The sequence below is a fragment of the Apium graveolens genome, chromosome 9 (assembly GCF_009905375.1).
Source record: "Apium graveolens cultivar Ventura chromosome 9, ASM990537v1, whole genome shotgun sequence".
Lineage (NCBI taxonomy): Eukaryota > Viridiplantae > Streptophyta > Magnoliopsida > Apiales > Apiaceae > Apium > Apium graveolens.
In genome coordinates, this window is record NC_133655.1 from 289,057,741 (window position 1) to 289,190,677 (window position 132,937).

At 36.0% G+C, this 132,937-nt stretch overlaps 16 protein-coding genes, 1 long non-coding RNA gene, 3 other non-coding genes and 1 pseudogene across 22 annotated transcripts; 9 read left to right on the plus strand and 12 right to left on the minus strand.

The window, feature by feature from the left end:
• The first annotated feature begins 10,027 nt into the window (after nt 1-10,027).
• On the plus strand, nt 10,028-12,391 carry LOC141682609 (uncharacterized). The gene is made up of 4 exons (XM_074487297.1): nt 10,028-10,255; nt 10,463-10,542; nt 10,719-11,787; nt 11,865-12,391. Exons 1-4 carry the CDS (start codon nt 10,178-10,180, stop codon nt 11,943-11,945), a joined length of 1,308 nt encoding a protein of 435 aa, XP_074343398.1. The 5' UTR covers nt 10,028-10,177; the 3' UTR covers nt 11,946-12,391.
• A 1,641-nt stretch (nt 12,392-14,032) lies between these two features.
• LOC141683142 (uncharacterized) lies at nt 14,033-18,210 on the plus strand (annotated as a pseudogene).
• Nucleotides 18,211-21,391: 3,181 nt separating this feature from the next.
• Nucleotides 21,392-26,634, minus strand: LOC141686568 (uncharacterized). The gene is made up of 9 exons (XM_074491592.1): nt 26,631-26,634; nt 25,823-25,905; nt 24,088-24,795; nt 23,473-24,001; nt 23,319-23,395; nt 23,198-23,237; nt 23,031-23,088; nt 22,299-22,368; nt 21,392-22,132 (listed from the first exon to the last, which is right to left on the minus strand). The coding sequence occupies exons 1-9, from the start codon at nt 26,632-26,634 to the stop codon at nt 21,818-21,820; spliced, it is 1,884 nt and encodes a 627-aa protein (XP_074347693.1). The 3' UTR covers nt 21,392-21,817.
• Nucleotides 26,635-27,597: 963 nt separating this feature from the next.
• Nucleotides 27,598-31,005, plus strand: LOC141682514 (uncharacterized). 2 transcript variants are annotated; one of them, XR_012559805.1, is made up of 2 exons: nt 27,598-29,814; nt 30,221-31,005. XR_012559805.1 is itself a non-coding variant. In XM_074487206.1 (1 exon), the coding sequence occupies exon 1, from the start codon at nt 27,776-27,778 to the stop codon at nt 29,654-29,656; it is 1,881 nt and encodes a 626-aa protein (XP_074343307.1). In that variant the 5' UTR covers nt 27,598-27,775; the 3' UTR covers nt 29,657-29,945. The 2 variants fall into 2 exon arrangements, 1 of the variants encoding a protein (XP_074343307.1); XM_074487206.1 differs by lacking the exon at nt 30,221-31,005 and having other exon boundaries at nt 27,598-29,945.
• Nucleotides 31,006-31,101: 96 nt separating this feature from the next.
• Nucleotides 31,102-34,536, minus strand: LOC141682515 (large ribosomal subunit protein uL14). The gene is made up of 4 exons (XM_074487207.1): nt 34,386-34,536; nt 34,022-34,306; nt 32,862-32,903; nt 31,102-31,322 (listed from the first exon to the last, which is right to left on the minus strand). Exons 1-4 carry the CDS (start codon nt 34,396-34,398, stop codon nt 31,240-31,242), a joined length of 423 nt encoding a protein of 140 aa, XP_074343308.1. The 5' UTR covers nt 34,399-34,536; the 3' UTR covers nt 31,102-31,239.
• On the minus strand, nt 33,156-33,298 carry LOC141688271 (small nucleolar RNA snoR137). Its single transcript, XR_012561727.1, has one exon. It is a non-coding gene; the product is annotated as a small nucleolar RNA snoR137 (small nucleolar RNA).
• Nucleotides 33,388-33,534, minus strand: LOC141688272 (small nucleolar RNA snoR137). Its single transcript, XR_012561728.1, has one exon. It is a non-coding gene; the product is annotated as a small nucleolar RNA snoR137 (small nucleolar RNA).
• A 2,162-nt stretch (nt 34,537-36,698) lies between the features above and the next one.
• On the plus strand, nt 36,699-37,235 carry LOC141686569 (uncharacterized). The gene has a single exon (XM_074491593.1). The coding sequence runs from the start codon at nt 36,699-36,701 to the stop codon at nt 37,233-37,235; it is 537 nt and encodes a 178-aa protein (XP_074347694.1).
• Nucleotides 37,236-44,441: 7,206 nt separating this feature from the next.
• On the plus strand, nt 44,442-47,291 carry LOC141687102 (uncharacterized). Its single transcript, XM_074492261.1, has 3 exons — nt 44,442-45,249; nt 46,204-46,453; nt 46,870-47,291. Exons 1-3 carry the CDS (start codon nt 44,699-44,701, stop codon nt 47,056-47,058), a joined length of 990 nt encoding a protein of 329 aa, XP_074348362.1. The 5' UTR covers nt 44,442-44,698; the 3' UTR covers nt 47,059-47,291.
• A 408-nt stretch (nt 47,292-47,699) lies between these two features.
• On the minus strand, nt 47,700-47,773 carry TRNAI-UAU (transfer RNA isoleucine (anticodon UAU)). The gene has a single exon. It is a non-coding gene; the product is annotated as a tRNA-Ile (tRNA).
• A 1,673-nt stretch (nt 47,774-49,446) lies between these two features.
• LOC141682883 (putative indole-3-pyruvate monooxygenase YUCCA5) lies at nt 49,447-51,348 on the plus strand. The gene is made up of 3 exons (XM_074487572.1): nt 49,447-50,125; nt 50,230-50,604; nt 51,040-51,348. The coding sequence occupies exons 1-3, from the start codon at nt 49,460-49,462 to the stop codon at nt 51,235-51,237; spliced, it is 1,239 nt and encodes a 412-aa protein (XP_074343673.1). The 5' UTR covers nt 49,447-49,459; the 3' UTR covers nt 51,238-51,348.
• Nucleotides 51,349-56,903: 5,555 nt separating this feature from the next.
• LOC141682885 (uncharacterized) lies at nt 56,904-57,882 on the minus strand. The gene is made up of 2 exons (XM_074487573.1): nt 57,504-57,882; nt 56,904-57,372 (listed from the first exon to the last, which is right to left on the minus strand). The coding sequence occupies exons 1-2, from the start codon at nt 57,873-57,875 to the stop codon at nt 56,986-56,988; spliced, it is 759 nt and encodes a 252-aa protein (XP_074343674.1). The 5' UTR covers nt 57,876-57,882; the 3' UTR covers nt 56,904-56,985.
• Nucleotides 57,883-63,708: 5,826 nt separating this feature from the next.
• LOC141685977 (uncharacterized) lies at nt 63,709-65,042 on the plus strand. The gene is made up of 2 exons (XM_074491047.1): nt 63,709-64,747; nt 64,822-65,042. The coding sequence occupies exon 1, from the start codon at nt 63,758-63,760 to the stop codon at nt 64,259-64,261; it is 504 nt and encodes a 167-aa protein (XP_074347148.1). The 5' UTR covers nt 63,709-63,757; the 3' UTR covers nt 64,262-64,747; nt 64,822-65,042.
• A 1,267-nt stretch (nt 65,043-66,309) lies between these two features.
• LOC141683100 (DEMETER-like protein 2) lies at nt 66,310-77,531 on the minus strand. Of its 2 annotated transcripts, XM_074487797.1 has the most exons (26): nt 77,409-77,531; nt 76,869-77,161; nt 76,325-76,456; nt 75,565-75,696; nt 75,124-75,255; nt 74,712-74,810; nt 72,932-73,948; nt 72,525-72,851; nt 71,847-71,937; nt 71,272-71,755; nt 71,054-71,133; nt 70,836-70,920; nt 70,671-70,762; nt 70,477-70,545; nt 70,336-70,372; nt 70,178-70,260; nt 69,623-70,015; nt 69,320-69,356; nt 69,162-69,234; nt 68,915-69,045; nt 68,761-68,826; nt 68,571-68,685; nt 68,456-68,494; nt 68,155-68,339; nt 67,689-67,755; nt 66,310-66,741 (listed from the first exon to the last, which is right to left on the minus strand). In XM_074487797.1, the coding sequence occupies exons 2-24, from the start codon at nt 77,131-77,133 to the stop codon at nt 68,209-68,211; spliced, it is 4,110 nt and encodes a 1,369-aa protein (XP_074343898.1). In that variant the 5' UTR covers nt 77,134-77,161; nt 77,409-77,531; the 3' UTR covers nt 66,310-66,741; nt 67,689-67,755; nt 68,155-68,208. The 2 variants fall into 2 exon arrangements, with proteins under 2 accessions (XP_074343898.1, XP_074343897.1); XM_074487796.1 differs by lacking the exon at nt 66,310-66,741 and having other exon boundaries at nt 67,570-67,755.
• A 4,307-nt stretch (nt 77,532-81,838) lies between these two features.
• LOC141682658 (mitochondrial import receptor subunit TOM9-2) lies at nt 81,839-82,343 on the minus strand. The gene has a single exon (XM_074487364.1). The coding sequence runs from the start codon at nt 82,273-82,275 to the stop codon at nt 82,003-82,005; it is 273 nt and encodes a 90-aa protein (XP_074343465.1). The 5' UTR covers nt 82,276-82,343; the 3' UTR covers nt 81,839-82,002.
• A 1,058-nt stretch (nt 82,344-83,401) lies between these two features.
• Nucleotides 83,402-85,213, plus strand: LOC141683968 (photosystem II reaction center Psb28 protein). Its single transcript, XM_074488779.1, has 2 exons — nt 83,402-83,599; nt 84,585-85,213. The coding sequence occupies exons 1-2, from the start codon at nt 83,527-83,529 to the stop codon at nt 85,049-85,051; spliced, it is 540 nt and encodes a 179-aa protein (XP_074344880.1). The 5' UTR covers nt 83,402-83,526; the 3' UTR covers nt 85,052-85,213.
• A 224-nt stretch (nt 85,214-85,437) lies between these two features.
• Nucleotides 85,438-88,344, minus strand: LOC141683967 (subtilisin-like protease SBT1.2). The gene has a single exon (XM_074488778.1). The coding sequence runs from the start codon at nt 87,980-87,982 to the stop codon at nt 85,673-85,675; it is 2,310 nt and encodes a 769-aa protein (XP_074344879.1). The 5' UTR covers nt 87,983-88,344; the 3' UTR covers nt 85,438-85,672.
• A 1,442-nt stretch (nt 88,345-89,786) lies between these two features.
• Nucleotides 89,787-92,688, minus strand: LOC141684054 (xyloglucan galactosyltransferase MUR3-like). Its single transcript, XM_074488886.1, has 2 exons — nt 92,605-92,688; nt 89,787-92,298 (listed from the first exon to the last, which is right to left on the minus strand). The coding sequence occupies exon 2, from the start codon at nt 92,275-92,277 to the stop codon at nt 90,289-90,291; it is 1,989 nt and encodes a 662-aa protein (XP_074344987.1). The 5' UTR covers nt 92,278-92,298; nt 92,605-92,688; the 3' UTR covers nt 89,787-90,288.
• A 2,129-nt stretch (nt 92,689-94,817) lies between these two features.
• Nucleotides 94,818-102,621, minus strand: LOC141686699 (ABC transporter C family member 5-like). Its single transcript, XM_074491750.1, has 11 exons — nt 100,462-102,621; nt 100,034-100,354; nt 99,861-99,947; nt 98,493-99,188; nt 98,157-98,321; nt 97,262-97,556; nt 96,733-96,947; nt 96,179-96,484; nt 95,899-95,962; nt 95,519-95,758; nt 94,818-95,322 (listed from the first exon to the last, which is right to left on the minus strand). The coding sequence occupies exons 1-11, from the start codon at nt 102,571-102,573 to the stop codon at nt 95,210-95,212; spliced, it is 4,614 nt and encodes a 1,537-aa protein (XP_074347851.1). The 5' UTR covers nt 102,574-102,621; the 3' UTR covers nt 94,818-95,209.
• Nucleotides 102,622-103,993: 1,372 nt separating this feature from the next.
• Nucleotides 103,994-106,616, minus strand: LOC141683125 (uncharacterized). The gene is made up of 3 exons (XR_012560120.1): nt 106,570-106,616; nt 104,952-105,127; nt 103,994-104,542 (listed from the first exon to the last, which is right to left on the minus strand). It is a non-coding gene; the product is annotated as an uncharacterized LOC141683125 (long non-coding RNA).
• A 2,147-nt stretch (nt 106,617-108,763) lies between these two features.
• LOC141686570 (uncharacterized) lies at nt 108,764-112,992 on the plus strand. Its single transcript, XM_074491594.1, has 13 exons — nt 108,764-109,321; nt 109,527-109,798; nt 109,906-110,408; nt 110,517-110,735; nt 110,824-110,883; nt 110,966-111,053; nt 111,122-111,204; nt 111,342-111,425; nt 111,562-111,645; nt 111,782-111,865; nt 112,002-112,160; nt 112,257-112,613; nt 112,717-112,992. The coding sequence occupies exons 1-13, from the start codon at nt 109,203-109,205 to the stop codon at nt 112,990-112,992; spliced, it is 2,388 nt and encodes a 795-aa protein (XP_074347695.1). The 5' UTR covers nt 108,764-109,202.
• The last annotated feature ends 19,945 nt before the right edge of the window (nt 112,993-132,937 follow it).

The following is a 132,937-nucleotide window of genomic DNA, read 5'->3' on the forward strand; positions in this document are numbered from 1 at the left end:
CATTAACCTAACGTAGCGGAAACGTATAAAATTATCTGTTAATAACTTGTTAATGTTAAACAATATTTCACCAAGCCGTGTTGATTTGCAAGAGTTCCAAGGATTTAGCAAAGTCATTGATTATCTCTCATTTTCTTTTTCGGGAAAATTTATTTGACATGTTTACAAATTTTGAAAATCGGAACAAATTGATTGAAGTATTGATATATGATTTATTGATAATTTTTGAAAATTAAATGATTTATTGATGATTGAATTGACGATTTATAGACCAATTTATTGATAATTTATCAGTAATTTTTTATCAAATTTTTGATAATTTATCGATACTTTTTGAAAAATCGACCAATTTCAATAACTATTATGTCCAAAATTTGATACGAGCAACGTTCGGGTCAAAATCGGATTAATTGGACAAAATTGTGGTAAAAATACTTAGATCAAGTCGAGGTTAGGGTTTGCCCCCTTTCCTAATATTAGAAGGTTAGAAGGGCGCGCCCTCCTACATTATAGGACATGAGGCGCCCTAAATGATAAGGTGAAAACTCTAACTTCCCTCAATTGATGAATAAAAAAAAGATATGGTCAATCACACAAGGTGGCACTAATGCATGAAAGTGTTAGGACGCGCCCTAATGGTTAAAATAGCTTAGGATCGAACTTCAACATGTTTTTTGGACGAATTCTTTATATGCTTCAGGAAGGAAGAAAATTATTATTACTGACAATGTCTTCTACAAGTACTATATCGAAGAATTCCTTTCTGTAATGCAATCATATGAAGGCGGTGCCCGTGGTCAGAGACCTCCAGGGGTATGCCTGAACGGAAGGTATGCTCCTGTAGTTAATGAGTGTCTTCATTGGGGATGTGGGGTGAACTTTGGTGTGTGATTTGGGAGTTTTGTCTCTGTAGTCAACAGATGTCTTCGTTGGGAGACATCGGAGTATCCTGCACTTTGCACCCACGAGTTTGGGATCACTTGTCCTGCAAGCTGGTAAGGGCTTCTTATCCGGGGAACAAGGACGCGTCCAACATTTAGGTAAACCATGGCTACACCTACGTCCACGGACTAGAGAAACAACTGGTAGCGGAGGGTTATCCTCGATCGGGGAGATGCCTTATCCACGAAGCCGCGAACGAGCCTTGGGCCTTTATGGTTAGGCTTCATCGGCGGACATTCTAAAACTAGTAGAATACGGTTTCCAGTAGGTTTTCTACTGGGCCTCGGGATGGGAAATCTAAGCCCATTAGGTTTCTTGTTTTCCGAGAACTATGTTCGCTTGATTCCCTATAAATAGGAATACGTAGACAAATCGCAAGGGGTCAGAAGTTGAGAGCGCAAAGAAGGCACCACCGTAAGTAATCTCAACCACCATTAACTAAATCTCAAAAAACTGTTCACGTTTTCCGACGAATAACCACCGTCACATATCTTATTTTCAGATACGAACCTTGAATTTTGTTGTTACCAAATTTCTCCGTCAACAATAACCATCTTGTTTTCAAGTTCCTCCACAATCACAATCACATCTTCGCCTCGTTTGTTTCGTCAAACTTTTATAATTACGCAGGAACTTGAACTTTCCCGTAACTAAGTTACAACTACAAGTTCTAAGGTAATTAGAAAATACGTCTTTCGTTTTATGTAACTAGAGATTACATAATTAGTTTTGGTAATTAATTAATGTTTTTATATTAAATAGTTACATAATTAGTGGTGATCATGATTAAACTTGGTAATTATCTTCCCATGTCATGGTTACTTGAAAAACCATGGAACTTGAAGTTCCTTTTGTCCGGTTAAGATACAGCAAACCAGACAGGGTAACCCATTTTGAATGAAGTAACTTTAAATTATGTAGTCGGGTTACATCGAAACAAACAACGTCCTTTTGCATAAAAAAGTAAAAAGAGAGAAAAACTGAAACTGGATCAGATGGTTTGCATTTGCATACTTTGTGGGTTCTAGAGATGGGCCTAGAAGCTTGGGTTCCATCAAAGAGGGGAAAGCTTAAATTTATTTTCTCCGGGCCTTGTACGTTGTAAGAAGCCCACGACAGTTATCTTTGCATGCAATCTCATACTACCAAGTAGTGCTGGCCAAGTGTGCGGTCCGTGCGTGCCGGGCCGGGCCGCACACGGGTTGAACACTCGGTAATTGAACACTGAACCGGACCGCTGAATTACGAATCGGGCTCGGGCCGGGTTTGAACCGTGATAAAAGGACTCGTAACCGGACCGAATTCGTGAACCGGGCTGTGCGGGTTGAATCACGAACCGGGCCGTGCGGGTTGAGCCGTGTGAACCGGGCTTGTACGGGTTGAATTAGAGCTGGGCTGGGCTGGGCTGGGCTGGGCTGGGCTGGGCTGGGCTGGGCGGGTTGAATTACGAATTCGTAATAGAAATTAGTAATCAATTAATAAAAAATAAATAACAAAATGTAACATTATTTTCTATTATGTCACATAATTTATTCAAAATATTATAGTTGTAATCAATTAATTTTATTATTTTAAATTTTTGGTTAAAAAGAGGACGGTACCTCTTATAAATTTTATTAATTTAAAAAAATATTTTATTACAAATGATGTGAGAGGACTCCTCTCTCTCTAAAAAACGGAACAAACCGTATCAAACATTAAAAAATTACAAATCAAATGATTTTAAAACTTAAAAAAAAATTACATTAAATATTTTGTTCTAAAGTTGTTCGCTAGTTGAGGTTCCCGATTCGGATGAAGTATCCATTGTCATCCATGGCTCGTCGTCATCGTCGGAGTCTTCTTTTCTTCCTTGTTGTCTTTTATCGGCTTGATCCCAATCTTTTTTGCAAACTAAAATTTTTACAACGTCTGGCGCAAGACTGGATCTCTTCTCATCTAACACTCTTCTGCCTGCACTAAAAGCGGACTCGGACGCAATTGTAGAAGCTGGGACAACTAAAATATCCTTTGCAATTTTTGCTAAAACCGGAAATTGTAACTCATGATTCTTCCACCATGTTAGTATATCAAAATCATCATTTAACTCATAACTATATGAAAAAAATTCGTGAACCATACTAGTGGCAGAAGAAGGTACGGTAGATGACTGGGAAATTCTACATTTTTGTTTTTTGGTTAGTATAGATGAAATGGTACTACTAAACCTACTAGAAGTATTACTACTCTTTGGTGGTATAGTACTTTGAGTTTTTGGAGCATACATATCTATAAGACGAAACAACAAATTTAAACAATTAGTTACATATAAAACATGATTATATGAAACTCCTAACACAGCATAATAATGTTCTAACATATTTTCTAAACCTTCCTTCCTAACACCGGGATCAAGAAGACATGCAATACCATAAATATACGGAAATTCGGTAAAGTATTCGATCCATTTAATTTTCATATCCTTAATAATATCACTAAAATTATCATTTTCTTCGTATTCCTTTAAAGTAGTAACAATACTAACACATTCAATGATACAATGGTGTACATTTGGTTCATAAACATAAGAAAAAACTTTAGTAGCATGCGCAAAACAATAAAGTATGTCACGTACAGTAGATGCTAATTCCCAATCTTCCTCGGTAATAATTCCTCCTTCGTATTGGTGAATTGGATCGTCGTTATATAAGATGGTAATAATGGGTTTATATTTAATTGCTTCAACAAGTAATTTATATGTCGAACTCCATCTTGTAGGACAATCGATACCCCATTTTTTCGGCCTTAGTCCATTTTCTTTACACAATTTCTTGTACCTAGACCTATATTTACCCGCCAAACGTAGATACTTAATTACCTTCCTAATAGGTTCTAATAAATTAGTTATTTGTTGAATTCCTACTTGAGCCGTTAAGTTAACTATGTGAGCACAACATCTAATGTGTAAAAATACTCCATCTAAAACTAAAGGAATTTCGGTCCTAATATAATTAATACATTTGTTGTTATTAGCAGCATTATCTAAGGAAATTGTGAATACCTTGTTAAACAAATTAAATTCTTTAATTGTATCTAAAATTCTAGACATAAGATTATAACCGGTGTGTGATTCGTCCATAACATCAAATGCAATAATTCGTTTTTGTAACATGTAATCGACACCAATCCAATGAACGGTAACACATATATAAGGCTCACCTTGACTCGAACTCCAACAATCACTAGTTAACGAAACCATACCATCAAATTCTCGAAAAAATTCAATTAATTGTGCTCTAGCGCAATGATATTGTGTTATTGTGTGCCGTTTTAGTGTGTTTCTAGGAATTTTTCTAAATGCCGGATTTATCGTAGTTTTCATCATATATTCTAAATTATCACTCTCACCGTGAGAAAATGGTAACTCGTCTAGTGTAACATAAGTAGCAAAACTTTCTATCATTCTATCTCTACTATAGGAAAAAGGCATACCTCCACCTCCCGTTGATGTCATAAAACCACCGAGTTGTGATTGTTGTGGACCTCTTCGTGCTTCTCCGCTTTCGTGACTCGCCTTCGTAATAGAGTGAATATTCTCCAAATGTCGGCTTAGTGTTCCCGTGCCGGTCCCTCGAGCATAACTAAATGGTGGCTGTGGTCTACCATTTTGTACACAAATCAAACAATGTACTTTAAATCTATTCGGATTATCCGGCATAGCTTCTTTCGAAAAATATGTCCACACGTGCGATGATTGTCTCGAACTCGTAGCACCTACAGAAATTAAAAAACAAATAAAATTAAAAACGAATAAAAATATTATAATCTATTAATAAAATTACAATAACCAATTAAAAAAATTACAATCATGAATTAAACGAATAAAAACGAATAGAAAACGAAATTACAATTTTACAAAACGAATAAACAATATATTATATATATAACACACAAATCCGTCCTCATCCTCAAACACCAACAACAACAACAACTCCGTCCTCATCCTCAAACCTCAACCTCAAATCAAACATCAAAAACACACAAAAACAAATCGGAAAATCAAACATAAAAAACACACAAAAACACGGAAAATAACATACCTTCTTCGGTATTAAACGTCGATCCGGGTCGAGGCGGGAGCATCGAAGCGGACGGGGTTGAACCTTGAGAAGAAATGCTCCCTCTTCCCTGTTCCATTTTCTGTTATAACTTATAATTTATAAATGCTCGTTGAATTGAAAATTGCGAATGGGTTATTATAAGAAGTCGGAGAAAGAAGTCGGAGAAACAGAAGTTGGAGGCCGGAAAAAGAAGTTGGAGGTCGGAGAAATTGAGATTGAGAGAGAGAACCAGAAAATTGAATATAAGAAATTGCTGTTTATAAGGAGATCAAAGTTGAATATAAGAAAATGGGTTATTATAAATTGCTGTTGAATATATGTATATATTTATAAGGAGATAAAAGTTGCCGTTGGAGGTGGGAGGTGGAACCCGTTAACTTGCAGGTTAACGTTGGATGAAGTGTGCAGAAGCAGCAGGAGTGCAGGTTAACGTTACAGACTTACAGACAGTCAGGCACGGCAGAGGAGGGAGGAGAATTGCTGGCAGAAGCAGCAGGAGTGCAGGCGCGTGAGCACAGTTGTGTGCGGGCCGTGCGGGCTCGTGCGGGCTCGTGCGGTTCCGGGTTCATGATTTTACGATTCGTATTCGGTTCATTTAATTTAGCGAGTTGTGCGGGTTTGAACCGGCCCGGTACGGTTCGAATTTTTTACGGTTTCCGTACGAACCGGTCCCGAATGTGCGGTTCAAACCCGCACATTTGGCCAGCTCTACTACCAAGTAATTCTCATTACATTAACCATTGCATTTACATGCACGCACTTCGTAATTTCGTGTCTCAAAGTTAACGGTCTCATTTTTTTAGATAAAAGATTTAGTGTCTGTTTGGAAAATTTGAAAATAAATAATTTACGAATTAAAATAAATAAGTGAATTATAAGTAATAAGTAAAAGAATACTTATAAGTTAAATAAGTGTTTGGATAATTTTACTTATAAGTTAAATTGTTTTTCTTAAATGAACTAAAATATATAATTATTAAATATAATTATCTAAATTCTTGAATTTTAAGTTAAATTAATATTTAAAAATATAAATTTTAAAATGGAGATTAATAAATCAACGAAAAATCAAAATAAGTTGAGAAAAAATACGTAGTGACTAACATTCAACTTATCAGCTTATAAGTTGTAAATTCAGCTTATAAATTGGGTCGACGAATACTCGTCGATAAACTCTTATATGTTTATAAGTCATAAATGCCTTATAAGTGGATTGCATAGTGGGGTTTTGGCGTTGTGATGGTAAAACGATATCTTAATTTTATTCAAAAACTAGCCGGTATCAAAACAAAAACCTAAAAGTTTCTCTTACAAGTTTGAGATATCTTTTGTATTATAATTTCTTAGAAGTTTTGAATTTAAGTTTCAATATATAGAAATAAGTCAAGTGCGTTAAAAGCCCTGTTTGAAAATTAATTTCTGAACCAAATTAAAAATTTGACTAAAGGAAACCTCTAATATCAGTGTTTGATAGTTAATTTTTTAAATAGAGTTTTGGCTTCGGAAAACTAATTTAAAAAGAAAATAATCGGATAAGTTTTTCAATTAACATATTATTCGTGTGTCTAGTGAAAATTAACTGATTGTTTCCGTTTCTCATGAAAATACAAAAAAACAAATTAAATATTTGTTTATCAAATAATTTTATTTAAAACATCTAGATTTAATCAGGCAGTCCAAATAACTTACTTAATCAGTTAGTTAAAACAGTTAATTAAATCCATTACAGCTAACCGCTATTTATCAAACATGCCAATTTTTTTAAACTTTCTTCGGGTATTAAATTATCATCTCAGTTTTAAATTTATGTTCAAATTCCATCATATATTTAAAATAAAAAATATTAAAATTTATAGAGAAGGAAACTTCAAATTTATGGTATAGATATAAAATAAGATTTTTTAATATTAATAGAAAAAGAAATACTAATAATTTAAAGGTTCCTTAACACATTTGATTTAGAAAAGACATATAAGGAAGGATAGTTTCGGATTAGAAAAAGACATTAATAATTCGAGTTTATTATATAGATGAATGTTTTGTATTTTTAAAAGAAAACATATAATTAATTATTTTTAGCATACTTGAAATATAGAAAAATCCGAGTTCACGTCACAAGATTTACAAGATAAACCCTTGATATGATCATGATGACACGTATGAATTTTAATAATTTTATAATTACTTCCAATGATATTCAAAGAATTAACATTTTTTATTACAAGTTTGAATAATTAGTACTTTCAAAAAAAAAATTAAAATATAGTCAAAGGGCTAGTTATAATTAAAAATAAACTCTATATTATACTATTCTATACTTTTTTAAAGTCTATCCTTTATTAATTTTTATTTATATAAAAATAAAAATATTTAAAATTAATTGATTATATATATATATCCAATAATAGGGGTGAGCAAACAAAAACCGAAAGCGGGCCGAAAAATCGAAAAATCGCACCGAAAAAAACCGAAACCGACAAAAACCGAAAAAAATCGTAATCGAACCGAACCGACCGGACGTTTTGGTAACGGTTACGGTTTTATCCTTAAAACCGAACTGAAAAACCGAACCCCTAATATTATTTTAAAATATTTAATAGTTATTTATTTACTTATCTATTTTATATAAATATGAGTATATGATACTTGTCAAATTTATATAAAATTTTTAAAAACCTTTTGTTGTTGGGCTTGTACATGGATCATGAATTCATGATAGTCATTTACTTGCACTTGCCCTTAATCGATAGTCATTCATATTATAGCTAGGGGTGAGCAAAAAAATTCATAACCGTCTAAACCAACCGTTTCAAACCGCCCAAACCGAAATTTAAAGGTTTATAACGGTTTGGATCAGTTATGGTTTCATTTTTCCAAAACCCGAAAAATAACGGTTTTGTTTGGATTTATCTTTTATACCGTCCGTTATATCCAAACCATATGAGTCTATTAAAATATTTTAAATATATATTTTGAGGATACATATATTAGATAAATTATTAATATTTATAAGTGGTTGAATCCATGATATGTTAAGTGCACTTGAATGTTACATATTGAAGTTAAAAAATCAAAATTATTACATAATGAATTTGTTTAGTTGATAATTTATTAACTTATTAAATTTTTTACCTAGTAAATATATGTACATATTTTTTTTAACGGTTTAAACGAAAACCGCCCAACCCAAACCATTATAGTTTGGGTGGTTTGGTTATATCAGTAACGATTATGGTTACGGTAATGGTTAAGTAAAATGTAAAACCGCTAAATTTGGTTTGGATGATTATGAGCTCTAAACCCGCCTATTTCACCCGATACTCACCCTTAATTATAGCTATTAATTCATCAATACGAATCCCTCATTTAACGATGCTACTTGTTTGTTACATTATACTAAACAATTAATTTTCTTAGATTTATATTAAATAACGTCTATAAATATTCTTAGTATTATATTAAATAATAATTTTTTAAAAAAAATAAAAACCGAAAAAACTGAAATCGATAAACGGTTAACCGAATCGAAAATAACCGTTCCGAACGATTCGGTTACGGTTAATAGCTAGAAACCGAACCGAACCGACATACACGGTTTGGTAACGATTTTCGGTAAAAACCGAGCCGAACCGAACCGTGCACACCCCTATCCAATAATACAATCTTGTTACGTAATATTCAAAAAAACTACTTAAAATATCTTTCGACGGTCATTTATGATAATGACTTCGTCGTTCGATCAACATTGTATTATTTTTCTTGCGCGTCTATAATAATTCATCATCACAATCACCATCTCGTTGTATCCAAAATAATTTCATTTTAAAGCATTTTTTAAATATTTTGATTTGAAACCTTTTCTATCTCTACACTATATTCTCTAAATTATTATTGCGCTTCTAGCCTTATTTCTGCAATGATGTCTTTTCCGGTTAAGGCATAAGCCACTTGTTAGTCATCGGGATTTGGTTACTTTACTGAAATTCTTTAAATAAATTAATTTTAACTAATTTTTAAATTTTAAATTTATATGTTATTTTACTTCAGTGTTCTAAAAATTCTCAATTTTTAAAAAATCCCCGATTAATCGCCGATTAATCCCCTACAAAGTATCCGACCGATTCGATTTTTGAAATCCGATTTATTTTTACTAATTTTTCTTTATTGCAGTATATATAATTATTTATTAAAATTAAAATACTATATTAATTTAAATATGAATAATTATAGAAATTATGATATAATAAATATATATTTGTTAATAAATAACTAATATAATCATAATAATATATTAAATATAATTTAATATTATAATACATCCGATTTTTACCCCGATTAATCCTTCCGATTAATCCCCGATTTTCAATTAATCCTAAATCGGTAGCTCGACCGATCTTCCCCGATTCCCGATTTTTACAACAATGCTTTACTTAAGAATAAACTCTCTATAATTATATTTTTTCCCTGTCACAAGAATATTACTGTATAGAGGTTTTATTATAAAATAGTATAGTTGCAAAAAAAAAAAATTATTACAAAAATATTTTTAGCCTCCATATTTTTCAAAAATGCTCTAAACTTTTTGTGCTTCAAATTAAATCTTATTTTAAGGAGGATTAAGAGCTATTGTTCCAAGTTTGTTACAACTATGTTATTGGATTCTCCCTTTTTCAATTTTTTCGGAAAAATAAATATTTCTTTATATCTCCAATTAAAATTAAACCATTATTAGTTGTACTCCACCTCTATCCATTAGCATTAAACACTTTTTTTCTTTTTTTCTTTCTGTTCATTAATTTTTTTAGATATGGTATCTAAATTTATTTTCAAGAACATATAATACATGTTACCTTAAGTAACGGTTACTTATCTTTTCAATATTCAAAACAAAACCCCCACTATAAAATAAAATATTAATTAATTAATTTAATTTAATTAGAATAAAATTAAAAAGGCCCAATGGAGCCAATTGATGAAACCCTACCACAATTCATACGCTCCCTCCACATTCACCCCCTTTAAATTGATCACAACTTTTATAAAATCTCGAAACCACAATTATAAATATTAATCACAACCCAAATAAAAATCACTCTTTTTTTTCAAGAAAATTATTGCTTTAAGTGTTTTCATTAATGGGTGGCTGTTTTCTTGGGTGTTTCTTGAGTTCTAAGCGCCGGAAAAAGCACAATTCCGGCAGCCCTCGTCGGAAAGTAAGCTCTTTTCTGATACCCTTTTTCTTGTTTTAGTGAATGATGCAATCTTTTGTTGTTAGTGATGTTAAATTTACTGTCTTTAATGTATGTGATTATTTTATGTTCTTGAAATTTAGTTAAAAATTCAAGATTATTATTTACTGTTTTATGTGTAAATTTATAGTGTTTACTGGGTTTTTTTTGTTTTTGATTTTGTGATTGTAGATAGATGGAGGTAATATTAGTAGTGTTGATCAAGTAGGATGTGCTGCAGAAAAGGGCAGTAATTTAGTTTCGGAATCGAGGTTAGATTTTTGATTTCGTGTGTTTATATGTGTGTGTGTGGAAAATTATAAAATTGTAATGTTGGGATTTTTTGAAGTGATTTATTGGTATTGTTTTTGGAAGAATAATTAAGTTGTGGAAGAGGGCGGTTGCGTTTTGTGAATTGTTTATAATGGTGTGTGAGTTTTTGATGCAGTGAGAAGTGTGTGGAGAAGAAATTGAGCTTGAATAAGCAGAAGAGGGTTAAGTTTGACTCGAATGTTGAGACGTTTGATATTTCTTGTTATGGAAGTACTGATTCACTGGTGGATAGCAACAATGTGGTTGATGATGATGATGATGATGATGATGAGAGGAAGAATGAAGATGGAATTGGTGATTCAAGTGAATCTGTAACTTTTTGTGTGGGTGATTTAAGTAGTTCGGATGTTGGTTCTTACCCTCAGACTCAGAACAATCGGTATCAGAATTTGCGAGATAGTGATGATGAGGCTATAGATTGTGATGATGAGGATGGTGCTGTAGGTGACGTAGAAGATGATTTTGATGACAAGACTGGTGATGAGGGTATGCTATGTGGAGAAGTTTGGTCAGAGGCTATTCCAACTGCATCACTGGAGTCGAGAAAAGACTTGTCATTGACGGGAGTGGATTTGCAAGAGGTGAGCAGTCCTGCCGTTTGTTCTGAACTTTCTGAGAATGTGCCGAGTCCAGTTGGGAATCTTAACCAATGGAAAGCTGTAAATGGGAAGGGGTTGCAGCCATCGAAGCCACGAGAAAAGGAGAATTTGGCTGCAGATGGGGAAGCACCTCGTATATCATGTAGTTCAGGACCAAAAATTAAAGAGTCGTCATTTACTTGCAAGCCTTTGTCCCATCATCAAGCTGAGGATCAGAACAATGAGACAAGTGTCGATTCCAGTCTCTCAAATTGGCTGGTTTCATCTGGAACAAAGACAAGACCAGTTGGGGAAACTGAGTACAATATGTCCCAGGGGTCGCCTCCAGTTAGGAACATAGAAGACAGGCCAATACTAGGTGCATGGACGCATGAGGAGGTCAAACTTTTTTCAGCATCGCCCTCGCCTAGAAAGTCACCAAGACGAAACCCTGATGATATGCCTATTATAGGCACTGTTGGAACCTATTGGAAACATGGGAATGAAGTCGAGGATTGCGGCTCCGCTACTTCTTGTAAAAAGAAGAGTTCATGTTCTCCTACTTCCTATAAAGGCATACCAAACACAACCAGCAAATACAGAGAGGTATATACATTTAGCGACTACTTACGGCTATTTATTCATAGGCATTTGTACTAATTAAGTTCGTTCTTAATTTGCAGGATAAGAAGGTACATTGGCATGCCACCCCTTTTGAGAAAAGATTGGAGAGAGCTCTAGAAGGCGGCAGTGCTGAAGCTTGATTGTTTCTAGCAATTTTTGTGGAATGGTTTTTGAGCCTCTCTTCTATGCATATGTAGTCTATTTAGTCCATATACCCGATACTTATGTTCAAGAATTGTAAGAAAGTTTTTGGGTGAATTTTTTGTTCATATATATTCTATTGGATCTTATTTCGAATCAAGCAACATGTTTGCTATCTGTTTGTGCAATTTTATGAATGTGCTAGAAGTGCATTGTACTGAATGGTGCTAGAACTGCATTGTACTGGCGTATGATCTGACAGTTTATAATGTTTCGAGTTTCTGGGCTCTCTCAAAACTCAGAATCTTATTTGTAGTTTCTGGGCTGTATTCTGTGCACAAGGCTTTATGTCAGCAGTGTCCAGATTTTTTTGGATATTGTTCAATGGATCAACTCTGCATCAGCAGGAATGAGATTCAAGGATAGCTGTTTGATGAGTCAATTATTGTTAACACTTCTTATTATATGTTTTCCACAGGAAGTTGTTCTTTGTTTTAGTTCTGCATATGACTTCACAGGCTAGAGAATATGACAATTGTGTTTGCAAATTGAGAGAAAAGTAATTGAACAACTCAGAGTAAGACAACATTCCACTGTTTTTCTAAGAGTTTCTAAACTCAAGTCCAATAAGTCCTCACCTTATAAGAAATAAATACAAATAAATTTAAGAATAAAATAAATAAGGATTCTCCCAGGTCATGTCTAACATCAGCATTCCTGTCAAGTAGCAGCCAGAATAATCACTAAATTAAGAGTAGTATGTTAACATACTATTTAATATACCATGTGCTCACTAAGCTAATTAGTACTGTAATTACTTATATCATGTTAGGCAGAAAGTTTTCTTTCCCCCCTTTCTTGCCAAGTTGTTAGGCTAAAAGTTGTGTTTACATAAATATATAGGGTCCGTTTGGCTATAACTTATAAGTAACTTATTGACTTATAAGCCCGTAAATACTTATCAAGGACTGTTTATGTACCTAACTTATAAGTCGATTTTCAATTTATAAGCTGATAAGTTGAATGTTAGTAATGACGTACTTTTTCTCAACTTATTTTGATTTTTTGCGTTTTTATTAACTTTAATTTTTAAAAATATATTTTTAAATGTTAATCTAATCTAAAATTCATGAAATAATATGATTATATTTAAAAATTATTTATTTTGATTTATTAAATTAAAAAAATTCTGACTTATAAGTGAAATTATCCAAACACTTATATAAATTATAAGTATTTATTTACATATCACTTATAAGTTACTTATTCATTTTAAGTCATAAATTACTTATTTTAAGATTTTCCAAACGGGCACATAATATCATGTAAATGAAATTTAAGGTTGTAAAACCGGAATTCGGCATTTTTCAAATTCGAGTAATCGGTCGATTTTTCGAGAATTCGTTTCCAAAATCTAAATACTTAACTAAGTATCGACTTAAATCCGAGTCGATTAATCTCCAACTTCCGAGTACTCCCGAGTATTGTTAGAACAGTTATGTGAAGAACATGGAAACACTGGTTTTCCTTTTCAAGTTTATTACAATTTGAAGTTGATTTCAACTAAAGTTGCAAGTGCATTGACAAATAATTACATAGAATACAAATTCTTCCTTTTCTTGTGATTTGATTTTAACATCATAAAAGTAAGTTATCAACTTCATGTAGTGGGTGTTTTCTATTATTTATTCTAGGTACTAGATGCTGTTTATGCCAGCACAATCTAAGCAACAACTTACTTTGGTGCTAAAAGAAATTATAATCACAGTTTCTGCACTTGTGTGCATCTAAATAATAGCCTTTCTGTAATGTGTTTTGTAAGGGAACTGCATTTGTTTATATTAGCAACACCAATTCATATAATATCATATACAGTTGTAATGAAGAGGATTGCTGTTTCTGACCAAATATGTTATAGGCCAAAATGTCAACTCTCCATCTTTTACATAACAGATAATTGCTAGGTTGTCATTAGTTTAATTTATATGAAAATATAATCAAAGTGCATAGCATTAGGTATGATTTATGAATGCCTACAAACTTTTTTTAACATAAAATAAGAGAAAAGTTTGTCCCCCCACCTATGATCATATCATGTTTCATAAGGGTAGATTTTCTACCTTTTCTGTGATCTCTTCTTCCAATTAGCCATTTTGCTATTCCTAACAATGTATATATGTTAGTGCAAGAGGTTTAAACACCACAAAACCTGTAATATGACCTACAGATGGGGACATTTCAGAAACCTTTTGTTGTTCTGATTCATATTCTTTTATTGTCTATATTTCCATTGGATGCAACAGCATCAGCAACAGCAGAAGCACAAGCACTTGTGAAATGGAAGAACAGCTTCTTGTCTTCATCACTCAATTCTTGGTCCCTCTCCAACCTCAGAAACTTTTGTAAATGGACTGGCATTAGCTGCAATACTGCAGGAAGAGTCTCTAAGATCAATCTCCATGATGCAAACATCACCGGGACAGTTGCTCTTTTCAGTTTCACCTCCTTTCCAGATCTCACCCGTCTCGATATCAGCAGCAACCATTTTGATGGTCCACTACCATCTATAACTACAAGTTTCTCCATGATCACTTACTTGGACTTGAGTGGCAATACTTTTGGAGGTGGCATACCACCAGAAATTGGAAATCTGAAAGAGCTCCGATATCTTAGCTTTTACGACAACAATATCAATGGTACCATTCCATACCAAGTTAGCAAACTTCAAAAGTTATGGTACTTGGACCTGGGGTCAAACTACTTGGCTACTCCAGATTGGTCCAAGTTTGCTGATATGCCTCGGCTGACACACCTCAGTTTTTTCTACAATGAGATTGACTTGAAATTCCCGGATTTCATACTTAATTGCAGGAACCTAACTTATCTTGATTTGTCATCAAACCTCCTTACAGGTCCTATACCTGAAACAATCTTCAGCAATCTTGATAACCTTGAATATCTCAATCTTACTGACAATTCATTTCGAGGGGCACTATCAGCAAATATATCCAAGATTTCCAAGCTGAAAGATCTTCGCTTGGGAAGGAATAGATTCTCAGGTTTAATTCCTAATGCTATAAGTTTGCTTCCAAATCTTACAATCCTTGAATTGTATAACAATTCATTTGAAGGATTCATTCCTTCTTCCATTGGTCAACTTATTGAGCTTCAGCAACTTGATCTCCGAATAAATCGCTTGAATTCCACCATCCCTGCTGAGCTTGGCAAGTGTAATAAGCTTACCTACTTAGCTCTAGCTGAGAATTCATTTACTGGGCCACTGCCTTTGTCCCTCTCCAATTTAACCAAGTTATCAGAGCTAGGTGTATCCGAGAATTCCCTTTCTGGTGAGCTCTCTCCTGATTTGATCACTAACTGGACATCATTGACATCGTTGCAGCTTCAAAACAATCACTTAAGGGGACATATTCCTCCCGAGATTGGTAAATTGACAAATCTATCTTACCTTTTCTTGTATGGTAATAAGCTCTCAGGACCAATCCCTTCAGAGATTGGAAACTTGATATATCTGGTGTCATTAGACCTTTCAACTAATCAGCTTACAGGTCCAATCCCACCAACAATTGGAAATCTTGCAAGCATCGGGGTTCTGAATCTCTTTTCCAACAATCTCAGAGGGACTATTCCACCCGAGATAGGAAATTTAACGACTCTGGTAACTCTTGATCTAAACACTAACCAGTTAAATGGAAAGTTGCCCGATACCATTGCTGACCTCCCAAATCTTGAGACACTTTCTCTGTTTACCAACAAATTTTCTGGCACAATCCCGAGTGACCTAGGGAAAAACAATCTCTTCTTGGCTAATGTCAGCTTTTCCAACAACAGCTTCTCTGGGGAATTACCAAAAGGATTATGCAATAGTTTGCTATTCGCTGAATTCACAGTGAATAGAAACAAATTCACCGGGCCTTTGCCAGATTGCCTAAAAAATTGCTCAGGACTAACCAGAGTCCGCCTTGAAAGAAACCAATTCTATGGAAATATCTCAGAAGCATTCGGTGTCCATCCAAACCTTGTTTTCATTTCTCTGAGTGGAAATAAATTTACAGGTGAGCTTTCATCTGAGTGGGGAAAATTTGAAATGCTCACAAATTTACAGATGTCAGGAAACAAGATCTCTGGTCGAATTCCCGCTGAACTAGGCAACTTGACTCGATTGCGTGTTCTGCAGCTGGATTCAAATGAATTAACAGGTGATATACCAAGTGAATTGGGACATATTAGCCGATTGTTCAACCTCAAGTTGAGCACAAATCATTTGACAGGTGAGATCCCTGATAGTATAGGCAACTTAACAATGCTCCAATTTCTTGATTTGTCGACAAATAAATTGGGAGGAAGCATACCAAAAAGTCTTGGAAATTGCGTAAATTTATTGAGCTTGAGCTTAAGCAACAACCGCCTATCAAAAGAGATACCATCTGAACTTGGCAGCCTCTCTCACTTGCAATATGTTTTGGACCTCAGTAACAATACATTTTCTGGAATCATCCCACCTAGCTTAGGAAAGCTATTGTCATTGGAGAATCTCAACCTTTCACATAACATTCTCTCAGGTAGCATTCCTGGTGCACTATCAAGCATGATTAGTTTGCAGTTCATTGACCTTTCTTACAATAACTTGAGTGGACCAATACCTTCTGGAAAAGTGTTTGAGCAGGCACTGGAGAATGCTTATACCGGAAACAAAGGTTTGTGCGGAAATGCAACAGGATTGCCCTCTTGTAGTGGACCAACTACAATTGAGAAGGCACAAAAATCCGGTAACAAGGTTCGTCTAATAGTCATTGTTCCAGCTATCAGCATCTTAGTTTTGGCAATAATCATTGCAGTGTATGTACTTTTCTATAAGAAAGTTAAGCAGCATGATGATGATTCTAGAAGTTCTGATATAACTGACAACTCTGAGTCACTGATTTGGGGAAAAGAAGGAAGATGTACATTCCGGGATATTGTAAAAGCCACTGAAGACTTCGATGAGAAGTATTGCATTGGAAGAGGAGGATTTGGAAGTGTGTATAAGGCTGTTCTACTGACTGGAGAGACTGTAGCTGTCAAAAGACTTGGCATGCCACAGTCTAGTGATGTTCCAGATATCAATCGATGGAGCTTTGAAAATGAGATACGAACACTGACAGAAGTTAGGCACCGGAACATAATTAAGCTCTATGGTTCCTGCTCCAAGATGGGGTGCCTGTACTTGGTTTATGAATATATGGAGAAAGGAAGCCTGGGAAAGTTGCTGTACAGCGAAAACAGGGGCTTTTGAGCTAGACTGGGATACAAGGCTGAGGATCATTCAAGGATTAGGTCATGCACTTTCATACTTGCACCATGATTGTACTCCACCTATAGTGCACAGAGATGTTTCCCCAAATAACATCTTGCTCGAGTCAGATTTAGAACCACGGCTCTCTGATTTTGGCACAGCAAGATTGTTGACCACAGATTCAACTAATTGGACCAGTGTTGCAGGTTCTTATGGCTACATGGCTCCAGGTATATTGCATAAACTATTTAGGCTTGTGTTTTTTTATTATTCTTTCAAGCAGTCATTCTCATGTTATCACTTAACCTTGTGCAGAGCTTGCATTTACTATGCGAGTAACAGAGAAATGTGATGTTTATAGCTTTGGGGTTGTGGCACTGGAACTTATGATGGGAAAGCATCCAGGAGAGTTGATATCTTCTCTATCAACTAAAACAATGGCGGAAAATGATCTAGACTTTAAGGATGTACTAGACCAACGGATTTTGCCTCCTACTGACACATTGGCAGATGAAGTGATGTTTGCAGTTAATGCAGCAGTAGCATGTACACATCCCACACCGGATTCAAGACCTACCATGCGTTTTGTAGCTCAAGAACTGTCTGCTAGAATTCAAACTCGTGAGACCGAGAAATTTGGTCTGATCAAACTAAGTAAATCATCAAGCCAACAGAAAGTAAGCCATGGCATTTTCATAGAAAGTGAGTAATGATGACATCACGATACAGGTTCTCTAGCCCTTGTACCTAAGAAAGCTAGGAGCTTTCGACTTGTGTGCTTTTAACATACCAGCTTTGTGCAATGATCTCCAAATCTCTATTTGTGTGTTCCACATTACATCTATACCAGCATGTACTATGTTGTTTTTGTTGAGAGAAAAGTTTATTATAGGGAATTTTAATATTTTGCAACCCAATTTGCTCTGATTTATTATTCTTTAAAATGAAAATAATCTCGAGAAGCCAAGATCAAATGAATTTTTCTCCCAAATCTCTAGCTTTGGAGGAAAAGATATTATGATGTTGCAGTTAACTTACAAGAATGAGAAAGCATTGTGCAGATATGAATCGGATAAAAGCAAACGAGCATGACATAGACCCAAAAACTAGATAAATACTGAGGTCTTAAGACAATTAGATGAAATTTTCAAGTTTAACTATACTTAGTGATACGAGCCCTCCACAAATCACTAAGAATCTGTCAAAATATTCGAAGAGAAACATCATTTCCAACAAAATTATAAATCATATCAAGCATACCAGTATTTCCTACTCCCGAGAAATTAAATCTAAGCATACACTACATAAGAAGGTCTATTTTAGTAAAAACTCACAAACTATCTTGAGATAAAACCTGGAAAGTTTTTAAAATGTCACTAATAATATGTTATATTATACTCAAAGAACTAAATCTCAATTGATTTCTTTAAGTAAACACAAATCTAGTATGCATGAATGTTGTGTGTTTGCATGTGCAGCCTTATAGTATGCAGGAATGCTGGGTTTACATGTTCTTGATAAATCTAAACTCAACATGAAAGCATACGATATAAATATACAACAAAGAGTAAGGCTAACTGCATAAAATAATATACGTAGGTGAATTTTCTTTTCCCAAAATTAATTCCTTGGAATGTAAGGCTAAATGTAATAGACATGGACAAGATCATGATCTGCTTACAAAGTCAAAAAGATTAAAATTGTATAGCATGATACAAATGCAAACTAGAGGCATGATACAAATGCAAAGTAGAGGTAAGTGCTTAAACCTCAATTTGATTAAATATAATTGTAGTCTAATCCCATTGTCTAAATTTTGGGGTTATTATTACATCTAGTCCATATGCTACCATTTCTTATGGCGTCCTGCATATACATAAACTACATTATCTTGACCACTTTCAATGTTTTCTATTGAATTGCCAAGTACTATTGAATAAAGTAAATCTTACCATATAGATATGCCAGAGCACTTGACCATGGTTATTTGGTGTTGGCAAATCTTGCCTTTTTCCATGGTAAAATGTAAAGTATCTGATCATTTCGCTTTGCAGTAGATACATTTTTGCCTGCACTATGAAACAGCACTGATGTTAGTGCCGAGAGAAATTACATTCAGAATTTATAGTCTGTGTTCTTTTGTATGTCCTATTGTACAGTAAGTGACACTACATGTCATAGCTATAAAATCACGTAAAAATAGCATTCATGATATCTATATGTTCCTAGTGCAAGAAAGATTCCTTCAATTCATGTTCATGATCATTCTTGTAAGACAATAAGGGAGTTATAGAACTTACAAATGGTTAAATGTGAGATGGAAGAACACACCAAAATAAATCTCCCTTCACATGGATAGTTGCTAAATTTAGTTTCACTTCCTGCCCAGATGTCACCCGTGTTGGTATCAGCAGAAACACTTTTAGTGAGCAGAAACTGAACATTAAAAGAGCTCCAGTACCTTTAGTTTTTTCTACAACTATCTCGACATCACATTCCATATCAAAGTTAGAATCTTTTTAAGTTATGGTACTTGGACCTGGGATTGAAATACTAGGAAACTCTAGATTGGTCCAAGATCGCTGGTATGCCTTCTGTGGACACGCCTAAGCTTTTACTACAATGAGATTGACTTCAAATTCCCAGACTGCTTGCTTGGTTGCACTTGCAGGAACCTAACTTATCTTGATGTCTCAATAAACATCTTTACAGACCCCCTACCTGAAGCAATTTCCAGAAATCTGGGTAACCTTGAATATCTCAATAGAACTCATAATTCAAGGGGAATTATCTGCAAGTATAACCAAAATTTTCAAAGCTTAAAGCTCTTCACTCGGGAAGGAATAGATTTTCAGGTCTCGTCCCTGATGCTATGAGTTTGCTTTCTAATTCAGATCCTTGGATTGTGTACATTTTTTATGAAGGAAGAATTCCTTCTTCTATAGGTCAACCAAGGAGCTTCGGCAACTTGATCTTCATAAAAATCGCTCAAGTTCTACCATTCCACCAGAGATTGGCCAATGCAATAAACTTGTATACTTGCCTTTAGCAGAGAACTCAATTTCTGGACCCTTACCTTTGTCCCTTTCCAATTTAACCAAATTATCTGAGCTAGGTTTATCTGAAGATTATCTCTTGGTTAAGTCCTCTCCTTAGTTCATTACCAACTGGACTTAAGTGACATTGTTGCAGCTTCAATACAATCACTTAACATATATCTGTGTGCAGGAAAGTTGATATCGTCTTTATCATGTAGCTCGAAAATGATCTAGACTTTAGTGATGTACTAGAACGACAGATTTCGCCTCCTACTGGCACATTGGCAGAAGTGAACTTTGCTTTTAATACAGCTGTAGCACATTTACATTCCTCGCCTGACTTGCAACCCACCATGGATTTTCTAGCTCAAGAACTGCCTGCTGCTGGTAGAACTCAAACTGGCTGCGAAAACACTGGAGCTTGAAAAAAAATTGAAGTAAATCACAATTGACAATACTCAAGAAAAAAGGACAGGATAAATAAATTCACAAAATTAGCAAGTTAATTTCAATGGCATTGCTAGGCCGAGCTTAGCACTAGTACCTCCGAAGCATGGATTTATTGATTTGCAATGTGCCCCGTTTCACGTTATGGACCTCCTTCATATAAGGATGTTGTAATCTTCATGTACCAGATTCATATGTTCCCAGATTATCACCAAACAAATCTATTTGCTAGATAGAAGCAGCTTTCTAGTATTTAACTGTTAAATTATATTGCTTTAAAGAAAAACTCTGCAGAACAGCTATATTGAACCTGCTACATTACATTGCAAGTTCAAGACTTATTAAGTTTTAATGTAACAAAAAACAAATGACAACTGGACAAGTTCAGTCCAATTCTCTGTCAATTTTATTGCTACTTTATTAGATTCTTTTAACAGGATCATAGAGATTAGAGTCTACTCAGCGATAAATCATCATTGATTCTACAGAGAGAAAGTTTCATGTTAATAAATGACAGTTTCATATTAACTCCCTGCATGCAGATGTTCATGTAAATTCATGAGATGAGGAAAATGAAGAACCTAACATACTACACACCAAACAAAGAAAATAAGAAAACATCACCGAGATATTTATATGAATAAATGATTGATACTAAAAAGGAAGCTACGCATATGTCTAATAATAAAGCAAGAGCAAACAATAGGCTGCTATCAGTCTTTATGCTCTTCACCCTTGGAAATTATCGAACATGGTACACAAATATGGAAATCAAAACTGAGAACTTGATTATCACTCAAAAATGAAAAGTCGCATGCTCTTGACCATGACACTTAACTAAAATGAAGAGGACAAAAGTTAGGAGCCCCCAGACAGGTTCTCAAACATTGGTAGGAGTATACGGAAATCAAAACCGAAAACTTGCTTATCACTCAAAAATGAAAATACGAATCCCCTTGATCATGACAACTTGACTAAGATGATGAGGACATGAGTTTGGATCCCAGACCGTCCAGAATTAACTTTTTACTTAGAGCCTCGTACATATCAATTTTCTCTTTTCAATTCTAAAGAGATATGAATAGAATAGAATTTAGTCGATAAGTATAACAGGATTTGCTGGTTGGACAGTACAACTCCCAGCAACATTAGCCCCAAGATCCTCAGAGGTTTCAATTTCAGGTGCCTTCTGTGCATCTTTTAATACCGTATCGACGTCATCTGGAGAATCCCTTGTTACCTGATGGTGCAGCTGTGTTGTTTTTAGCTCAACCTGGGCGGGGTTGTTTTCAATTGCTACAGTTGACTGTGCAGATGGGTTGTCAGTTCCAGATACTTGCTGCTTTTCAAACATCATCTGCAGGCATCGTCCTTGCTCTTCTAGCCGCAGCTGCAAATTTTTCTGAATCTGAAAGGACAAAGTCTAGAGATTTCAACATAAAAGGATGATTTCTATAATAATGGACATTAACTTTTTACAATTTTCAGAGGATAAAAGCCACTAAAACAAGAGGTGAGGTCACGATCCTGGTTGTAACTAAAATAAACTTCTGTGTAAGAATATGAAATAAGACCTCAAGCTGTTCATGCAATTTCTTTTGAAGTTCCATTTGCATCCGCAGTGTTTCCGTGATCACAGTATCCCTGATTAAACAGCAGAGGAATAGGTAATAAATTTAAATGGACCTGTCAACTCACGTAGGCCATCAACAGGTTGAAACAAAACAAATTATATGTTTTTTACATGGATATCAAATATGTATACTCCATTTGACAAAATTGTCAGAAGTATAACTCTAATCCAAAAAGTCCCAGTAAAGGAACAATTTTAACATCTAAAGGGATTGCACATTGCAGGGGTTAGTTCATATAATACTGTTATAGGCCTAGATTTTACATCAAACCTTCAGCACCTTAAGGTGACAATATTAGATAAAGCGGGAAATACAAGGAACAAAAATGGCAAACAGAATACATATTAATGCAGAATTTTCTGTAGTTAGGGATATAAATTTGAATCAAGTACTCTTCAAGAAATAATACAAATTGAACATGCAATATTTGACTTGATTCCAACCAAAGCATAAGTAATTTCAATAACCAGGAATAAGTTAGGAGGCACGCTTTCTTGGCATTTCTTTGGTGGTGAGTGGTGACAGTAGTGTTAGGCTGTTAGCATAAGACAGTGAGACACCACCATGGGTGCCGTCTTCATCATTCAAATATTGAAAATATTCGAGCATGAAACTTCAGCCAAAAATGTTCAGGTTCTGGGATTAAATATGCTTCAATATAATTAAACTTACTTTTTTGAGTCATGAGATGACAAGAATCCTGCAAGATTCTGGTTTTTGTCTGAAGACCCTGTTTTTAAGGAAGAAAAGAGGGGAATCCCAATATGAGCGATGCTTCTAAACAAATATTGATTAACTGCAATTAAGTCTAAAACTCAAAATGATCTGGGTCTAGTTACCTTCTAATGCCTCAGGTCTGTATCTTGCTGTTCGATATTTCTGCAATTTACAAATATTTTCAAAACTGAGAGATGTATAATTTACTTTACATGATATCGGAACAAAGAATCAACAACACACCTGCAAATGGCTTTTCACATGATAAATGGTCAAACCTTCGACCTTCATTTGCTTCAGCACACCCTTGGGAGTAGCTCCTGTGATTTAGATTAGAAAGTCAGTTATAGTAATCATATGTATTGCAGCATAAAACACAGCAAGAGGAAGATAGTACTTTCGCTTCCACCAAGCTTGTTGACCGCTTCTACAAAGGTTTCATGCAATTCTGATGTCCAGCGCATGCGTGACTTGGTTGATGTACTACTTGATGAGGATAATTGCTTACCACTAGTGGATATTTCTGAAGATGCAAGGAGAAGCTGATGATGCACTTTTGATTGCTGGAGTGCTTGGAGCTGTTGATATCCTTGTGAATGCTGATGAACTTGGGGTTGCTGCAAAGTGTGACCCATAGACGGTGCATTTCGTCTTTCTTCAGATACATGGTGAAGCTGTTCATGCATTTGTGGTTGCTGGAGCGCTAGGGACTGCTGATGTACTTGAAGCTGTTGCACTGTGTAAGTCATAGATTGTGTGGTGCAAATTTCTTTAAATGCAGGGGAACACTGCTCATGTACTTGTGGCTGCTGGAATGCAGGGGGTTGCTGATATACATGTGAATGCTGAGATACCGGAGGCTGCTGCTGCACCTGGGGTGGCTGCACAGGGTGATCCATAGATAACGTAGGAACGTGATATGGTAACTGAGGTTAAAAAAAAGTATAATTATTTACTACTTACAAAAATTATCAATAACTTGATAAATATATTTTCTTTCATGAAACCTGACCTGCAGCTCTGAATTTATACAACCATTATTTTCACTGTGATCCCAATTTGAAGTCAGAGCATCCTCGTTCAGCAATTGATCTAACAAACTACTGGACATACTACAATCCTCAGATAGCCCTTCAAAACTGCTAATATCTCCACCCTCTGTACAATTATTTCCTTCAGCCGTCATAGGATAGTCAACAAAATCAGGAAGCATATGTGAGCACCAGGAGTTGTTTTCCATAGTATAGCGACTTGATGATGAAGAATGCAGTACTCCAGGTACAGGGTTACAAGAACTATTTCCTATAACTGATGTCTGAGAAATGAAAGGACCCCTTTCTAAATGCTTTTCATGGGGCGAGGCACTGGAAAAATGAAGATCCTTGGAGATTTCAGCAGATGTATCTTGTACTAGCAGAGATGTTTTAGCATTTGCTGTCTGAGAAATGGAACGGGACTTCTGTGAATGCTTTTCATGGGCTGAGGCATAGGAGAAATGACAATCTTTAGAGAATCCAGAGAATATGTGACCAACAGCTCCATGATTATATGAAAAAGGTGTAACTTCGGAAAGACTTGAAATAAGTTCCCTTTCCGTGGAATCTGCTTGATTGTTCAGCAACTTTGGAGATATCTCTTCTTGGAAGGTGGAACGAGAAGGTTGATACGAATATGGAACTCCAATAGTTTCATGGTTACTAGGTTGCCTAGCACCTGATCTCTGGAAAGATAAAACAGGTTGTGCATCCATTATGACCACTCTTGAGATGATAGAATTGTAGCAATCAGCAGGTATTAATTAGCCAACTGTTGTCAAAGCACCTCTAGGCAATGTTTGCTACCTACAATAAAAGGTTGTAGATGTCATGGTGAACATAGATAATGACAACGATATATCAAATATCGTATCCAAATAAATTAATTTCCAACGATGCAATCTACTGCAACTATAATAGTTCCTAACATCACACAATTCTCTTAAATTTTCTAGTTCTCCGACCTATAGTTGATGCGCCAGGACATACTATTTCTCTTAAACTACTGCATGTTACAGCCTTATTACACTACTACCAGGGATAACAAATGTCACACACAGCTCGGCATATTTGAAATCATATACTCCACCAAACTTTGTGTGCCTATGCACTCAACCACAAGCATCAAAAGGCTAGCGGTGTAAAACAAGAACAGTACTTGACAAACAGTTCTCAATATTTTCAATCCATTACTAACCATATCAAATATTTGATATTGTAAAAGTACATCATTCAGACTTGCAACAGTTTAAATTCCCTCTCTCCCTCCCCTCTCTCTCCCTATCCCTCCCCCCTCCCTCCCTCTCTCTCTCTCCCCTTATCTCTCCCTCCCCCTATCTCTCCCTCATCTCTCTCTCTCTCTCTCTCTCTCTCTCTCCCTCTCTCTCCCTCCCCTATCTCTCCCTCATCTCTCTCTCCCTCCCCTATCTCTCCCTCATCTCTCTCTGTCCCTCCCTCCCCCTATCTCTCCCTCATCTCTCTCTCTCCCTCCCCCCCCCCCCTCTCTCTCCTATATACAAACACAAGACTCTAACCAAAAACCAATCCAAATCAGATAGCAAAAACTAGAATTCTTGTACAGAGCATAAACAGTAGCAAACACATAACAAACACTAACAAATCAAACCAAAAAGAAAAAGAAGTACCTTAAAAGCATCAAAACGCAAAAATAAAACAATGGTCATTGAGAATGAGTAGTTCAATAGTACATACCAAAAAGTGAAAATAAACAAAGTAGCATAAAAACTGAATATGCGAAGGACAGGCATCAGGGTTTGAGTCCCCAAATTCAAATTCTATGTTGCAACGTTATATTATATAGTTGTTGTTGTACTTATGTCATTGCCCGACTCTGTTTTAGACACGCGGAGTCAGGCTGAGGCTGACATATGGAGATTGTAGTTGTCGCAATCCAAACATGGCACACAAAAACATAGGACTCTCAGAGGATATACTACTTGGTAATTATATTTTTGGAAAATCTTGTAATAAAAGTAAGGATTTTTTCATAAATACCAAATTGCATAAAATATTTGCAAAAATACGGATAAATCTCGTATGCAACCACTATATACAACCGTTGTAACTTCATATGCAACTCACGTTCGTATTTTTGTAAATATTTTGCTAAAAATGGTATTTTTGGTAAATTCCCAAAAGTATCTATATTATTTCAAGGATTAATAAGTTATAACAATATGAATCGGAAAAATTAAATCAAATGAGCTGGATAAATTATTCAAAGAAAATATTTTTCAGGAATATATTAAAGCATATTGGTTGGATATATATATATATATACAAAATGTACTAAATTATAAATTTTATGATAAAAATTAGTAAGGAGAATTTTTTTAATAAGGTAACATCAATTATAATATTAGTTTTTAAATAAATATCCCATTATATAAATATAAAAAAAATGTTCCGAAATATACTTAGGACAGTTACATGAATACGCAGAATATTTTATTGATAAAATTAGAAATTTTTTAATCAATTTGTGTACTTACAGATATACCCATCGTGCATTAACATTGAAAAACATGGGTACTCCTCTAACTTAGGTGAGTACGTACTTAGCAACATTAAACTCAATATTTTATTTTACAAATTTTTAAAAAAATTCAATAAATCACAAATCGTTATCTCCATCGACTTTTGAAATATAACAATTTTCAATGGTTGTGTTCCGATTTCTAAAATATGGTAACGTAATTGACCGCAAATATTAATTAAATAACTGATTTTACAGGTTTAAACAACAACCGGTTTTACTACTGTAGTACTAGTATATAAAATGTAATTTTAATTCAAAGTTAACTACTAAATGATATGTCCTCCAAAATCAATGCACTATATTTAGCAGATTAGATTGTTACTTTAACTATGCGTGTGTAAGAATTTACGTATTGTGTATGATTTTTTCAGAGAATAAGCAGCAATATTTAAGTATTTAGGGGCTAAAAATAAGGTATTGAATACTTATTTAGCAAAAAAAAGAAGGTATAGGACAACGTATGACGTCAGCTGAATATCAGATATTTTGCACTTCAGAAGTATGATCCCCTCATTTTCGGAATGTACACATTGTCCTTTATGCTTATCTCGTATGAATATATTTGGTGAACATATACTCTTCATTGTAAAAAAATAATTAGATTTTAAGTATGATCTTGACATGATCAAAGATGTGTTATATAATATTTTTTGGAGAGTAAAGATTCCGGTTAAGAAAGAGGCGTCAATAAATTTTGTTACCACTCCAAAAAAAATTAGATCGACTCTTATACCGACTGAGCTGAAATGTAGGGAGACATACTTGTCTTGTTTTACAGGAATTTTTCGATTTAGTAATTTTGGTAATAGGATGTTTATAATTAATTAGACGACAACTAAAGTTGTTGAAATAAAAGTTTTTATACTATTTTGCTCTGAGCCTCTGATTCTAATATACTCCTATTTGAATTTCTAGCTTTTGATGCATTTTTGTTTTCGAAAAAGTACAAAAATCAAAAATCGTGAAAAAAATGTAATAACAGCGTAAGTTGATTCATAATAATAATAATATAAAAAATCAAACATTAAACCCCGATCAAACTATCGCCGTCACTCAATCTCCACCGTTACAAAGCTCCATCTTCTCCGGCGACTCCTCCGTCACCGATGTCTCAACCACCGCCCGGTCTAACCGACTGCTTAAACCTCCTAAAAGCCGACCGCGACGAACAAAAACTCGCCGGCCTTCTCCTCGTCACCAAATTCATCAACAACGATGACGTCACCTCAATCTCCTCCATCTACGACGCCGTCGGAGACGTATTCCTCACGCGCCTCCTCAATACAGGTCTCGGAAAAGGTAAATTAGTTAAATCTGGACTCGATAATCGTGATGCTTATTTACAACTTGCTGTTACTTTACTTGCTTCGTTTTGTCGTGTTCCGGTAATCGCTGCTTCGAATGAGATGTTGTCGAAATTGAATTTGATTTTCGAGGTTTTATCGAGGAATTTGTGTTTGTGTGTTGAGGAATGTTGTGAATTTATGTTATTGGTAGTTAGTGGAAATTGTGATGGAGTTAGGGTTTTTGTCGAGAGCGGAGGGATTAATTTGTTAGCGTCGAGAATTGAGACGTTTAATGATGATTCGCGTGTAATTGAGATTGTTATTAGGCTTGTTGAGTTGGTTGTGAGTGGATATGATGTTGAGGTTTTGTTTAGTAAGTACGCGGATGAGATGGCGGTGATTGTTGGTAGTGTAGGTAGGCAGTTTGCGGTTTTGCATAGTAATGTGAAATTTGAGGCGCTTCATTTGTTGTCTGCGATTTTGGGAAATAAGTATGGGGGACCTGTTTGTGATGCTTTGAGGGTGAGGAAGAGTGATGTGTGGTCGGATTATGTGCGTGTTGGTGTTGTGGCGATTTTGCAGAATCGTGTGGCGCCTGTGGAAAAGCTTCACGCGCTTATTGTGGCTGAGGCTGTTGTGGGAATAGTTGGTAAGGAATGGTTTTTTGGGCGGATGAATTTGCCTGGTGTGGAAGGGGCTGTTGTGCCGGGTGATAGGTGTGTGTTGCTTGTTTTGGAGTCGTCTAGGATTGAGATTGCTGTTCTTCTCAATGATTTAGCTTATTTGAAATTTGAAGCTTCTACAAGTTCATCGAGTGTTGTTGCTGATGTTGTTTCGAAGGAAAGGAATCTTTGTGTAGCGTTTTCGTTGGTAGAAAGTATTGTGAAAATGATTGCAAGTGTTGCTGAAGATGAAGGTGATGTTATTAGCGAGAGCACTTTTATTAAGATCATAAATGGGCTTAATGAGACGACTGGTGTCATCCTTGAGTATATACAAGATGCTAAGGTTCATGGACAAAGAAAAGGAGATGATCTTCTTGCGTCAGTGCGGGTTATTGGGAGTTATCTTGCAGAAACGCCCAATGCGTGCAAGGAAAAGGTTACAGCGCTTTTGGATTTTATGCTCTCGATTGAAGGTGAAGACGAGCAAGGCCCTTTTCAGGCTATCTGCTTTTTGCTTCCTTTGCTATGTCAAATAACAATGGAAGTCAATGGTTGTCTTGTTGTAGCTTCTTCTGGATCACATAAAGCTGTTGTAAGATGTCTCATTAAGCTGATTAATCTTAGTGGTGATAATGTTAATGACGGTAGTTTGGTATATCTGGCTTGTGATACGCTTATGAATGTTTTACTAAAGAGAGAAGATGTTTCGATTACTTTTGATGGTGCTGATGTAGCGGAACTCTTGGAAGCATTGGTTTACTGGACAGGCAATACTGGTGACAAACCTATTATAATGATGGCTGCTAGTATAGCTGCCTTGCTTTTAGACTTCATATCTGAGGACACTCTTCGAAGACAATCAGGATTTGATAGTGGCAAGCTGGCTGGTCTCTGTCAACTCTTCAAGAGAAGTTTGACTCTTTGTGACGAGGATCAGTCTGGAGAAGCTGAAGCAGATCTCTATGAGATTGTTATTTCAGGATATTCTCGCTGGTCTGAGCGTTTTCCCGACATCAAGGCAGCTGTTGAAAGATAAAAATGCCTCCAGTGTACTTTGTTCAGATTTTGAGGAAGACTGTTGGATGAAATTGACTGATGAGCTACCTTATGATAATAAATGAACTTGGATAGGAAGCATCTAAGTTCGATGTGAACTTGATGATATGAGTTCGTATTTTTGAACATTGTTCACAGGTATGTTGAATTCCTTAGTAATGTTAGCAGCTAATATGTATTCATTGTTAAAGTGTGTTTTTTGTATGCTCGTTTGTCAATTTTAAACTCTGGAGGATGATTTGGAATTAAAGAACTAATTTCACTTTTCAGACCTATAATTAAAGTAACTGTATCAAAAAAGCGCTGTTTTTACTACAGATATGTTGCCTGGTTTTCATGAAATAAATTTTTTATTTCATGAAAACCAGGTAACATAAAGGAGATAATCCAGTAAAGTTAAGGAACAGGCTCCTCCTTAAACTTAAACTGCTACCAGTGTCACAATAATCGCAAAAACACATTAATAAAACCAGGCTGCTACACCTTGAAATTTTAGTACAAATGAGCTAACAATCCAATTCTTTCTAACTGCATTTTTGAACAGACTGCAGCTAAACAATCTCTCTCGCTTCGCATTTGATTTCCTCCAGACATGCAGTGGCTGTCTTAGCTTTTCCTCCATGTGCTCAACTATTTCGTTCCAACCAAATAGCATGTATAGCAATTGCATAAGAACACGTTGTGGAAACATGCTATGCACCTTCAGCATCCGAACTACATAAATCACATAAAGGGTTGTGACAGTCGCACCAAATTTACCATTCGATCTTTTGTCGTGAGCCTGTTTTTAGACGCTAACCAAAGCATGGAGAAGATTTTACCGCCATTGGATGCCAGATAGCTTTCAACCAAGGTGGTGCTGCAGCTGATTCACGGATAGCGTTCCAGATGTAACTTTCAAGTTTGGTTGGCCTGACCAAGTGATCTCATCTGCAGATGAGATGGTTACAGTTCGAAGCTGTCTCAGGTCTATGGACCGTCTGCAGATGAGATTGTTATAGTTTGAAGCTGTCTCAGGTCTATGGACCGTACGTGATCGGTATCTGGACCCGAATCTGGACCGATCCGGTTTTTGTGGATCTCTACCCCAGATTCTGGGGTGCTCTACCTGCTACCTTGAATGAGTTACGCTTTGCCATCGAATGAGATTGATAATTTTCAATACTCCCGCACATTAAGATTTATAACACACCAATATATATAGTTGATAATGATCATTGAATAATTTATATTAAAAATCATGAACTTTTAGACATTTTTACTCTTGGTATTCCTGTCTAATTATTTGGAAGCCATTCTATTATGGCCAGATTTGGGAGGCAAATTAAATCCGAGTGACAATGTTTAATAGCAAAAAGATTGCTGCAACTGCAAGTACCTTTTCTCTACTCAATGATTCTCCTTTGCAAAATAAACTAAAATTGCTTCAGAAAAAACAAAAATGAGATTATAAATCCATAACCAAAAAAAAGGCAGTGATGATTCTTACAGAACACATTAAAGTTAAAGCACAAAAATCCAGACTAATAACCATGGCAACTAATCTAAAACTTCAAAGTGCAATCACACGATAGCATTAGCAGCACTTGCAATCCTCGGCCAAAGATCAGCACACTCTTTCCCAATTGGACCCGTAATAGCAGATCCTACAATCATAGAACAAACCCATAAATTTTATCAACAAAAACCAGTATGTTTGGCCAACCTTTTTCATACTAAACTATCCATGTTTTAGAAAGATCAGATGTAAAAAAAAACATGCATGCATACTATGGCATTTTATGATCCTCCAAAATTTACGTAATCTGAACATATATAGAAAAATGAACACCAAACAGCAATGAGTGAACATGCAAATTATTCATACACCAGTGTCTTGGATCAACAATATTTAAAACAAAAACATAATTTAACTGTATTGGATGAAAAATATACAAAGATAAACTCCTTGCACTATGAGAGGATATGCAGCTACATATAAATATAATTACACAATAATTTTGGAATTAATTTTGGGATATAATTACGCATTAACTTGACCTCATTACAAAAGACAGTTTGCTCTCAAGATGTTTTCTCATCAAAAGATTTAACAAAATACCCTATAAAAATATAACTACAACCAAATTATGTTCTCCTGACAAAAGGACGCCAAATTATGTTCTGAATACTTAGGAGACCCTTGGTAAAACATTTTCTAACAAACTTCTTCACTTCATAATTATAATAGTTATGTGTGATTATTTTATTTCAAATATTTACAACTCTATGGTCCAGCTAATAGTAAGATAATTAAATATTGGTTATAAATACGGTTTAAGATCCTAGACCTAAGGGGTTTGATAAAAATAAAAGCTGCTAATCTTTAATGGAATTCAATACAAAAAACTATGTAAATCCAACATAGAACATATTCTAAAATATTAAAGCTTATGCCTGTGCACCTTTAGATGGACCAAAAATAATGTCTCGTCAAATAGCTTCACTTGTAACACTGCACTTGCAATTTAGTTTAAACTCTAAACTAATAGTCGGAAACAATCTATCTATTACATAGGCTTTTGTCAAGTGGTCTAAAGTTGCATTACAATACTGACATTAGGAATTCAATAAAATTCATTAGCTTTACCCTAGCAGATTCCTTACCTCATGTGAGTCGTAATGCTAAATATTCAAGACACATTAACATTGTAGCCATATATATACTCAACAATACATTAAATTGTTGCATATGCTAGTTTGTTACACCATCTTATTTTAAGAATAATTTACAAGTAAATTAAGGTCTCTATGTGGAGACATCAAAAGAAGTTTACTAGGTCTTACATATTTTATAGTTTATTGGATAACAGGCTAAATAATGTCCTAGATAAATGATTAGTATCTACTTCATAGTTATCACTCTTGAACATCTACATTTGCTTTTTAAAGTGTTTACCTTTAGTCACTTTACAACGGTTCAACCAGTCACATAAAATAATTTACAACTCTTGACCATCTACACCTACTTCTTTAGTTATCATTCAGAAAAATGCATAGAGCATTAAGCATGGAAATAGCTCAACAAATCAAAAACTAAGCATATGAAAGAAGTTTCCATATTAAAATAAGGTGACAAATCATTTATCAATTTAAAAGAGTTTAGAAACGTAAAGCTGACAATTATAAAAAAAACTACAGCATACCTTTCATTTCCCCCTTCGGATTCACAATGACGCCCGCATTATCTGCAAAGACACAGAAAATAATCAACCACCGCCAAATAAGCTAATCGTAAGATCTATAAAAAAGCAACTCCACCAAAGAAATACGGGTCTAAACGTCAATGATGTTGGCACCATAGTTCTTATATATTGGCTTCGTTAATTTATCTTCCTTTGCATGACATGACCAATAACAATGGACTACTGGTTGCAGTTTAAAATTTTTAAAGCACCCCCATATAAAATTGTAAGGTGTTCTTACAAATAAAACAGCGTACATGTACCAGCAGACAGGTAACACAATGACATATAAGAGCATCATGCTGTTATAAACTGGTTTAGCTTAATTTATGCTTCTTGATAAATAAGACCACCAATGGCATAATACATGATGGTCACTTTCGATTTTAAGAAGCAACACAAAAGACCAGCAATATGTTAAAGCTCAAATTCCAAAATAATCGGTTAAGTTATTTTAAATTCAAATTACAAAAACAAAAAACAGGGTACATGTACCAGCAGACAGGTAACACAATGACATAATAGAAACATCATGCTGTTATAAACTGGTTTAGCTTACTTTATGCTTCCTATCATATAAGACCACCAATAACATGATAGTACACGATGGTCACTTCGAACTTAAAGGAGCAACACAAAAAAATAAGTAGCAAACTGTAGAACCTCGAATTGCAGAAAAGATAAGCATTGCAGTTACATTAATTTAAAAAATGACCCCAATGAAAATCAAACCAGATAATAATAATTATAATTAATAAAACATGTAGACAAAATTTAAGTACGCATTACAAATTCATCAAAAGAAAGACAAGACCAAATTCACCACAAACAAAGCCATACGCAACATGAACATTTACATTTCCGAGCTAAAAAGCCCTAATTATACAAAACCTCAAACTACACACAGCATTGAATAACAAAAACATATACACACCTAATCAAACAGAAAACAGGTTTAAAACAACAAAATCCACCTCACCGAAAGCGCGTTAAAATGATTACACTTTCAAAGTACATAATTCAATTTACAAAATTCCATACATCCCAAACTACCAAAACAAGCTCAATTTACACAAACAAAACAAAACACCATCAACACGAGAACCCGAAAAAAATTATACCTTCGAAGTACATGAAAACGCCATCCTTTCGACGCCACGGCTTCCGTTGTCTAACAATAACAGCAGGCATGACTTTCTTTCTCAAATCAGGCTTTCCTTTCTTAACAGTAGCCATCACCATATCACCAACACAAGCTGAAGGCAATCGATTAAGCCTTCCTTTAATTCCTTTCACTGAAATGATGTACAGATTCTTCGCTCCGGTATTGTCGGCGCAATTGACGGTGGCGGCGACGGGGAGACCGAGCGACATTCGGAACTTGTTGCCAGCGGAGCCTCCGCGACCTGGAAAATGAGAGAATTAGGTTAGATTGGGGGAGAGGGATGAGAAAGATTGGGTTTTTAGGTGGGGAGATTAGCGTACCTCGCTTCGACATCGCGATTGATCAAATCTCTCTCGATCTCTCCACTCTTTCTCGATCTCTCTGGGATGCGCTGTTGAAGAGGCGAGAGAGATTTATAAATGGAGTGATTGGGGTTGTGGTTTAGGGTTTTGGGGGATGCTTGTAACGACGTCGTTCCCTTCCGTTTTTAATAGTGTTTTCTTTTTATTTTTTAAAATTATTATTTTCTTTAACTAACGAAAAAAAATATTTTTGTTAAAATATTTGAATAAATATAAAGTGATTGTCAAAGCGTATCGAGGAAGTCTCTCAAATCTTACCGAGGAAGACTTCTAAAGCTTATCGAGGAAGACCTGTAAAGTTTATCAAGAAAGACTTGTAAAATTTATTGAGGAATTTTTGTAATACTTAATGAAGAAGATTTAAATTACTTAGTAAACTTTGTAAACCAACTATTATAAATAGCTCATTTAACTAATGAAATGAAACACAACTTTATCTCCATCTTCTATTATCATATACTTCCTCTACATTAAACATAACTAATATTTTCAATTCAAGGTTTATAACACGTTATCAGCACGAGTCTCTGCCAACTAAAGCTTTATTCTCGAAAGAGTTACGACTTATTCTGACCCACGAGTTCCTATCAACTAAAACTATTTCATAAAAGAGGTACGTTTTCTTTTCCTCATTTTATTCTAAATATCATTACATATTTATGTTACTGATTGAAATCTATAAAGATGTCTATGCCGTCAAATAATACTATAAATATGGTTTTGCCGTCAAGTAATACTACTATAAAGACGGCGCTGCCGTCAAGTAATAATCAAAAGTTTATGGTCGGCTATGCCGTCGTAACTTTTGTATAAAGTTATTATTTCAACTTGTCTGTTTAAATATTATGTGACATATTATATCTTATTTAAAATCTATTCAGAATGACGAATTTTGCAAAATTAGAGTTTGTTGTCTTGGATGTTTCGAGAATAATTATTTGTCATGGGTGCTTGATGCGGAATTACACCTTAGTGCTAATGGCCTAAAATATACTATTCACGAAAAAAATCTCAATTGTTGAACAAAATGCAAAAGCGATTATCTTTCTTAGGCATCACATCCACGAAGATCTAAAATCTGAATACCTCACTATCAAAAATCCACTCACCATTTGGAATAATCTCAAGGATAGATTTGATCACCAGAAACTTGTTCACTTGCCATCTGCCTGATATGACTGGATTAATTTGAGGTTACAAGATTTCAAATCTGTAGCTGAATATAATTCTGCTATTTTCAAGATAAGCTCAAAATTAATTTTATGTGGTGAAAATATTATTGATGCTGAGATGATTGAAAAAACCCTTTCAACCTTTCACCCCAACACTATGATCTTTGCTCAACAATATAGGGAGCGTAATTTTCAGAAATATGGCGAGCTGATATCTCTCCTTCTTGTGGCTGAAAAGAATAATGAGTTGCTACTGAAAAATCATCAGATACGTCCCACAGGCTCTGCCCAGTTACCTGAAGTACATAACACGTCATTCCTGAAGAATGAACGTGGGAAAGGGCATAGAGGAGGTCACATCCACGAAGATCTAAAATCTGAATACCTCACTATCAAAAATCCACTCACCCTTTGGAATAATCTCAAGGATAGATTTGATCACCAAAAACTTGTTCACTTGCCATCTGCCCGATATGACTGGAATAATTTGAAGTTACAAGATTTCAAATCTGTAGCTGAATATAATTCTGCTATTTTCAAGATAAGCTCAAAATTAATTTTATGTGGTGAAAATATTATTGATGCTGAGATGATTGAAAAGACCCTTTCAACCTTTCACCCCAACACTATGATCCTGGCTCAACAATATAGGGAGCGTAATTTTCAGAAATATGGCGAGCTGGTATCTCTCCTTCTTGTGGTTGAAAAGAAGAATGAGTTGCTACTGAAAAATCATCAGATACGTCCCACAGGCTCTGTCCAGTTACCTGAAGTACATAACACGTCATTCCTGAAGAATGAACGTGGGAAAGGGCATAGAGGAGGTCACATCCACGAAGATCTAAAATCTGAATACCTCACTATCAAAAATCCACTCACCCTTTGGAATAATCTCAAGGATAGATTTGATCACCAGAAACTTGTTCACTTGCCATCTGCCCGATATGACTGGATTAATTTGAGGTTACAAGATTTCAAATCTGTAGCTGAACATAATTATGCTATTTTCAAGATAAGCTCATAATTTTTTTTATGTGGTGAAAATATTATTGATGCTGAGATGATTGAAAAGACCCTTTCAACCTTTCACCCCAACACTATGATCCTGGCTCAACAATATAGGGAGCGTAATTTTCAGAAATATGGCGAGCTGATATCTCTCCTTCTTGTGGATGAAAAGAATAATGAGTTGCTACTGAAAAATCATCAGATACGTCCCACAGGCTCTGCCCAGTTACCTGAAGTACATAACACGTCATTCCTGAAGAATGAACGTGGGAAAGGGCATAGAGGAGGACGGGGTTATGGACGAAACCGTGGACGTGAAAATTTATGTGGTCGGTTTCACAATCAATATCATTCTGGACACCTGAAGTGGCAACGTGATGGTTACAACTCTGACCAGCAAAAATGGCAACGTGAAGTGCCAAATAAAAGAAAGGCACCCCAAGAAGGAGAGAACCGAGGCATCTGTCATAGGTGCAGATCTGAGGGGCACTGGCAACGTACTTGTCGCACACCCAAACATCTTGTTGATCTCTACGAGTTATCCAAAAGAAATAATGGAAAGAGAGTAGAAACCAACTTCGCTAATTATAATCTAGTTAATGAACCAGTCAATAAGGCCTCAAATTAAATAGACACTAGTGCTAATCTTTATTATGGTTTAGACGACTAGACTTCATATGTATTATCTTGCTTTACTTATTTCCTTTGTGTTTTACTTATTTCCATTATGTACTCATTTTATGTACTTGTTTCATGTTGTTATTCTATGTACTCGGTGTGTTTTTAATAAAGATGTTTTTCGTTTATATATGTATAGAGATGGAAGATATATGCATTGTTGACTGCGCAACCACACACACTATTTTACAGAGTCAGAAATACTTCCCACAGTTAACTAAAACCAACTCACATGTTTGGACGGTATCGGGTACATCAAATATAATAGAAGGTTTTGGGAAAATTAGTTTTCTTCTACCAAACAAGACACACATACACATACAAGAGGCTCTATACTCTAGCAAGTCAACTAGAAACCTACTGAGTTCTAAAGATATCCGTCTTAACGGGTTTCACGTTGAAACTACTAATGAGAATGAAAAAGAATACATTCTCATCACCTCAAACACCGTTGACAATATAATCTTTAGGATTATATGTTACGAGTATACGAGTTCTTGAATCTCATAGTGTCAACATCCCCAAAGTCATAGACCCAAAACTACTTTCTCTTTGACACAAAAGACTCGGTCATCCAGGAGTATCTATGATGCATCGTATCGTTGAAAATTCTGTGGGACATCCTCTTAAAACTCAAAAGATAATATCCCAAGATGAAATTCATTGTTCAGTATGTTCCTTAGGAAAACTGATTGTCCGACCATCCCCAGTTAAGCTTCAAACCGAGTCCCCGAAATTCTTAGAAAGAATTCAAGGTGACATTTATGGTCCTATTCATCCATCTTCTGGCCCATTTAGGTACTTTATGGTTTTAATTGATGCGTCAACTAGATGGTCTCATGTATGTCTACTTACAACCCGAAATACAGCCTTTGCCAAATTACTTGCCCAAATAATTAAACTCCGAGCTCAATTTCCTGACCATCCCGTTAAATCAATCCGACTAGATAATGCTGCTGAATTTACATCTGCAACTTTTAATGATTATTGTATGTCAGTCATGGTTGTAAAAATCGGCGATTTCTCCGATAAATCAGTAATCGGAGAGTCGCCGATCTATTTTCAGGTTATCGCCGGAAAAAATGTATTGCAAGAAATTAGTCAAAATCGGTGAAAATCAGGTCAAATTCGGTAATAAAATTGATATAGATGGCTAAGAGATGGTCCTCCAGAGGAGATGAAGTTGATGTTTAACCATGTAAATCGAAGATATAGTGAAGAAGAAGATATATATACACTTACGTATATACACATACATCAGCAGGAGCATAGAAACAGGAGCATAAAACTGGAAAGGCAGAAGAGGATGACGTGACACGAACCCCAAAGCCCCACAATGACTTTGTACTATGACTTCTAAGTTAGAGTTATAGAAATTTCCGGCGAGAGCTTAAACAATCAATTGGAACTTTGTTTTTTAATTGTATACATCGCATATGAAAGAAGAAGAATGATGGTTAAAGGACGAGGGAAAAGAAGAAAAGAAAAAAAATGTAGAAAGAGGGTTAACGGAAGAGGGAGAAGGAGAACTCAAAATGAAAAGTAGTAATTAATAGGGATTGATGTAGGTAGGCAAGACTATTTTTTCACACACACACATATATATTTATAATATATATATATATATATGTATATAAAATAATGATGGCCTAATAAAATAAATATCATAAAATTCAATATTAAATTAAATCCGATTTATTTCCGATTTATAACTCCGATAAATTCCCGATTTCCGATAAATCGCAAATCGGTGTCTCTGCCGATCTATTCCGATTTCTGAAATCTGTCACACTGATGTCAGTAGGAATCTCAGTCGAACACCCGGTGGCTCACATACATACACAAAATGGTTTAGCAGAATCCTTAATTAAAAGACTTCAACTTATTGCCCGTCCCTTACTCCTAAGGGCAAAGTTACCTATATTTGTTTGGGGTCATGCAATACTTCATGCTGCAAATATAATTAGAATAAGGCCTTCTGCTTACCACAAAAAATCCCCTCAAGAATTAGTTCTTGGTCAAGTACCTAATATATCTCATTTAAAAATATTTGGTTGTGTTGTGTATGTTCTTATATCACCACCACAAAGAAATAAAATGGGACCTCAAAGAAGAATTGGTATATATGTTGGTTTTGATTCTCCGTCTATTATAAGGTATCTGGAACCATTAACTGGTGGTATTTTTACTGCTCGCTATGTTGATTGTCATTTTGATGAATCCATGTTCCCTAAATTAGAGGAAGATAATAATTTGCATAAATTAAATTCCGAAATATCATGGAATGCATCATGATTAAATTCTATTGATTCACGTACTAATCAATGTGAACCTGAAGTTCAAAGAATTATTCATATGCAAAATATTTCTAATCAAATGTCGGATGCCTTTAGTAACTCTAGACATATTATAAGGTCACATATACCTGCTGTTAATGCTCCAACACGAGTTGAAATCCCTACTAAGAAATCAATTCCTGAAGAATTCATTGGTGATTCAAAGCCACGTCAGAAACGTGGTAGACCTATTGGTGCAAAAGATATTGTACCACGAAAACGGAAATTGATTGTAATTGCCCCAGAAGTGGCAAAAGTTTCAGAAAATACCCCAGAAGTGGTATTGCCTCCTAAAGAGGTTCAAGCCCCTGATGTGGCTGTAACAAAACTCTCAGACGTAGGAATGCCTCCAGAAGATAATGTTGCCCCAGAAGTGGCAAATGCTTCCATAGAAACAAAGGTACCTGAAAATTATGAGATCTCAATAAATTATGTCCATAACGCGAAATTACCGGATCATGGGAGTATTGAGGTTGATGATGTATATGCTTTTTTCCGTGGCATCTGATATTATTATGAAATCCGATCCTGAACCACAAAGTGTGGAAGAGTGTCGACACCGAGATGATTGGCCAAAATAGAAAATTGTGATTCAATAAGAATTGCAATTCTTACGCAAGAGAAATGTATTTGGACATGCAGTCCAAACACCAGCTGGTGTAGTCCTTGTCAGGAATAGATGGGTATTTGTACGAAAACGAAATGAGAGAAATGAAATTATGAGATATAAGGCCCGGCTAGTAGCCCAGGGATTCTCTCATAGACATGGTTTTGATTACCAGGAAACATACTCTCCTTTGATGGATGGAGTTACTTTTCATTTTCTAATGGGTATCACTTGTATGGAAAAACTGGAAACACGTTTGATGGACGTTGTGACAGCATACCGACATTGATCACTTGATAGTGATATTTATATGAAAATTCCTGAAGGGTTAAATATTGAGGACACTAAGTCTCGACATTTATATTATGTTAAATTACAACGATCATTGTATGGTTTGAAATAATTTGGTCGTATATGGTACAACAGGCTTAGTGAATACTTATTGAATGATGGGTATGTTAATAATCAAGTGTGTCCTTGCATTTTTATTAAACGGTCATCAACTGGTTTTGTTATTATTGTTGTATATGTGGATGATTTGAATATTATCAGTACTACTGAAGATATTACTAATGCTGCTAACTATTTGAAAAATGAGTTTGAAATGAAAGATCTTGGAATGACAAAATTTTGTTTAGGTATACAGGTGGAGCACTTATCTTCAGGAATATTTGTTCATCAATCAAACTACACCGAAAAGATTCTTGATCGGTTCTACATGGACAAAGCTCATCCACTAACCACACCAATGGTTGTTCGATCACTCGAGGTTGAAAAAGAATCCTTTCCGTCCTAGAAAACAAGATGAAGAGACTTTTGGACCTGAAGTTCCATATCTCAGTGCAATTGGCGCTCTCATGTATCTTGCAAAAAACACACGGCCTGATATTGCATTTGCAATGAACCCGTTGACAAGATTTAGTTCTGACCCTACTAAAAGGCATTTGGATGGAATAAAACATATATTCAGATATCTTCGAGGGACAATCGATCTTGGACTATTCTTCCCAAACAATTCAAGATCGCGGCTAGTTAGATATGCAGATGCTGGATACATGTCAGATCCTCATTTTGAGCGATCACAAACAGGTTACCTATTTACATATTGTGATACTGATATCTCTTGAAAGTCTACAAAACAGACTATGGCTGCAACTTCATCAAACCACGCAAAATTACTAGCAATTCATGAAGCAAGCAGAGAATGTATTTGGCTAAGGTCGGTCATTCAACATATTCGAGAATCATGTGGGTTATCAAGTATTTCAGACAATCCTACAGTTCTATTCGAGGATAACTCGGCCTGCATCAAACAACTTAAGGAATGATATATTAAAGGGGACCGAACAAAACACATATTGCCAAAATTCTTCTACACTCATGAACTTCAAGAACTTTAGTTATTATACACTTTTTAGGGATGAATATCAACACCTTCTCGCGCATAAAATAAATTCTCAAAAAATAACAAAACAATCAGGTTTTTAGATGATTGCCTCACTTCAATCTCATTTAACAAAAAATTAATAACAGTTTTTTAAATTTAAAATAATTGTTAAGATCATGCAAAATAGACTATGAATACTAAGATACCAATGTTGCACTGTTGAAATTCCCATTAGTACTTTGTATATAATTAAAGTTTTAATTTCAATAACGGCGAAATATAGTCACTTTATGACTAGTATAATCTAGCGGTAAATGTGATACTATTTAAGTGTCATATACTCATATTGCTTCAGATAAAATGTGCGATTATTGTTGTAATGTGATGGTCAACTAAATAAACTATGTTCTAAGAAGCCTGGCTTTTCTCTCAAAACCCTAATAAGAGTCGGCCGTCATTCATAACTATCATCCATCCTTCACCATCCCCCTTCCATCAAATTCACATCCGTCCCATCCATCCTCTCATCCCGTTTCCTCCATTTCTAAATCTTTAATTTCTATTATAATATTTTTCAATAAAATCGAGATCTAAATCATTTTGGGTGTAATCTTGTTATCGTACCCATCTTTTTGGGTTGTTGATTGTCCCCAATTTTTGGGTGTATGTCTTGTTGCATTTTTTATTCGTTGTCATGTTGCATTAATAATGATTTCTACGGTGTATTGGGAGATCCGGGCAACCCATTTCAAATCTGAAATTGTGGTACTTATCGCGAGAGCTCACCTCGCACAACAAATGATTGTTCAATATATGCGGCATTTGTACCCCCAACCTCAGTTGGTGTAACTGATAGATATGAACACTGGTCTATTACCGGGTTTTTATGTGCGCATGTCAATTGTGATTCTACTATTTTCAGTGATAGCGGTGTCGACTGGATTGCTCGAGAAACTTTTATAATCATTTTTATTATCAAGAATATTTATATTCTATCTGTTAAGCAATCTGAAAACAAAAAGGCTATTTGTTTAGCTCGACTTTTGTTTCACAATCAGGTTGTGGTTGTCAGTTTGAGGGTTTGTCCCGACTGTGTTCGTCAAACAAAAACTATGTTTTTTTTTTGACAAATGCAGAAAGTTTTCATTAAATTAAATATAGTACAGCCAGGACAAACCCCCAACTGTTGATACAACCGGGTGATAAAACAAATAACATACTAAAAATAATTAGATGATTTGTTTCCTGATCGTTTAACACATAGAATTTTAAAATTCTTGAAACTAAAAACGAAATCAAAGACATCCCAAAAGATCCAAATTGCACAAGTATCTCTGAAAATAGCAACATCGCAATTGAGCATATCACATAAAAACTATGGTTAGCCCAATGTTCAGAAACACCAATCGCATAAAATGATATTAGAGAAGCGGCACCACCGTTATCTACATGCCGGACACCAGCTATAGTCTATAGATATGCCGAATGCACCCCAGCTATCTACATGTCGGATACCAGCTATAGACATGCCGAAAGTGTAAATCCATGAAAGATGAACAATCTTTGGTTGTGAAAGGTGAACTCTTGCAATAATCACCACCGTCCCAGATTCGATGCAGACTTTGCAGATCAGCAAAAATATCAATAAATTCGTCCTTAACAGATCCAACACCAGATAAACCCAAGTATGACTACATAAAAACATAACAAACACTCCAAAAGGAGAGACAAAACACACACTCCAAGAGGAGAGACACACAAACACCCAAAAAATTGGGTTTTATTAAAATGAAATTAACGAGAGTAAAAGAGAACGAATGGGTAGAAAACACAATGAAAGCCCCTCGATTTACTTGAAAATGGATAAACTCTAACAGACGGGATGGAAGGAGGGAGGCGGCTGGCTGCTATACTAACTATGTTCTTTTTTAATGTAATGTGACAACTGACAAGAAAATATAAAAATAGAGCAACTTTGTATTTGTGGGACTTGGAGTTATGATTCCATAAAACATGGTTCAATTGTTGTAAATTATACTGATGATAAATTGAGAGTAATAACTGTATAGTTTATAATTGACAAGAAGCTTGGATACCAAAATGTACGGTTTATCAAGATGGTTTGCACATTAAAACGTACGATTTATTAAGATGGTTTGCATATCAGAATGTACGGTTGGAGGATGATGCGCTGGATGTTATCAAATCGGAGACGATTGTAGGATGATACGCTAAATGTTACTCCCTCCGTCCTCAATATGTTTCCCATTTTGACTTTTTACAATAAACGATTGACTACTAATTTATATCTAATCTATAAAAGTAAATATAGTCATTAGTGATCTTGTTGGATTCGTATTTATAAATAATTTAATACAGTAAATTTTTTATATTTAATACTACTACAAAACTAAAGATATTAATAATCAAAAATATGCATTGACAAATGTATCCAAAACAAATGAGAAACGTTTTTAGGCATATAGGGAGTATCAAACCGGAGACAATACTGATGATTTGCATTAACCACTTACCAAATAGTGCAACTACTTTGATTTTTATTATTATATGAAAAAATATCTGCATTTTTATTAATCTAGTAACATAGCAGAATATTTTCATCTAATAATCCCGAATTAAAGTGAAAAAAACATAAACCAAAATTACACTAAAATCTCTTTCCCAATTCAATTACTCGAAAAACATAAAAAATAGACTTAAAACTTAAAATTATGAATTTTCTTTTGTGCTAGTTGACCCAAGTCCATATCTTGTACACTTGTCTACTTACTATTGGTAGTTAGTGCTATTACAACTTGCCAAAGTACCAAAAGCAAAACCAAACAAAATGCTCAACTCTTCATTCCTAGGCTCCTCTATCTCCACCACAACTTTCACCCACAAACACAACCCTCCCTAAACTCCACCACCACCCAACAATCTCCTCTTTTAAACCAAACCCTAACCCTAACCCTAACCCTAATTTCATCACCACTATTTCTAAATTCCTATGGGGCCCATCTCTCCCACCTCAACTCCTCATCTCCACCGTCCGTTCCACTTGGTCCACTACTTGGCAAATCATGATGTCTCAGCTCGCCCCGGCCGACCCATCTGGCGGTTATACCCGACCCGCTTCCCAGTTTCGCGCCAAAATCAATAACCGATTTTCCCGCCAAAATTCCAAGAATGTTCATCTCTATGTTGGTTTGCCTTGTCCTTGGGCTCACAGGACCCTAATTGTTAGGGCTTTAAAGGGTCTTCAAGATTCAATTCCGGTATCGATTGCGGCCCCGGGAATCGATGGTTCTTGGATTTTCTTGAATAGTGATGGTGGGAGCAAGGATAAGCTTGTTCCGGGATTGGATAATGTGAATGGTTGTGGAAGTCTTAGAGAGGTTTATAAGTCGAGGGCAGGTGGTTATAGTGGAAGATCAACTGTTCCGATGCTTTGGGATGTCGAAAAGAAGGATGTGGTGTGTAATGAGAGTTATGATATTATCGAATTGCTCAATTCAAGCTTTAATAGTATTGCTTTGAATCCTGATTTGGACCTTTCGCCTCCGGAATTGAAGAAAGATATAGACAAATGGAATGCAATTGTATACCCGAATGTCAATAATGGCGTTTATAGGTAATGCAGTATAGTAAAGATTGAAATTGTTCTGGTCTTTCTTTAGCTTGCATCGATGTACTTTAAGTTATATACATGAATGGTGCTATACGTAATGCGGGTTGATTAAATATTTGATTTTACGGCCTTTATTAAGCGTGCTTAAATATTCTCTAAATTATACACATTGATGGTGTTTATAGGCTACAGAGTATGATTTTAGATTAAATTCCTGTAGCCTGCATCATTTTATTTATAGTATATATAAAACTGTTGTTAATGTTTGGTTGTGTGTTGAACACCGATGGAACTCTTATGGTCCTTTTTTAGCTTGCTTTAAGTTTCTTTAGATTTTAGGCATTAAGGGCTTTATAGTTGATGGAGGTTGATTAGATTGAATTTTATTGTCTCAGTTTAGATTACATCTATTTTCCATATATTATTTGCATTAATGGTGTAATGGGTAACGTGGGTTGATGAAAGGTTAAATTTTTTTCCACTATTTAGGTTGTGTCAATTTTCTTTAAATTATATGCAGTAATGGTGTTGTTAAGCTTGCTTCAATTTTCCATAGTATATGCATTGACGGTGTTTATAGGTTAAACGGGTTGATTAAAGATTAGATTTTGGTTGACTGCATCAATCTTCTTTGTAGTATATATTTATAAAATTGTTGTAATTTAATACTAAGAGTTGAATAAAGATTGAATTTTTATGGTCTTTTTCTAGCTTGCCTGAACTTTCAATGTAAGTAGATTATAGTTTTTTAGCTTGCATATATTTTCATTACATTATATGCATTAATGGTGTTATGGGTAATGTGTGTTGATTAAATATTTTCTTTTTATGTCCCTTTTTAGATTGCATCATTTTTTTTAATGGTGTTGTAGGTAATGCAAGTGCTTTGAAGTTTTAAGTTTTTTCTATATTTGTTATGATTGAACGTGCTTTGATGTTGTGAAATGTATGTTTTAGGTGTGGGTTTGCACAGAGTCAGGAAGCTTATGAAAAAGCAGTTAATGAGTTGTTTGACGCGTTGGATCTGATAGATGATCATTTGGCCACTTCGAGGTATCTATGTGGTGATAGGCTTACACTTTCTGATGTATGCTTGTTTACCACGTTAATTCGGTTTGATATAGTATACAATGTGTTGTTCAAGTGCACAAAGAAGAAGCTTGTTGAATATTCCAACCTTCATGGCTATATGAGAGACATTTACCAGGTATCAAATGTCCTATGATTTTCCTAACATTGTGCGGCAGGTTATGCATTTGTTTATTTGTGTGTGTATGTGAGAAAGCCAGCAAGCTAGGGGGAGGGTGTGAAAGATGAAGCTTTATTGCTTGTAACTTGTAAATTAATTTTTTTCACTTATTCAGTGATCAATAAGTATAAGTGTTGTTATAAGATTAGCTTAAAGGGTTATAGATGCTCAATTTAATGACTTGGTAGTTTTTATCTTTTTCTTGCCAATGATTTTGGCATCTGTTCCATGTTCAATTTATTTTCTGAAAATTCTCCTTTTAGAATTGATCTGTTATTGCTTAGTAGGACTAGGCTATTCTAGTATTCTGTTTGCCTACAAGTTTTATCTTTTAAGTATTTAATACAGGTTCCATTTGTCATGTTCTTAAACAGATTCCAGAAGTTGCCACAACTTGCAATCTTGAAGCAGTTATGGATGGTTACTACAAGTTCCTTTTTCCATTGAATCCAGGTAACATTCGACCTGTAATGCCAGGCAGTTGTGAGAATGAAGCCCTCTTAAAACCTCACAACAGAGAATTACTTTCTATGGCAGAAGGCGTGCAGGTCTACGTTACATAAATAGCCAATTTTCGTTTCAGATTTTGCATGTGTTAGTTTACTGTATATATAATTTGTTTTTGAACCTGAGTCATACTAAATGTAGTGCAATTCTCATAAATTTCGTTTGACAGTTCAAATTTGAAAAAAATATATTCAGTTCACTATGAGCTAACAATGAGGTCTTAATGTAACATTGATGAAGTAAAAAAAAAGTGAACGAGTCTGAATGTGAAGCTTGTTTAGTTATTCGACTTCTCAAATTTTGCTTGTTTATGTTCCAAATTCATGATTGGCAAAAAAAAATTGTTAAGAATTTACTTTCTATGGCAGAAGGCGTGCAGGTCTACGTTACATAAATAGCCAATTTTCGTTTCAGATTTTGCATGTGTTAGTTTACTGTATATATAATTTGTTTTTGAACCTGAGTCATACTAAATGTAGTGCAATTCTCATAAATTTCGTTTGACAGTTCAAATTTGAAAAAAATATATTCAGTTCACTATGAGCTAACAATGAGGTCTTAATGTAACATTGATGAAGTAAAAAAAAAGTGAACGAGTCTGAATGTGAAGCTTGTTTAGTTATTCGACTTCTCAAATTTTGCTTGTTTATGTTCCAAATTCATGATTGGCAAAAAAAAATTGTTAAGAATTTTCTTTTGGTCCCGGCGGGGCTCGAACCCGCGACCTTCGGCTCATAAGACCAATGCTCTAACCAACTGAGCTACGGGACCCCTTCGTTAACCATTTATTTGAAATTAAAATAATTTAAATTTCAATGTATAGTCAGCTGTAAGCTGTAAGAGGCTGTCTTTGTTATAACTTGGTTGTGTTAATGGTTACTTGCCATCTGTTATTGCCTTAATAGGCATTTTGATCTATCTAAATTTATTGTCGTCACAATTTGGCAAGTCATCTTATGCACTACTGGTGAGCGCACAAAGGCAGAAGAACTCTCCGTTTAAGGAGCAAAGTCACAATTAAGCTTTTATTTTATGTGATTAAAGGTGGATTATTCTTCCTGGGTCTGTTGGACACAATGTTTTTGTGAATTTTGGCTTGTTTGTCTGGGAATCTTCCCTTGAATCATTGACGAGTAAGGTAAATGATCAAGAAAATCTCCGACCAGCTGAGCAATACTGCAGTTATTTTCCCAAGTGGCCATTGATGAGCCGAGACATTTTCCTTTTAGTACTAAGCAGCTCATGTCCAAATGATGTGTTAACTGAATAGTTGCAGGTAATATGGTTCTAATATACAATTGTAAGAAGTAACAGATGAGAATCCTTACCTTCTACCCAAAAGGGACCAAGTATTTCATTTCAAAGGCTGAAATCTAACACTTCAAAGTTAAAACTAGCTCTGCATCTTATGATCATATGAAGAAACTAGCTCTGAATCTCAGAATCTCAGACATGCTCATGTAAACTATGCCCAGCACCGCCTAGCAGAAAGGACTCACTCGATCAAGCATCAGGATTCGGTTTTTAACGGGTCGAATCCGGATTACTCGAATTCGTTTTCAGCCCTACCTAGTAGAAATGACTCACTCGATCAAAAATCATTAAGTGCATTGCATGGCATTGTATAATTAACAATCATAAAACTTTTTTTGAAAAAATGATATGCATAATAAAAGGATAAATTAGTTTAAAGTTAAAAATAACAATATGTAACGAAAAAGGATAAATAAGAAAAGAGTTAACATAATCGAAACCCCTTTATCAAAAGTCCACGATATATCTTATCTCTAATTAAATTCCGGAAAAAAAGAAATATATAATAAAAATGAAATCCAGAAAACTCTATGCATATTTATGTAATTGTGACATCATATATATGTTACTTTAACTCCTATCCTCTCTATCTATACGAAAGACCAGCAAAATCTTGAAAAAGGAAAATGAAAATATCCAGATGAATATTTATATTAATGTATTTGAAGATTATGATACAAAACTGAAATAGGAAAAAAATATAGCCTTCAAAACAGGAAAATATAATGAAATCTAGATGAATGATTTACAATCTAAAACTGAAATAGAAAAAAAAAATGAAATCCAATGATTCTGTGCATTAAAAGGACAAGAAAATAACATTCAGAAAAGGAAAAATGAAATCCAGATGAATGATTCAAAATCTAAAACTGAAATAGAAAAAAAAATGAAATTTAATGACTCTGTGCATTGCTCTTGATTAAAGATCCCAAGAAATTCAAATGCAGAGCATCAGTCAATCGGATTTAGAAATAAACTGCAACCGGAAAGAATAAAAATAAGGCTCGAGATTTGACCAGGATTTTGTTCTGACCTTACTAGTAAGGTACATTGCCTGGAAGCTCTATATAAACACTTTCATCTCTTCGTTTACATTCAACAATCTCTACATTTCTTCTTGTTCAAACAATCTGCTTGCACAAAATGTCTAGTGTTTTCGAGAAAAATGATGATATGTTTGCCCGCAGATGTGTCTGGGTTAATGGTCCACTCATCATTGGAGCTGGACCATCTGGACTAGCTGTGGGAGCATGTCTTAAAGAACAAGGAGTTCCTTTTGTGATTCTCGAAAGAGCTGATTGCATAGCTTCTTTGTGGCAAAAAAGGACTTATGATCGTCTTAAGCTTCACCTTCCAAAACAGTTTTGCCAGCTTCCAAAACTACCATTCCCTGAGCATTACCCTGAATACCCTACAAGAAAACAGTTTGTTGAGTATATTGAAAGTTATGCAAAGCATTTTGACATCAAACCGCAATTCAATGAGTCTGTGGAGTCTGCTAAGTACGATGAAGTCATTAGTTCGTGGAGAGTTAGAACTGTTTCAACACAAGGGTCTGTTAAGTCTGAGGTTGAGTATATTTGTCAGTGGATTGTGGTAGCTACTGGAGAAAATGCAGAGCCTATTGTCCCGGAAATTGTAGGACTAGGAGATTTTGGCGGTGAAGTTATACATGCTTGTGAGTACAAGACTGGTAAAACATATAGTGGGAAAAATGTTCTTGTTGTGGGATGTGGAAATACTGGCATGGAAGTTTCACTTGATCTTTGTAATCATGGTGCTAAACCATCGATGGTGGCTAGGGGCTCGGTAAGTCATCTACATTGTTCTCGAATTTCAATACTTGATTACAAAAAGTGTTTAAGATGATAGGTATCAAGTACTTGTTCTGATGATTTTTTTTTTAATTTCAGGTGCATGTATTGCCAAGAGAGATATTCGGAAAATCAACGTTTGAATTGGCGACGCTGATGTTGAAATGGTTCCCCTTGTGGCTAGTAGACAAGATTTTGCTGATACTGACATGGTTTATAATTGGGAACACTGATAGTTATGGTTTAAAAAGGCCATCAGTGGGTCCAATGCAGCATAAGCTCAGTGATGGAGGACAAACACCTGTTCTTGATATTGGAGCATGGGAGAAGATCCGGTCTGGCGGTATCAAAGTGGTTCCTGGAATCAAGAAGTTCTCGAAAACCATGGTAGAGCTCGAAAATGGTCAAGAACTTGACATTGATTCAGTTATTTTGGCTACTGGATACCGTACCAATGTTCCCAATTGGCTCCAGGTGAGAAAATGTTCCTACTTTCCTTGCTAGTTAAACGCACTCACACACCCGCCTTGTCTTCAATTCCTCGACAACCCGTAAAGGGAGCGAGACAAATACAACTACACTAAGAGATGTTGGGTAAAACGTTTGTCAAACAACCAGTTACTCTAAAATCTCAAGGTGTTAGAAAATGACCATTTCCAGGATCTTATATTATTCTAACACTCCCCTCACTCGAAATCCCATTTATGGGTCGAAGAGTGGATCACGGGCGCCAAACCTGAGTCCTCTGCCAGCGTGAGCTCTGATACCATGTCAAATAACCAGTTACTCTAAAACCTCAAGGTGTTAGAGAATGACCCTTTTCAGGATCTTATATTATTCTAACAACGTTACTAACTCTTCTTTTCTATAATTCGTTTAATTTTCATTTAATTAATTGATTTTTAACAGGAAACGGAGTTTTTCTCGAAGAAAACTGGGTATCCGAAAACACCATTTCCAAATGGTTGGAAGGGAAACAATGGACTTTATGCAGTTGGATTCACAAAGAGAGCAATAGCTGGTGCTTCTTTAGATGCTGTGAGAGTTGCACAAGATGTTTCTCAAGTGTGGAAGGAGGATTTGAAGCAGAAAAAACAAAACGCCTGAGCAGAAGAAAATTAAGATTTTATAGTCTGCATTTCAGTCTCCTATGTTATACTAATTTCAGTCATTTTATTAGTTCTTATTGTATGAGAAGAATTTCAGTAATAATATAGGGATGTAGTAGGAATAAGTACTGTTTATGTGGTTTCTAGTATTAGAGATCATATTCATAATAAATTTTTAGTAATAACTTTGATGACGATGACAACTTGGATTTAACAAAATACTGTAATAAAGTTTAGGCAAATTATTCACGACCAACTTCGTTGGGATATTTGATTGCGGCAGGTGAGAGCTGCCGCAATAAAACATTACGGTCCGGGCAACCAGCTGAACGCACATGACTAATTCCCGCCATGACCCCTACTTAAATCCGTGCATTCACCTGGAATCGAACATATGGGTGGTAAGCCTCTAAAGTCCCGGCCTCAGCTACTGTAATATTCCGTAATTTTTTAGAATTCGATTAATAATAGAATAATAGAAAATAGTATTAAAATTTGATTAAGATTAGGATTTAAAATTTAATTAGACTAATGGGCCTAAAATTTGGATCAGATTCTAATATGGATAACTTGTAGTTGAGATATAGGGTTTTGTATCGTTATAAATACACCATATTCGTATTCCTTGTTTTTATCATTAAAATTCGTAGGACTTTCTCAGCAAAAATCAGCTGTCTTGTAAAATTCGTAGAAAATTCATCGTAAGTCAGAATTCAGTGATTCTGGACTTTTCAGAAAGGTCTTTTCGTTATCTTCAGCTTTCGTGTTTCGTGTTTTTCAAGAAAATATCGTTTAGAGGGTCAAAAAGAGTAAATTCAGATCTGGTCAGGCTTTGAGGTAAGTACCTTTTGACTTATTTTTAAATTTCCGAAAAGATATTTCAGTTCTGTTTTTAATTTCATATAAGATATAAAAACTTTGATTTCGAAATTATAAGATATAAGTATTTGTGAATTTTAGAACCCAGTCTCTACGTTTTCGAACCGTTCGTAATTTACGCTATAGTTCCGGAACTAGCCTTAGATACCCTTAGTAGGCGCACAAGTGTGCAACTTTAGATACCTATTAAGGGCGCGTAATTATTGAACTTTAGATGCCGACCACTGGCAAAGTGTGGTATAAAGAATAAGAATAAGAATTAGATGCCGGCTACTGGCAAAGTGTGGCCGTAGATCAAGACTGTGGTATTTATAAGAATTATCGTTTCGTTCTGTTTTATTCTGCTCTGTTCTGTTTTAAATTCTGAATTTTAAAATATAAAACTTTGGGTTGGATTTATTTTAGAAAATGTTTTACAAAATTATTATTGTTTTAAGAAAAATCGTTTTATCAAAACACCAATTGTTTTTCTGTTTAAAAGTTAGTCAATTTGTACTTGCTGAGCTGTGTAGCTCACCCCTTTTAACATTTCAGGTTCGGAATTTGGAGCATATTAAGATTAAGGAATGAGAACTATGTGGAGATCTGTGCTGCTTCGTTTGTGCTATTTGAATTAAAATATTAGGTATGGGACTAGTACATTCCCTAGGATTCGATCTTGTGGACCATAGTTTGACCTTTGGTAGATCAGGGGGTAGATGTGTCTCGAACTTTAGGATTGTTGTGAATTTGGGGACCAAATTCTTTTTAAGGAGGGTAGTATGTAATATTCCGTAATTTTTTAGAATTCGATTAATAATAGAATAATAGAAAATAGTATTAAAATTTGATTAAGATTAGGATTTAAAATTTAATTAGACTAATGGGCCTAAAATTTGGATCAGATTCTAATATGGATAACTTGTAGTTGAGATATAGGGTTTTGTATCGTTATAAATACACCATATTCGTATTCCTTGTTTTTATCATTAAAATTCGTAGGACTTTCTCAGCAAAAATCAGCTGTCTTGTAAAATTCGTAGAAAATTCATCGTAAGTCAGAATTCAGTGATTCTGGACTTTTCAGAAAGGTCTTTTCGTTATCTTCAGCTTTCGTGTTTCGTGTTTTTCAAGAAAATATCGTTTAGAGGGTCAAAAAGAGTAAATTCAGATCTGGTCAGGCTTTGAGGTAAGTACCTTTTGACTTACTTTTAAATTTCCGAAAAGATATTTCAGTTCTGTTTTTAATTTCATATAAGATATAAAAACTTTGATTTCGAAATTATAAGATATAAGTATTTGTGAATTTTAGAACCCAGTCTCTACGTTTTCGAACCGTTCGTAATTTACGCTATAGTTCCGGAACTAGCCTTAGATACCCTTAGTAGGCGCACAAGTGTGCAACTTTAGATACCTATTAAGGGCGCGTAATTATTGAACTTTAGATGCCGACCACTGACAAAGTGTGGTATAAAGAATAAGAATAAGAATTAGATGCCGGCTACTGGCAAAGTGTGGCCGTAGATCAAGACTGTGGTATTTATAAGAATTATCGTTTCGTTCTGTTTTATTCTGCTCTGTTCTGTTTTAAATTCTGAATTTTAAAATATAAAACTTTGGGTTGGATTTATTTTAGAAAATGTTTTACAAAATTATTATTGTTTTAAGAAAAATCGTTTTATCAAAACACCCATTGTTTTTCTGTTTAAAAGTTAGTCAATTTGTACTTGCTGAGCTGTGTAGCTCACCCCTTTTAACATTTCAGGTTCGGAATTTGGAGCATATTAAGATTAAGGAATGAGAACTATGTGGAGATCTGTGCTGCTTCGTTTGTGCTATTTGAATTAGAATAAAGATTTTGTTTTTAGAGAATAAATTTAATTATCTGTTAGACAATTATTATCGGATTTGTGGAGCTGCGTCTCTATTTTTATGATTTTGATTATTGAGTTTGACCGCTGCTTTGAATTTCGTGATCTATTAGAATTATCGAGTAATAATATATTTTATTTTTAGTTTTCGATTTAGAATTAATAGTCAGGAAGTGCGGGCTGTTACAGCTACGCGGGAGTGTTTTTGTTAAAAACACCCTCATGCCGAATATTATATCCGAAACTCATCATTCATCAGGAGGCTACAGCCTACAAGGGCTCAACTACCATGTTGGCGGGCGGCTATGAAAAATGCTCAAAGTCTTTATCTAACAGACCTCGTCTTGGAAGTATTTCAAAGACTAGCTATTTTTTTTCTCACAAGTCCACATATAATATTACATAGTACTTCACCTCACGCGTCAGATGATTTCTGTATAAGATGTAATGTTTGTTACTCAGTTCACCTCAGTAAACTACAAATTCTTGTTCTCGCAAGTCTGAAGCTAACTATGTCGAAAAGAACTTCAGCTGGACCACACAAATCATCCTTTCCGAAGGCTGTCAGTGGCGCTTCCTCGAGTGCTGCTGGTGTTTCAGGAGCTGCTGAACCACACAAATCATCCTTTCCGAAGGCTGTCAGTGGCGCTTCCTCGAGTGCTGCTGCTGTTTCAGGAGCTGCTGAACCACACAAATCATCCTTTCCGAAGGCTGTCAGGGGCGCTTCCTCGAGTGCTGGTGTTTCAGGAGCTGCTGAACATTACAAATCATCCTTCCCGAAGGCTGTCAGGGGCGCTTCCTCGAGTGCTGGTGTTTCAGGAGCTGCTGAACATTACAAATCATCCTTCCCGAAGGCTGTCAGGGGCGCTTCCTCGAGTGCTGCTGGTGTTTCAGGAGCTGCTGAACCACACAAATCATCCTTTCTGAAGGCTGTCAGTAGCGCTTCCTCGAGTGCTGGTGTTTCAGGAGCTGCTGAACATTACAAATCATCCTTTCCGAAGGCTGTCAGGGGCGCTTCCTCGAGTGCTGCTGGTGTTTCAGGAGCTGCTGAACCACACAAATCATCCTTTCCGAAGGCTGTCAGGGGCGCTTCCTCGAGTGCTGCCGCTGTTTCAGGAGCTGCTTACTTTGGTCCTGCCTTTGATGTTTACAATAGAGAGGTTTTTAACAATTACAACAGTTCTTCCTCGAGTGCTTCCCAGGCAAGGCACACACGTTTTGCCAGCAGCAATAATAAGAAAACATCGTTTCATGAGCTTCTTGCGGATCTTCCCAACGGTTCTTCCAGCAGTTGGGATAATGGAGTCACTGATAAATTTAAGACTCCACAACCATCCATAGCAGAAACTGTATACGAAGGTGCTAAAAATATCGGTTATGCTTTAGGCCTCTCGAAAACTCAAGAAGATGAACTGGCCTTAAAAAACCAAGAAGCACTGGACGAAAGGCTGAAAGCAAAAAGAATGCCTTTCGACCCAGACTTTGGTCCGTCCGAGTTCAGGGCGCTCCAGGGTGAAATAAACAATGCTATGAAAAATTTAAGAGGCGAGAATGAACGTCCCAAACCCAAATTGACGAAAGCAACAACACCACCTATCATAGGCCTGTCCGATAAGATGTTCAAGAGTCTTCCCCCGGATGTGAAGGACTATCTAAGAAAGCAATAAAATCAAGAATTCGTCCTGGAAGGGTGCCAGTGTTGTTTCCTCTGGTGCTCGGTTTCATTTCTAATGTGTACAATTTGAATGCTTTTTCGAGGTTTTTGTCAAGTCTGCACAACATCCCTTGCATATCAATTTATGTAGACATTGAAGTTTCTTAAGAAGGTAACCCCTTTGTTAATATGTTTACATTACATGCCTGATGCCTCGTATTCTCAGCGTCTACAGAGTCTCTTGAAACAGAAGAAATTATCTCCGTCTTCAAATTTCTAGTTAAGAGTCAAGATTAAGAGGCTCAGGCTCTCAGATATGCTCTTATGCTGTCAGATTTTTCGAGTTAAAAATGCCCTCATGCTTAATATCTTATCCGAAACTCATCATTCCATCTGTGCAGCTTGAAAACTGTTCTAGTCTCTAACTAACAGACCGCGTCTTGGAAGTATTTCAAAGACTTGAATTTTGTTTTCTTGCAAGTCAATTTATAACATTGGATAGATCGCCTTGTCAGATAAATCCTGTATAAGATGTAATGTTTGTTACTTAGCTCACCTCACACTCACACTTGCACTTTCATAAAAAATACAAATTCTTCTTCTGGTAAATCAAAAGCAAACTATGTCGAAAGAAACTTCAGCTGCACCAGAACAATCATCCTTTTCGCAGGTTGTCAGTGTTGCTTCCTCGAGTGCTGCTGCTGTTACGGGTGCTGCTTCTGTTACTGGTGCTGCTTACTAGGGTGCTGCTGCTGTTGTTGGTCAAATAAGTGCTAATGTTTATTCAGGTTATAAGAATAGAAAGGTCGAGCCGCGGCTCAGAGAAACAAAAGAGGAAACTGCTTACAGAGGCTACCAGAAACAGGCATGACCCCTATTACCAAGGCACTAATGCATATAAAGAGAAACCACCATCCACAGCAGAAACTGTATAAGGAGTTGTTAAAAACCTCTGGTATGCTGCAGGTCTTCCCAAAACTAAAGAAGATGAACTGGCCTTATAAAAATTTACCCTGAGTAATTGATGTGTTAGTGCTCAGTTCATTCCTAACTAGAATCTTAATGCCAAAGTTTAGCGCAAAAATTAACCATCAAACACATTCACTATCGATAAATAAACATAAATCTATTTTCAAGCTCATTAGGTTCAACAACCCCATCTGCTAAAAGCTTGTAAATATGCACAAAACAAAGAATACATACTCAAATCACATTGGACCAGGCTGTTTAAATAGTAACAATCACAGCATCTAGCTCAGATATCTTGCTCTATGTTACTGCTTAAAATTTAGAACCTTAAAATGTATGATAATAGAAAAACAGTAAAATGATGATACCATACAGTCCTCTAACTAACTGTACTCTAATCAATACAGTCTGAATCAAAACAGTCACAAATCATCTCTAAACACAAGAGATTAATAAATGTGTCTAAAACCCTGCAAGGAAGACACAGCACCCATCCCAAGCATTCCAAACAGCATTCCTCTAAGTCCGAATCTTCTGTGGTGGAGTTGTTTGAAGATTTGCTTCTTCCTTTAGTAACAGTCTTGGCTTCTTTGGTACTAGTTTTCACTTCTTTCCCAGGTGCCTTGTTTGCAGTCTTATCAGTATCATTGCCTCTGCTCATAGGCTTCAAACTCTCGGGTTCCACTGTTACATCATTCGAGATCATCTTTGGTTGAGACAATGCTTGATCTACACCGTTTCCAGCTTGACTCGAACAAACCTTCTCAGAAGACATCGATATCTGAAATATCAGAAAATTATACTATTAGTTCTGACAATTTATATAGGTAAGCATCTTGTAAAACTCTGAATTCAAATACATTTAGGATTATAAAAAAATAACTTCAAATTCAAGTCGAAAACTCCACATACCTTTTCCTCAGGATTAAAATTCCTCATGCTCATATCCGCAACTGTCTGACTAGTCAAGTCGAGAAGGTTCTTAATGTTAAGATAATTAGCCGCCATAATCAGATCAAAAAGCACCTGCTGATCAACCTTAACAAACTCCGCATCAAAGGTCTTAAGTTTATCATCATCTTTCGGTGACTCAACATGTATCCTGCAATACTCAATAACCTTAGCCAAGATATTACCGGTCACATTGTGAAGATCAATAACTCTGTATGCAGAGTCAGCTTCAAGCAAGTGTTTGATTGTCAGAGATTCAACAGCCACTGTTTTTTCCACCTGGAAAGTCTCGTTATCGGAACTTCTTAGCAGGATCATCGATTTAGAAGACATGGTTGGGTTGGTCTGTACATGCAGGCAATGCAGAATGCCAAATAATGTTGGTCATGGTCTTTTTATAGGGAAAAAGAGAGCTTAATACTAATCTGTGTAGGAGCAGGAAAAAAATTTCAATACTATTTTTTATTTTCGAATTCAATTTCTGAATTCAAATAGAGTTTGACAAGTAGAATAGAGTTTCTGAAAACCGATCAAGAAAATGCTGCGAATTGCATTACTCCAAGGAGAGTAGCCCGAAGAGGTGGAACGTTACCGCATCTCCTAACGTTTCTTCCTAAATTTAATATAAAATATTGGATCTAAGAGCAAGTCCAACAGTTCTCTTATATATGAGATCTTAAGTTTAATTATAAGGATTTTGACAAAAAATGTACTTCCTTATATCACTAAGACATGAGTTTCATTCTTTATCTTTAAGGAACTTCTAGTACTCCCTTAAAACAATTTTTTGCAATAAAAAATACATTTCTCTCTCTTCTTTTTACATTAATCTCTCTTTTTGTTTCACTTTTTGTCCATATCTTTTCAAATATATTAATATAATAATAATAATGGATCATTGTTGGAGTTGAAATTCAAAATCATATCTTAAATCAGTAAGAGTTAATATTTTATAATATTTATAACGAACTCACTAGAACACTGTTGGACTTGCTCTTAGTAACTTAATATATCAATAGTTATTCTCAACTCCAACAATATTCCCTATATTCATTTCCTTACAAGTAAAGAAAGATTCTTTCAAATATGTATTATAAAATAAAAGTTAGAAGAGCAGAGAGGTTAGGTAAAGATCATGACGTGATTTTAGTGAATCTTAGTGATTTAAGAAATCACTGGATACTTTTGGAGTAGTTTTTTTCTCCATGTTCCTTATATTTGACTTTAAAATTCCAAATAGCTAAACTGTTGGAATTGCTCTCATATAGGAAATAAGTTATTTTTATGTCTAAGTTTAAACTGTAATTCTGTTAACATTGTAAACTCAATTTTGATTTTCTTCTTACCTTTAATGACCTTTATTAGTAAGCAACAACTTTTAATTTCACATTATATATATCTTATAATTCTACTTTTATATGTATTTTAATTTTACTAAATTTTTGATTACACCATTGTTGTACCATTTATTCTTGTGATATTTCTACATGGATTATGGATTATGATTCTATTAAATTTGATTTTATTTTTGTTATCTTATATTTTTACGTGTCATATGATTATATTTAGTTTAGTTTTATTTTTTTTTACTTATATTTCAACCTATTAAGTTTGGTTTTATTTTTATTTCACCCTATTAACTTTAACTTTGTGTTTTATGTATTACTAATATTATACGTATTTGCTTTCATCAATTTTTCATTTCACCCTTTTTGAATTTCATTATAACTCTAAATGTATAATTTTTATTATTCTTTTACTTCTATATGGCTTATAATATTATAAGTATTATTTTATCCATTTTTTAATTGCAATTTTTATATTGATTTCAATTCAGTAATCTTATTTCCCATATGACTCAATAGTATATTTTAATGAAACAATATTTTTTTTGAAATCGTATAATAATTATAATCTTTTTATTATAATCATAATATAAATATCTTACTCAATAGTTTGGGTTGGATTTTCTGAGTAAAAATTAGAAATATTGACATAACACTTATATTATTGGGATTTTCAAAAATTATTTAAAAAAATTAAATTAACACGTGCTTCGTACAATTATCAACTAGTAATGAATAATTAATAAAGATAAAAAGTAAACTTAATAGAATCTAAAAACAAATAGACCCAAGTAACATGCTTGCAAATGATTATCTAAAAGAGCCGATACCCGTTTCTACAAAGAATTTAAACTTACTTAGGGTCGTTTGGCTCGGAAGAAGATATGAGTTTGGAAGAAGGAATCGGGTTAGGTTCTATGGGGCTGAGAAATCATTCCTCATATAATGTGTTTGGTTCAGTACTGGAACGAAAGTTGTTTGATTTAAATATTTTTGATTCAGTGATCGGATCAAATTTTATATGTTGCATATGTCGAATTGAAGTTAGTTATACAACTTACAAACAAAAAAATTTAAATATAAGTGATTAAAAAATTAATTTTTTTTTATTTTTTTAATGTTATTTATAATTTTAAAACAAATAAAATAAAATATTACTAATTTGTACTAAATAAAAATAAGTACAACTTATTTAAGATTAAACAACATGAAATTTAAAATATATGTTTTAAGATTATATTTAACTTTATAAATAAAAATAAAATAATAAAATTTAATTTGATACGTCATACCCCTCTCTCAAACCCACCTTCCCACTAAGGTATCAAATCTGATTTCAGATGAGTATAAAAAATAGGAATCAGATTTCAAAAACAGTAAACCAAACATCAAATATGAAGAAATAGCCGGACCAAACGACCCCTAGAGGTACAGATACATTACATTAAACCCAGTACAACCCAGCAAAGCTCAAAAAAGGATAGCGAAAAATAACTAGAAGTAAAAAATTTAGATGAGTGTTAGTGGCTAAATCCACATAGCTAATTAATTTGATCACTAAGAAACTTGCAACTAATCAAGAGTGGCACACATATCATGCATATGAAAAAAAGGGTCCTTTTCCCTCACAATCGTGTGTTAATTAAACTTTATCTAACATACTAGACGCGTCGGATCTATATTTTAAGGGCCCAGATTTAAGAATATTTTTTTAGCCTTCCGCGGTTTTTTTTCGCGGAAGGGAATTTCTCCTTTTCGCGGATATTATTAACGGAAAGGAGAAATGCCCTTCCGCGGAAAATATTCGCGGAAGACTAATTTTTTTTTTTAAGATCTGGGGCCTTGAAATAATGATCTAAAGATTCTGGAGTAGTGTGTTAAATATGACTTATATAACGGAGAAGTAAATCAACCCATGCAAATAGACCGAAACAAGAACCGACTTACAAAGGATACGATGAAATATGCACTCCCATCACAGAATTGTGTCTATATGACTAAATGCAAAAGAAGAAGAAACTTATCATCGATAGGATACACTACAAAAATTAGGCCATTTATGAAATAAATTAGGCCATGTACGATATTTTTTTTGAACTAAAATTGTCATAATTGAGATATTTCGAAAAAAATTCGTCGTGTTTGTTTGAGCAATAAATTCAATTTTCGTCACAAAATAAAATTTCATCGCAATCGCAAGTTAGTAAACAGGGAAACCACATTCTCAATAAAATAACAAATCAACTTACCACTAAATATCTACATTTGTTCAACTTTATCGTACCTAAATTCCAGACCTCTGGTACCAGTTAAAAAAAGTCTGTTTTTTATTTAGTGTGTATTCTTGAACATACCACAAAGTACTTATATTTGTGGCCGTAAAATTTTCATCAAGTAATTAAGATTATTCGGATAAATTTCACAATCGCATTGAAAATATTATAATTAATATTGCATATCAAGTTAAAACATATCAAGAATACTAAACTAATGTAGATATTAGATTAGGAATAGGATTAAAATGCATAATATCTAGTTAATATCCAACATATTAATAAAATCTCTCAAGATTTTATATCATATTTGATTCAAATGACTATAAAAGGAGTATTTGGTCATCATATCATGGCATTATATATTATCAATCTTTCATTTTCACCATGATCAGCAAAATCACTTCTTCATTAGCTATTATTTGCCTCATTTTTTTCACACATTTACAATGTAAGTATATTTTATTTTTAAATCTTGAAAGTAAAAAAGCCCCCTATATGCATATGCGCTTCACGAATTAAAAGACGAGACTTGACATTCGAGTCATTTTAGGATCGTTAGCATTTTTCTTTATTTATTGTTAGATATAATTGATTGCAATCATTATTACAGAAATCGGTAGATTTTTCAAAAATCGTCGATAAGTCGCTAAAAAATTGGTCAATTTTTTTTTTCCGATTTGACTGATTCTCGATAAATTGCCGATAAATCTTCCTATTTTTTAAAAATCGCCCGATAAATCATAAATCAGTATTTCAACCGAATCGTTCCGATTTTCGAAATCGGTCAAAACTTTTTTTTTTTCGATTTGACTGATTATCGATAAATTGCCGATAAATCTTCCAATTTTTTAAAAATCGCCCAATAAATCGTAAATCGGTAACTCAATTGAACAGTCCTGATTTTCGAAATCTGTAATCACGATTACGATTAATATAATTTTTTTTGTGATGAATAACAGGCATGCAAGTGAAGGGAGATGGCCCATATCCTCCAAGATGCAATCCAGAAACAATTTGTGACAATGGAAGAGGAGTGAAAGTATTGTGTTACTGCTGTTATGGTTATCAATCCAAGATTTGTTGGATGACTTTGGATTTATGTAATGAAAGGTGTAATCAACCACCTATTATTAGCTCAAATCCATAAATTTTGTGGAGTATAATATTTAATTCATTTGTAATCTCATTTTTCATATAATGGAATCATCACAGTTCAATACCATAGTTGTTATAGGTGCTTCATTATCAGTATAACTAGTTTGATATCAACCAAGTATATAAAATTTGTTCAATTTCCCCCCATAAAAGTTAGATTTTAGAGTGAGGTAGATAATGGGAGTTAATTAGAATAATATTTTTTTTGAGAAAATTCAATCCCTTGCTCTTTTTTATATATAGTTAAACCTATTGAATAATATTTTTCTCCGATCGCAACATAATGGACACAATATATTTTTTTTTGTTAAATACACGGACATAATATATTTTTACTCCCGGTAAAGTAATAAACTCGCTAAAATAATATTTTTTCTTAGTCTCGACCCTATTACTTTAAAGGGGTTTAACTGTAGGGTAAACATTTTATATATATATTAGATACATAAAATTGATTTTTTTTTCAACAAATAGTTCAATTTTGAGAAGGTGGATGATAAACCACCTAAAAATTTTCGTCATACTATACCAATATTATTAACTGTCTTAAAAAATTGGTGGACGATGAACTGTGTAATTTTATTTATCATACTATAATATTATTCACTCTTATAAAAAAATTGTAAATTTGGTAAATACTAAAAAAATCGAAACAATCCGAGTCTCACCTACCAAAATTTGGCTGCATATATACTTGCCAATAATTTTTTTTTGAGCATATTGAGTAATTTGGACGAGGAGTACTCACTTTTTAAACCTGGCAATTTTATAATTGGATGATCAGTTCTGAATATAATTATACTACTTCAAAAAATTTTACTATTACGAAAAATTATAGCGGATGATTACGGACAATCTAGTGGAGCTTGGGGACCTTCTTCCTTATTAAATAAAAGCATAATTAATTTTTTTCCGCTAATCTGGTGTCCGGACCAGTTTTTGCGCATCTCAACTAATCCGGAGGACTGCTAGGATACTCGTAGCCACCGAGCTTGTCAATCCACTTACTTCCGTATCTTCCGAAGAGTTCGAATTTGTGACCTTGAGCTAGTAAGCGTCTAAAGTCACATTCTAAACCAACTAGCCAGGACATCCGTGGTAGGTAGAAGCATTATTTATAATTTGATGGAATAAATAATATGTTGAGTTTTGACTCGTTAACCATTGTTTTCAAAGATAAAAAAGAGAGTCGCTAAATTCTAATCTAACAACCAAACACGGAAGATATATTATAAACTAACACATTCATAGACCTTGTTAATCATCATTATGCTGTAAGAGCTCAACTACCATGTGAACCGAGTCTTCCAGGCAAATACTACAAAGACTTGCATTTATCTTTTCCGCTGTATTTATGGGTACACATTAGAAAAACCCGAAAATATGTTATGTACGCGGGATGACATAGTATGAGCTGAAAATCTTATATAAAGAAGTCATGTTTGTTACTCTACCTCACACTGAGCACTTACATAAGAAATCTACAAATTCTTCTTCTTGTAAATCTCAAGCAAGTATGTCAAAAGAAACTCCAGCTGCATCAGATAAATCACTCTTTTCGACGTTGGTCAATGCTGCTTCCTCGAGTGCTACTGCTGCTGCTGCTGCTGTTGGTTCAGTAGCTGCTAATGTTCATTCAAATTACAAGGCCTCTATTAAGAGTAAGCAGCAAAGCCCGGCAGAGGAAAAAATAGGTTTTGGTCGCAATTTCAACGACGGAACTGAGAGGCAGCCGTGTACAGAGAAGGTATCCCTGGCACAGTCTGTATCCTCGGCTGCTGGTGCTGTTGCTGCTGAAGGTCTTAATGTTACTTCAAATCTTTTGGGGCGCATTGGTATCTGGAGACCTGGACCTCCGGACTCGTGCTTCAACGTGGTTAACAGAAGGGGAGACGATATAGTATACAGATACGAGAAGAAGAAAGCACCTAAAAACCAGTGAAGACGCGGAGCAAGCAAGGACTAAACAAAATTTAACAATTGATCATGCTCCGATATTTCATCACAGCTCCTTCATTTTCATATGTATTCAATGTCTCCAGCATGTTTTGCTCCTAAGCGCTCAGAGTCTGAGTTATTTTGTTAAATTTGTTGGAGTGATGAGCCATAATTTAATGGTTGCGGATTAAGTAAATTGCAAAGTTGTGGCTGAACAATCATGTCTTGTAATACATTTAGTTCTTAACTTCTGATGTCTATGTAACTAGGACTAGGAAAACTGTCAACTATGTCTTGTAATACATTTAGTTCCATTTATTGATGAATTTAAACTGCATCATGTCAAATTCACTATAAGAAGAAGTAACAGAGGTATGATGCCAGTATTATCAATTCTTCACTTCCATTGTCTTCACCATGACCAGCAAAACAATATGTTCTCTAGCTGTTCTTTCCCTCTTATTTTTAGCCCATTTTCCGACTAATGAAGGTAAAAATTTAGTCAAATTTTACAGATATTATTCTCATGATACGAAATTAAATGATTAAACGTTTCTTTCACAGGTACGGAGATGCAGATGCAAATGCAGATCAACGAGGACGAGGACGCTTATCCTGCAAGATGCAATCCAGAAACAATTTGTGACAATGGGAGAGGAGTGAAAATTTTGTGTTACTGTTGTTATGGTAACCAATCAAAAGTGTGTTGGATACACTTTGATCAGTGTAATCAAAACTGCAAGCAACCATCCTTTCTGAGTATTAGTCCTAATCAGGAAAACATGTAATATACTCGATTCACAAGTAAACTCATTTTTAACTATGTTTTAATGTCAACTTTCAACTTACTACACAAAACTTATTCAATTTTGCTTTAAAAAGTTTATTATACTCAAAAGAGTTACTATGTTCAAAGAGGAGGTGATCAAATAGACGATTGTTGTAGCATACCGTACCATACTGTTCAAGCTCTTACTAACAGACCGCGTCCTGGAAGAATATCAAAGATGTCATGTTTGTTACTTAGTTCACCTCACACTCGCACTTTGCTTTCATAAAAAAATGACAAATTCTTCTGTCGTAAATCTCAAGCATGTATGTCAAAAGGTTTTGGTCGCAATTTCAAAGATGAAACCGAGAGGCCGTGTGTTGAGAAACCATCTCTGGCAAAATCTGTATCCTCGGCTGCTGGTGCTGTTGCTGCTGAAGGTGTTAATGTGGTTAACAGAAGGGGAGACGAAATAGTATGCAGATACGAGCAAAAGAAAGCACCTAAAAAGAATTGATTATGGTCCGATATTTCATCACAGACGCTCCTTTTCTTCATTCGTATTCGATGTCTCGAGTATGTTATGGTCATAAGCGCTAAGACTCTGAGTTATTTTGTGTAATTTGTTGGAGTGATGAGCTATAATTTGTGTGGTTAGTGCTCACTTGACTTTCATAAGTACGAATCTGAAGTTGTGGAACTCCAATGGTGGGCGACAAGACAGGTGCCAATGCCATGTGGCATGACGTGACTTGACATCCTTGCTAGCACTCCATTGAAGTTGTGGAATGACGTGGCTTGACACCCTTGTTAGCATTCAATTGAAGTCGAGGGATGTCACTATGGTGTCAAATGCGTTGGCATGGAGTGCCAATTTGGGGTGTCAAAAGTTGGCATGCCATAAAGTAGGGTGTCAACTTCATTTGGGGTCCCAATATGGTCCTAATAGTGCATAAATTATCATTTCTCTAATATATTTCTATTAAATAATTTTTTTATTAAATTAATGAAGTTATGAAGCTGACATCTTGGGATGCTAACCATTAGAGTGTTTTTTTAAAAAATGGTGCTAAAATTGATTTGGAAGATAGAGAATTTAAAATATAATATTTTTGATTACGTGGCGAAGTTGACACCCTTGGAAGGTTGCCAGTCATTGGAGTTTCTCTTATGTTGGGAAACACTTCAGCTGAACCATACAAATCATACTTTCCGAAGGCTGTCAATTTTGTATGAGTTGGCTGCTTTTAATTGGCGAAAGTTTTTGTGCATACAGGAACTCTATTCTCATTAATAAGAATAAAACCGATCAAAATTTGACACCTAAGTTATTATTGTGTGCTCACTGCTCATGAGCATACATTAAAAAACCGATCTTAGATAGATTGCATTGTCGTATGAGCTAAAAATCTTATATAAGGAGTCATGTTTGTTACTCTACCTCACTCTGCACTCTCGTAAGAAAACTACACATTCTTCTTGTAAATTCTTGTCTGTCAAAAGAAACTCCAGATGCATCAGAAAAATCACCCTTATCGACGTTGGTCAATGCTGCTTCCTCCAGTGCTACTGCTGCTGCTGCTGCTGGTGGTGGTGGTTCAATAGCTGCTATTCTTACAAGGCCTCTATTAAGAATAAGCAGCAGTGCCCGGCAGAGGAAAAAAAAGGTTGCCAGTATTGCTTCCTCAGTGCTGCTACTGCTTCGGAAGTTGCTGCTGTTGTTGGTCAAATTAGTGCTAATATTTACTCCCCAGGCCATAAGGGACACTGGGAAATTATTATGTAGACATTGAAGTTTTTTGTGTATTTCTCCTCTAGATTGCCCCGTCTCATTATGTCGTATTGATAATTATCGTAGTCGAAATAAGGGACACTTGGAATAATTATGTCGTATTAATAATTATCGTAGTCGAAAAACGATATCATGAAATATTAAGTTAAGTGTATATAGTAATAAATCAAAATACATAATATCTAATATCCGAGATATTAAGAAAAATCTTACAATATAATATATCATATTTTTCAATTTCTATCATTGAAGCCAAATGGCTATAAAAGGAGTATTTGATCATTTTATCATTGCATTCTTATCATTCTTTTATTTCTCCATGATGACCAGCAAAATCACATCTTCAGTGGCTATTATTTGTCTCATTTTTTTCACACATTTACAATGTGAGTAAGTATATATAGTGTAAATGGTACATATTTCACTGAAATAAATTTTACATCTGTTTACGAGGAATGCTAGAGTTTCAAAAGTATTTTAATTGACATGATTTAATCGAATGTTCATTTTTTTCAAATTGAAGAGGTCTTGTATACACATACGAATTAAAAGACGATACTTTACATTCAAGAACAATTATGAAAAATTTTGTGGAGTTTGATATATTAAATTCATTTGTAATCTCATTTTTCATATAATGGAATTATCACAGTTGATTATATATATGCAAGGCCTATATCTGATAACAATTAATCATATGCAACAATGGATATGGTAACTGGTCCTAAACAGAAATAAAATGCAACCAGACTCAGAAGAAAGACGATCACTGTCTTATAAGTTTTCTCGAATAACAGGATAAATAAAAATAACATTCTGATTTTAACCTTTAAGTATTTGTTTACATACAAAAACTTTCACAGCACATACCTTTAACATGAAACTGTGAACCAAAAATCATCCAGTGTTCGACGTAGGCAGAAGATCTTCTTAAGGGCTGCAGTTCAAAAAAGAAAATACAGGTTCAGCGAAATTTCATTGGTATAAAATATATTTTCTATATGCTTAATTTATCCCGGTGGATCTATAGGCCTCGGTAGCCCTTATCTATGAAATAACCATGATAAACTGTATATCTCATACATTCAACCGGAACACGTGATAAAATTGCTGCTAGTAATAGTGAATACTGAAAACAACATTTATAATCATATTAAGATAATTAACTTTTAAGAGCCCGGTGAAGTGGCCATTTTCCTAGATATATAAATATATTATGCTCCATATGAGAGTCGTGCTTGGCGCCATGATTAGTACTAATTAGCCATCCACAAAATTATGAGGCTTAAGCTATGAAAACAACATCTTGATGTAAAGCAAGTATAAGGTTGCATACATTGGGAGATCTGACTAACGTGAGAGCCTTGGATACGATCACCACATGACTGTTTTATCTCCCATTTTCTTCTGGATTTCTACCCTTAGTCTTCTTCCCTTGCATGCTGGTCTTGATGTGGAATTGTTTACTTAAAAAGGTAGTATACCTTGTATTTCTGTTGAATCCCCGATTACAAAAAAATCCTGAAGAACTCAAGCAGTCAATTCTTATTCTTTATCAACTGGTAGTTATATTAGCCTAAAACATTTTCAAATAGGGTTCTGATTGATATATAGTAGGATGAAAGTATGTCTGTTACCTTGACTAAAGGCGTAGTGCATATGTTCCATTGGTATATCTGTGGACTTAAAATGTTGTAAGCAGATGTTCATCTATTCAAAGTAGAATCAAATAATAACATCAAATTTATTTACCTCTAAAAGTTGATGAGACTGATGCTCCGCAGTACAGAATACTTCTTTGAAGGCCATACAACCAATATGTGGGAACAATAATCGGAAATTTGGTAGATTCTTCATCAGCAAATACCTATAATAACAATCTGCTTGATTAATTGAAATGCTTAGGTTTGGAAACTAAAATTTGTGGACTGGCCGGACTTACTTCATTAACTTGAAAGTATGTTCCATTAAGTGGAAACCTTCCTCTGTTTGCAGTGCGGACAGGAATCTACACAAGAGTTCGCTACTGTTAGTAAATTTTTGTACATCATACTACACCAGAAGAATTTGACATTTCTTATGTTACTTTTGCTCACCAACAGTGTTCCACTAATGGTGGTTGCAAAACCATGCTCCTCATTATTACTCAATGTAGAGCAACAGACAATATCACGACAATCTTCAAAAGAACCGCAATTTTGTGGAAATGAACTTTTAGTTGTTGAACCTGTACATTAAATTATATCAGCAATTTGCAGTATTTCATTCTGTAACTACACAATCTTGTCAAATACCTACTTAAAGATTTATATTCATATAGGAGATGTATGATAACACATTTACCTTCTTCCCGGATTGCCCATGGTGCAAAAAGATAATGAGATGGATCATCTGGTTCCCTTTTATCCACTTGCAACTGTAATTATAAAAAAGAACTCCTAAATACATTGTAAATCAATAAAGAAAAACTGAACACTGTCTAGATAGGTCTATTTACTAACTTCTTCCAAAAGTGGATGTGAATCTGGAAGCACATACCTGCAAATTGTACAGCATATGATTAGAGTATGTTCATTATGAATAAAAGAAACTATGAGCGAGTACTGTGTAACTTCAAAATTTTGTGCTTGCATAACTGTCTTGTTGACCCTTCAATATAAAATCAATGAGTGCCTGGTAGTGGAAAACGTGTTCCTGGTGCTAAAAGAGGTCTAGAGTTCATTTTCTCCTCCCCTACTCATATATTTAAAAATTTTAAAGACTACAAAATTAAAAAGAAACAATGTCAAAACCAAGAAGCTTACACTTGATGAACACTTTTTAGACGATCCCTATAATTGGGAATGGGTGTTGACGAAGGTACTGAAAGATTAGACAATGCATGTGACATATTTCCTTCTTGACTTGAATTCATGGCTTCATTTGGATCATCATACTCTTCATCATCAAGTCTAATAGTAAGTATCTCATCATCAGACTCGGGACAATCATTAAGATCAGGAAGAGCAACATTGAGATCCTGGTATAAATCTTCGATGTCTCCAAGTTCAAACTGTTCTATGTGATGCTCTGGACTGGTTGGCATCTCAACAACTGGTTCAACTTCCATATTTGAATTCCCATTTTTTGTTCTTCCAACATTTTTTTTAGCCGTTGATTTATTATTGGTTGCAGGTGCAGGCAACGCAGACCTTTTGCTGCAATTCAATATACATCTCATTTCATATTTCCTTAGTACAAAAAATAAGTTGAACACCAAAAAAGGTATGTTGTACATAAATATAGCTTAGAAGCTAGAAGTATAAAATTTATGTCATATAAGTGGCTCATCCTTTAGAAAGGAGAAAGAAGAATCAAACCTTGCAGATAAACTTTCATAATGCTTGCACTGTCCTTTCAGCGGGCATCCTTCGCATCGTGGATTTGCTTTGGTACAAAAAACCTACATATGGACAAATACATCACTGTAATAACTTTAGACTAATAACTTAAATTTAGAAAAATTATGACTCTATACCTTTCCAAATGTTATCAAATGATAATGTAATTCATACCTGCATATAAATAAAAAGTTAATTATATCATAGCCACTTAATTTAAGGTAATTCATATGTGAAATGGTGCATTAAAGGGTCAAAGTTGGAAGAAGAGACATTACAGTGTCTCATGATCGAGGGTGCACAAACGAGGATACAGATATTTCTGAATCTTATCCATGATAGGGTACCTGTTTGGAATGGAAGTAGGCACGAAATGTTTTATTTGATATTGAATTTTAACATTTGCACAAGATGCATAGTCCTAAAAAATTATTACTAATTAAAATATATCAAATGTAGAATTAAGTCTTACTCTTCCAGAAGATGCATCTGTAGCCCTCCCGGAAGTGGTTGCAGAGGAACCCATCCTAATCGAACTGCAACTCGACCGACATTGACATCAACCTTATAACAACAAATAGACCAATGTTACTAACATGTTTAGAGACGACAAATATGGAAAAATCTGTTAACTTACTGGAAATGCCACTTGATGAAGTGTCAAAAGCCGTATGCATTCTACGCTTTTCAAGCCCATGCCATATATGCTCAACAAGTAGTCTCTGTTTGTACAATGTTAGACGTGCAAGTAAGGTTACTAAATAAGTAATTGTATGCCGAATTTATTAAATTATTATTTGCTCAACAAATATTTGTTTGTTTTAAAAATAATACGTTGTTTACAGAGTAGCATACTTTGCATCTTTTGGTGGAACGTCTCTCAACCACTCAAGGTCCGTACTCCCATGATCTTGAAATGTACGATTAAGACAGTCCTGTAAACATCGATTCATAAAAATCAGTAGCTTAAAATATTTTAAAGGCAACAACTTATCTGATCCTAAAAGCTGGTAGAAAATTGACTAATTAAGATAAATAGTTCGAATAAATAACAGGAAAGTAGCTTTTAGTACCTTAATTTTTCTAGCAAGTACATTTTGCATTCCTCGTTCTTTAATGGAATCCGCAATATCTTCAATTGTTGCTTGCCTAACCGACTGCCAATCTATACCATCCATATTTTCATCATTCCTCTCCCTTTTAGCACTATATGTTTTTCTCAGACTATCCCAGTCCATATTCCGTTCTTTCTTATTCTTATCTTTAGTTTTCTTCTCCATAGGGACACCTTCTAGTGGAACAGAAATTTCAGTTTCATTTGCTTGATTATTTGTTGTGGACATACAAGTGACAGAACTTTCAGGACTTCCATTTTCGCTTGTGGATGCATAATGCTCGATCTCATGGGAAGTACTTCCATGTTCCAATCTTTCTAATCCAGCATCTTTCTGTGGGAATAAATCAAGCAAGGGTTGTGTACATTCACTTTCATGACTTCCATTACTTCTCTTTGAATCTCGGGCAGGATATCGTGCTGCTAAGGTCATATAAGCAGAGCTGGAAAATACCAGCAATGTTAGCATCAAAAGTGTGATGGAGGACAAATTGATATTATCCCTAAATTAATTTTCATGAGCTTTAAATTTACCTTGAAAGGTGGTCCGTGACATTTTGAGTTAGATAAGCTCCTACAACAGAATCCATTACTGAACCCTTCCATTTTGAGAAACGTCTATTACCTATAAAATTCAATATTTGTAGTCAAAAACAAAAAAAAACAGTTTGCATATAAATGTATAACATACATATAAAGAGTTGAAACATATCTCAATTTGTCGAGAAAATTTTGAAAATTAATTTTTTGAATGTAAGTGTTCCTAGGGGCGGAGGCAAGATTGTAGTTCAGGGCAGCAAAATTACATGTTCTGTATAAACAACCAAAAAAAATACATATAAACACTGAACTTGAACAAGATAAGAAAGGACATAAGATGCTAGAAAATCAGATCAGTTTGTGTTCTTAGTTGGTATAAATGAATTGAGCACTAGGCAGCAGTAACCTTTTCTTGAAAATAACATACATTACTATAGGTTTTAGCACATACCACCGCTTAGTTTAGCTTTACTCACTTCCCCTAAGCGTTCAGATGTTATAAGTAGATATAGTTTCAGTTACGACAGACATACTAATAATTAAAGACGATCAAGAAGTTATGTTCTATAATTTTAAGAAATGACAATACATATTTTGTCAGGAATTAATAATTGCTTAATGCATATGTGAAACACTTAAACAATGATTATCAATAACAAGAGATATGAATACCTTGAAATTCTCTTAGAATAGCTATTAAAGATTCTACTCGGTCTATTGTTACTTGTCTCTCCCTATCCCAGTATTCCTTATCTAAATCTGGTTCATCAAAGGTAGTACTTCCACCATTACCCATAAGCATTAACCAAGCCTTTTCCGACTCTTTATCAAGATCAACTGTGGCCTGTACTTTTTTATTTTTCTTTCGAGGATCAAATTTTCCTTCGTATAGAACCAATGGCGCACCCACACTCTGATGCCTTACCACAAGTTGGCCAGATTTCTGATTCTCATGAATGCTAAGAAATTGCAACCTAGAAACGACATAATCTAAAGAACCTGCATCGAATACAATTAGTTTCAGTGTTGATAAATTATATAAACACTTATTAAACGCAAGTAAAAGCTATAATGCTCACTATGCTCGTCAGGATCCTCCTGTGAGAGGAGGCATTCTCGTGGTAGATAATCTTTAATCATCTTCATCATTTGATTCCTAAGAGATGGTTTTATTTTACTCTTTCTCCTTTTCATCTTCTTCGTTTGGGTTGCAAGTCTAACTTTTGAGCGATGTTTCTTATCAGTTAGGTGTTCCAGAAGATTAACTAATGGTGACTGACTGCATTTGAATCTTATGGGTTGAGAAGCATATATGCGCCTTTTAGTGCATCCAGTTGATCGCTTTCTCCTCCGTACTGCAGGAGATGATGGCAAGTTAGTCACACAATCCCTTATCTCCTTGAAGATATCTGTAGAAAGGTTGCTATCAAAACCACACATCACATTTGGTAAATGATCCATCTCACATCCTAACTGACTCGAGTCTGCAGTTTCCCAACTTGACTGTGGGTCTGCATCCGCGACATTGGACTCTGGGGTTATATTTTCTGCAGTTACACAAATGGCAGGTTTCACCATATTCACATCAGTGTTATCCATTATTTTCTTTCTCCGTCGCTGATATTGTTTTGCAAACCTCTTTTCATCTCGTCTACTCAAGTTTAAGCTTAGAAACTGATCATCAACATCTTCGGAAAGATGACAAACATTTTCTGCTTCTGCCTCTTTGTCAAAATCAGAATTCAAAGCTCGTTTGCATGATGGTTGAGGACCAAGTCTTTGTACAACATCTTCCGAAGAATCAGAAACCTTTCTGGAGCTCTTCTTTTTAACATGGCTCTTTTTTGCACATTGCTTAGGAGTAGAACGCTTCAATGGAGTTTTTGGAGTGAATCCTGAGACTTGAGCTTTAGCTGTTTTTCTCTTAATGCTTTCATCCAGTATCTTCGGTCTATGTCTCTTCGGTTTTTGGGGAGTCTTTTCATTGACATCAGTGCTACTGTTAAACCTCTTTTTGGAATCCTGATGCTTTTCTGGAGTTGCAGAAGCCAAGCCAGCCCCATTAATTTGAGCACTTGCTTTAAGTGATGCATCGTCTGCATAAGCACGGTTAAATTAAAAACGCCATTACATTTTCAATTAAAAACATCTACAATACCTCTTGATTTTCGACCAGTGGCAAGAACTATATAAATTCAATATTTTTGCTCCGTCAATTAGCAACAAAATCTATTGAACGGATTTAAACAGCAATCTTAAACGGACTGTTAGACTTGAACAGAACTCTTATGTTTAATAAAATCGCAATATGGACAGTATCAAACAGAATAAGATTAGCTCAATATATTAAACTATTTCATAGAAAGTTCTAAAATTACAAACATATATATGCATTGTAAGGGTGCAATCCTATATAAAGTGAAAAAATGTTTATGTTCAATGTAGGACAAACTCATTGTCCACTATCAACGGAGAAAGGGTATTCTTAAAGTTAGAACACTAGTACTTGTTCAATGTTTAATCATTTCAAAGGTGCAAATATGTATTGAAATCTAATCACAAAGGAACAGGCTTTACTACTAAGACCCGAAACTAACCCATAATGCTTCCCACTCAAACCATTTCTCATGACTACACACTCAGCCTCTAAAACTATGTATTGCAACAGTATATACAGCAGAAAAAGTCGGAGGTCTGAGAATATATACTAAATGGTATGCATAACAAATTGATGAGTAATGCATTCCGTCATGTCACAACTTGGAACTTTAGCATTGCTATTAACTAATAATTATTTGTATCGATGAAAATGATAATCTCAATTACTATGCTGCATGTCTGAAAATGGAAAGTTCATACTGATAGTATCTCTCTTCTTGGAACTCTGATGCTTCTCTGGAGTTAAAGAAGCCAAGCCAGCTCCATTAATTTCAGGACTTGCTTGATGTGATGCATCATCTGCATAAGCACGGTTAATTTAAGAACACCATCAGCTTTTAAGTTAGAAACAAGATCTATTATACCTCATCCTTTATAAACCAATAACAAAAAATCACATGAATTTAATATTTCTACTCCGTCAATTAACAACAACATCCTTTAACAGTAGTAATTCTTGTCAATGGTCAAAAAATCTTCTAACAAATACAGTACAATTTGCATCAAACATCAAATGATATTGGGTTATAACACTCTTCAGTAAGAGCAGATATGTGTGTATCGTCGTGCAAAATAATTTGTACCGACAAAAATGAAAATCCCTCCCACTTACCGTGCAGCATGTCTGAAAATGGAATGTTGATACTGATAGTATCCCTCTTCTTGAAATCCTGATTCTTTTCTAGAGTTAAAGAAACCAAGCCAGCTCCATTAATTTCAGGACTTGCTTGATGTAATGCATCATCTGCATAAGAATGGTTAAATTAAGAACACCATTACCTTTTAAATTAGAAACAAGATCTATTATACCTCATTATATAGCAACCATTAACAAAGAATTACATGATTCTAATATTTTACACCGTTAATTAACAACATCCTTTAACAGTACTAATTCTTGTGAAAGGTCAAAAACTTCTAACAGATACAGTACAATTCGCATCAAACAGCAAATGATATTGAGTTACAACACTCTTCAGTAATAGCAGATATGTGTGTCTTTTCGTGCAAAATAGTCTCAACGAAAATGATAATCCCTCCCACAGCCACCTACCATGCTGCATGTCTGAAAATGGAATGTTTATACTGATAGTATCCCTCTCCTTGGAATCCTGATGCTTCTCTGGAGTTAAAGAAGCCAAGCCAGCCCCATTAATTTCAGGACTTACTTGATGTGATGCATCATCTGCATAAGAACGGTCAAGTTAAGATGATCAACATTAACTTTTAAATTAGAAACAACATCTATTATACCTCAATTAGCAACAAAATCTATTAACATCCTAATGCTCGTCAATCAGCAAACAGTATGGTTATAACACTCTTCAGTAACAGCAGATATTTGTGAACTCAATATATTGAACTAATTCGTAGAAAGTTCTAAAATTGCAAACACATATATAAATTGTAAGGGTAAAATTCTATATAAATGGTAAAAATGTTTGTGCTCATTTGAATGTAGGACAAACTAATCTTCCACTTTCAAGGGACAAGGGGCATACTTAAATTTGGAACACTGGTTCTGATTCAATCCTGAATCACTTCAAGGGTGCAAACATGTGTTGAAATCTATCACAAAGGAAAATGCATTCCTACTAAAACCCGATACTAAACACAAAACGGGTCTTAACATGACTAGGCACCAAGTCTCCGAAAGGACCGAAACTATGTTTTTGAACTGTAGTATATAGCATTAAATGTAGGAGGTTCGATAATGTATTCTAAATGCTAGGCATGTTAAATAAAAATATTGACAATCAATGCTGGCTTAGCTAAACGTCATTCTTATCAACAATAATGATAATCCCAATTACCATGCTGTACTTCTGGAAACGGAATGTTGATACTGATAGTATCTCTCATTTTGGAATCTTGATGCTTTTCTGGAGTTGAAAAAGCAAAGCCAGCCCCATTAACTTGAGCACTTGCTTGATGTGATGCATCATCTGCATAAGCTCGGTTTAATTAAGGACACGATTACTTCATTAAATTAGAAACAATATCTATTATACCTCAGAATATATCAACCAGCAACAAAGAATTATAACAAAAATCTATTAACAGTACTAATTCTTGTCAACCAGCACAAAATCTTATAACCAATATTGTCCAATTCGCATCAAACAGCACATAATATAAGTTGAAAAGCTCTATAGTAGTTATCAGAATTATATTACTGAACAGAATCAAAATAATTACTGCAATTCTTAAATGGACTATTAGAATTCAACAGATCTACTATATCAAACAGAATAACTTTAACTAATTCCTAGAAATGTTGTGGCTCATTCCCAATCATTTTGCGGGTGCAAACATGTGTTGAAATTTATCAACAAAAAAAATGAAAATCCCTCTTACCAAGCTGCATTGCTGGAAATGGAATGTTGATACTGATAGTATCGCTTTCACTAGAATAAGCCTTAGGTGCTTCACAATCGAATTTCATATCATCATTCACACAAACCAGATCACCTAAATCCACAAAAAGCTGCAATCCACTTGTTTCCGCCTCTCCATCAAAAGAAACCTGCTTCCTCCCATTGATCATAACAGAATTCGCCACATTATGTTTCCCTGGAGTTACTGGTGCAAAAACACCATCTTTCACACATTCTTCCTCCATCCTATTTTCTTTCACTAAATCAAATCCCCTATTAACCACATTGCATTATTAACTAAATCAAGATTTACTAAACAAAATTGCATAATCACAATAAACATAAAACACTCCTTAAAAATATGCACATACACTAAAAATCACATGTGTTACATTAGTAAATCAAATCATAACTGTTCCAGTTCGATTCTCGCTCACCCGAAAAATATTAACATGAATCAAAAAGCAGTGCATGTTAGAGTACATTAAACAAAACAAATAATAGGGCACATTAATGATACCTTAAATTATTGAGGTACTTCTGATCAGATGATTATGCATAGCTCTTCTTCATTCATCAGGGTATTTAAAGAAGTGATGATATAATTGTTTATTATGGTTAATTATTATTAGTTAATTAAGTGATTTGTTTAGATAAGAATTCTTGTAGATAATCATGATCATCTCATATGAAGAGTAGAGATCTAATAGGATGACTAACCCGGTTTAGCGACAAATTTGGTTAGTTAGTTCGGAATTTTTGTTGGGGACTATAACAATAATTTGGTTTAAATTATTAATCTAAAATATTTTGATTACTAATATAATATGAATGAATTAATATGATGGATAGAATTATTTTTTAAGAATTGAATTAATTAACCATAAAATCATAAATTTGTTTTGTTAATTTCAATTTTATTCATCTAGTCATATTGATATTTATAATTTATATGTATATTTGTAACAAATAAATTAATTATTTTTAAATAAAAAATATTGATTTTCAGAAATAATGAAATTAAAATTCGTTTTATTGTTTTTCAGATATACAATTTTATTGTTGTTACAAAAGTACAGCAATTTATAAAATTCTTTTAAACATTTAAAAAAAACTGACAAAATATAAAAATAGTAAGAATTATACATACCACGTATATACTAAAAAATAAACAAACAATGTGTGCCTTTTACATGGATAAATTGCACTAATATAAAATAAGATTAATAGACAAGAAAAATAAGCATTTCATAGTGTGCTAAAAAATAAATAGATAATGTCAAATAGATATAGACGGGATTGTTATGAACAAAAATATAAACACTATACCAAAAAAAATACTAATGTCGAACACACTATGTTTGTTGTGTGCACCAAAATAAAAAATAAACACATTGTCAAATAAAAATAAACAGTATATTAAAAAAATAAAACACTGTATGTACTAATGTCATACTCTGTCTGTTATAAACAAATATCTATGTCACAATGTCTGTTATATCTATACTAATATCTATGTCATATCTATGTCACACTGTCTGTTATGTCTGTACTAATATCTAACTGTGTCGTTATGTCTATACTAATATTTAACAGACTGTGCGTTATGTCTGTACTAATATCTAATCGACTGTGTACGATACACTAAAAATAAGATAATTACGTAGAGAAATGAGATAATTGTTACGCAACAAAACAACCTTGTTTTGGGATGATTGTTGTGGTACAGAATACACATAAGATAACTATTAGACCACAAAACAAGCTGTGTAAATGCTAGGCAAACAAAGCTGCGATAGATAATAACTGTACTAAAAAATAAGAATATTTGTTAAAACAGTTGCATTATAAATTTTTTCGAGAGTTTCATTGTTTGCTGAAGATAGTAGCATGGGTGGACCCGGCTATAGGCGAGCAAAACCAAGGTCCTGACACTCAAATGCCCCAATTTTTTTTAACTTCTTCAAAAATTTTCATGATATATGTATATTAGAGCCCTATAAACTGGTTTCGAATAAAAACTCTTGAATTTCAAGGCCGGCCCTGGATAGTACAGGACAAATCAGTGCTTATAAGTTATATTCAACTAAACTCGACTCAAAAGTAAAGATTAAAATTTATCTCTGAAATTTAGCAGTGATGCTGCATTCAGTCTGGCAGTTGAATGCATATTCTGGAGTTATTACGTAATTTTGAAATTAATCTGGATCATTTTTTTTTTTTTGCTAAGTAATCTGGATCATTTTTAAATACGTGGTTATAAGTTCGTCCATATTATTTTAAATGGAAAAGAGTTCGGTCCAATAATCTTGGTTACCAACCTTTTTGAAGGTTGTCAAAACTTGTTAATTTATCAATTAGTTAAATGTAATTTTTGTCCATAAAACATATTCAACTCTGTTCCGCTTTTCATTTTCAAATTCCCAATTTATTTTTATCGACCAGAAACCGGCTTCTCTTCATCGGGATACATAAAATCTACTAATTATACCTGTGCTTCAACAATCCTAACATAAACAAATACACATGTGAAGCAAGCTCCCCGTCCCAATTTATCTGTCTTATTTAATTATTTACGGTCAAATTGACCCAACTTTGACCGAAAATTTCATATAATATAATATCAAAAATATATATAAAATTTATATCATTAGAAAGTATGTTTAATCTACTTTTATATGTATATTTTATTTTTTTAAAATAATGAAGAATGAGTTTTTATTTACGGTCAAAGTTAAGTCAATTTGACTATCAAAAGTCAAACAAAACAGATAAATTGGGACGAAGGGAGTATTTATTTATGTCGTGTACCTCGTATCATGTACCCGAGGAGCAAACATAAAACCGACAAAATATTTGTAGTATACTTTCGTGTACTTTCGTATTGTGTACCTAAAATTCAAAACCAAACACGAAATTTTCGTGTCGTGTGAAAAATTGCCGGATCTACCAATGTAGAACTAATTTGCAAATAGCATTCAACAAAATTATATTTTGCACACGACATCCATCTTACCAAGAAAAAACATACAACAATCCTCCTCAGATATGTGCCGTGCAACCAAATTTTCTAAAAACTATGCTACACTTCTTATTCCTGGAAATAGAAGCCAACTTCTTTTGCTGTCTTCTCTCCCCAACTCCACAATTAACTAGATATACAATATCTATTGTAAAGCAGAGCTATAACATAAAGATAGCACTAAAGATCAACAAAAACAAAGACAGGCTCTTCTTAGCAACAGGCAAACAAAATGATCCAATTCAATCATAGGAATTCCAATTCCTTAGACTTCGATTTTACTAAAATTGTGAAACTTAAATCAAACTCATACTCTCATACCAACACATCATTAAACTTCTGGTTACATATTTCCATCAAAATAATCAATCACGAAAGCTCTACTCTCGAATTCTTAACCACATATAACTAATATCACAAAATCATAACACTAACATTACGCAGAAACAAATTCAAACCAACACATCATTAAACTCCCAATAAACTCAGAAAACACAATCTTTATTAATTAAAACATACGGTTACATCACAATCATCAATCAATTCATCACTAATCTTCAAATTCTCAACCACATAGTAACAGTACTCACAAAATCATAGCGCACATAAACCAAACTCAAATCAACACATCATTAAACTCCTAGTGAACTCAAAAAACACAATCTTAATCAATTTCAACGCAAGTTCCCACCATAATTACCAATCAATCCATCTCTAATTTTCAAAATCTTAACAAAAACAATAAAAATATCTGCAAAATCATAAGGCTAACATCACGTAAAATCAAACTCACACCAACACATCACTAAAATTTCTGACAACTCAAAAGACACAATCTTTTTAAACACAAGTCTCCAACAAAATTATCAACCAACCAATGTCTAAGATATTCAAAAATCTCAACCACACAATAACAACACTCGCAAAATCATAATGCTACCATTAAGTAATATACCAACACGCCATTAAACTCCCTGTAAACACAAAGAGACCACAACCTTATGTAATTAATAATCAAAATCTCAAACACATAACACCAATACTCACAAAATCATAATGCTAACATTATGTAATTAATAAACTCAGAATATTAATGGTAACATTACGTTATTATTAAATTCCAATAAACACAAAAAGACACAATCTTTATCAATTCAAACATACTCCACCACAATTACCAATCAATCCATCTCTAATCATCACAATCTCAAACACATAACACCAATACACGCAGAATCATAATGCTAATAATAACATTGCGTAATTATTAAACTTCTGATAAACACAAAAAGGCACAACCTTTATCAATCTACATAATCCTCCACCACAATTATCAAACAACCCATCTCAAATCATCAAAATAACAAACACTCGCAAAACCATAATCCTAAGTTACATAATTAATAAACTCAGAATCATAACATTAACATTACGTAATTATTAAATTCCGATAAAAACAAAAAGCCACAATCTTTATCAATTCAAACCCACTTCTCCACCACAATTATTAACCAAAATCTCAAACACATAAACCAATACTCGTAGAACTATAATGCTAACATTACGTAATTAATAAACTTAAAATCATAATGCTAACATAACGGAATTATTAAATTCCGATAAACACAAAAAGCCACAATCTTTATCAATTCAAACCCACTCCTCCACCACAATTATCAACCAAAATCTCAAACACATAAACCAATACCCGTAGAACCATAATGCTAACATTACGTAATTAAATAAACTCAAAATCATAATGCTAACATTCCGTAATTATTAAATTCCGAAAAACACAAAAAGACACAATCTTTATCAGTAAAAACAAACATCTCCACCACAATTACCAACCAAAATCTCAAACACATAACACCAATACCCGTAGAACCATAATGCTAACATTCCGTAATTAAATAAACTCAAAATCATAATGCTAACATTACGTAATTATTAAATTCCAAAAAACACAAAAAGACGCAATCTTTATCAGTACAAACAAACACCTCCACCACAATTACCAACAAATCCATCTCTAAATCAACAAAAAAGCAACAAAATCATATAACCAACATTACAATCAATACCATCCCAATCACTTAGGCGACGAAACGGTGGGAGTGCCAAGAAGACTAGCTTGCTGAAGCTCGAGTTCATTGAGTTGCTGCTCGCGATCCATCTCGATGATTAACGGCACGGCGAGGACGAGAAAGACAGTGCCGGCGATCCAAGCGGCCTTTCCGGTGCTTTTGAGGAGGCGTTTGACGACGTAAGAAGTGTCGGCGGCAGCTTTCTTGCCGTGGTAGATGATCGGAGAGCCGGCGACGGAGGATGAAACCCTAGAAATTACGCCTTTGTTCGCCGCCATTGAGAGATATAATTAGGGGAAAATTGGGGGGTTTTTAGGGGTTTTGTAGGGTGATTGTGTTTTTTTATATTTTACTCTTTTTTTTTTGTTTAAATTCAAGACTTTATTAAGCCCAATAATTTTTTTTTAATCATACGTAATCCGCAGCTGCAATAGCCTGCAAACTCTGTGAACCAAGTTAAACCGCAATTAAGCGACATGCTCTGACTCCGGAGGAGTAATCATAAATTCTTCCTCCCGTGGAAATTCGAACCGGTGATCAAGAGGATAATTATCCTCTTTTTAACCAACTGAGCCGACTGCTAAGCCCAAAATTTTAGTTTTGCTATTTAAAAGAAGGTGCTAATCCGTGGATTTCTTTTTACCCCGAAAGGGTTTTTCTTCTTTCCGTGCATTTTCGCGGAAAATATCCGCAGAAAATAACAGCACGGTGTTACCAACCCAAGAAAGCATTCAAATTTCAATTATTAATTATTTATCCGAAAAAAATTCTTGAATAAATTTGATACGAAAAATTTATGTGAATACAAGGTTATGCGAACCTACTTGACAAATTTATTTTGTGAATTTTGATTTTGAAATTTATATTATTTTTCGAAAGTTTGACTATAATTGATTTCTAAAAATTTGGTAAAAGTTGATATTGAAAATCGTAAATATTTCCCGAAAAACTTTATATTTATAATTTTTTCATTGAATCAATATTAATTTTTAAAATTAATCAATTATTATCAATTTGTTAAGATGTTACTATATAATTTGAATTAAATTATATCGTAACGTAAGATGTAGCAATTTTTTAGGGAGACATCAAGCAAATATTGTGAAACGGTCTTATATTTTTTTTTTATTTTTACGAGAGCACTTTCATATTTTTTTAAAAAAAATAATAATTAAAAAATGTAAAATTTGATTTTAAGGGTGCCCTTATTAGATCATGAGCTGAATTAATTTTGTTATCAACTTTGATAGATTTTGACTTTTTGAGTTAAAAAAACCAACTTTGATAGATTTAAAATCTATTGTTTTGATCCTATATTTCTTTGCATAAATTTTGAAACTTGAACAATTTTTAACATTTGTGCATACTATATTATCCATTCATCTCTCCCCCATGCAATCCATTAGCAAAGACAAGTGAATGGCTGCAATAATTCCACACCACTCTCCACAACAGCCACTTGTGAAAAATCCCATATATTTGTGATATCTCCTCTTCCTAACATTCTTGTTCTTGCAGCTGCAATTACAATGGCAACTCTACAATCTCTTGCATTTTCTTCTCCTGTCTCACAGTATTCTCATCAAGTTCCCTCCTTTGCAGGTACCCTTTTTTTCTTTTTACGCTTAACGACCTTTTGACCCTTAAAGTATATAGCGTTATACCCTATCGCCCCGAATGTTTGAAATTAGTGTTAGTTATGCTATAAGATACTTAAAGTTTTAATCTTTACATTCTTTGAAGTACTAGTTTAATCTTTTAATCTGCCTTTAAATTGTTTAGGGTGTGCTCCATGTTAGTTAAAGACAATGTAGCTCTTTTTTTTAGCAAGTTAAGATTTTTTTTTACTTTCATTAGTTCAGTTATGTGTTGCCTGATTTGTATCTTGTAAGAAACTGATCAATATCAATAGGGAAAAGACTTAGTTGGGGAGGGGTGAAGCTCACATTTATCTTTTCATATACTCCCATCGTCCCTCCCAATTGTTATCGTTTCTGAGAGAGTTTCCGGTACGCATTTTAAGATGAATAAAAATTATAGTTCAATAATTTTTTTAATTTTTTTTTCTGAATAAAAGTTTAAACATCCTATTTTTATTCAGAAAAAAGAAATTTTTAAAAAGATAAAACTATACTTTTTATTCACATGCGTGCCAAACAATCTTTTACAAACGATAACAATTAGGAGGGACCGAGGGAGTGTGTATTATGTAGAGAACTTGGTTTACTCAGTCTGTAGTGACTAAAATTTCGAGAAGCAATAACGAAGATTAGGAATTCCTTTAGGTTGGTTAGGTATCAAGCTGCATTTTGGTGTTCGATATTAGTAGAAAGTTTACATTTTAAGATCACATCCATTATACTAATGCAGATGGGGTGAAAGAGTACAAGGTAGCAATAATTTGAATTAGTTTATGTTCGAAGATGTGTGATGGCTTAGTCTCTGGCCTCCACCATGAAAATTTTCCTGGTTGGTTCATGAAACCGTTTATTGCTGAGAAAACTATTGGTTAACAGCAAAATGTGCACCGTAGTTATGTGAGGTAACAAAATGTTTTCAGAATTGATGCAGATATGTTGTTGTGCAGGTGTGACATTGGGGGCTATCCGTAGTGCAGGCTCCTCATTCAGTGGTAAAACATTGCACCTGTCCTATTCACAATATGCCCCTCAACGAAGAAAAATTCAGATGTCTAGATTATGTGTAATGATGGTTAAACCGACAATCCAATTCATCCAGGGGACTGATGAGCAGACTGTGCCAGATGTCAAGCTAACTAAATCCAGGGATGGAACTAATGGCATGGCTATATTCAGGTTTGATGAGCCATCTGTTTTTGACTCGTCTGGTGAGGTTGGAGAGATCACCGGCTTCTACATGATTGATGAGGAAGGGACTCTTCAATCAGTTGATGTGAACGCCAAGTTTGTTAATGGAAAGCCTGCAGGGATTGAAGCCAAGTATGTCATGCGTAATCCACAGGATTGGGACAGGTTCATGAGATTTATGGAGCGATATGCTAATGCAAACAGCTTGCAGTTTGTAAAGAGCTGAGAAACACGTATTCCTTCCCTTCCACCCTCCAATTTATGTCACATTTACATTGATCTTTGAAATTAGATGGAGTAAGTTTACACTTGTAAAATCTTTTTGTTGCGTAATTAAACCGGGTATGATTACTAATTCTTCCTTTTCAATTTCAATACCTTTTTCCTTCGCTTTTGTGATATCTGAATCACTTAATATGGAGAGTAATTAATCATTGTAGCTGCTTGTGTCTGTAGAGGAAATTGTGTATGGACATGGTTAATGTGACAGTGCTCACTTCTGTGCAAGGTTAAGAGTATCTGCTATTGTAACATCCCCTCTCCCCACTCAATATAGTTGCATTCATACCAGAAATTACTTCTGATGTTGCCATTCTATCAAGCCTCAGCTTAAATTCTCTTCTAGTTCCTTACCTACATTGTGTCCTCCAAGATATGCAGAGGTTATCATATAATGATAAATTAGCTTCGTTATATCTTCATTTCATAAGAAGCAAATGATAAAATTTCTATATCATATAATCTGTGTGTTGAAATCTACCATCTTAATCATATGATACTAAGCTCACTAAAAAAAAAAATTAAAAGCTAAGACCATTGGTTGCTATTACTACAGCAACATCAGCTGTTATCTTGCCTTGGATGACCATGAGATTGATATAGGACTTCTGATTCTTTGGTGAATATCTTGGGAGTTCACCCATGAAAGATGCCCTTGACTGTAGCTCAACCTCTCCGATGCTGTTCTGTTTCTTGATATAAACCAAATTCTGTAACTCAAACTCTGGTTTTTATGTTTGAATGTCAGCCTTTGTGGTCTGATCCTTACTTTGATTCCATTAGGGGGCTTAACTTCTAAGGAGTAAGTGGAATTAGGACTCCCCACATTTGTCAATCGCTTTTTAATCATCTTGCTCTTCATCCCAGGCTTGAAAACGACAGAAATAGAGGGATAATTGAGGCTAAAATCCCTGTTCTTATTTGTAATATCCTGGCAGCTCACATTCCTCTGTGTGATTATGAAAATGTCAGATTTTGTGTATTTAAGGGTGCATAAATGAGTGATGTAGTCATCTGGGCTGATATCGTATATCAGTCCAGGACTGATGGCTTTTGCTGGATTTACGTGTCCAGCTCCAATAGCGAAAAGCTCTGCAGGTTTATCACCATCCATAATCTGTTTTCCTGAATGGTCAGTTATATATGCAGTTGTCATCAGTGCAGATTTGATTGCAGCCGGTGTCCATTTTGGATGAGCTGAGCGGATCAGAGCAGCAATTCCACCTACGTGAGGACAAGCCATGGAAGTCCCAGACATGACAGTAAAATTCACTCTTCTAGAATCATCTGGAATCCCAGCAGGACCTAAATTTTGAGGCCAAGCCGCGATGATGTTGACCCCAGGAGCAATCATATCAGGTTTGAGAATGGAAGGGTCCATAAAACTTGGACCCCTTGATGAAAACTGAGCAACAGCTGGTGCTCTTGATTTGCCTATCGTAGTTCCTCCAAAAATGAGCTGAGCTCTAGGCTTATTAGTAGAATTTATATATTTCTTCAACTGAACTGATTCTGTGTATCCTATTAAAGTTGCTGGCAGCACATGAGCATCAACAGAATCTTCCTCTTGATTTATCTCTTTATTTGCTAAAATCATAGCAGCACCTCCTGCTTCCTTTACAATCTGACCTTTTTCTGCCCTCCCATTAATACCTCGATCACAAACCACCATTTTTCCTCGAACTTTTGCTCGTGGAAGAGAATCTTTCATGCAGTATTCACCTCCATGTAGATTGTCAGCGTGATAAACGAGCTCAAGCTCTTTCTCAGCACTTGCACTATTCTTCCCTGGGTACATGGATTCCCCATAAAGGATTTTTCCATTTCCGAGACGAACTACAGCAGGGAATCTTCGGTCAAGTGTGCTAGCACCAACGGTGGCAATCCAAGGAGCCTCATTGGCAACTGAATTGGGGACTGGTCCATTGTTTCCAGCTGCACATATGACAGAGATACCATGCTCCATTGCTCGAAAACTACCAATAGCTATACTGTCCTCGTAAAGCGGTATTGGAAAGCCACCTAGGGAAAGCGAAAGTACATCAACTCCATCTCTAATTGCTACATCCATTGCAGCTAGTATATCTGAGCTGTAACAACCACTGAACCAGCAAACTTTGTACACAGCAATGTGCGCACCTGGGGCCATTCCTCGAGCCTCGCCTGCTCCATTCCCAAGCACATTTGCCATAGGAACTGCGGCACCAGCAGCAGTTGATGCAGTGTGTGTCCCATGGCCATGCGAATCACGCACCGATATATATTCCACAACAATATCAGGTGATGAAGTTAGTGATGCCACACGATGGCCCTTACTAAAGTACCTGGCACCAATTAATTTTCTATTACAGTTCGAAGAATTAAACATCTCTCCTAATTGACATATCCCTTTCCATTTCTTGGGAACCGGAGGCATCCCGTGATCACTAAAGCTCGGACTTTCAGGCCAGACTCCAGTGTCAAGAACACCAATTATCGCGCCTCTGCCATAATTTGAGTCCATCCAAGCACCTTCTTTAGCAGGACTTAGCCCCAAGAACTTGTAGGAGTAAGTCGTGTGAACTTCATGTCGCCTATCGGGTCTTATTGCTATGACATCATGCAGTTTACGTATAGTATCAGCCTCAGACTCTAAAAGCTGAGCTGCAAAACCTTCCATGGCAGAATGGTAAGAGTAGAGAAGGCGTGAAGACGGGGTTTCTTCTGAAGAAATGGTCTTCTCAAGAAATGACAAGTGCCAATGCAGCTTAGAGGCGAAAAGAGAACTGGTTATCCCTTGTGGATGGAGTTGAATTATGTAGGTTTGGAGACCATTACTATGAACAGAAACAATGCAGACAAAAAGAATGGCCAAAAGGGTAGCTTTTTCGGATTCCATCGAAGGATAACTACAGTTATTAGACAAGTGAGTTCTGCTGCATGGTTATGAGCAAGACTTGTGAGGCTATTTGAAGGCAAAAGAAAGTGGAGTTTGGAGGGAATTTAGGAGCTGCTTCAGAGTGAAACTCGTGAAACTTAAGGGCTCTTCATCACGAGTATCTTTTGTTGAACAGAGTGAGAAAGACACACAGGGCATGTCTTACTGAGGAGCTCAAGTGCTGTGCTGCTGCAGCGTTTTCATTCTCACGAGATGTTTTTTGGTTGGATTTAATACCATATGGTCCATCATCAAACACAGCATTGAGGATCTTTATACTAACAACATTGTTTCACAGAGTTGTATTCTACACATAATACTTAAATCTTAGACCTTGGACTACGGTCAATACATACCGCAATATTATTATACTTTATTGATACCCATATTATAAGCCAGAAATATATTTGTACCGCAATGCAATATTATTATACCTTATCGTCGTTATCGATACCTATATTACAGGCCATAAATATAATTGTACTGCATTGCATACTGCAATATATTTATACCTTATCGATACCTATATTACAGGCCATAAATATATCTGTACTGCAGTGCATACTGCAACGGTCTAAAAGAGTCTAAGATTAAGGTAGTATACGTAAAACATTTGCCTTGTTTCGCATATATTTAAATAAATGTTTTTCAAATTACACCGAAATAAAAGGCAAGCGAGCATTATCCATCAAACGTTTTCCGAACAATAATCAGTTTCTTGTCGGAAAAACCTCCGGAAATGTGAGTTTACTCGATCTAAGAGTTTAACTTTAATTTTTAAAACAATTTCTTGCACCAAGATCAGGAGGCCCATAGTGATGATGGGTGAAATATAAGAAAAATGGAGGAAATAGTAGACTAATTCAGTGTATTGTCACGCCTGAGGCAGCAGTGCATTTAAACACACGTACGCTCTTGTCTGGTCAGTGCTCAGTATATCCCACCATATATCTTATGGTAAAATTCAATGCTGCATTCCCCTGTGAGTCTGTGATACTACCACTATTTGTTACTCCGGCCGTAGTCCGTACCTCCTGATTGTTATCGTTTCTGGAAAAGTGTCCGGCACGTATTTTAAGATGAAGAGAAAATATAGTTCTTTAACTTTTTTTAAAAAAATTATTTTTCTGAATAAAAGTTTAAACATTCTATTTTTATTCAGAAAAAGAAATTTTTTTAAAAAAATTATAGAACTATACTTTTTATTCATGTTAAAATACGTGCCGGACACTCTCTCAGAAACGATAACAATTGGGAGGGACGGAGGGAGTACATACTACATGTGTGTGTGTGTTTTTGCTTCATTTAATATGCTTGGCCACCATTAGTACATTACATGAGGTGAGAGCTGAGAAATTTAACACTCCCCTCGATTCTACGATTAAACAAACAAACGTAAACCAATAAACCGAACTCTGATATCATGTTAAGTAATCTTGGCACTACTTGTCAGTACAAACAAAGAAAATTTGGATCTTGGTAAATTGCTACAGGAGTTAGGATTGTTAAGGGTCAAATGTAACCTAATTTGAACGTCAGCACTCAGTAGCCCTACATTTCAACTTCCTCATAAATTTGTGGATAAACTTATAGATAGTACTGGGTAATAAATAGAATATAACTGCAACAACCTTTCATTAGGCCATGAAAACTGCATTGTGAACCAGGGTTCCCTATTTGCAGCACTACGTACATTAGTACACTGAATACTAAAGATCGAAAAGTGTTAACATTAGTACTAATATAAGAAAAATGATATCTACGATTGACTATAACATCATTAGATATTTATATAAATAAGAACCAAAATAAAATTGCATGTGAAGAACTAATGTACATCAGAATTCAGAAACACTTACATACTATTTTCGTAATTATAAAATTTCTGGGCAGTTCAAGAAAATACCAGTTATATCAATAAGGGCTCAGAAGTGCTTCTACTGTCAGCTTCTGTAGTGATTTACAAGACAGTGTCGGCTTCACTACAGTCAGCCAGCCTGTTGTCTTAACTTCTATAAATAAGAACCAAAAAATAAGATCGTATATGAAGAAACTATGTCTGTCAGAAACCACAGCTAACGTTTTGTTGCCAATTTTAAGTTCTGTGCGGATAATGAAGAGTACAAGTTTCATTATCAAGTACTAGGAACTGAAAAGTGCTTCTACTGTCAGCTGCTACAATGATTCACCACGAACGTGTCAAGTTAGCCAGCTTATGCATGGATATGAAGCCATCTTCTCCATAAAAGCATTACTTTAGATTCCGACTATGAGTGCTGTCTTTGTTCATTCTTCCAAGAATTTTTAGCTGCCTCAGCTGATGAACCATCAGAAGCAGCATTACCATCTTTATTTGGCTTTGAGAAAAATGGATCCCGTTCATGATAACCCACCTCTTCCCCTTCTTCCAACAAATCATACTTCCAGCTAATCTCCTCAATGAAATTATCATTGGTACGACCCATAATAATGTCTTTCCTCAACTTGGAAACTTTGTTGATAACTGTCTGCACTGCTACATCAAAAGCATCTTCAAGAGTTTCTAATTTAGAGCGAGGATCCGCATATATTAGTCTTGGGATAAGATTTATAACTTCCTCCCTCATCATCATTACCTGTTCAGGTGGGATTTCACTGAGTCTTTGTTCTATGCTGACGTTCTTTGCGCGAATTTCATCCTCAGGTATAAATACTGAGTATCTAGAATAGTTTTTCGGGAGATGCCACGTGTACTGTGTGTATGCAGAACCGGGATGAAAAAACACAGGAATGCAGCCTGCCAACATTGAATCAAAAGCTGATCTCCTTGTGTACGAATCACCTTGAGGTTGTAGGCAGAAAACAGAGTTTTGAAACATTTGCATTATACTGCTTGGAGAATGACATTTGCTCTCCCCAAAATCACATTCCAACAATTTTCCCACCCTGGATCTCTTGCATTCATCAATGAGCTTTCCCCTAATTGATTTTGGGTTGTCCGGTCGAGGCGCTCCAGCGAAACAGAATAACCAATTCCGTTCCAAGTTCCTCATCCTGTCCTGCCATGAGAACACGTCAGCATCCTTTGCTGGATGAAAATAGGTGGGGTATGGGATGCCAAAATCATTAGCATTCCATGGGCTTGATTCTACAACAAGCATAGACATATTTTTCGCAGCAGGTAAGAACAGAAGCTTGTTGCCCCAGTCAGCTTCTTCTTCACTAAGTCTTCTGAAATCCCATGTTATTCTACCAGCAACCAGAAAATGATCCTTTCCACCCATTATCCCCCACTCCGGCCTCTTCATAAGCCAATCAACTAAATCAAGAGATGCAGCATCTCGCACTGATATATTGTACCCCCACAAATACCTGGCAATATCAAAACCTGCATAAAATGGAACAAAAACGGCTGCAGCAATTGAAGAATCATGAGTCAAGCAATCATACTGCTTCATCCGGTTATTAAAGATCACATCAACAGCAAACTGATTTGTAGCATACCATCCTGTATTTGAGAACACCCCTTCAACATTCTCAAGTGGAGGACCAAGACCAGCGTTAGTAGTGAACTTACACATATTCGTCCACAAGCTAAGACTCCTGCACTGCTTAAGCATATCCTCATTAAACCTCGGAGGAAGGTCATGTACATAAATATACCTCCCACCACACCGATCACTCTTGTTCTCAGCAGTCCTCATCGCCCGCATAAATGGAAAATTTTCTCCGCCTCCATTAACATCAAATTTTGCACGATTAACCTGCTCCTTTTGAGCATCAACTAACTGAGGAAATCTTGAACGAGCACCATCAGAAATTTCTTGTTCATGCAGAGTATCATGAGTCCTCTCTTGTTGGGAAGTATCATCAATTGGCCTTTCTTGAGCATCAACTAACTGAGTAACACTTGAACGGGAATCATCCGAAATTTCTTTGTGATAAGGGGTATCATAAGAAATCTCTTGTTTTTCAATTTCATCATTTGTCTTACTAATATCCTTACGTTGAGTACTTAAAGTATTCATATTACTAAAATCGCTAAATTCACGAGGTACATTGATAGGAGGACTTCTATCTAAAACCGAATGCCTAATACCCCTTGTTTCTCTATTACTCGAAACTGCAGAAAATTGATCTAGTTCTACAAAATCATTAACCGAACCACCTCCCAACACAACAAAATGAAAGTACAGCAGAAAAATCCATAAGAAAGCAGCTAATGTAGCTAATAAACAAAGTCGAGACTGTTGATTCTTCGCGGCCCGCTTCTCCATTGGACTCAATTTAAGCAAATCCTGATACCTCCTTCTCATCAGATTCCAACCACCCAACAAATTTTCAAGTAAACTCCCATAAAAGCCATAAAAATTCAATCTTTTTTTACTAATTATAAAAATTCAATCTTGATCACAAAATCAACATCAATTATAACAAAACCCTAAACCCAGATATGAAATCAAACAATATTTCAAGATTCCAACATTAAATTATAAGCAAAGCAATAGAGATGCAGAAATGAACAGATGCAGATTTATACTACTAGTGGTATTAATAAAAAAATCAAGAAAATTAAAGTGGAATATAATACTGTAGTTACTTACATGTTTGTGTATATGAATCTTGTTTGGTTTATTACAGAGTTTCTCCGGAGAAGATGATGTAATGAGTTTGAGTGTTTGAGTACAAGGTTGTCTAGCTAAATATACTAGATTTGTTCTTAAATTGTGGGTTTTAATCTTGATTAATTGTAAAAGTAATTAAATATTATTTTATTAATTTGTGGGTTTTGTTTATCAAAATTATTGAAAATTAAGTATCAAAAATGCCTTTAACAAGTGAAGAATGACAAGTGGGGAATTAATATATTAAATTAAAATTGTTTTAATAAAAATAAAACTTGTTTTAATTTTAATTTATTTTAGATATTTTATTAAGTCCATGATAATGATAATAATCGACTTGATCCACCCGTAGCGTGAGTTACAATCATGGTTATAAATATCGGTCGATTTTTCAAACATTACCAATAAATCGCTCAAAAATCGGTCAAAAAGATTTGTTTGATTTGACTGATTCCCGAAATCGGCGATAAATTATCCATTTTTTAAAAATCGTTAGATAAATCATAAATCGTACCTCAATCGAATAGTTCTACTTTTTAAAATATGTAACCATGATTATGATGATTAAATGTATAATAATTAATTAATTAGTGCGATTCCATTGGCGGTGGGTTCCTTAATCAATGAACTCAATAGATTCGGATTAACTTCACTTAACATTAATTAATGCAAATTTAACCTTCAATTTGTTCTAATTCAAAATTATGAAAAGTTTATGAGAGCATATAGAGATGATCAACAAATGCATTTAGGCCTCTGCTTCACTTGCACTGCCATCAATGCATCGTTGATAATAAATGCGATAAGATAAAAAATTTAATATTTCGGCCCAACCAATTCGGAAAAAATACTTCATTATCATCTAAGAACACATACTTAATAGGCTAATCTATCAATATAAACCAGAGGAGCGCGAAAAACACAAATATCAAACAACATATTAATCCGAGAGTCGAAATGCCAGTTCCGTTTATCGATCCTCGAAAGATTTTACCAGATTTCATAGGTTTCAAGGACAACCAAACACCAGAATCTCCCATATGAACCTCACTACCAACCAATATTGAGTTGCAGACACCCTGAACATTGTTGTTTATATACACATTTATGCCACAACTATCACTGGACTTACCAGAGGCGCTGCGCCTTGCGTTCATCACAGCTCCATTGCTCCTCCCTTCCCAGTTTATGTCTCCGAGCATGCCATGACTTCTTTCTGGGGACATGAGATTAAGTAGTGCTGTCAGATCAATCGCAGTAGGTTTTTCTCGAGTGCCACAGCAATGGCTCTTCATGTCAAGTTCCTGAACATGAAATACTGACTGTGTACTTATTTAGTGAACCAGACATACCTTTCCACAACAACAAGCAACATATTTTTCTCCCAGAATCACTTGCATTGCACTCTTTAGACATTTTTTAGCCTAAAGTGTAAAGACTACAGGCCTAGAGCATGTCTTAGTTCCCATAATACACTTCAGCTAAAAGGAAAAAAGCGAAATCACCTGGGTAGAAGCTTCTACAGAGATGCAAAGGAAGCAAATACACAAACCAAACTAGTTTATACAAGATAGTATTTCAGTCCCTCCAATAATAAGATCCTTTTACAGAATGAAAAAATTTAGGCTAATTTTTGTATAATATCGAATTTGCAAGTTTTGGTAGGCAATATGCATCAACCATGATCTAAAAAGGAATCTTTTTACACTTAAGCCGAGGCATTCAGCAAAATGAGATTGTAAAGGTTTTAGTTCCTGCACATCAATCTGAACTGAAGTGCACAAAACATGCCAGCTAAAATATGGTCTCAGCTCTGAAGGTAATACTACAGGCTATAGATGTTTGCAAGGAGGACTACTAAGTCTATTATCCCTTCATTACTACAATCTCGTAAAAATGTACTAAAAGATAACTGAAGACAAGTTCACAGGATAATAGTCTTCAAATTTAGAGTGAAAAGATAATAATCCTCTCAAAAAAACTTGGCTACAGAGCTTCACATGTAAGAGAGGCTTCAACAAGCCACAACCTATATATAATTAATTGTTTCTGATGCCAATAATCTTCTCATCTTTCAGTATTAAGATTACCTTCAGATTATTTCATAAAAAACATAGAAAGAAGAATACCTTCAGATTACAAATATGACAACGAAAGAAATGCCTAACAAGAAATTTCAGCAGTAAAAAACATTAGACATGCACCACATAGTCGCACAAAATTATCTGCTTTTCCTATATCTCAACTACCAAAATTCCAAATACAGAATTACTACAAAGACCTAATTTATTTCAGTAACATACAAACAAATCGACCCATACTTTCTCCCTCTTTTTCCTATGATCTTCATCCAGCTGGTCAATTATCTACAATGTATGCAGCATAGCACAAAGTCCTTTGTAATAAATAAAAAACCTACACTAACAAACTACAATCCTCTTTTACAATTTAAAATGACGCAGGTAACCATGTGTCGCACACATATTTACTCCTCGTTTGAAATTGGATAAAGTAAATAACGGACTATCTGAAATAGTGCAAGCTAACCAATTTTCCAGATAGTCCTCAGCATTGGGCTCTTATGTTAAAAATCTGGAATTCCACTTGATCTCGTTGAGTACTCAGTGACTAACTTGAAAAACATGGAAGACTTGTCCTCTAGTAGTCGTGCTGGAGTATCAAACTCTGCAACCCGTCCTACAATAACAAAAAAGCCAGTCAGTGAGTAACCCTCTTACCGGTGTATAAGATCACATTTGCAATGTGAAATTTTTATTCATCGCGATGGTCACAGTAAAGTTCTTAAACATAATTTTGCCCGTCCTATATAATGTTTATTAATTTAAGGAAATGCATGTCAGACGAAATGCATGTAAGATATAATATTACACACCATCACTGAGCACTAGAACCAAATCACTGTCAATAACAGTAGGGATACGATGAGCGATAGTACAAACTGTGCTATCACTGAACTCCGTTCTGATAATCTTCTGGATGAGATTATCTGTAGCTGAATCAACTGAGGCTGTTGCTTCATCAAGCACCAGGATTCTAGCCTGCTTGAGCAAGGCTCGACCCAAGGAAACAAGCTGACGCTGCCCTACACTCCAGTTATCTCCGTTTTCAAGAACTGCCAAACATTTGGATACAATGGAACATTTGTGTTAATCACATAATACTAACAAGGAGGTCCGGATCCTACTGGATGAGGTATCAATGCTCTTATAAATCAGTTTCTTGATGAAGGAAACTGATATACAGCAGATGTACCTGGTGATTCAAGCTTTTGCTCTTTAAGCCGAACAATCTCCCCAAGCTGAGATTTATCAAGTGCCTATCACATATTCGAGTAGAACATAGTTACCAGGCAGCATTAGTACACATGGCAATAAAGGTATTAGATGGTGACACACTTTACAAATCAGTTATTTTGACAGATAAATATAATATGTACACCAATTCTAAGGTTATTAAGCATCACAACTTATAGAATTTTTTTTAAGTCTATGAAACCCAGACTAAAATGAAAATTTTGGAAACTGAGGGCAACCTGCCAAATTTCTGAATCTGTATGTTTTTCTAGTGGATCGAGGTTGCCTCTAATGGTCCCTTCAAATAATGTTGGGTCCTGAGGTATAATGCACAGACGGCTGCGAAGATCATGGAGACCAATTCTTGATATATCTATGTTGTCTATAATAATTCTGCCACCTTCTGGTTCAATCATTCGAAAGAGTGCCTGAATCAAAGTTGATTTACCACTTCCAGTACGTCCAACAATTCCAATCTTCATTCTTCCAGGAAATGTGCAACTCACACCATGGAGCACCAGTGGAAGATTCTCCTTGTATCGAACCTATGAAGTATATAATTTTCATCAGTATGGTTTTTCCTCTTTTAGTTAATTATGATTAGCTGTAGTTGATTTCTTTGATAGACACAGTTGTCATCCATCTCTGTTTTATATAAGTTACACATCGTTGCCTGAAGAATATTCTAGAAAAATTCTAACATATATATTAAATAAGCGCAGTGGAGATAAAGTGGAGAAATTAACTGGAAACATTTTGACTCGGCATGAGAAAGCCAACTGATCATAAATACCTTTAAGTCGATCAATTCAATTGTTCCGTCCTCTGGCCACACATGTGGAGGTCGAGAATCCTCAATAACTTGTGGAGCTTCACTGGGGATGTGACAGTACTGATGAATTCTTTCTATGGAAATTATTTTATTTTCGAGCTTGCAAAAGCTGAGAATCCACCGTGATAGACGTGCATTTAGATTGAGGCCATATGTAACAGCAAGGCCTGCCATGCCTAAGAAAGAAGATTGCTCAGAATGTCAAGATAATAGTTATTCTATTAATCTACATATTTGCAGCTAGCAGCTAGTATCGTTATTTAAAATTACTAGGACATCAAGAGATTCCTGAACTAATCATATAGCATTCCACATTGTTTAAAAAAACAATCAAAAGATGAAAATGGAAATTAAAAAAATATGTTACAGTATGGCAGTAACAATGTCAAATGCTGTTAATGAATAAAAATAAATCTTTAATTGGGTTACTTGTAAATAGATCAATAAGATTTTAAAGAAGATGGAGGTTAAAATGAGAGAATCACCATACTTGGATCAATAGTCCCTTGTCGGAAGCTCACAAGTAATACCATACAGAAAGCAAATACAAATGTTGATAATAACTCCATCCGCAGACAGAGCCACTCGATCGCTGCAAGGCTGCAAAAGAACGGGCGAGCAAAACAATCAAGAAGATAAAGGTTCCTTTTCATGAATCGCTTTTCTTGCCCAAATCCTCTTATTGTTGCTGCTCCAGAAATCGATTCAGAAAAAAGATGGATGATTGGTGATTTTTGGATGCTAACAATGCGGACCAGTTCTCTTGAAGATGCCATGTAGTATTTCTGCATGATGCAGCATCAACTTTACCTGGTCTTCTCGAATAAAGTAAAAAAGCAGTATGTACAAAGGTGTTTCGTCCAAATCGCTATAGGTAAAAAAAATACTAGCCATATAGTGCTTCTCACCTACACATACCTCTTTATTGTGTCAATATTAGGTACTTAACAAAACACAAACAAGGGTTTCTCTGATATCGAATTAAGTGTAAGCCATGGAGATAAAGGAAGGTTTTACAGCTTTAACCTTTTCAAACAGATTATTTGATGAAATTATTGCATATAAGAGATGTATATCATTTTTCTATATAGAATCATTCCAGCATGTCATAATTAATGTTTCCAAGTTTATATTAATGCATTATACCTGTTTCATCCTGAATCACAACTGCGAGAGTAGTTAAAGTTTGACAATGTTTCTCAAATGAGAACACAGAGTATGATACTGCTGCCTCAAAGGGAAAAGAAGTTGACAGTTTTGCCTCAAAGGGGAAATATATGCACCTTACAATTAAAATAAAGATTTGTAGGGATTTGGGATAATTATAAGTCGTAATCGAGAATAGTAACTCATTGAATAGAATAAATTCCAAGGTCATTGTTTACCTGCATCCACAAACAAGCAATTGCCATTGGAATAACAAGAAGTACAACCTGCCACGTGACTTGTGTCATTACACCGACAATACCAAGAAGCTGGATCGTTGTTGATGCAAAACCACCAAGTCTAAAGGGCATATCAAGGTCAACAACACTTTGATCAACTGATACCTGCCAAATTAAAACCAATCAAATAGAGTAAATTATGCGAGACTGCGTTGTTGATAAGGATTAGGAAAAGAAGAAAATAGACATGAAAAAAGTATAATTTTAGTTTATAACAACCGAACTGCAAGATCACATATAATGAGATTGTTTTCGTGGTTATAATGTGACACTTACGCGATTCAAGATCCGTCCAGCTGGGGTGGAGTCAAAGAAAGACATTGGCGCACGAAACACATTTGTAAGCATTTTTAAGAACAATTTTTGCCCAGCTGCCAGACCAAAGGTAGCTACTAGTACAGCCCTAACAAATATAAAACAAGAACTTCCAAAAGCAAGGGCCATATAGACACCAATAAGGACAATATTAGTTGTCTTAGGTTGGCCACCGGCCGTTTGGGGGTTTGCCCAAGCCATCCACCAATTGCTAGCTATTTGAAGAAGCTGAAATAATGTTTGAGCTAAAATGATTAGAGGAATCAATAAGCCTTTATATGCTGCTGTCATATATGACAAATACACTCCCATGCTAATTTTTCCTCTCTCCCTTTCCTCTTCTTGAACAAGTTGCTTTTTCCTTGAACGTTTGGCTTTTTTTCTCTCTTTAATTAGCTTCTGATCTGAGGATGATCCAATCTCCTGCACTTCCTTCGCTGAAATCTGCGCATCACCTACAATTGTGTCACCTTGGTCACTCAGTTGGATGTCTTCTTCCGGACAATGAAATCCATTTGAATCTGCGGATGATTGAATAGGGATATCTAATGCTTCAATTGCTTCATGATGAGCTGAAACCAGATCATCAAAATCAGTCCCTGCTTGCAGAAGTTCATCATACTTCCCAGCTTGAGTGATGCGGCCTTCCTTTATAACCTGCAAATCGAAGATGAACATTGACCAAGTAATACCAGTCAAAATTGCCTTCTCGTTCTCTGTTCATTGCACATACAACATTTGTTTCCCTTTTTCCTAATACCTTACTTTTTGTGGTGCAGAACCTTTTTATAAAAATCAATATAACACTCATTGTGTCTAAATCCAGGTAATAAGGATAAACACTCTTCCCTACTACTTACGTATGGTTTGAGTTCATAGACCAATAATGATTTCCTCGGCATTTCATGAATTTCCTTTTTCTTCTTATCATTTATGTTTTATGACTCTTTGAGTTACTCTGATCTTATTTCTTCCCCGGAGTCGTGGATGCTATCATTTCCATTAGCACTGACAAACTAATATAGCTATTTTAGTCCTTTGAAACGGGAAGCATAAAACATGCGATAAAGAAGCAAAACACCCGCACATGCTAATTTTTCGTCACTTTTATGCCTCAATACTTCATAACTGTAGATTTCATTTTGTCTGTGTGGTTTTACCAACAAAGTGCTTGTTACATCTAAACTATTGTGGGAAAACAGATCAATATATTGTACAGGGATAAAGTATCCATAATTTCAATTTTCTAACTTAAATGAGAATGTGGGCTAACTAATATAGACACCATAATGCCCAAAACAAGATTATGACATATATTACATATCATACCAGTATTAAGTCAGTGGCCTGTAGAAATTCAACTTGATGGGTGACAAAAACAACCGTCTTAGTAGCCAACGCTGTCATTATGTATTCCTGCATTTCCATCTTAAATGTTTAGCTGAGTGCTATACAATATACAGCATGACATAGATACTGATAACTCAAGGACAAAGTCTGACCTTAAACAATTCTGAACCTGTATGTGCATCAACTGCACTGAAAGGATCATCGAGTAAATAAATGTCTGCATCTTGATAAAGTGCCCTTGCAAGTTGCATACGTTGTTTCTGGCCTCCACTTAGATTTATGCCTCTGTCACCAATAATTGTCTGGTCTCCATGTGAGAAAAGCTCCAGATCCTTTTTTAGTGAACAAGCATTTATTACGCTCTTATATTTTGCCTTATCCATCGGGCTACCAAATAGAATATTTTCCTCTATATTTCCAGATTGTATCCAAGCTGACTGAGAGACGTAGGCAGAAGACCCGCATATTCTAACCTAAACAAAAAATATATAAATATTGAATTGTCGATTCAAAAGCAAGAAGAAGAATTCGCTATTAGAAATGGCAGAGACAGAGCATATAGTTCAGAGTTTTGACTTACCTCACCAGAGGTTTTAGGAATCTCACCAAGAATACAAGAAAGAAAGCTGGATTTCCCAGAACCAACCATACCACAAACAGCCACACGCATCCCCCTTTCTACCACCAAATGTATATCTGACAGTGTTGGCCTTGACGAAGAAGAAGCTGGGTCCCAGCAGAACTCGCCATCTTTTATTTCAATTGCCACATTAGTGAATCCTCGTGGTAGAGCTATAGTAGCATCTTCTTGCAGTTGTTCTTCCAGGAGAAAGCCACTAAGACGATCAAGAGACACTTTTGTCTGAGCCATCATGGACACCAAGTCAGGAAAATTTCTTAAAGGTTCCTGCAGAATCCTGAAGGTAGCCAGAGCAGAGAGCACCCTCCCTGCTGTAAGCTCACCCCCCAATAATATCGATGTTCCAAAAGTGACAGCTGAAACAAAGATAGGTGAACTCCAGAAAATGAATGTAATAAATGCTTGTGAGTATAGAGCTTTACGCAACCATTTAAACTCAACACTTCGCATTTCCTCTAGCTTAAGACGGTACCTTTCCTCCCAAGCTTGCAGCTTCAGGATCCTCATGTTTCTAAGACATTCAGATGTCTTTCTCATTCTCTCATCTTTGGAAGCCATTAGTTTGTCCTGGTAATCTTCCTGGATCCTAGCCAAAGGAATAGTGGCAACTATGGAAATGATGGTGGCTACCAATGTTGCAATAGAAGCAAGGCCAACATTCTTAAACAGAATACAAAGAGCAAGTATGATTTGCAATGGAAGCATCCATATGTCATGCAGATACCAACAGTAGTCTCCCACTCTTTGAACGTCAACTGCCATATAGTTAACAATCTCACCACTAGAGTGATTTTGTTTCGCGGAGCTAGATAGCCTGAGCCCCTTTCTGTAAACCATTGCCGTTAGAGCAGATTTCATATGCATGCCCAAAATGTCAACCCCAATATACCACTGACGGGTTATAATAGTCTCCAGCAGCTTAGCTGTGAAAAACGTAGCAGCAAGAATATACCCCTCATAAGGGTAAGTTTCTATTCCTCCCAAGTAATCGACAAAGTCGCTAATCATGTATGGACCTACATATGAAACAATAGTAGCTACCCCTGCGAAGATTCCATTACAGGCCGCCTCTTTCCAGAACGATTTCAGGATAGCCCAAGCCAAAGATGGCTCCTCTGATGGATCTTTAGCTTTTAACTTCTCCCAATTTAAATTCAAAATTTTATAGTTGGTCTTGGAACGGTCTTTTGGTGCAAGAAGTGGAATATCGCGCAGCTCAAGCGGTCTTTTTGCACCCAATGAAAGAACTGGATTTAGCCACGAAATTGTGATCAAACCAAAAAGACCAGCTTCCCTATAAGGAGTGACCTTAAGACATCCTGCTTCCTCTTCTTCTTCAAGTAGTGGTTCTTGAAGATCAGAGGTTCTACTTATTTTTATACCACTGATACCCCTAGCCGCAACAATACAGAGGAAAGCAAAAGCAGGGGTTGTGGCAAAATCTGCTATAACATGAGAATTCCAATATTTTGCACCTTCAGTCCCAAATGCTTTCCCATCAGCATAAACAGTGCACAAACAAACAACGAAGGACACCGCCCACCATGCCCTTAACAGCAAGGGTAACTTTTCAGCGGGTTTAATCTTACAATATAGTATCCAAAAGCTTAGCACAAACCAAGCTAAAACCTGTACTGCAGGAAACAGCAACAGGATCCAACTGGAACCCGTCCCACCTGAAGACTCCCTTATTAATTTTACGCAATCAAAGCCTACCAACAAAACTTGCAGGACCAAAACATAGAAGCAACAAAATGCTGAAGCTTTGTACCATTTACCAACCTCAACACCATCAACTTCAGCATCAACATTCCGTCTTATCGGAACAGAATTTCCATTAGATTCCTCCTTATCAATTTCATTTCTATTAATGTAAGCAAATATCTGCCTAGTAAACACAGTGAGCAGAAATACAAGGAACAAAATCAAGTTGGCATAAACCGATAACACTTCCAATATAGGCAACCTATAAAGACTCTTATTTTCAGCTACCAAATGTGTAGTCTTTAAAGATAAACTAGTGAAAAAACCAAGCAAAATGCTTATCCCCATAACAGAAACCACCCTTAATTTTCAACAAGTGACTAAAAACAATAACTTGGTTCACTATTTTATTGTTGTTTAACCAAGAATCATATAACTTTAATAAAAGCATTTTACTAAATACACAAAAGTATCTATAAATAGATGAGTTATCAAAGGGAAAATGAACCACAAAACCAAATGCAAATAAGACCAAGTAGTTTTTTTAACATCAAACTAAACAAGGAAACACAAAGACAAATTATAAAAACTACCTGTGTGTCAATTTCTTTTCTTCTTTTTAATATATATCTATAAAGAACACAAGGGGTCAAAGAGCAATACGTAAGATAGAAATTTGAGTCATACCCTTTAAAGAAAATCCAAAATGATGATCTGGGTTGCATGCATTTGTGGTACTTATCTAATGAGGAACAAAATTATACGTTTGTACAAGGGGAACTAGTTCATATGATTTGAGTAAAAATGAAGTCCTTAGGGATTCACAACCACAACACGTACAACTCGGCACAGTGACACGTGTATTTATTGCATGCAAGCCGAAAAAAATATATTTATATTTTTTTATATGGCTTCCTTTCCACCGTGAAATATAAAATTCGACGATCGCACGAAACATGAAAGGATACAAAATACGAGTATAATTTAATTCAAAATATTATTAAAATAAATTTTAGAAATAATATGAAAATGATCTCATGACATTGATAGTCCGACATAACGATAGCAATATTTTATTAGTTTGTTTACCAAAATTTTATTCCTTTGAACTGAAATTATTTTATTGGATTCTGAAAAAACGGGGTGTGAGGCTAGTTTTTGGCCTAAAATAAGTGTCCGAGTCCGAGTGTCCGTGTCCAAGTGTTGAGTGTCCGACACGGGTACTCGAAGGTAAATGAAGAGTTCGAGTAAGATAGATTTTAGCTGCTATAAATTAAGTTTATTCTTGCAATAGACATAAAATATGGGTGGGGAAAAGTCGAGGCAATAGGAAAGAAGAGGTATGCACTTAATTTATTCAACAGCCATACAAATATATGATGGCCTCATAGTTTCAGAATTAAGCAGAAACGCGTATTTACTCCAAGTACCTACATTTGCAGGATGGCTCAGATGATCTGATATTAAACCAAGACCAGATACTCTCACACATAACTAAGTATTAGGTCTGTTAGAGCCTGCAATAACAGTTTAACGCTGTTCTGCTTACAAAATAATTAAGGTCCCTAATAACAGTTTTCATTAAATTCTCAAGAAACTTCTCTAATAATCAACTTTTAATAATATACACAGGAGCAGAAACAAAAAACTAACATGTTACACAAGAATCACCCAATAAAAAAATAGGTACAGTAAAAGGAGCAGCATCACTTGTATTATCTAAAAACCTAATATTCAGTTAACAGAATTATAAATATGATGAGCCAAAACAAAATATCAACATATATCAACTGCATAGAACCACTCGAACTCATACTGTAGAGTCCAAATATATCAACAATTAATCAGTATAATAGTTGATAAGTGATGTCACCGAAACAGTCTTAATCAAAACCGCAGGAGACAATCAACAATTAATCACAACAATTAAAATGAAACACCGAGTACCTTATCTTGCTCACTTAAACCACTTTGATTTCTTCCAAAAATTTAATTGTAGAATCCAATAAAACAGTAAAGGTAGGACTCTCATGGTACCATGTCGAATTCCGAGTAATGATTTAGATTTTTGGTATCAATACAAGTCTACTAGATGAGTCCATGGGGAGACAACAGATTTACTTCTGTAGGTTTATCCTTCAATGAATAGATCCGGCCCTTACTCGGGACAAAAACAACCTCAAACCCATTGCTTGAACGTAAATTGTTGTATACATCTATCAACATTGCTGTGTAATATCTGGTATCTGGACCAAGCTCAAAGAGCGGCATAAAAAAGAGCAATAACCTTGTCTGCCAATTGCTCAGCCTTAACTTTCTGCAAAAAAAAAAATAAAAAAAAAATTGCTCAGCCTTAACCTACAAAAGGAAGAGTATATTATTCTATGTAATAAGCTAATTAAAAATGATACAAGATAATAGTTTGAAACATAAAAAGTAGACCTGGCAATTTCGTACATGAGACTGAAAAACAACAGAAAAACGACATTAAACTTTAATGTTTGTCGACATGACACGAAAGTAACGAAAGTACACGGCATAAATATATTTATCATCCATGTATACGGAACACGAAAATAAACAACATTAATGAATTTGAAATGTGACATGACAATAAAAGGGTACAACAGTTTTTAGACCTTTCAAGTGAATGAGTGTGAAGTAATAAAAGGGTTAATGTATTAAAACACTCAAAAGTGGAAATAATAAAACAAAAATTAACATACATGATTGTTAGTATTTGTAATGAGGTAATCCCTGTTTTGTGTAAATAAAAGGTCGGTCAAATCGATGACATCTCCCTTTCTTATGATCCGCTTCCTATTCTGTTTCTCTGCCCCCATGGTACAATCTAAACCAGGTACTCTTTTTGCTTTCTCTCCCCTTTGAAGGTCTTGGTATCCTGCAAGCCAAAGTTTCTGATCAAAACGAGGCCTAAAAACCTATCCATATATTTATTCAACTGCGAATGACACTTTTTAATCCTGTGAAACATGAAAATATCAAACCTTTAAATGACACAAAATCCAAATCCGTCGTATCAGGTTGGCTGTCGGAGTTCTAATAACTCATCCATATTCGATCCGTTTATATTTTTTAAGTTTTGAAATCCATCTAAAATCTATGAGATTTTGATGGATTTGTCTCAAAATTTTCAAAATCTGTCAAATTCTACATCAACTTATTAAGGAAATAAAATGCTGCTACAGATATTCTGATTCACCTCACTGATGGTGGTGCTACTCTATAAGTCCCTTTGTCTCTTGTAGCTGTAGTGTGCTGTCTCTTTTGTCTCTACTCATATAAGGGTAGTTTAGTATTTACCTAGTATTTGTCTTTCTAAGTTGTTAGGAGCCGGACAACATATAAGGACAGTGATGGTCCACAATGTATTTTGGAATGCTTTCATATCTTTTTGTGCAAGATAGAGTTTGCTCCCAACATTGCATTTTCCTTAAGCTTTATTTCTGTTTATTGCATATTCAAGGTATCAAACTCTTTATGGTATCAGAGCTGCATACACAGTTGTGAAAAGCGGTGATGAGTGTTGTTTTCACAGTATCAAAACTGTCAATTTTTGCAGCACTCTGTTGACTACACCATGGCTTCAGGGGCTAGATTTACATTTACTGATCTTCAAAACCCACTTTTCTTGCACCCATCGGATGGGCCAACATCTGTAATTGCAAGGTGCGGGTGACTATAGGGCTTGGAGACGGTCTATTGAAATTCAATTTTCAGCAAAACGGAAACTGGGATTTGTGGATGGGAGTGTGATTCGAAGCACTACTGACACCACTGAAGCTGCACAATGGGATAAACAACATGGTATCAGAGCTTAGGCCGGCAGGAGGACTAAGGTTCGATTCCCGGCCACCCCCAACATTCTCATAATTTATTGTGGAGCAATTATGCCCCAAAGATGGGCGCCGGTGTTCCACTCTTCGACCCATAAATGAGTTTCGAGTGAGGGGAAGTGTTAAATATATTCTCAAGATGAGCTGGTTACTTAACACAAACGAAACTGATTAGGTTAAAATCAGTTTATATACAACTTTAGATACAAGTATAATTATACACAAACTGATTTACAAGTTACAACTTACATACATACACAAACAGTTAATACATGCATACCACAAACAATCATACATACAACTTATACCGAACAGTAGCTTGAACAGTGACGAGAAAATTTCACCAGAAAACGAATGGCGAATGCACACCCACAAGAACGGCCAATAGGGTTTTGATCATTCCCCTTTGATTAATCATGCATGCATACTTATATATATATTTAATTAGAGAATAAAAGTCTAGCAAATCGGTGAAGAAAACACTTACACCGAAGAGGAAAGCTCCAAGGGGAGGAAAGCGCCGACTTTGAGCAGAGAGTCGAGAGTTGAGACTTGAGACAGAAAAATATACCCATAACAGTCCATATTTGACTTTTTACAAAAATATACATATTAAATTTTAATTTAAGCAAAGAAATTTTAGAAAAAAGTTTGCAGAACTATGACATATGTGCACCTTAAAATATGCGTAAAAATTCAAAGGAACTTGTATTTTGGTACGGAGGAAATATTTAATTTAACTTTCATTTTATCTATTTACACGTATTTGATCTATAATATGATTGACATCCCGGACCTAATATCGGATTTTATCAAAAATATTCAGTTTTTGGAACCGAATCGGGCCTAATAATATTAATATATACATATATATTAATATTTTTATATATTGTTTAAATATTTGAACATCAAAAAAGACAATCAATATCTTTATCTTTTTAACTTTATATATATAAAGGAAAAACCCTCTTTAAAATCGTTCGAATCATATTTATCTATTTTTTAGAGCTACTCTATTTTAAATACTAAGATCAAAACTTTCTTCTTTAGTTCCTGTTTTTTGGAGAACATAATCGAAACCTTTTTTTAAATTGAATACGAAATAGAAAAAAATTGAAACATTTTTAAGTTCGAAACTTTAAAAAATGTTTGATGAGAAACATTTTCGAATACAATATAATTATATAAGAGGGTGTAAGGTTCGAATACCGCTTAGCAAAAAAAAGATTTAAATTCCGCCAACAACATATTAAAATTATAATTTATAATATATATATATAATAATAAAAATAACCGTATATCGCACTGGTTATATATTAGCATTATATAGTTTTGTTATTTCCAATATAATATTGATAATGGATGTTTGTTTGGGTCACTCAAATACCGAAGAAGTCATATTTGAAATACCGGGAAGATTAGTATTTCTTTTCATCTTCGATCTGAAACAAATATTTTGTCTAACTATATATATATATATAGGGTGCCCTTCCACAGCCACAGGTGGTTCTAATAACCACCTGCCGTATTGTTACATTGCGGGAGCTCACCAGCTTTGACTCAATGCGGCTTGCGCAATGCTTCATTGCTGGAAACAATTTAGTTTTATTTTTAAATAATTGTAAAATAATAGATAATAAATATATAAATAATTTTAATTGATGTTTAAATTGCTAATTTATTTATTGTTTGGTTTTTATATTTTTATTTTGTATTTATATATTTCTGTTAATAAATTCTTTATTTTAACAAACTATTACTTAAAATTCGGGAAATTACAGAACAGCCCCCGCTGCCGCAATGAGCCACTGCGGCTGCCGCAATGAGCCATTGCTGCAGACGAAACCCGGTTTTAACCAGTTTCTTCCTGAAATCCCTAATTTCATAATATTAAAAACCTAATTCCAAAAACAGCGGGCGATTTCAGGTGAATTCGAGCGATTTCAACATCTACTCCGGCGATTCAGCTACTTAGGTATGATTCCCATCATCTACACACACGTATACATACACGTATACATACACATAGTTATATACTGCCGCAATGACCCATTGCTGCCTCCTATGGTGAGATTGTTATAACAATTGCGTGATTCAGACTGTTTGGAGTTATATTTATGTGTTTTTCTAGTGATATGTTATAATTCAATTTACTCGAAGAAGTTTTGAGATTAGGATATGTTATAATTCAATTGCGTGATTAAGAATGCCAAGTATAAAAGATGCAGAATACAAAATTGTAACCTAGCTGATATAATTTGAATTATTTGGATTGCGTTGTTGTGAATTTGGTTAATAGTAATTTGACTCGTTTGTGCGCTTTAATGGTTCGAAATGTACTAGTAATTATTTGGCATAGTAAGTTGAGATATGTTATTGTGATTAGACAATGGATGGAATGCTTGTTGATTGATTGATTAGTTGTGGCTAGCTTATAAACGAATGAGTCATGCCGATTTTTCGGTAGGACTTAAAATAGAAAATAACGGTTCTATAAATGTTTCGTGTTTAAGTTGGGATTATATAGTATTTTTTATTGTGCACTTTGCAGTTACTATGGAGAATGAGTGCGGGCCTATTATTGGATCACTCATGATGATGCAGGATGATCATATTAGTACTGCCATATGGGCGGGAGGTGTGCGGGATAAGCTGGATGTACGGCAGTACACAGCTAATCATCAACAGTGGATATTTTCGGATCCCCAGCGTGAGTTGCTGAGCCAATGGGGTTTCTCGGCTTTCACGAACAATCGTTCAGTTCCTCAAAACGATATTCGTTTGATAACGGCCTTAGTGGAAAGGTACTAATTTGTAATCAATTTTCTCATTTATTTGAATCGTCATTGGCAATGTTTGTGTTGTTTGTGTATGAATGCAATTGTAGGTGGAGGCCAGAGACTAACACCTTTCACTTTCCATTTGGTGAGTTGACCATCACCCTCGAGGATGTATACATGATTATGGGCCTCCCTGTTAAGGGTCGTCCAGTCACTCATAGGGAGCTTGACGCTCCGAAGGCGTATTGGATGAGGGAATGACAGGATGCAAGATTGGATGAGGTGGGGCATAAAGATATGTATAAGGACGGGGTCAAGCTTTACAAATTAAGGGAACGATATGCGGCTACCAGAGGGGGGGCTAGAAGAGGATCTTGTGGTTTACACACGAGCTTATCTTTTATACATCATTGGGGGCATATTGTTTCCTTCATCGAGTCGATATACCGTGCATCCGAGGTATTTACTTGTATTTGTTGCATTTCAGTTTTTAAATTTTAGTTTATAGCATCTTAGTCCTTCACTTGTCCTTTTTTGTTGATTTTGCATATGAAGCCCTGTATTCTCATTTATTTTCAATTTGACACTATAATTCTTGTATTCTCATTTATTATCATGCCCTTATTTTGCCTTGTATTCTTACTCTGTATTTTCTTTGTCGCAGGTACTTACAGCTCATCCAGGATTCACCTCGGATTAAATCGTATGCATGGGGAGCTGCTGTATTGAGCTATTTGTTTAGAGGTTTGACCAAGGCTGCTCATAAGAGTGCAACAACACTTAATAGATGCACGATGCTACTGATGTTGTGGGCACACGAGAGGTTGTTACCTGGTACTCCTAAGATTGCACCTGGGGTGGAGCTTGTTTGGCCGAGGGCTTTGGCATGGGCTAAGCCGAACCCTGATCGGAGGGAGAACCCTCACCACCATACAGGTACTGTTCTTTTTTGCATATTTACTATTTGAACTCTCCTTCGAATAAACATTTGCATGCTTTTGAACTATCCAATTTCATATGTTCCCTTATTGTTTTGCTTATAGGTCAGTACCGAGGGGATTTTGACCGATTTGAGATGAGTTGGCTGACATGGGAGCCTTATCGGTTATTCTTTGATGCGGTGGACTATTCTGAGGAGCAGTATGATGTCGAGCTGATGGATGCTTCGTATATGAGTCTCGGCCGTATTCCACTTATTTGCTTCGAGATTATCGAGTATGTCATGCCGGACAGAGTCTTGAGACAGTTCGGTATGCTGCAGCATATTCCAGATGATCCTATTGATATGTCTGCTCTGCGGAGGGACAGGTTATCTCGTTGGCAGAGGGACCAGCATATGACTACTCTGAGACAGTATCGGGATGAGTGGTATGCTTATCTTGATGGCCAGATAGAGCCCTTTGGAGAGGGGCAGTACGTGAGTATTGACCAGTATATGTACTGGTATAGGACCTATAGTAAGCTGTGGATTGCTCGTTTTGTGGGTGTTGATTCACGCAAGATAGTGTCGCGTGACTGGTACTCTCAGCAGGACATGGTTGATGCGGTATATTTTAGATTTTAGTTTAATATTTGAATCATGTATTCATTTATTTCATTGTTGCATTTTTATAGGGTGTTTAGGTAGATGATTAATAGTTAATGATTTGTGTAGCTTGACTGTGGGATGAGGACATTGCATGTTATTCACAGCCATGATCCCCCAGACTGGTTCTATGAGTGCATTCCTGAGTTTCTGATTCGTTATGATGGAGTCAACACTGAGTGGAGGGGTCCTGCATTCAGTAGACCCAGTTTTGATAGACCCTCACGTGCACATGATATGCATATGGATCCAAGTGCTCCTCCTTCACCGCATAAACGTACACGTGAGGTGCGTTTCATTTATGTCATTCCAAAATCCAGTCTACTATATTGAATGTGAATGTGTGTATGATCGTTATCTTACCGTGTTATTGCAGGAGTTTGCTTCTGATTCTCATGATTCACCTACACAGGCAGCCAGTAAACGTCCTCGTCAGGTACTTACTCGAGTAAGTTATTCGAGTAGTCTACTACACCGAATTATATGTAGTTTGATCGAGTTATTGACATCTAATGTAGGATGAGACTGTAGTCCCTAACGCTGCGGCTATCCCTGTACATGTCTCTCATCCTGTTCAGATTGAGGCACTTATTCATATTCGAGCATGTTATTCACGTAGTCTAACTCTTTAGTTTTAAGATGTATATAATGTTTGATACTCAATGCATTTGTAGGTTGCTGCTACTGCTCCCCCTGCTTCACAGTCGACCCCCCTATCCGCCCCCCTGTTGTTCAGTCTGATTTTGTTCAGTCTGAGGTACTACTCTTTAGTTTTAGAACTTTACTTTTTTTTTACTATTATATGTCTTATACATATTCGAGTATGTTATTTGAGTAGTCTAACTCTTTAGTTTTAGAGGTGTATATAATGTTTAATACTCAATACATTTGTAGGTTGTTGCTACTGCTACCCCTGCTTCACAGTCGACCCCCCTATCCGTCCCCCCTGTTGTTCACTCTGATGTTGTTCAGTCTGAGGTACTACTCTTTAGTTTTAGAGTTTTACTTTTTTTTACTATTGTGTGTCTTATACATATTCGAGTATGTTATTCGAGTAGTCTAACTCTTTAGTTTTAGAGGTGTATATAATGTTTGATATTCAATGCATTTGTAGGTTGCTGCTAATGCTCCCCCTGCTTCACAGTCGACCCCCCTATCCACCTCCCCTGTTGTTCAGTCTGATGTTGTTCAGTCTGAGGTACTACTCTTTAGTTTTAGAGTTTTACTTTTTTTTACTATTGTGTGTCTTATACATATTCGAGTATGTTATTCGAGTAGTCTAACTCTTTAGTTTTAGAGGTGTATATAATGTTTGATACTCAATGCATTTATAGGTTGCTGCTACTGCTCCCCCTGATTCACAGTCGACCCCCCTATCCGCCCCCCCTGTTGTTCAGTCTGATGTTGTTCAGTCTGAGGTACTACTCTTTAGTTTTAGAGCTTTACTTTTTTTTACTATTGTGTGTGTTATACATATTCGAGTATGTTATTCGAGTAGTCTAACTCTTTAGATTTAGAGGTGTATATAATGTTTGATACTCAATGCATTTGTAGGTTGCTGCTACTGCTACCCCTGTTACTCCTACTACCGAGCGCACTTTTGGGAGTTCTGAGTTGACTCCTGCTACTGAGTTGACTCCACTTGCAGGTGGCATGGTGAAATTCGGTAGTCGTAGTGGTGTTATTCCTGATAGTTTGAGGATGATTCTTGATGTACGTATGTTGAATCATTCCATTTTTTATGTTTGATTCTTGCAGTACGTATTTTGAATATGTGTTTGATTTGATACTCTTGAAATGTATTTGCAGATGGACACTGATGAAGACAAGTTGAAGGATAAACTGAGGCGGGGTGGTCCTGGGCGGCGTGCTGATATGACGAGGCCATTGAAAAACAGGAAGATTTTTTGGCTATACAAGCACTGGTGGGGTAATAAGAATGATTTTATTTGGAGAGATCATAGAGGCACTGTTGAGCTTACTTGGGATTATGTCCAGACCTTAAAGCCCGAATGTGATTTAGACAGCAATGTCGTGGATGCCTACATAGAGTTGTTGAAGGTTAGGGAGTCCATCTCGGGTCTGGAGCCCACGACTAAGAAGTTCTTCTTTAACTTCAGCTTTTTCGTGCAACTGCTGTTAAAAGATTATTGGAAGAACTTGAAGGTAAAACAAAAAGTACTTTTTAGTTCATGTGTTACTAAGTTAATGATAATTGATAACTCTTTGATTTTGTATTTGATCTTTTATAATTGTTTCAATGTTGCAGGCCCATCCCGAAGCTGAACTTTCAGATGTGCAGTTGGCCGGTCTGCTTAGTTTATATAATTCATATGCAGTCCAACGGATTGGGCCATCATTATTGGATTGTGACTTTGCTTTCTACCCTTGCTGCAATGATGCTCACTTGTTTTTGTTCATTCTGGATATTAAACAACAAAAGCTCCTTTTAATTGATCCTCTAGCTGAATGGGGGGATAGTCTTAAGAGTATTTACTCTCGATATATATATGCCATGGTATTCTATGTTCTTCGTAATTACTAGTCAATTTACATACACTTGTCATTGTTGGTTACTAAGTATGATTGTTTATTGATTGAAAGGTGTCGTCTTCCGAAGACGACACCTTTCGATCAATAAACAATTATAACATTGATACATTTCATTTATCATCTGCGTTTTTTATTTTTTTCATTAAAACTAATATTTTAATTATTTTTCCGATTATAAATCTAATTAAATTTTAAATTCTTAACTCATTATACAATTGATAATATAAATGGGAAGTAGTAATAAAATTAGTAAATATAGAAACAAGTTGTTGTTGAAATTAGTTATATACTTTTTAACTCCGTTATTATCGAAAACAAATTAAATCATTAAAATATAATTTTTTGTTATTTAAGAAGTTAAATAACTGCTTCATTGTTTCATTGCGCTGTTGCAATGAAACAACACGGGGGTATTGTTGCATTGAAACAATGCGGCAGTATCTGCAACAATGTTTCATTGCACCCTTTACAATGAAACAATGCTGCAATATCTGCCGCAATGTTTCAATGGGGAAGGTGGTTACTACAACCACCCGGGGTTGTGGACCAAACCCCATATATATATATACGATGCATGAGTTCTTGTTAATTTTTTTTATATCTTCTTTTGTATTATATACAATTTTAATAAGATATTAATATTAATAGTTATATAATTTAAATTTTTAATTTAAGTGTGTACAATTTCAAGGTAACAACAAATAAGATTAAGTTATATGATTAAAATATTAAAAATAACTAGTATATAACTCGTGCGATGCACGATTGCTTTTATCCCTTATATTGTAAAATATAATTTTAATATATTATTGTTGATATTCGAACCTTACGCCTTGTATAATAATTTTACAATGCACGATTGTTTATCACTATATATTATAAATTATAATTTAAAAATGTTGCTGATAGTATCTAACGGTTTTCATCAATTTGATATGACGACTCTGGATTAAGTGACCAAGGACCAACAACCAAATTTTTAATGTTTCGTCTTTAATATAACTAGTATATAACCCGTGCGATGCACGGTCATTTTTATCATTATATATTATAAATTTTAATTTTAATAATATGTTGCTTGTAGGATTCGATCTTATATCACTTGAATAATAATTTTAAAATTATATCTAACGATTCTCATCAATTTGATCTAACGGTTGTAGATTGAATGACTAAGGACCAACAACCAAATTTTTAATGTTTTGTTTTAAAATTATATTTAACGGTTCTCATCAATTTGATCTAACAGCTCTAGATTGAATGACCAGGAACCAACAACCAAATTTTTAATATTTCGTATTTAATATAATACTATAGATATAATAAAGATAGTACAAATAATATATATTAGTTACTTACCAATTTTATCAAGAAAATATATATTTAATTGTAATTGGTTTTCAAGTAAATATATTACAAATGGCATATTTTGTTTTAGCTAAATTTAAAGAAATAATAACATGTTTCAAAAATATAGGTGGGGAATTTCCGTCGGGGAAAAAATATAGATGGATAACTTTGGGTTTAAAAAGGTATAAAAATAAAGGGGTTGAGGTCAAGCCCTCAACTTGATTTTTTAACCATCATCCTCTTCTAACTGTTGTTGTATATCCTCTTTCAAGTCTCAGGTAAACACTCTTGCAGACAAACCTTTCTCTAATTACTTTCTCCCTCTCATGTTTATACTTTATACGCGTCTTATTTCTACTTCATATTTATAGGTTTGTAATATAATATATAGATTTATAATTAAGGGTAATAAAAATAAAATAAAATCAAATTTAAGGATATTTCGGTAAATTCAGCATTTATAACGTACCAAAATTTTTAATGTTTCGTCTTTTAAATAATAGTGATAGATAGATAGATAGATAGTATAGATAATATATTCGAACTTGATTACTTATTTGTATCTTTATGAGGGATTCTAATTGTGATCGACAAATAGGTGAATATACGAACTTTTTGTGGGTAAGAGACAGAGAGGAATTTAGCAATCCAAAAGACATGCAGAGGTTTCATATTATGATCACTTGAGCACACCAAGCAATGCACAAACTAAATCTTAGACCTTTCCATCAGACCGCAGACTGCTCCATTGATGGTACTGGAACGTGTGACCTTACAACCACTTGGAAATCTTGAGAGGCTTAGCGATATCTAAGTCACATTAGCTCTCCCAAGTCTCTCAGACGCATAATTAATCGCTTTCCACACTATTCAAATATGCAATTATCCCAAGTCTGGAATCTGGATGGTAAAATGCTATTTCAAGTATAAAACCCTGAGGTGTTGCAAGTTAAAGAAACTAGGATTGCACTTCTATGTCTACATGATGCTAAACACCAAGAAAATAGAAATTACGGAAGGAATGAGTAAACCAGAACTATTGTTAATTCAAAATGCATTGATCAAGGATATTTTTCTTTTGTTGATCATTTCCAGTTAACAAATCACGCACTTGTTCATTATAAATTTACACCATTCAGACACTAAAATCATACGTGATTGAACTTTTCCTGCTCTATGACAGATGGAAGAGGTCATTCAGGGCTCGATAATTTACTCCCCAATCCACCTTGGATGATAAATTTAGTCCAGTCTGCAAAAGAAACAAGAAATTACAGTGGTCTGTTTCCGACTTTGGCCCGAAAGAAATGATCTGATTCTACAGTAAACTCTAATATTTCCTGCCATATAATGATACGGATATGTCAGATAATATAATTGTGAGCATAAACAACTCGAAAATGATAGAAAAGGAAAATAAAAACCTTTCAAATCTTGGACTTCATTGCACATTTTCCTATTTTCTTCTAGAACCGCATAATAATTCTGAGTGATAGGGTATAAAAGACCCGACTAGGAATCAACCTGGATCTAAAGGATACCAGGCTCGATTGATGGACCAAGACCCCCCTCTCCCAGAACAACCAAATGGAGAGACCAGGGCCGGGTACATCCTATGACCCGGATCCAGACCCACCTGCCTACCCGAATCCGGATCAGGGCTAAGACCACCATGAGGGAGGTCCCAACAAGCACATGCACATCCCATAACCCTCCAAGGAAGGGTACGTGGGCACGTGACTATGACAGCTATCAACAACCAACACACCAGACAAGCACGACGCGTGTCAGAAGGCCGTTAGGACACTCTGAAGGTGGTCCTCCCCTGGACACGTGTAAGCAATCCACCTAAGCCAGGCATCCTCCGCTTATAAGATCCAACGACCCTGATTTAGAGGTAACTACCCCTAAACCCTACCTTTGGGCTATATATACCCCCAAGGCTGAAGGGTTTAGGGGTTGGAAAATATTCACACTCTTGCACACTCACTTTCTCTCTCATATCCATACACACAAATCAGCCTCTACATTATATTATATACATACATACATACATCTTCATCTTCTCCAAGACCCTGTTCTTATTCTTACACCGGAGGCGCCGTGGGAGCCAAACCCCCCTTTCGGTGTTGTTTTGCAGGCGCCCAACCAGCAGCTACACCTCATCCGTACCCAGAAGATCCAGGAACGGCGTCGGACGGAGCCGCCCGCTCACCGGAGTTATTATTTGGCGCTAGAAGGAGGGGGCTCCATCCTTGGGTCTCGGTGCCCCTGGATTCATCTTCATCAGCAAACTCTTGAGAGAGTCCACTTTTAAGCCTGTAAGAACACAAGCAACCATAACCTTTCTTGAATATGAATGTTCATTTTAGCCATGTTTGTGTGAGCTCGTTACTTTAGGCCACGTTTGGGTGAGCCCGCTTTTGTTTGTTAAATTTTGGTTGTTTAGGGTTTGATAATCTTGATAGTCTTGAAGCCTGGGGTTTAATAGTCTTGGTAATTTTAAAATCCAGAACTGTTTTAGCTTGCATATTTTCTTTTGTGTTCTAGAGCTTGTTGTTCTTGTTTAGTATTGCTGTTAGAAAAACCCAGAACGTTTGTTTGCTGTTATTCTGGAAATTTTTTGTAATCTTCAAAAAAAAAAGCAACCTCAGATCCACATTTGTAGCCTCAAATCTTGGTCAGTTGTTTGTACAATTGTGGTAATGGCAAGACCAGGAAAAAGTACCGCTGATAGGCCCTCCGCCAGTACCCATATTCAGAAACAGGACCCCTCTCAAGTTCAAGAACCTGGAGGAGACAAGGAGACCCTCCAGGAGCAACCACTGACGCAGCATACCCCGGTCAGGGACGCCAGAAATGTCATAGAGCTCAATCAGTACAAGTACACCAATGTTCCAGTTGCAGAGGAGCATATGGCTAATTTAACAAGCCATGAACTTACTGAAGCAATCAGGCTATACAGAGACGAACAAGCCCGGGCTCAGATAGAATTTGAACAAGATGATGAGCAAGAAGAGTCCGGGGATTCCCAGCAATCCAGGAGATCTGTCTTCGACCGAATCGGAACTAAGGCAAAAAAGAATCAAAAAGAGCCTAGTAAGAAGGAGACAGAAGCAACCGGAAAGAAAAATTTAGAAGAAATCAGAGAACAGATTAGAAAGGAAGAAGAGGCAAAGCTGGGGCAAAAAATTCAGAAAAGAATGCAGCTAAAGGAGGAGAGGCTCCTAGCTAAAATAAGAAGCAAAAGAACTCGGAGGGACCCTACCCCCGAGCTCATTTCTGACGATGAAGAGGAGGGCCAGAAAGATCTTAAAGACATGATTTATGAGCTCCAGAGGAAAATGGAGAAAGATTCCGGGTTGGAAGTTGGGGAGACCCTCACACCCTTCAGTCACTCCCTAGAAGCCATCCCTCGACATAAAAACCTCAAACACTACAACTTCGACTCTTTCGATGGACTGGGGGATCCGGAAGAGCACCTCAACTACTTCGAACAGATAGCTCAGATATAATATTACAATGACTTAACCAAATCCAGATTCTTCGCCTCGACCCTAAAAGGGGGGGCTCAAAGATGGTTCAGCAGGATCCCATCAAGAAGCATTCACTCTTGGAAAGAATTCAGAGGAGCCTTCCTTAGAAGATTCAGAGCCAATAAGACACATGAAATGTACATGTGCCACCTGGAGACAATCCGCCAGTATGATAATGAAGCACTCTCAACTTATATGCGGAGATTCCAGGAAGCTATTAACAAAGTTTCGAATCTTGATGAAAGGGAGGCTCTAAGCATATTTCGAAGGAACCTGGATCCAGAACACAATGAGAGGTACATTGTAGAGTTGATAAACAAAGAGCCACAAAGCCTGGCCGCTGCCTACTCAATGGCAGCCCGGTTCATAAAAGAAACAGACGTTCTCCAGGCGATGAGAATGACTCGGAATGGAGGAACAGGAACAAATCTTCTGATGACCGACCGAAAGGGGGTTACCATCAGGAGAAAAAGTTCAAACAAAGCAACCAAACCCAACAGACAAATGTTGTACAAAACACTCCAATATTTAAAATATTGGGTCCTAAGACAGAATCCAAAAGCGATCCCGGTCCATCTAGGCAAGCAAGAGAGCCTAGGCAAGAGCCAGAGTGGACACCACTAAACAGGACCCGGGAAGAGATACTGAAGGAGATCAAGGGAAAGCCATTCTATTATCCTCCAAAGCCAATGCAGACTTCCCCAGAGAGCAGACCTTACAACAGGCAGTGCGACTATCATGAAACCCATGGGCACAAAACTGAGAATTGTCTCTCTCTCAAATACTTCATTGAAGATTAAGTTAAGAAAGGCAACCTGAATCAGTACATCTCCCGGGATACAAATCAGAGAGAAGAAAGGCAAAGGAAAGGTAAGAATGTAGTAAATGTGGTCCTAGGAGGGTCGCACTCTCCCCCTAGGAGCCCGGGCTCATGAGATGAAGTGTTCTTTGTCCAATCCTACCCGGAGATGATGATCTCATTCAGCAGCAAGGATTATGAAGGGGTCAACCCGAATCACAATGAAGCCTTAGTGGTAACACTTGATATTTTTGACAACGAAGTAAGAAGGATGCTAATAGATAATGGATCTTCAGTAAACATACTCTTCAAGCATACTGTGGATATGATGAAGCTTGGGAGTGTACGCTCCAATGAATGCCAAGAGGACCCTCTGTATGGGTTCGGGAACAACTTGGTCCCGATCCAGGGAACTTTATACTTGCCAGTCATATTTGGATCGGACCCAAACCAAGTTACCCATGTGATAAATTTCTACGTGATCAATACTCCTTCATCCTACAACGGCATAATCGGGCGCTCAGCCCTGACCAGGATCCAAGCAATCACCTCCATATCACACTTGAAAACAAATTCCCAACTCCAACCGGGGTAGGAGAAATCAAGGGGGACTATGAGGTAGCTGAAAGATGCTATAGCCAGGCTCTGGTAATGGCTGAAACTCATCAAGACAATAAAAGAAAGGTCGTGGTACTCCGGAAATAGCAAAGTATTAAAAAACATTGCCCCCACTCAAGGGATGATACGAGAAGAGAAGTTCAGATCATAGAGTCCCTCTCAGACCCGAAAGCAACCAAACCAAGCTTAGAAGAGCAAAAAAGCAACCAAGTCACAAAAGAGATTGAATTGAGCCTAGGCCTTGGCCAAACCAACCCTACTGTGCAAGCAACCAACCCTGAAACAATTGAAGTAGGGGAAAGCAACCAAAAAGAGATGACAACCCAGGATCAAATCTACATGAAGAAGAATACAGAGGCCCGGATTCAGCAGATGGTATCAAATATGGATCAATCCAAGATAGAGGCTGCTGTAGAAATGGAAACAATTCTGATCAATACAAGCGATCCTGCTAAGAAGATAAAGATAGGATCCGGGCTCGAGGCTAATTTCAGAAAAGACCTGGTATCGCTACTCCAAGGGTACTCTGACATATTTTCTTGGACCCCAAGAGACATGCCCGGGTTGGATGAATCCATAGCGATGCATAGCTTGGACGTCAACCCAGAGAGGAAGCCAGTCAAGCAAAAGAGAAGAAATTTTGCCCCGGAAAGGCAGAAAACAATCGATGAAGAAATTGACAAACTACTCAAAGCTGGAATAATATGCGAAGTCAAGTACCCGGAATGGCTGGCAAATGTAGTGATGGTGAAAAAAGTAAACAGAAAATGGAGAATGTGTATCGATTACACAGACTTGAACAGTGCATGCCCCAAAGACCCCTACCCCTTGCCAAATATTGATCAATTGATCGACGCAACTTCTGGGCACGTAATTCTAAGTTTCATGGACGCCTACTCGGGGTACAACCAGATCAAGATGAATCCCAAGGACATCCTAAAGACAGCCTTCATAACCCACAGGGCGGTCTATGCCTACGTGATGCTGCCTTTCGGATTGACTAACGCGGGAATAACATATCAAAGAGCAATGAATAAAATCTTCAAAGACCAGATTGGGAGGAACCTGGAATCATATGTCGACGACATGATTGCAAAATCTACAAGCATCCCCGGGCATATAGGAGACCTGAGAGAATGCTTCGACAACCTGAGAAAATACTCACTCAGGCTCAATCCAGAAAAGTGCACATTCGGAGTAGGGGCAGGAAAATTTCTTGGATTCATGATAAGCAACCGGGGGATTGAGGCCAACCCAGAAAAGATAAAGGCAATTCAAGAAATGAAGCCTCCTAGAACATAAAAAGATGTACAGAAGCTAGCAGGGTCACTGGCCGCACTCTGAAGATTCATCTCAAAGTTAGCTGAAAGATGCCTACCCTTCTTTGACCTGTTAAAAGGAGCAACCAATAAGAGAGAAGTTAATTGGAGACCAGAATGCCAAAGCACATTTGAAGAGATCAAAAGTTACCTTTCTCAACCCCCCGTCCTCACAAAAGCCCAGCCCGGGGAGCCCCTATCCCTTTACCTATCAGCAGGGGCCCTGGCAGTTGGAGCAGCCTTGATCAGGGAAGAGAACGGCAAACAACAACCAGTTTATTATGTGAGCCAAGTGTTAAAAGATGCGGAGACCCGATACCCGAGGCTAGAAAAGTTTGCTTTTGCCTTGATCACAACATCCAGGAAGCTCAGACACTACTTCCAGGGAAGGGACATACGGGTTGTAACTAATCAACCTTTAAGGAAGATAATACACAAGCCAAATATCTCAGGAAGATTGGTAAATTGGGCGGTTGAGCTGAGTCAGTTCAACTTGAGTTTCATTCCAAGAACCGCAATCAAAGCCCAGGCTTTAGCTGATTTCATCATAGAATATAATTTCCCCGAAGAAGAGCCTGTGCCCATGAACATTGACCCTGGAAGAAACATTGATCAAGATATAGGAGCCTGGGCTCTCAAAGTTGATGGTTCTTCAACAAATGAAAGATCAGGAGCCGGACTCATCCTAAAGAGCCCAGAAGGATTCACAATCCAAACAGCAATCTCCTTTGGCTTCTCAGCAACAAACAACCAGGCAGAGTACGAGGCGTTGATTGCAGGGTTTAAGCTAGCAAAAACACTCAGGATCCAGAATCTCAAAATCTACAGCGACTCCCAGATCGTGGTAAAGCAAACAAACGGCGAGTACATAGCCAAGGATCCAGTTCTAGCCAAGTACCAGGCTCTGTTCCAAAGCTACCTCGCCTTGATACCAAAAATCCAAGTCATCCAAATCTGCAGAGAGGAAAATTCAGAAGCTGATACACTATCTAAACTTGTTCAAAATTCATCAGACCTGGATTGCTCCGTCTACTTCGAAGAATTGCAGAAACCGAGCATAGAGTCTGAAGAAGTCATGGAAATAGACAACAGCCCAAATTGGATGACTCTGTTTATCAATTACCTGGAAAAGGGAGAACTCCCAGAGGATAAAGGGAAGGCTCAAAGGTTAAAGGCAAAAGCTTCAAAATTCTTCATCAAAGAGGGTATACTCTATCGCCGGACCTTCTCTTCCCCAATCCTGAAGTGCATAGGCCCAGGAGAGGCACAGTACTGTCTTATGGAAGTTCATGAAGGAATATGCGGGGATCATATATCCGCGAAGGCCCTAGCTCACAAAATCATAAGACAAGGATACTACTGGCCTACTATCCACCAGGATGCAATAGACTTTGTGAAAAAGTGCAAGGAATGTCAGTTATTCAGTAATATCAGCCGGATGAGCCCAGTCCTACCCTCCTCAGTCTTGTCACCAATCCCATTTGCTGTATAGGGCATTGATATCATGGGACCCTTCCCCAGGGCTAGAGGAGACCTCAGGTACTTACTAGTCTCAATTGATTATATGACAAAATGGGTAGAAGCAAAAGCCATGAGAACAATAAACCAGCAAGATTGCATCAAGTTCATGGATAACATTCTAATGAGGTTCGGGATCCCGAGAGTACTGGTCTGAGACAATGGTCCGCAGTTCATTGGTTCAGAATTCGAATCCTACCTTCAAGAACGGGGAATCCGGCCCAAGAAGTCATCTGTAGCCTACCCTCAAGGGAATGGCCAAGTTGAAGTCACCAATCGAATACTTCTCCGGGGGATCGAAAAAAGGCTCAGGGAAAGCAAAACCAAATGGCCAGAAGAATTGCCTAATATACTCTGGGCATATAGAACAAGCCCCCGAACAAGCACAGGAGAAACCCCCTTCAAATTGGCTTATGGAACTGAAGCCATGCTACCAATTGAAGTAGGATCCCCCTCCCATCGAGCAATCAACTTTGATGAGATAGCAAATGAGGAGGGGCTCATAACGAATATTGAGCTAATTGATGAAGTCCGAGACCAGGCAGTGGCAAGAATGGAAAAGTATAAAGAGAAAACCAAAGAGCACTTCAGCAAGAAGTCCAGGGTCAAAAACTTTCAAGTTGGAGACTTGGTCCTTCGAGACACGGAAGCTTCAGATCCCACCAACACTGGGAAGCTAATGCCAAGGTGGGAAGGCCCATATAAAGTCAAGGAAGTTCTAAGGCTAGGAATATACAAGCTCATGAACATGGATGAATCTGAGATACCAAACACATAGCATGGACTCATGCTCAGAAAATTTTACCAGTAAAAGAAGCAACCAAAAGCAGCCAAAATTTGTAGCCTATGGCAAGCAACCAATTTATGGTCCTATATTTTGTACGAAGAAAATTTCAAATCAATGAAAAGTATTCCCCTTCTTTAGAAAGTTATTACTTTTAAATTACTAGTAAACAAAGCAAAAAACAATCCGGATATAGCCTTATAACCGGGTTTGAAGCAAAAAACAAAAGCAACCACTATTTGCCTAGAAAATTTCTAAGTAAATAGAGCAATCAATCAATCCGGATAAGCATTCGAATCCGGGTTGAAAACAAACATTATGTACTCAGATTATTTTCGAAGTACATAAAGTAAATAAGCAAACATCAACCCGGGTTGGTATCATACCCGGATTGGAAGCAAATTTAAAAGCAAAAATCAATCCGGATAAGCATTCGAATCCGGGTTGAAAACAACCATTATGTACTCAGATTATTTTCTAAGTACATAAAGCAAATAAGCAAACATCAACCCGGGTAGGTATCATACCCGGATTGAAAGCAACTTCAAAAGCAAATATCTAAAATGATAAAGCATTCGAATCCGGATTGATATACTACAGCAAAAACAAAATCAACCCGGATTGGAGGCCTCAGCCATAGCCCGGATCAAGAGCGTTTGCGCAAGGATCCGGGCAGCTCATAAAAATAAAAATTGCAGATGGAAACTAAAGCAAGAACTTTTTGTAATTTAAGAGAAGGAAGGGGATAAAAGCAAAATTAAAAACATAATCCGGATTTCCACCAACCCAGAACAAATCCATTCATTACAAATCGTTCAAATCAAAGTACGAGAATAACAAATCATAGTAGAAATAAAAGTACAGGGCTGGGCCCGAGAAGCCTATCAGTTCTGGTCCGGATCTAGAGGAAGCTGGGGCTCGGACCATCATAGGGTTCCGGTTCCCCCTGACCCTGCTCCACTGCGGCCTTCGCAGCAAGGAACTCCTGGATGAAGCTCTCCCAGGATGCCAAGGGGTCGGTCTTAATATGGCGCTCAGCAACGACCCAGGATCTGCGGACTTCAGGAACCCCGACCTGAGCAACCTCAAAATCATAAACATCGCTGGCCTTGAATTCGGCAATTATAGCCTCCTTGTTCAAGTTCTCCTTGGCAGCGAGTTCAACCTTGAGCCTCTCTACCTCTTTGGCAAGTCCCTCAGCCCGGTCCTCTGCATCCTTTAGCTTCTCATTCAACCCGGATTCCACCGTCCGGAAGCTCTCCCGGGCCTCATCCAGCTCGTCCTTCAAATTATCAGCCCGCAACTTCTCAGCCCTGATCCGGTTATTTGCCTCCCGGATCTCCGTGAAAGCAACATCCGAACAGATAGAAATAGCACTCCCAAGCTGAGGAAAGACAAAAAAGAAATTAAGTACAAAATAAATTGGGGGGCACAACCCGGAACTAAAACCATTTAAATTTCAATACCTGCCCCCACTGGCCGATTACCCTCTTCAAGGAAGCGGCCATGTTGTAGCCTTCAACTTCTTCCCAGTCTTCCTCGGAGGGAATGCTAGACATGAACCCGGCTAGGTCAACCAGGCTCTTTGTCCCTATCTTGATGAGACCCCCATCCGGGCCCTTCCCTTCTGAATCACAAATGACCCGGTCAGCAATGACAGCTTTTCCGCGGGGAGGCTTTCCCGGGGCGGACTTCCTCTTCTTCGAGGGAGGATCATCTACAGAAATTTCCTGGACGTCCGGATCCTCGGCCAATGGTGCATTGGCCGGATCAGCCACATTCCGGGGGGCAGAAGACTTGGCTCCACCCTCTGCGTCCGCAGATCCGGATCCAGTCCCAGGGGCCCCTTTGTTGGTCTTATATGCCAACCCCGAGGAGTTGAAAGCTGCTGCATAAGCTGAAGAAGACATTATCGCTCTGGATTCAGGGTTGTAATGCGACAAACTTGAAAGATTGGAAAAGAAAACTATTAGCACAGGATTAATATATATGCAAAGACGACCAAATCTGGAAAGAAAATACTACAGTAAACCCGGGTCAAAGGAGAACAAAGCTAAATGTACCGTGATCCGGACCATGGGAAAACATTCGATTCAAAAAAGCTACAAATAAGAAAGTAGAATGGACGTTGGTCCGGGTCATCAGAAAAACAAAGGACACGGATCAAAGGCCAAGCAAAGACTCCACAATAATAATTACAAGTTAAAAGAAAAAGGAACCGTAATTCGGATCGCCAAGCAGGGATGAGGACTCGGATCACAAGCAGAACATTTTAAAGAAAAACTTACATCCGAGTTGGAATAGCAGTTTATGGTTCATAAAGGTATCCCGGGTCGGCTGGAACCCGAGACTACCACAAAATTTCCTAATCTGATCTACAGCCTCCCCCTCTAAGATCTCCAGGTTGAACTTTGTCTTAACTTCCCCGGTTGTAAAATAGGGGAGAAACTCCAGGTCGAAGCCTTTCAACATCAAAATCTCCCCGTTCCAGTATTTCAACGAGGTCTGGTGCATAACCGGTTTGGACCTACCCGGGCCAAAGCCGCACTCTGCTGCCCGGAACCTGAGCTCATAAAACGGTTTCTGGCTCGATCTAGAGATATAAAAAATCTGGTGGAACAACTTGAAGGTGGGCAGGAGCCCGGCCTTGTTGCAGCAAGCTATGAACCAGGTCATTGACTTAATTCCGTTTGGAGTTATTTGCATTGGGGATATCCTGTATACGTACTTGCACAGATGCTTGATAAACATGTGGCAGCGAGGACTCCACCCGGATCTTAGGTGCTCCAGCCAGACCGGAATGAAACCGTCCGAAGGGCGATGGAAAATCCTCTCATGGGGCTCGGGCCACCTCCAAGTGATATCAGGAGTTAACTGAAAGGCAGCCCAGATTGCCTTGTCCATGTCATCCAGATCGGCTTCAGCATAGAAATCCTTCAGCTGGTAATGATCCCGGCTGATCCCAAATGAAGCAAAAGCTGCTTCCAGAGCACCTTGGTCATACACACCCGGGTGGCCATCCTCGTGCCTCTCATATCTGATCCGGGCATAATAAATGCTATCTTCGAACCCGGGTGGCTTTCTGACGAAATGGTACTTAATATCGGACCAGCGGCCTTCTGGCGTAAAGATAACCGAATTCTCGGGAAGCCGCTTGAACCGGAAGCTCGTAATTGTTCCAACCGATCCGGACCCTTTCTTCACCATCTCGCCCCGGATCTGTTCCCTACCAGACGAATCCAGATCGCTCTCCTCTTTAGAAAAGTTGGGGTATCAGTTATAGATTTTCCTAGCTCGCTCCTTGGTCCGGATCATATACCTATTAAAATGAAGGTCAGTTAGCCTGGGCCCTACAGATTTTATTTGTTTTGCTAAGCGGTCCGGATCAGGTACATTATGTTAGATTTACCATAACCTAATGATCCGGATCAAGCTAACTACAAACAAAAAACCAAAGAACCATGTACCCGGATCTTGATGACAAATACCCATATCCGGATCCATAACAGCCAAAAGCTTAAAACACCCCCCATGTACCCGGATCCCCTTGGCACACACCCAAACCCGGATCCCGAGCAACCAAACACAAACTAAAAATCTTAAGGCATGCAATTCTACCCAAATACACTAAACCGGACCCGGATCTGATACCCCTTACCCGGGTCCAAAGCAAAAACCCTAACCCACAAATAATTATTTTGAGAATCAAAAGGCAAAACATATGAGTTTTATAGATACACACAGTTTTTCTATCAAGAACACGAAGAACAAAGAGACTAAACCCAGAAAAATCGAATACAAAAGCCTGATTTTCGCACAAAAATGAAACAAAAACACCCAAAAAGCAACAGATCTAAACGCAAATCAGCAAAAAACAAACACATCCACCAAAAAACAAGCCGCAACACAAAGAATCCACAACAAAACCGAAGCATCTAAAAGCTCGGAGAAAAGCGCGAGAACTCGAAAGGAAAAATCAAAAAAAAAACAAGAGAGGAAGACTTACAAATCACAAGCAAAAGAGGAAAGAGCAAGGAGAACAACGATCAAGGCAACAACAATCGAGAGCTTCAAATCGCCGGTGAGACTTCGGGAACTTTGGGAGAAAACAAGAGAGAAATGACGGTTGGGTATTTCTTTGATGAGAAAATAAAAAATAAGAGAAGAGGGGAGACATCCTTTTATAGGCCCGAGAAAAGGAGCAGCCCCTGCCACGTGGAAGGGTGCAGTTGGCTGGAATAGCAGTTACAAAACTGCTTTGAAGACCCATAATCATTATGGGGGCGATTTTTTAGGAATTAACTGTCGAAATTCAAATTCATGGAGGGGAATTAAGCAAAAATGTTACAAATCCCAAACCTTTCAAATTCCAAAGCCCACAGCCCGGATCAAAATCCCTAATCCGGATCATTGTCAACTAGATACGAATTTGAATCAACTATTCTACCTTAATCCGGATTGGCATCTACCACACCAGTTCCGGATTGGGGGGCAACCAGGAGCAGAAATTTTTCTGAAGCAACTATTCTACCTTAATCCGGATTGGCATCTACTACTCCAGACCCGGATTGGGGGGCAACCAGGAGCAGAAATTTTTCTGAATCAACTATTCTACCTTAATCCAGATTGGCACCTACCACACCAGATCCGGATTGGGGGGCAACCAGGAGCAGAAATTTTTCTGAAGCAACTATTCTACCTTAATCCGGATTGGCATCTACTAGTCCAGACCCGGATTGGGGGGCAACCAGGAGCAGAAATTTTTCTGAATCAACTATTCTACCTTAATCCGGATTGGCACCTACCACACCAGATCCGGATTGGGGGGCAACCAGGAGCAAAAATTTTTCTGAAGCAACTATTCTACCTTAATCCGGATTGGCATCTACTACTCTAGACCCGGATTGGGGGGCAACCTGAAGCAGAAATTTTTCTGAATCAACTATTCTACCTTAATCCGGATTGGCATCTACTACTCCAGACCCGGATTGGGGGGCAACCTGGAGCAGAAATTTTTCTGAATCAACTATTCTACCTTAATCCGGATTAGCATCTACCACACAAGATCCGGATTGGGGGGCAACCAGGAGCATAAATTTTTCTAAAACAACCATTCTACCTCAATCCGGACTGGCATCTAGTACACCAGATCCGGATTGGGGGGCAACCTGGAGCAGAAATTTTTCTCCCAAAGCAACTATATAATCCTACTCTACTCCCTCATCCAGAAAATCTGCATGAGGGAGTGGGGGGCAAATGTGTTGGGTTCCGAAGGCATAAAATGCAACGAATAAACATAAATAAAACAAAAAATTTCGAAACCCAAAAAAAGGATCCATGTATAATTATGGGCAGATTATGGAGATAACGAATCATACCTTTCAAGAGCTTAACTTTCACGAACTCAACGGAGATCCTAGCTATCACGCTTTGTGTCTACCTCTCGGAGAAACACATCTATGGTATCCACACGAGCACCTTCAAGAACGTCTCACGAACTTGACTACGGAATGAATGTACTAGCCTCCTTCTTGACGATCTGAATTGCCTCTGCCTCTCTTTGCTACTAGGGTTTTCTCAAAAAACGTACAAGCCTCTTTAACCTATCATTATGTATTTATAATGGCTGATTAAAAAGGCCCATAACAGCAAAGCCCAACCCTAGTAGGTATTGGATTAAATAATAAAAACTAATTTCTATTATTTAATTAATAACTAAGTCATACTTAATTATTATGGGCAAAAACATTCCTTTTAATTCGAATTTATATTATCTCAATTAAGTCTTACTTAATTATAATAAAATTCAAATAATCATCAATTAATTTAAATCCATAATTTAAATTAACTATTCCATAAAGTGCTATATTTGTGCGACCCTATAGGTTATTATTTAATTGGCAATAATTTTATTCTCTAATAAAATTATAAATAATGAGCGGTATCTAGTAATACATCTTTGTTACCCAATTAAACAATAATTAAATCGTGATTAGATAAAACCTTTCGTGATTAATATTTTTCGTGTAAGATAATCCCTTTAACCATACATATTATAGATTAAACTCGAGGCATGTATTTAGTCATCCTCTTCAACATTTAATCCGGGTTTACTTGATCCATGAGTAGATTATCAAGACAAATCATTATTTGAGCATGTCCATGCTTTTATAATCTCACTCAATCAAGAGGCCAATAATATCTCTCCTAATTATAGGAGGGTTAAATCCTTTATCTATCATTCATATTTCTCATACGACTCATGATATACCCGATGCCCACTTTTATCATCACCCGATCAAAAGTAACTTTTAATGTAGTCAAAGTATATTAATCCTCGTATAGAAATATAATGATTTCAAGTCAAAGGATCGTTACACTATTATCACTTTGAGTCTTTTCTTATGACTTTATTAAACATGAAGAATCTCACTGTGGGTATGTCCAGTACCATGTACTCTCACATGTACCTATGTATTGACTTTAGTATCCCCATACTTATAACCAATGAGATGTGGTTATCTTGTCAAACAACATACTAGTCTATCTATGTATTATTATTGTCCTATAATAATAATACTCGACTAGGGACCTTTAAGAATATGATATATTATATAATCTGAAGTTCAAGTCATGTACTTAAACTATATAATTTGTATCATGATTCTAAGGACATTTATTATGCTAACAAAATATTGCAGTAATTAAGGTCATAATAAATACATTTATTGAATGATTAACTGACATAAAGATTTAAAAGAATAATGTATTGCCTTTAGGGCACCTACACTAACAATCTCCCACTTGCACTAGAGCCAATCACCCATATATCTAATACCCATGGAACTAGTGTGACCATCGTGCTTCTGCTGCGACAAGCCTTTGGTCAATGGGTCTGTAATGTTATCATTTGTGTGCACTTTACATATGTGTATATCACCCCTTTCATTAATCTCTCGAATAAGGTGAAATCTCCTGAGTATATGTTTAGCCCGGGAGTGTGATCTAGGTTCTTTAGCCTGTGCAATGGCTCCATTATTATCGCAGTATAGATCAATGGGATCTGCGATCGATGGAACCACTCCCAAATCAGAAATGAACTTTCGAATCCAAATGGCCTCCTTAGCTACTTCACAAGCTGCAATGTACTCAGCCTCCATTGTAGAATCAGCTACTGTTTCTTGCTTTGAACTCTTCCAGCTTACAGCACCTCCGTTTAGACAAAACACAAAACCAGACTGTGATACAGTATCATCTCTTTCTGTTTGGAAACTTGCATCGGTGTAACCTTTTACAACGAGTTTCTCTTCTCCTCCATACACCAAGAATGAATCTTTAGTTCTTTTCAGGTACTTAAGAATATTCTTAACTTCCGTCCAGTGACCTTCACCCGGATTAAACTGATATCTGCTCGTCATGCTTAAAGCATACGAGACATCTGGGAGAGTACATACCATTGCATACATGATAGATCCAATTGCTGAAGTATATGGAACTTTATTCATGTGGTCCTTCTCATCCAATGATTTCGGACACTGGTCCTTAGAGATCGTTATCCCTTGAGACACGGGGACATATCCCCTTTTTGCATTTTGCATTCCAAAACGATTCAAAACCTTATCAATGTATGTGCTCTGACTTAGACCGATCATCTTTCTAGATCTTTCTCTATAGATCCTCATTCCTAGAATGTAGGATGCCTCTCCTAAGTCTTTAATGGAGAAATTGCTCCCTAACCAAGTCTTAACAACCTTTAGAGAAGGTATGTTATTCCCCATTAGTAGTATATCATCAACATATAGTACTATGAATGCCACATAGCTCCCACTAACCTTCTTGTAAACACACGGTTCATCTTCATTTTGAACAAAGCTGTTAGGAATATATGTGCATTAGTTTGATGATATGTTTAACAAAACACTTAAGTAGAAATTCAGTGTCTGTAGCCTCAACGGATAAGACCACTTTGGCTATCCGTTGATGGTGTAGCTTTACTTAGAAATAAGTCTAGTGTTGTATCATATTTCAGTCTCTGTATTTAAGATGTAATTCTTAGAAGTTGAGAGAAACTATGAGTCATGTTGACTACTAGAAGATATGCAGATAGGAAGGCCAATTGTAAATATTTCATGCCTTGTAATTTTGTATAAATGAAGTGGTATCACCGGATGACTTAAAGACCTTCAACGGATGAGAAGCTAAGCTTCAACGGATGTCTCTAAAGCTTCAACGGATAACATCCTTCAACGGATGAGTGCATCAACGGATGAAAGCTTCAACGGATGTTCTGTTGATTAACCGTTGATAAGTGGTAGTTGTACCTACAAACAGAGGCACGTGGGTGAACAGAGATAACTGAAATGTGGCAGCCTAATTTCAGAATCATCAGAAAAAGCAGCCGTTCTACTCTAGTATAAAGAGACATTAAGTCAACAAAGTACTGGAGTGAACTGGAGAAGAAACAAGTGGAGATCTTACTTTATTATTTTATATATCCTTGTCTTCACTTGTAAACTTGGTAATATATAAACCAAGTAGTAGCTAGTAATTAGATGAGAATTTTTCCAGAGCTGTTTAGAAAAATCTTGAGAGAAAAATTATCTAGTTTGTACTAGGATGCAGCTGTGATCAAATTCTTAGATCACAGAATTTCTGAAATACCATCTCTGGTGGAACAACAAATCCACCAGAAAAGTTTTTAAAGGTTTATTGTGTTCTTTACATTTGTGTTTGAATATATATCTGTCTGTATCAGCTTAAAGCAATTCACACACTTGTTCATCTTGAACACACAGTCTTTATAAACTGCTCAAAACTTGAAAAAGTTTTGAGATTTACATTCAACCCCCCTTCTGTAAATCTCATTGTTAGTTCTCTAGAAATAACAATTGGTATCAGAGCAGGCTCTTGACAAACAAAGAGTTTAAAGATCTTGGAATCTAACAAAGATGAGTAAGAAGGATATTGGAGTAAAAATCCCAGTTCTTGACAGAGACAGTTATCACCACTGAAAGGTGAAAATGCACCTTCATCTACTCTCCCAAGATGAAGGTTATGTAAACTGTATTGAGAATGGTCCTCACATTCCCCACAAAGTAGCCACAGTTGCTACAGCCACAATTGCTGTTGGTCAATCCATTCCAAAACCTAGAGCAGAATGGACAATGGAAGACACAGAAGAAGTCCACAAGGATAAAAAGGCTATGAACATTTTGTTTAATGGTCTTGACAAGGATATGTTTGATAATGTGATAAATTGCTCAACTGCCAAAGAGGTTTGGGACACAGTTCAGCTGCTGTGTGAAGGTACAGAACAAGTAAAAGAGAACAAGATGCAGCTTCTCATTCAACAGTATGAGTATTTTCATTTTGAAGAAAATGAATCTTTAAATGACACATTTAACAGATTCCAAAAGCTGTTGAATGAATTGAAGCTGTATGGTAGAGTGTACCAGGTGAAGGATTCAAATCTTAAATTCTTAAGATCCTTGCCAAAGGAATGGAAACCCATGACTGTCTCCTTAAGAAACTCTCAGGATTATAAGGACTTCACTCTTGAAAGATTATATGGAATCTTGAAGACTTATGAACTAGAGTTGGAACAGGATGAGGTATTGGAGAAGGGGAGAAAGAAAGGAAGTTCAGTTGCATTGGTAGCTGAAAATGAGAGGGAATGCAGACAAGAAACTGTGAGATCTACATCAAACTCCAAAGATGGTACAAGATATCAGGAATCAAGCAAAGGAAAAGAGCAAGTTGCTGAGAATGAAGACAACTCCAGTCAAGATGACTCTGATAGTGTTGATGAGCATCTTGCATTTCTGTCCAGGAGATTTGCAAAGATGAAGTTTAAGAAAAACACTAGAGCCACTAAACCTCATAAGAACATGGTGGACAAATCAAAGTTCAAGTGTTTCAATTGTGGTATAAGTGGACACTTTGCAAGTGAGTGCAGAAAGCCAACTTCTGAAAAGAAGAAATTTGACCAAGTAGATTACAAGAAGAAATATTTT

What these genes read in the sequence shown, in the direction of transcription:
- LOC141687102 (XM_074492261.1), top strand. Translation starts at nt 44,699, where the DNA reads ATGATGTCTCAGCTCGCCCCGGCCGACCCATCTGGCGGTTATACCCGA. An exon ending in GTCAATAATGGCGTTTATAG is followed by an intron (nt 45,250 to 46,203) that starts GTAATGCAGTAT and finishes TGTATGTTTTAG; the next exon opens with GTGTGGGTTTGCACAGAGTC. An exon ending in ATATGAGAGACATTTACCAG is followed by an intron (nt 46,454 to 46,869) that starts GTATCAAATGTC and finishes GTTCTTAAACAG; the next exon opens with ATTCCAGAAGTTGCCACAAC.
- LOC141682609 (XM_074487297.1), top strand. Translation starts at nt 10,178, where the DNA reads ATGGGTGGCTGTTTTCTTGGGTGTTTCTTGAGTTCTAAGCGCCGGAAA. An exon ending in CCGGCAGCCCTCGTCGGAAA is followed by an intron (nt 10,256 to 10,462) that starts GTAAGCTCTTTT and finishes TTGTGATTGTAG; the next exon opens with ATAGATGGAGGTAATATTAG. An exon ending in AATTTAGTTTCGGAATCGAG is followed by an intron (nt 10,543 to 10,718) that starts GTTAGATTTTTG and finishes TTTTTGATGCAG; the next exon opens with TGAGAAGTGTGTGGAGAAGA.
- LOC141684054 (XM_074488886.1), bottom strand. Translation starts at nt 92,277, where the DNA reads ATGGAGAAGCGGGCCGCGAAGAATCAACAGTCTCGACTTTGTTTATTA.
- LOC141686568 (XM_074491592.1), bottom strand. An exon ending in CAAGCTTGGTGGAAGCGAAA is followed by an intron (nt 23,396 to 23,472) that starts GTACTATCTTCC and finishes TCTAAATCACAG; the next exon opens with GAGCTACTCCCAAGGGTGTG. An exon ending in ATGTGAAAAGCCATTTGCAG is followed by an intron (nt 23,238 to 23,318) that starts GTGTGTTGTTGA and finishes TGTAAATTGCAG; the next exon opens with AAATATCGAACAGCAAGATA.
- LOC141686569 (XM_074491593.1), top strand. Translation starts at nt 36,699, where the DNA reads ATGATCCTGGCTCAACAATATAGGGAGCGTAATTTTCAGAAATATGGC.
- LOC141683100 (XM_074487797.1), bottom strand. Translation starts at nt 77,133, where the DNA reads ATGGAGGAAGAATGTGTGAAAGATGGTGTTTTTGCACCAGTAACTCCA. An exon ending in GGAGGATCCTGACGAGCATA is followed by an intron (nt 72,852 to 72,931) that starts GTGAGCATTATA and finishes TATTCGATGCAG; the next exon opens with GTTCTTTAGATTATGTCGTT. An exon ending in CATACTTTCAAGTTAATGAA is followed by an intron (nt 68,686 to 68,760) that starts GTAAGTCCGGCC and finishes TTGTTATTATAG; the next exon opens with GTATTTGCTGATGAAGAATC.
- LOC141683967 (XM_074488778.1), bottom strand. Translation starts at nt 87,982, where the DNA reads ATGGAATCCGAAAAAGCTACCCTTTTGGCCATTCTTTTTGTCTGCATT.
- LOC141683968 (XM_074488779.1), top strand. Translation starts at nt 83,527, where the DNA reads ATGGCAACTCTACAATCTCTTGCATTTTCTTCTCCTGTCTCACAGTAT. An exon ending in TCAAGTTCCCTCCTTTGCAG is followed by an intron (nt 83,600 to 84,584) that starts GTACCCTTTTTT and finishes GTTGTTGTGCAG; the next exon opens with GTGTGACATTGGGGGCTATC.
- LOC141686699 (XM_074491750.1), bottom strand. Translation starts at nt 102,573, where the DNA reads ATGGGGATAAGCATTTTGCTTGGTTTTTTCACTAGTTTATCTTTAAAG. An exon ending in TTCCTAAAACCTCTGGTGAG is followed by an intron (nt 100,355 to 100,461) that starts GTAAGTCAAAAC and finishes TTTTTTGTTTAG; the next exon opens with GTTAGAATATGCGGGTCTTC. An exon ending in CAGGTTCAGAATTGTTTAAG is followed by an intron (nt 99,948 to 100,033) that starts GTCAGACTTTGT and finishes ATGGAAATGCAG; the next exon opens with GAATACATAATGACAGCGTT.
- LOC141682885 (XM_074487573.1), bottom strand. Translation starts at nt 57,875, where the DNA reads ATGTCTTCTAAATCGATGATCCTGCTAAGAAGTTCCGATAACGAGACT. An exon ending in ATTTTAATCCTGAGGAAAAG is followed by an intron (nt 57,373 to 57,503) that starts GTATGTGGAGTT and finishes CTGATATTTCAG; the next exon opens with ATATCGATGTCTTCTGAGAA.
- LOC141682515 (XM_074487207.1), bottom strand. An exon ending in CGTTTTCATGTACTTCGAAG is followed by an intron (nt 32,904 to 34,021) that starts GTATAATTTTTT and finishes GTGTCTTTGCAG; the next exon opens with ATAATGCGGGCGTCATTGTG. An exon ending in TCCGAAGGGGGAAATGAAAG is followed by an intron (nt 31,323 to 32,861) that starts GTATGCTGTAGT and finishes CTATGATTGTAG; the next exon opens with GATCTGCTATTACGGGTCCA.
- LOC141682514 (XM_074487206.1), top strand. Translation starts at nt 27,776, where the DNA reads ATGTCTCAACCACCGCCCGGTCTAACCGACTGCTTAAACCTCCTAAAA.
- LOC141682658 (XM_074487364.1), bottom strand. Translation starts at nt 82,275, where the DNA reads ATGGCGGCGAACAAAGGCGTAATTTCTAGGGTTTCATCCTCCGTCGCC.
- LOC141686570 (XM_074491594.1), top strand. Translation starts at nt 109,203, where the DNA reads ATGCGGCTACCAGAGGGGGGGCTAGAAGAGGATCTTGTGGTTTACACA. An exon ending in CCAGTAAACGTCCTCGTCAG is followed by an intron (nt 110,884 to 110,965) that starts GTACTTACTCGA and finishes CATCTAATGTAG; the next exon opens with GATGAGACTGTAGTCCCTAA. An exon ending in CTGATGTTGTTCAGTCTGAG is followed by an intron (nt 111,646 to 111,781) that starts GTACTACTCTTT and finishes ATGCATTTATAG; the next exon opens with GTTGCTGCTACTGCTCCCCC.
- LOC141682883 (XM_074487572.1), top strand. Translation starts at nt 49,460, where the DNA reads ATGTCTAGTGTTTTCGAGAAAAATGATGATATGTTTGCCCGCAGATGT. An exon ending in CGATGGTGGCTAGGGGCTCG is followed by an intron (nt 50,126 to 50,229) that starts GTAAGTCATCTA and finishes TTTTAATTTCAG; the next exon opens with GTGCATGTATTGCCAAGAGA. An exon ending in ATGTTCCCAATTGGCTCCAG is followed by an intron (nt 50,605 to 51,039) that starts GTGAGAAAATGT and finishes GATTTTTAACAG; the next exon opens with GAAACGGAGTTTTTCTCGAA.
- LOC141685977 (XM_074491047.1), top strand. Translation starts at nt 63,758, where the DNA reads ATGTTTGTTACTCTACCTCACACTGAGCACTTACATAAGAAATCTACA.